This window comes from Heteronotia binoei, chromosome 8 (assembly GCF_032191835.1).
Source record: "Heteronotia binoei isolate CCM8104 ecotype False Entrance Well chromosome 8, APGP_CSIRO_Hbin_v1, whole genome shotgun sequence".
NCBI classification, from domain to species: Eukaryota; Metazoa; Chordata; class Lepidosauria; order Squamata; family Gekkonidae; genus Heteronotia; species Heteronotia binoei.
This window is the reverse complement of record NC_083230.1, coordinates 49033915-49146583: the sequence shown is the minus strand read 5'-3', so window position 1 is coordinate 49146583 and position 112669 is coordinate 49033915. Positions and strand designations below refer to the sequence as shown.

The 112669-nt window shown below is 43.6% G+C and overlaps 2 protein-coding genes across 2 annotated transcripts; one reads left to right on the top strand and one right to left on the bottom strand.

Moving 5' to 3' along the window:
• The first annotated feature begins 6520 nt into the window (after positions 1-6520).
• CPM (carboxypeptidase M) lies at positions 6521-77174 on the top strand. The gene is made up of 9 exons (XM_060245055.1): positions 6521-6588; positions 6704-6978; positions 32983-33080; positions 59833-60005; positions 63904-64088; positions 66235-66405; positions 71264-71416; positions 74255-74403; positions 76820-77174. The coding sequence occupies exons 2-9, from the start codon at positions 6825-6827 to the stop codon at positions 77048-77050; spliced, it is 1314 nt and encodes a 437-aa protein (XP_060101038.1). The 5' UTR covers positions 6521-6588; positions 6704-6824; the 3' UTR covers positions 77051-77174.
• Positions 77175-83637: 6463 nt separating this feature from the next.
• On the bottom strand, positions 83638-101926 carry MDM2 (MDM2 proto-oncogene). The gene is made up of 10 exons (XM_060245042.1): positions 101818-101926; positions 100650-100724; positions 99845-99978; positions 97688-97737; positions 95437-95504; positions 95261-95321; positions 93653-93813; positions 92109-92264; positions 89640-89717; positions 83638-84765 (listed from the first exon to the last, which is right to left on the bottom strand). Exons 1-10 carry the CDS (start codon positions 101884-101886, stop codon positions 84214-84216), a joined length of 1404 nt encoding a protein of 467 aa, XP_060101025.1. The 5' UTR covers positions 101887-101926; the 3' UTR covers positions 83638-84213.
• Positions 101927-112669: the final 10743 nt, after the last annotated feature.

Here is a 112669-nt window from a genome sequence, read left to right as displayed (position 1 = left end):
ACCAGCAAAGAAAGAGTTAACTTTACATATTCTTCTATTATACAGGAAGTAATATGCTTTATAAAGTAAAATAATTATTTAACAGTTTCCATGACAACACACCTGAACATTACACATTCAATATAGTTTAAGGAATAATAGTAAAATGTTTTATAGAGGATTACGTAAGCCTTGAATATAAGGGAAGTCTTTGGTACTCTTAATGGGATGCTAAATTATCTCAGAGTAAACAGGAAACCTAGCTATGCATTCAGAATTAGCCAACAATTCTATTCTGCCAGACAAATTTTTCTGTATGAATTGGAAGCTCGTGTACCTGTTCATGATGTAAATCAGATTTTTAAAACCAGGAGTGAATACTAAATATACAAACATTTCCTGCATTTTGCATTTACTCTAAATCTCAGTGATAGGGCAACACTTAATATTATATTGAATTATAACAGTATACTTGTAATATTGTATGAACAGCTGTGAGATAAAACTATGAATATATCATACGGCAGACTGACTCCACATGTCTACCCACCATACTAATTGTACATATTTAAAGTGCACAGATCTGATCATACCATTCACCAGTTCCATAACTTCTCCTATACTATAGGCCAGGGGCGGCTAAACTTACTCGGGAGCTGCATGTGGCTCTTTCACACATATTGTGCAGCTCCCTGAGGGTGAGGAGGAACTTAATGCAGGCTTATTCTCAAGTGTGTGTACCATCAGGACCTCAGTCAGCCTCTGAGTGTTGACCCATAAGTGGGTGACTATTTCTGCTGTGTATGAAGTGGGAATGGAGTAGGAAATAGGCAGGCTTGCAAGCTCTTCTCCTCCACCATAGAGGTTGCCTGGAGACCTAGAGCAAGGAAAGAGAGCGCAAGAGCTGAGGAAGAAAAGTGAGCATGTAGGGAAGGGAAGCCACTGGCCATGCTAGCAAGTCCATCTGGACACGCACTTGGGATTCCCTCACTTCCCTGCTGGATGGACGGAGTGACCTGAATGCAGCCACCACCAAGAAGGACAACATGTGTGTTTCCTTCTCCCACCGGTTCCAAGCGATAATTCCCTAACTGGTCTTATGTGGACAGCTATTCCCAGTTTTTGTTTCTAAAAAAAGTCTCTTTACATATATATTTTATCTTTCTGTGCAAATAAAGTTGTTGTGTATGAGGACTTATATTACAAATGTTCCCGCATGGCTCATTGGAGCCATTAGGACTGAGCTTGGGGAATCAGGAACAGAATCAGTAGGATCCAGATCCCTGCTGCCCTGCTCCAATCACGGGCCCCCTGCTGGTTTGAATGATCCAATGGCGTCTTAGTGCAGGAACCTTAACTAGTATATAGTTGGCCTCATTCAGACCTGGGCCTACTCACCCTTCCTCTAAGGGCAAGTGTCTCTTCCTTGCAGCAGCTCTTCATCAGTTCTGCCTCCTAGGAAAAGAACACCCCCTGCCTGGGCTTGGCCTTTATATGTTCTTTTCCCAGGCCCCACCCCTCTCTGGGCCAGTTTCCTCCAAAACCTTGCCACCCAATCAGAGGGACAGAAGGATCCTGGGAAAGTAGGCATTTCAATGTAACTCCAGGCAAGCTTCTCTGGAGCCTGTAGGCCTCACTAGGCCCAGGATCATGACAGCATCACACCATCACTGTTGACATGGCCACCACACCAGGAACGCTGCCCAAGTTCGACACAGCCACCCTGAGCTAAGGGAGACCTGATTGGAGAGACTGCAATATTACATCGAGTTCCACGAGGTCAGGGGAGCTAAGAAGAAGGCATTGCTGCTCAGCTCCTGCAGAATCACCACCCTGGAGCTGGCCCAGGGCCTCATAGCACCCACTACACTAAAGAACGCGTCCTTTGACCAGATCATCATGGCGTTCACTGCCCATTTCATGCCGCAACCCACCATCCTGGCCCGCCGGTTTGACTTCTTCAAGTGAACCCAGTGGCTCAATGAGCCAGTCAGGGACTGCATCACCGCCCTGCGCAAGCTTGTCCTAAGATGCAAATTCCCCCGTCTTGCAGAGGCTTTGTGAGATCGTTTTGTCTTCAGTCTGAGGGACAAAAAGCTGTGGCGGAAGCTCATGGGCCAGGATAACACTGATCTCCAGAAGGTGGTCAAGGAGGTGATGGTGTACGAGAAGTCAGGGAAGGAGTGACCCACCTTGGTACACCTGGCCACCCTGTCCTCCGCTTCCGAGGACTTGGATGGTGATGACGCTCTGAAGCTGCACCATGTGGCCCAGTGATACCAGCCTCCATGTGCTTCAGAACCAGCACCATCCATGGTGTGTGCCAGCTGTGGGGAGCCCCACAAATGGAAATCGTGCAAATTCAGGGACACTGTATGGCACCAGTGTGGGAAGACGGGCCACCTGGCACAGGTCTGCTGATCCAAGTTGTCCTGTTCAACGACCAAGCTCCAAAATGGCCGAAACCACGAGGACGCCATCGTTGAGGAACTTCACTTCCAATTCTATGAGCCCCAAAAGATGGTGCCCCTATCCTTCATTATTTCTTATGGAAGAAAGGCATTTAAAAAGGTGTGCTGTCCCTTTAAATGTGATGGCCAGAACTCCCTTGGAGTTCAATTATCCTTGTCACACCCTTGTTCCTGGCTCCACCCCAATGTCTCCTGGCTCCGCCCCCAAAGTCCCCAGGTATTTCTTGAATTGGACTTGGCAACCCTACTGGGGACACCGAATTAGGTGCCCTCCTGTGAGTGATGTTATCAGTGTGTGGGGGGGGGGGGTGCCAGAAGTTAGCCTTGCCTAGGGTGCCAGATAGCCTAGGGCCAGCCCTGTGAGCAATCAAAGCTCTATGTAAAGCTAAGATACTAACACAGAGGACCAAGAGCAGATGAGCTTCTGCAGAAAGAGCAGAGAAAACGAAAATAAAGAAGAATGCATAACACCTTACAATACATTCTAGAGATAATACAGACTACATTTCTACATTTTAGCAGTCCCCAGGGAATGTTTCTCCTTCCAAAGATAAAAAGGGAGATTCCAGAACTCCCTGTTTTGTTTACTTGCATTATCAAATGTGAGAAAGCAAGGATTGTTCATGATGAAGTTATAAATATTTAGCTATTCTACAACTTAACAGAAGAGAGGAACAAGATCTGCCCATTCGTCTGTCCATCAGCAGCCAGCCACTCTGGGGGAATGGAGAGACAGCACAACTCCTTCCATTTACCTGCTTTCATTCATTTGAATTTAAAAGCCACTAGGATTTTTCTTTCAAAAAAAGAAAAGCTCTGTAGAAATACAATAAATACAATACAATAAGAAAATATAATGCTTCAGCATATTCTACAAATCCTGCCCCCTTCACACACACATACACTTTCTTGAGCTGCATGTTAGAAAATAGTATGGGATCAGAAACAAGTATTAATTCAAAGCACCAGAACTCTTTCATATAATTAATATGATCTTTGCCATCCAAAGATTAATATTGCACCTGAAATGTTTTGATTTTTATGCTTTTATGTCTTAATGTACTTCTATATTTCATATAGCAGCCCCATGGCACAGAGTGGTAAAGCTGCAGTACTGCAGTCCTAAGCTCTGCTCACAACCTGAGTTCGATCTTGGTGGAAGTTGGGTTCAGGTAGCTGGCTCAAGGTTGATTCAGCCTTCCATCCTTCCGAGGTTGGTAAAATAAGTACCCAGCTTGCTTGGGGGGGGGGCGGAGTGTAGATGACTGGGAAGACAATGGCAAACCACCCTGTAAAAAAGTCTGCCATGAAAACGTCATGATGCGACGTCACCCCAGAGTTGGAAATGACTGGTGCTTGCACAGGGGGCTGCCTTTACCTTTTTATATTTCATGTATATACATGAACGTGTAAGCCACCCTGAGCCTGCTCCGGCAGGGAGGGCGGGATATAAATTAATCAAATGAACAAAGAAATAAATAAATAGTTGCTGTTATGTAAGATACTATAGTAACAAAAATACACTAAAGTATACTGCATTTACACCTAGATTTATGATAGGGTGGGGATCAAATATCTGTGTTAACCAAGGCATGGAAAAGCATGAGCAGCTCTAATAATAACTGCAATTATAGATGACTATTAATCCTGCACTTTTATCTGGTGCATTCCATCTCAGTTATGTGTTAGTAAACTAATTAGAATGTTTTAACAATGCTGTAAAAGTATTCTCTTTTTTATTGGTGGCTTGTAGAGTGATCATTTTTTGCAATGCCTGCAACATACATTGATACACTATCATTATATTTAATGGTCAGCTGAATGACTTCCATGTGAAACTCACATCTTTGAAGCAAAGCTTCCTTCAGAGGTTAAATTAGTAAATTATTTACACTGAATTCACCCTCTTTGTGAATATGTATGTTCTTTCTGCGTTTTTAGAGCCTATCTCCATGTTACACTACTTATGAGTCTGCCTCATGTCTATCCCAAATCCTGCTGAACAAGACATGTACTGGAAGTTCTGCGTGGAAAAGTGATTCCCAGGTACATGGGGGCCTGATTCACAGTGTGAAAAGATAGGGAGCTGAAGCCTTCCCTTTTGCCATTTTTCTGATCTAAAACAGCTCGAGGGAGCTATGACTAGTCCACATGGAAATCTTAATTATAGCCTATCAGTATACATAAGTTTCCCTTCTGGGCAAACAGTAGTTCCCCTACAGCTGCGTCAGGTGAAGATAATGGGAGAGGGCTTAAGCTTGTGCCATGGTCCTGACATGGTTCAGAATCAGTTACTGTGGGGAGATCCTGGAACCTATTACTGATCAGTAGAGGCTCAGAACATCTCCTGATTTTTTTCCTTCGGGTTATATTTTTCCAGGAACCCTCGTCCTGTGTTGGGTTCTCTTCCAATTGCTGAGATACCACTTCCTCCCCTTCCTCTTGTCCTTTCAAGAGCGCCTCATGCATTCTGTCAAGAAAATCCTCACCTTCCTTTATACACTGCAGTGTGGACAATTGTGCTGCCAGTCCCTGTATCTTCCCCTCCAGCAGGGCTACTAACTTACACTTGCTGCAAGTGTAATTTGTGCTGCTCTCAGGTAGAAATACAAACGTCCCACAGTCTTTACATGTCACTGCCTCTGCTCCCTCACCAGCAATGCTGCTGTGATCCGTTTCAAAATTTTCTTTATCTTGACTTCCCTTTAAATTCCACTACCAACTGCCACTTGAAACTACTTGTGAGTAACTACCCACCTTTCTACAGAACCCCCAGGCAAGACCCCCAGGCTAAGAGCCACAGGCCAAGAGCCCTTCAGCTCACACCTCTGGCAAGAATGAGCCTTGCAAATTAAAGGTTCAAGCCCCCACTCACCTCTGACTCAACAGCCAGAGCAACAGCAGAGGGTGGAGCCAGCAACTACCCCCAGGCAAACAAACTCTCCTCACTCAGCAACAGCTACACAAAAGACACACACAAAGTCACATGCTTCCAATAGGTGGCCCCAACCAGAAGTCCAGCTGCAGCATTCTGCACTAGCTGAAGCCTCTTAACACCCTTCAATGGTAGCCTCAAGTAGAATACATTGCAGCAGTCTAAGGCATGGATCACTGTGGCTACATCTGACTGACCCAGGAATGGATGCACCAGAAGAAACCAGCCAGAAGCATTCTGAACCACCGCAGTCACCTCTGAACCATCAGAGGTGACTACTATGTAAAATAGCACTCCCAAACTGAGTGCCAGCGCCTTTGGAAAGTTAGACCATTTTGAGAAATGAATTCTGATACATCGGTGTATAGGAACTGTCACTACTTTGTTTCTGGGAAAAGGTGCTGGGATTCTCATGGAGGAAATGAAGAAGAAACACAGGTGTCCCTCATGAACTTTAAAGGGGGGGGGATTTTTAAAAAGAATTTTGTTTCCACAGAGAAGTTCTGGAACTTAATTCCACTCTGTTCCCTGGGGGGCGGGGTGGATTGGGGTGGGGGGTGTAAAGAGCGCTGGCCACCATACCAGTCCCATTTTTGCAGAAAGCAGAACTGAAGTAGCAGCTATTCTGGACTGCCTGATATTATTTCCAACATGGAAAGCACCAAGGCTTCCTTCTTATATTTGAATCTTAAGTAGTGCCTTTTCTTTTTTCCTTTTACATAAGAGGGCATTATAAGGGGGTGGCATGGGTCGTATAGTTTTCGCTGACCCTGCTTTGAAATGCGCAGGGTAATCCGAGGACTGAAGTCAGTGATCTATCACACTGCAAAGACGGGCAGATCTTTGTGCTTCAGATTTACACTTTTGCACTAGAAAGGCGCGGGGAGGAGGCGGGGGGGGGTCACAGAAAGATTTCCGTCGCCACTTATAGCACTTGTCCCCGTTCCTCCACTCCGCCGCCCCGCTCGCTCACTCAGAGCCTCCTCCAGGGACCGGCAGCCAGCCGGAGAAGGGGACTTTCTTTCCCTGTAGGCGGGTCTCCCCGCTTTGGACTGGATGGCTGCCGTGTCACTCATCGAAGCTGGGCACAGGCTCGCGCGGAGAGGTTGGGCCGGCGCCTCTTAATGAGCGCCTCGCACTCCTGCTCGGCAGCCCCTGAGGCAGAGCCGCGGCCGCTGCAAGGCTTCTAGCGAGAGCACTGAGGTAAGTGCGGCAGCGAAGGCGCGCAAGAGGCGCCTGACGCCGGGAGAGGCTCGTGCGGTTCCCCGGCGTAGCTGTGCTTAGTTAGTCAGTAGATGTCTGTCTGTTCTTGTTTTAGGGCTGTGGGAAGAAGGACGGGAGGAGGCGAGACGCTCCGTTCCGCTTGGGGCTCTGCTCTTTCTTCCAACTCTCCTCGCCTCACTTCGCGCTCCTGACTGGTTCCGTTTCTTTCCTAGAAGATGGGCATCCTTTGCCTTGTGCTTTCGCTCCCTTTGGTGACAGGGTTGGACTTCAGCTACCACCACACTGCGGAGCTGGAAGCTTTTCTAAGGGAAGTGCACAAGAATCACTCCTCCATCACTCACTTGTATAGCATTGGAAAGTCCGTGGAAGGTAGGGTTGGTCTTCATACGCTCTGTTGTGGACAGAGAACTTCCTTTGGGAAATGCTCTATAGTGATAGATGCGAGTGTGTTGCAGCCAAAATAACGAGGAGTCTTGGGGCACCTCGAAAGACTAAAGGCCTTTTATTCTGCCAAATGCTTTCCTGGACTGGAGCCCACTTCTTTGGATGCAGTGAGTGGTACCTCACTATGAAGACATTAAATGTACAATTTACATCGTTTTGGCAGTTTTTACAGACTGCTATTTATTTTGGGGGACTATGGACAGAAGCATGTTAGTCAAAAGCCCACCAAGTAGCATTAAATGCCAGTTAAACTAATGGGATTTCCATTTCAGTTCTGCACAGTTACTCCAGCCAATTGAAATCAATGGGTTGGAATAACTCTGTGCAGGATTGTACCATCATGTCCATGTAATGGCCCCAATCCAGAGGAAGCTGTTCAATGCTAAACCTGGATTAAATTGTTCATTTCAACAGAATTGAGACACAGCATTTCTTCTGTATAAAAGCTACATGATTAGGAGAGGAGTGCAGGCTGCTATCAGCAGGGTAATCCCACTTACTTAAAATAAACCAGATAACATCCATAACATTTTGAGACAGATTGGTGGTACTCATTTTTTAAATTTGCTGTGTTTTTAACTGGATAAACTAACATGAAAATGAGTTTGATGGTTGATACATTAGACTTTAATGATAATTAACAATATCCTTTAGCTATATTTATTTTATTTTTAAAATGTGGAAAGCCACAGGGAGAGCCAAATATATTTTCAGGGAGAGCCAAATATCTTTTTCCTGGGCTATCACATTTCTTGGGGGGGGGGGGGGGATAACAGTTTCTGAATGCTCAAAATACATTTTTAAAAACCCAAGAATCCACACACTGTTATTTCAAATCCCCAGTTTATAGGTCTATGAAAGATTGAAGCATTGTGTGGGATTTGTGGGTGATGGCATCTGTTGACTAGTGCTTTGTAATGTTTTTTGTAGCACATGGTGTCTTCCTTCCCCATGCCATTTTATTAAGTGGAGGAGGAGAGCTTCCAGTTTATTCAGAGGAATGGTGGGAAGACCTTATCCCCTTCATGAACAAACACACAATGACAACAATAGAGAGCAGAGTGTGGTGCTTTGATCAAGAAACCCTTGCTATGGGAAGGAATCAACTTCTTTGGACTGGCAGCTGTTAGCAGCTGCATTTCAGAGAAAAATAAATCAGCAATATAACCTGTGATTTATTTATATGTTGGAAACTAACTTAGAGGCAATGGGAGGTTTTCCTGAAACATTCAAATTATAATTGACTTTTAAATGTTTTAAACAATCCAGTTTAATCACTGCCTTTGGTTTAGAAAATACTTGCTTTGATTGTACCATGCAAATAGATGGTTGTTAAGGCACCTTTTCTTACTTCAAGGTAGCTATCTAATGTGTAAACAGCTGAGTTTGGGTAGAGCAAGCTGCTATAAACTGAAGATGTTTTAGGCAGGGTTGTTAAGGTGGGGAGGTGGTATGGTATAGTGTGATCTTGTCAGACCTCAGAAACAAGGAAGGCTGCAGAAGAAGGCAAATGGCAAATGGCAAACCACCTCTGGTTCTCATTTGCCTTGAAAACTCCTTGCTGGGTTGTCTGTTGCAGCTTGACAGTGTGTATGTACAATCCTGTTAAGATCTGTATGGATTTATTCTATGTTATGCTCTATCAAGTATGGTAATGAAATTAAGGCCAAACATCTTTTCCTTGCTTAGTAAATGATGGAGCTTTTAGAGGAATACAGTACAAAAACTGCATTCTCGAGAAGTGCATCGTGTGTGTGTGATCCTTTTTAATCTAGTTTTGCTGAAACACAGTCTGTAGCTGGATACAAGGAGGCATGTCAGAGCAAAGAATTAACTACAATGGCTTTGTCATTGAGATTAATTAACCCTTAAATAATACCACATTGTTCAATGTCAAGAACTAATCCAGAATACAAATTTAAAAATTTTTCATTCTTGGGTCATCATAAAGACCTGCATCATGAACTGGAGGTCAAAAGTGCCATTCTACTTTTGTAAAGTATCTATAACAGCCCTTTGCTTATCTATGGATTAATGTATTTGTTTATGCATGTCGGCCAATGGTACATCTATTACAAGACATTAAAAGAGATGGAACTGTGAGTAACTAAGACTGGTATAATCAAACATTTCCAGAATTCTATTGTCAATCACAACTGAAACTGAACAAAAAGATAGCATGATTGACATCAGAGAGATTGAACAAAAAATGATGATTCCAGATGGGTAGTGATATCAGTTGGTAGCAGCAAAATAAAACAGGAGTCCAGTGGCACATTAAAGACAAACAAACATAAACTTTTGGGAGTCAAAGCTCACTTCATCGGATACATGTACATCATTATACTAAAAGCTGCAAACTACAGAAAGACAGGCTGTGAAGTCACAAAAAGAGTCTGTTTTTTTAAAAGAAGACCTAGTCAAAAGTATAAAAGTATATCATGTGTTTGGAGAAGTGAAGGTTATGATGAAATAAATTTTGATAGCTCTGATTGCATGTATACACCCGACTTCCTCATATTTATCACAATGCACACAGTTACTAGGGGTTGTAGTCAAATGGCTGCTTTACTTTTTTCATATTGAAGTAAATGATAGCTATTCACAGGATTGCCTGGGGGTTGGTACTCAACAGCACTACCTGAACAATATAGTGTAATGGTGCATTGCATTTTCTTTCTGCTATTCACTTGTGTGGTATAAATCAAATTTGTCTTCAGTGCTCACTAGGCAGTACAACATCTGTTGACACAGACTCATATAGATACGTTGTACACCCACTGCAGCCATATGTAAGTGTATGGGTGTGTTTTAATTAATTTGGATAATTGTTAATGATGAAAGTGTAAACAAATTACTTTCCTCCTGGAAAGCTTGTTTTGGCTGATTTTATCACGCTTTCTCCATCCCCTCAATTTGCACCTTAATCTTAACTTAGTTTGGGAGTACGACAGCTTCTACAAGGGGACCATTCCTCATTGTTCTCTCCTTATACAGTGGCAACAGAACTTTCATACAGGGGTAATCTCTATTTTATTGCCCCTGTACCTGCCGTCAATTGTTGTTTTTTTAAATAGTAATATGTATATTGTTATAATGTCATAATATTATAAAGCTGTACCTACTATCAAATGTTTTAAGCTGGGAAAAAGTCCACCAGTGAGGAGAAACTGACAGAAAATGACACCAGATGTAGACAAGGAGGTGCAGAAAGTAACACCTTCCCATCTACAGTATGAACAGACCCACTCTGAGCACAGTAATCCCAGAAAGTTCATAACCAAACAGATTTGTGAATATGCTCTCTGAGGTAGGGCAAAATCCTGAAGGTGCATGATTGCATGAGGAGTTAATGCCAAAGCTGTAAAAACTCTGTTGCAGTGTTTGGGAGTGGAGGAGGGGACAGGGCAGGAGTGCAGAGCTAAAGTTTGATATGGAGTCACCCTGATTCTCATTGAGTGCTTGCTTCAAATAAACATGACTACAGTTTTTAGACAAGACTCAACTATCCTTGTACACTCCTGAAATGAGATGTGATGTCATCTAGATGAGATGGCAAGGAATTGCAGTCTTTGCCAATGAGGAATGTTTCACTAAAGGTACGAGATTTAAAGATTAGTCTCCTTGCCTTTGACCTTGTCACCTGTTTTTGGACTTCAAAAAACAACCAACGTTTATTTTGCATAGTATAAAGTTTGGGTCCAGTGGCACCTTTAAGACCAACAAAGTTTAATTCTGGATATAAGCTTTCATGTGCATGCAGACTTCTGCATGCTCAGAGCAACAAAGTCAATGAAAGCCACTCAGCTCAGGATGGCTCTGTAAATCATTTAGACTTTTCAGATGCTCATGTGAATAGGATAATAAGGTATCTTGCAAAGAGAGTGAAACCAATCTAGTGTGGATGACATCTGTGCAACAGTAGGTTTTCATATTCAGTTCTCTTGCTGCATATGCAAGAAGCAATGGAAAAAGAAGCTGCTTAGGAAAAAACAAAGATGACTGCATTCAGCAATCCCTTTTGTATGCATATTGGGAGCTCTGATCCAGTTATTAGGGCAGGAGCACCTGCCCCCCCCCCTTCTCTCTGTTGGGACTGAAAGGATCTTTTCCTCATAAATAATGACCAGTAATTTTGGATTAGCTTTTGGATTAGTTTATTAGATTACTGATTTAGTAGTGGTTTAAATCCACATCTTTTGAGTGCCTATAAATATTAGTTGTATATCTTTGCATAAGAAATGGTACATTGTTCCCACACCTTACATCAGATTAAGCAAGTTATGTTTGACCCAGATAATTTTGAAGTCGTGTGTCTGCTAAATATAGGGTGTAGTCTGTTGTATTAACTGTTTCACCATGGGAAACCTTTCTAGCTTCTCTTTTGTCACAGTACCATTTACATGCATGATTTATGAGGACTGTATTTTAATTCTGCTGTTCCTTGATGAGACAGAGTGAGCTAATAAGAAGGCAGATCCAAGTGGGCTGCTGTGTTGGTCTGAAGCAGTAGAACAAAGCAGGAGTCAAGTTCACCTTTAAGACCAACAAAGCTTTATTCAGAATTTAAGGTTTTGTGTGCTCCAAGCACACTTCATTTTCCCACAATTTGTTTTTGGGGTGGGGGGGGTCTCGAGGTCGCTCTGGGCAATTGGCAGCCAGATGGTTTAGGTCTCCGCATCGAAAACAGTGTCGGTGGTCGCTCCCCCAGTGGTGCCACCCTTTTTCCCATCTGGTTTTGCCCCCGACTGAGACTCACGTCCCCCCTTACCCCCTTGCTTCTGCTGCTGTTGCAGGGCCACTCGTTTCATGTTGGTTTCCACCTCTTTGGCCAGTTGCACCCACCCTACCAGCGTGGTGGGGCGAGCTTGCTGCAGCGCCTGATCTAGTACGCTTGCATTCAGGCCCCTCTGGAATTGCTCTATTTTCATTAGTTCATTCCAACCCCAGACTTTGGCCGTGTTGGCCCGGAACTCAGCAGTGTACTCACGCACAGATTTAGATCCCTGCTGCAAGTCTCAGAGAGCGGTGAGGGCTCGGGTCTCTTGGAGAAGGTCTTCATATTGGGTTAATAGAGTTTGGAGAAAAGTGGCCACTGTATCTAATTCGGGGCTCCTGGTTTTGTGCAGACTCACTTACCAGCGCTTCGCCACCTCCTTTAGTTTCGATCTCAAATAATCCACTCTGCTGAATTTGTCAGGGAAGGTGTTCCCCCAGTAATGCATGAAGCTGTTGGTTTGAATGGAGAAATATTCCACCTCTTCAGGATCCCCATTGAAGGTGGAATCCAGTTCTCTCCCTCTCCCATAGTCTCGGGTGTGGAGAGGTAGTGGAGTTGGTGGTGCGGCCGACTGCCTCACCATAGGGGGTATCGGCCCTTTTCTCAGGTCTGTCGGCTACAGTATTCTCTCCAGTTGCCTCCTCATCTCTTGCGCCATGAATGTGGCATTGGCTTGCATTTCGTCCCTCAGGCATTTGGCCATTTCGACCATCTCATCCCTCACCATCTGGAAGAGCCCTCAGTCATCAGGGACAGGTTCCTCTTCCTCCTCATCTGGGCACAGATGACCTGGGTCACCTCTGTCCTCCTCCTTGGGTCTCATTATTCTCACCGTCCTGGCTGCTCTCTTCCCCTGGTTGCTGTCGTCAGGATGGCCCTGCCAGGATTGCTTCTCTCTGAGCACCGTTCATTAGGGTTATGGAGGTTTTGGGTACCCACACTTTAGGGGTGATAAACAGTTGTTGGATGTGTAAGGGTGACCCTCTCCCCGTGACTCGACAGGCGTCGATGATGTGCCATGGCGGTGTCCTCACCCCAGCATCCTCTTCTCTGGGTCCGCCTCGTATCCTATCCGAAGTTGTAGGGAATCTGCCGTTATCTGGAGGTCTTTCCACCATACAGTTAGAAAGTTGCCAGTTCGGTTAAATTCCCAAGGAGGATCACTTCCAAAATGTCAAGCATCGATATTTCGAAATAATCAAGCTTTTGTTTTGAATCAAATACTTGTTTTATTGAAATTCCATGACTTGTTCCAAAGACTCAAACCTTGGAAGTGATACAGATTGTCATAGAGCAAAGTATCTTAAAGGTTACTTAAAGGCAGGGTTACAGATAACTTCAAAAGAATAACATATAGATGCAAATTGCATTGATAGTTCAAAGGCTACTAGCAACTATCTCTTTGGGTACTAAAGAATGTAGACATCTCCTTTTCTCACACATTCTTTACTTGCTGATAAGACCTTTTGGTGAGAACCTGCGGGAGAGGCATTTTGCACTTCTAATACAAGGATACTTACATATTCTGAAGCAGAGAGATTTATTATGCATCTACGAAAGAAAGGGAGGTTGAAGCGAGGGGGGGGGGAGAAAGGGAGAATGACAAAGTAGGAGTAAAGCAACAGTTAGAAATAGCATGCTTGACAGGCTGACTACAGAGCTGGCACTGTTTTTACTCTTCAGCAAGATTCTGACTCTGTCTGAGAGTCTTGTAAAAGTCAGAGGAAGCAGATATTAGCTTTGAACACATCTCTAGTTCTGCACAGCTATAAGCTGCTTTGGATCTTGAGATGCTCAGGAGAAAGACAGGCATATAAATATTTCAAATAAAACAAATTAATAAACCCAGTTGCAAGGTATTATCACCTCTATCCAAAGACCTATATATAGTTTTAAGTAATTAAGGTTTTTAAAAACAAGTTTTAGAACAATATGTCATTCTTCCTTTTTATGACTAGTTGTTTGTTCTTTCAATGTGAAAGCTTTCCACACATTGTAGAAGACTGAAAATAAAGCACAAATGTTCTTCTAATCCCAGTTATGCTGAAACATGAAAATTTATCGTGAAGGGTATTCTGGAGCTCTAGGATCTTTGCATGGCTTCATATTAAGTATATTATATAGCAGCAGAGACAGTAGAAATGAAAGTGACTTTTGCTTAAATTTACCCAGTTTCTTGTCACATGTGAACAAATTCTGGCTTTTGGCATTAAATATGGTATCTAAGCTACAGACTGTCATATCATATAGACTACATTAGATGGCATTTCCAGTCTACTGCATGTTCCTGATGGTAACTCACACTGAGGGAAAATGCCTGTAGAAAAAGTGTCTGTAACCAGTTAGTTCTTCCACATATGCTCAGTTTTGTCTTTGGCATGTTCCTGAAATAAACTAAACCTCAGTGAGTATATTCTGAACATTGCTAATGTGAGAAGATTAATAAGATAACAAGTTTTAAAATCAAAAGTACATTTTGTTCAATATGGCTTTCTTAAGTTCTCTTATAAGGAAATTCAAATATCATTTGTGGACTCACTTGTGAGAATATGTTTAGAAAGTTAATGCACACACATTTTATGAGGAATCATTTTAATTTGTAGCACTGTAATAATGGTGCATGCAAAACATCATTTGAAGTTATTATAGAGTGCCTAGTACAGAGCTAATTTATCAATTTTATTAAAGCGCTCCCCAGTATATATCAGCATAGCACAGATCTCTGTATAGTAAACAGATACAAAAGTAGTATTGGAGTATGTTCCTTTATATAAATACAGAATTAAGAATTGTACTTTTGTTTTGCCTAGAATTAATTTATCTAAAAGGTTTTGCACAGGCCACCTTTGTAGGAAGCTGTCAGTACTTTAAAGAGGAAATGAGATCTCTTATCTTGCCTTTCTTTTTGAAGAACTGAGTGTAAGAGCAGCTGTCTGTAGCAGTTACTTTAATGAGAAAACCAGAAACAGTGTTTCTTTGCCTAATTGTCTTAGAATCAGTGTATAAATGAATGGATTCAAATTTGTTACAATCTTTCATTATATATATTCCTTCACAGCAGAATGCCTAGAGTGTTCAACATCTGGTTATGTATGCAACCCAGAAGTTTATTGCCAATAATTTTATCAGATGATATTGCAGGTGAATATGAATATGTATATATGTAGTATTTTTGAATGTACTTTATATATTCTCTAATACAGCAGGGGTGGCCAATGGTAGCTCTCCAGATGTTTTTTGCCTACAACTCCCATCAGCCCCAGCCAGCATGGCCAATGGCTGGGGCTGATGGGAGTTGTAGGCAAAAAACATCTGGAGAGCTACCGTTGGCCACCCCTGGATACAGTTTCTCTGACCCAGCTACAAGCACATGTACATGGAAGTAGACTTCTTCATGTATATCCCAGCTAGATGTAGAATTGCAAGTACAGTCTGACACTACACATTAGACTTCCTGATTTGATCTAACAGATAATACTTTATATGAGTATCCCTTTTAAAAGAAAATGGAGTCATGAATGTGGATTCTAGTGGGGCACTGAGATGGGGTAAAGAGAAAGTGGAACCTTGGGCTTGGTCTATAGAATTCTCAGGCTCCTCCATTGCAGTTACTCAGGAAAGAAAACCTACAAGAAGACTTAGTTTGTGGAGAGCTGAAGACCCTCTGGCTCAAATCCCAACTGATATTTTGGAGGCAAAGTTCTAGGTTGTCTTTTAAAAGAGAAAGTCAGGGGTTCCTCCCCCCACATACTTGAACAGGCACGTTACATTACTTGGTACAGAACAATATAGAGGCTGCACCTGGGCACTTGCACAAATCTGTCTTAGAATCATAGAGTTGGAAGGGACCTCTAGGGTCATCTAGTCCAACCCCCTGCACAATGCAGAAAACTCACAAACACTTCCCCCTAAATTCATAGGATCTTCATTGCTGTCAGATGGCCATCTAGCCTCTGTTTAAAAACCTCCAAGGAAGGAGAACCGCCACCTCCCGAGGAAGCCTGTTCCACTGAGGAATCGCTCTAACGGTCAGGAAATTCTTCCTAATGTTGAGCCAGAAACTCTTTTGATTTAATTTCAACTTGTTGGTTCTGTTTCAAACAATTTTATGGTAATTACATATGGTCATATATTCAATTTCTTGCATCATTAATAACTACCTTTTCCCTCTATCCCATATATTACTTTCTACCTACCCCTCCCCCCGTTAATTGACCCCCGCCGGTGTGCTATACTTAAAACATTATTATTAAAGGTACCCTTAATTAATAAGAATCAGAATTCATATCCTCCTCCCTCTTATACTTAGTCATTATCAAAAATTGTCCAATGTCCTTTTATTTCCCACTCTTTTTCTACGTATCTTGTGAACTTCTTCCACTCCATCTTAAATACTTCTAAATCATAGTCTCTTAAGGTTCTTGTTAACTTGTCCATTTCACTCCATGTCATAACTTTTACAATCCAATCCCATTTCTCTGGTATTTTTTCTTGCTTCCACAACTGCGCATACAATGTCCTAGCAGCTGAGAGCAAGTACCAGATTAAAGTACTATCTTCTTTTGGAAATTTTTCCATTTGTAATTCTAACAGAAAAGTCTCTGCAACTTTGTTAAATTCATAACCCAAGATCTTGGAAATCTCTTGTTGAATCATCTGCCAATACATTTTTGCTCTTTCACAAGTCCACCGCATATGGTAGAAAGAACCTTCATGTTTTCTACATTTCCAACACCTATCTGGCATCTTATTCATCTATGCCAACTTTTTAGGAGTCATATACCATCTATACATCATCTTAAAACAGTTTTCTTTAATACTCTGACATGTTGAGAGTTTCATGGAGTTCTTCCACAAATATTCCCATGTATCCATCTGTATTTTTTTATTTACATTAATTGCCCACTTAATCATTTGAGATTTCACTACTTCATCTTCCGTAGACCATTTTAAGAGTAACATAGATTTTCGAAATTAGTTTTTCATTATCTCCAAGCAGAACTTTTTCCATTTCCGTTTGTTCTCGTCTTATTCCTTCAGTTTTAATATCACTTTCCACCAAACTCTTTATTTGTTGCATTTGAAACCAATCATACTTATAATTCAGCTCCTCAGCAGTTTTCAACTCTAGTTTACCTCTTTGTATTTTTAATAATTGATTGAATGACATCCATTTTCCTTCTCCTAGCTCAGCTGTTATTTTAATTACTTCTGCAGGCACTATCCATAGTGGTTTTCTCTCATCGCCATATTTCTTATACTTCATCCAGATATTTAGCAAATTACTTCTTATGTAATGGTGAGAGAAAAAACCATCCATATTTTTCTTCGCATAGTACATATAAGTGTGCCAGCCGAATTTATTTCCATGACCTTCTAGCGTTAAAAGATTTTTATTCAATAATGTCACCCAGTCTTTTATCCATACCAAACAAACTGCTTCATGATATAGTCTTAAATCTGGTAATTGGAATCCTCCTCTTTCTTTAGCGTCCGTTAAAACTTTCATTTTAATCCTTGGTTTCTTTCCAGCCCATACAAATTCTGAAATCTTTCTTTTGCCATTTATTAAATTGTTTGCTGTCTTTCACAATCGGGATAGTTTGGAATAAATACAGTATTCTCAGCAAAATGTTCATCTTAATTGTAGCTATTCTCCCAAGCAATGACAAATTAAGTTTGTTCCATTTTATCATATCTTCATCCATTTTACGCCATAATTTTTCATAATTATTTTTAAACAAATCAATGTTCTTCATTGTTATTTCCACACCCATATATTTTACTTTAGAGGTAACCTCACATCCCGTTAGCCTCTGCAATTCCTTTTGTTTATTTACTTGCATATTTTTACATAAAAATTTTGATTTTTCCTTATTAACATAAAGTCCCGCCAATTCTCCAAAATTTTGTATTTTAGCTAACAACAAAGGAGTTACTTGTGTAGGATTTTCATTTATAAACAATATATCATCTGCAAATGCTCTATATTTATAGGTAAAACCTTTAATTCTCATTCCGTCTATTTCTTCATCATCTTGTATTTGCATCAATAAAATTTCAAGAGGCATTATAAACAACAATGGCGAAAGCGGACAACCTTGTCTTGTACCTTTGCTAATTTTCATTTCAGCTGTGAGATCTGTATTTATACATAACCTTGCATGTTGTTCAGTATAAATTGCCTTTATCATTCTTATAAAGTTTTCCCCCAGCTTTATTTTCTCCATTACTGCAAACATAAAGTCCCAATTCAGATTATCAAAAGCTTTCTCTGCATCCACAAAAAATAATGCAACTTCTTTCTCTGTGTGTCTCTCATAATATTCTACAATAGTCTAATATTTTCTCTTATTTGCCTCTTGGGAAGAAAACCCGCCTGATCTTCCTTTATAAAATTTATTAAATATTGTTTAAGCCGTTCCGCCAGGATTCTTGTGTATATCTTATAGTCATTATTTAATAATGAAATTGGTCTATAATTCTTTACATTCGTGACATCTCTATCTTTCTTTGGAATCAACGAAGTTACAGCTTCTTTCCATGTATTAGGTATTTTCCCATTTCAGTACTAATTCCTCTTTAAGCATTTAAAAAATTTTTGCCGTATAAACATCTGGTCCGGGTGCCTTTCCAGATTTCATTACATTAATCGCTGCTTCCATTTCTATTTTTCAATTGGATCATTCAAAATTTTTTCCATATATTCAGTTAAGGGTGCTATTTTAATTTTTTGCAAATACGTTTCAATCCTTTCTTTCTTTACATTAACACCCTTAAATAAATTAGCATAATATTTTAAAAATTCTCTCTTTATTCCTTTTTGGTCCACCATCTCTTTCCCATCAGCCACAATTTTGTTAATAATTTTACTTCCTCTCTTTTTCTTCAGTTGCCAAGCCAAGTACTTCCTAGGCTTGTTTGCTCCCTAAAAAGATTTATGTTGTAATTTTTTCAAATTCCATTCCATTTCCTTATTTAACAAATGTCTCATTTGTGTTTGCAATATTGTAATCTCCCTTATTTTCTTTTTCCCTGGCCTTTTTCTTAATTCACCTTCTTTTTTCTTAATTTCATTTTGAATGTCCAAAATCTGTTTATCTTTTGCTCTCTTATCTTTATTATTCAAAGTTATTAATATTCCTCTTATTACTGCCTTATAGGAATCCCATACTGTCTGAAATTCTATATCTTCTCTATCATTAACTTGGAAATAAGCTTTAGTTTCATTTTCTAAAGATGTCACTATTTCTTTATTTTGTAGTAAATTTTCTTTTATTCTCCATCTTCTCGACTTTTTAGACAATTTTGTAATCCACATTATTGGGTTATGATCAGCTCCTATTTTGGGTAAGATCTCTATCTTCTTTGTTATAAGTCCCAAATCCTTGGTACCCCACAACATGTCAATTCTAGAAAAAGAATTATGTCTGGCTGAAAAAAAAAGGTTAGTCCTGTACTTCAGGATTGAACTTCCTCCATATATCCTCCAAACTCTCTTGTTTAACCAGTTCAAAAAAAAAGATTTTGGCAATTTCCCTTCTTTATCAATTTTTTTCTTCCCAGATCTATCTATTGTGTTCTGGATTGTTCCATTAAAGCCCCCCATCAACAAAATTTGCTGATAAGACACTTCATCAAGATGTTGCATAATATTTTTTTTTAAAATGTCCTTTGCATCATTTGGAGCATAAAGTCCCACCAACAAAGTTTTTTTTAGTATTCAATGAAATTTCCACTGCAATGTACCTTCCATCTTTATCTTTAAAAACCAATTTCGGATCTAATTCTTTTTTAATATAAAAAATTACTCCTCTCTTCTTCTGTTCAGTCAATGTATAAAATTCTAGTCCCAATTGCTTATTTCATAAAAATTTATAATCCTTTTGTCTAATATGCACTTCTTGTAAACAAACTATATTACAATTTTGGGTTTTTTTATCCAATGAAATGTTGCCCTTCTTTTTTGTGGTGAGTTTAGTCCATTTACATTCCAAGATATTAATTTGTAATCCATCATGGTGCAAATTCCTTATTTTTCCATAAAATCTACGCAGTTCCTGTGTGTTTGTAATTGTAATCCTTTTCCCTTGAAGTTCAAAGCTCAGACCTTCAGGTATTATCCATCTGTATCTCATTCCGTTGTCACGTAATTTTTCTGTCAGTTTTTTATATGCATTCCTGTCATTTAACACTTGTCTTGGCAACTCTTTCATAATTCTTTTTCTACTACCTCCCACTATCAATATCTTTTCAAAATTTTTACTCATGATTTTTCCCATCATTTCTTTTGTCATGAATCTTATGACCACATCTCTTGGCAGAGTGTTCTTTTTTGCATAGAGTGAATTCACTCTATACATATAATCATACATATTTCTATTCCCTTCAGGATCTTCCTCCAAAAATTCTGCAATTATTTTTATTATACTTTCAAGTCAGATTCTTCATCTTCTGGTACACCTCTCAGACGAATCTGTGTCTCCATCAATTTGCAGTCATGTATTATCACCTTTTCTTGTAATTTTAGTAAGGTGGAATCATGTGTTTTCACTCTCTCTTCCACCTCCTGTACTTTTTTTGTTATTACTACAGTCTCATTTCTGAGATTCTCTATCTCTTTTTTTAATTCTTTTTTTTGAGTCAATATCTTTTCTTATTTTTTTTTAGAGGCAGTTATCATTTCTTTCACCCCCTTCATTATCCTGGCTTCCATTGCATCTAATTGGGCTTGCATTTTCTCCATCAAAGCAGACCTAGTACGAATTTGCTTCGGATCTGACATGTAAAAAAGATCGAAATTTTTTATCTCACCAAATTAAATTTGGACCATCAGGTTTAATAGAGTGAAGCTTGCCCTTTCCAATGAACCCAATTTCGCCGTCCTCTGAGCCTCCCAGGCTCAGACATTAATGTTTAAAGTTTTTATTTTCCTCAAAATGGCAGATGCGACTTTTGCTTCACTTTAAAAATTTTCCTTTTTTTCCCTTAATCCAATTCAGATCTTGTTCACCACTGTCCAATAGTCGTTATTTCAAAATTACCAAATCAATTAACTCCACCAATTTTTAATGTCCCAGTCACTTTAAAAACATTGTTAAAACTCTGTCCTCCCAACAATGGGCGCCGATGTTTCTCTCTGATATTATAATCCTAGAGTAGGCTGTTTACTTCTCTTGCTTCCGTCTTCTTCCTCTGGTACTTCCTGCTTTTCCTGCCACCAAGTCTCATTTCGCTGGTAGAGAAATCTCGCGATGTCTGATGTACTTCCTGTGTTGACTGTGAGACAGATCTATGACGATGGGGCTACTTCCTCAACCACAGATAGACAAAACAAATTCCTTTCTCCTTTTAGCACTGTCTTTTAAATTTACAAAGTTCAAATTTAGCCCCTTTTTTCCTCCTCCTTTCAGGCTTCCATTATATCCAACTCCCACCTTTTAATTTTGTTTAGCTTTAATTAGTCCCAGAGTGAAAAGATAGCGATCAATACCTAACTTTTTTGTAGTTTATCCAAATCAACACCAGTCTTTTGTAGATTAGATGTTTAAAGTTGTAGAAGAAGTCTCGGATCCTGTCGAGCTTAAGTCAAATAAATGACTCTGGAAACTTCTGTAGATTATGAATATGCAACTTCTTTCCAGAGATCCCTCAAAGGAGCCCCCTCTGGAACTCCCTTTCAGCCAAGGTAAGTCTCCTCAAAGTATCTGTGCATATCTTGGACAATTCTCTAGCTGAGAAAAGTAGGCAGAAGGCATTATTTTGCCTTTTACTACCCCGAACAGAAGTGCCAGCCTGCCCCCGTTAAGGAAATCAGCTCAGCTTGTCATTTTCCGATCCCAGAAGTCAAATTTCAACCCATTGGTTCTGCTGGTCCTACCTTCTGGGGCCACAGAAAACAATTCCACACCATCGTCTATATGACAGCCCTTCAAGTACTTGAAGATGGTGATCATATCACCTCTCAGCTGCCTCCTCTCCAGGCTAAACATCCCCAGTTCCTTCAACCTTTCCTCATAGGACTTGGTCTCCAGACTCCTCACCATCTTTGTCACCCTCCTCTAAACCCATTCCAGCTTGTCTATAATGTGATGGCCAAAACTGAACACAATACTCCAGGTGAAGTCTTACCAGAGCAGAGAAAAGTGATACCATCACATCATGTGATCTGGACATTATACTTCTGTTGATACAGCCCAAAATTGCATTTGCCTTTTTAGCCACCGCATCACACTGTTGACTCATGTTCAGCATATGATCCACTAAGACCCCTAGATCCTTTTCGCACATACTACTGCTAAGACAAGTCTCCCCCATCCTATAACCATGCATTGGATTTTTCCTACCTAAATGCAGAACTTTACATTTATCCCTGTTAAAATTCATTTTATTGATTTTTAGCCCAGTTTTCCAGCCTGTCAAGGTCATCCTGTATCCTGTTTCTGTCTTCTTCTGTGTTTTCAACCCCTCCCAATTTAGTATCATCTGCAAATTTAATAAGCATTCCCTCTATTCCTTCATCCAAATTATTGATAAAGATGTTGAACAAAACAGGTCCCAGGACAGATCCTTGAGGCACTCCACTTGTCACTCCTCTCCAAGAGGATGAGGAACCATTCACAAGCACTCTTCGGGTGCGATCTGTCAACCAGTTACAGAGCCACCTAACAGTAACAGGATCCAAACCACATTTTACCAACTTGTCAACAAGGATAGTATGTGGAACCTTATCAAAAGCCTTACTGAAATCAAGATAAACGATGTCTACAGCATTCCCCTGATCCAGCAAGGTAGTCATTTTCTCAAAAAAAGAGATCAGGTTAGTCTGACATGACTTGTTCTTGCGAAAACCATGCTGGCTCTTAGTAATCACATCTATTCTTTCTAAATGTTCCAGGACTGACTGTTTGATGATTTGTTCTAAAACTTTTCCAAGTATAGTCGTCAAGCTGACAGGTCGATAGTTACCCAGATCGTCTTTTTTCCCCTTCTTGAAGATGGGGACAACATTCACCCACCTCCAATCTTCCGGAACCTCTCCTGTTCTCCAAGATTTCTCAAAAATAATAGCAGAGGCTCAGAAATTACATCCGCAAGCTCTTTTAGTACCCTTGGATGTAATTCATCTGGCCCTGAGGACTTAGTTTCATTTAAAGAAACTAGGTGTTTATGTACTACCCCTATGCTGATCCTAGGTTGGAACTTCATACCCTCCTTATATGTTCTGTTTTTGCCATGTTGAGCACCGTTTTCCTCAGAAGAGAAGACTGAGGAAAAGTAGGAATCGAACAGTTCCACCCTCTCTTCATTACCTGTTACAATTTCGCTTTCTTGCCCTTGCAATGGGCTTACCATGTCCTTGCTCTTTTACTTACTCTGAACACAAAAAAGAACCCTTTTTTGTTGTTTTTAGCATCTTTGGCCAGCCTAAGCTCATACTGAGCTTTAGCTTTCCTAACTTTTTGTCTACAAGCACTGATGATTTGTTTATATTCAAACTTGGTTATAAGGCCCTCCTTCCAGTTCCTAAAGTAGTCTTTTTTATTTCTCAAGTCTTTAGTGAGCTGTTTATGGAGCCACTTCAGCTTCTTTAGGTTTTTCCCATTTTTTCTTCTCATAGGAATCGTCTGTGATTGCGCTTTCAGTATTTCATTTTTAAGAAACTCCCACCCCTCCTGACTCCTAAGTATTTCTGACCATGGGCTTTTACCCAGCATAGTTCTAAGTTTATCAAAGTTTCCCTTTCTGAAGTCCAACCTATAAGTCAGACTACATATACCTTAGGGACCGCCTCTCCCCATATATCCCCCAGAGAGCACTGAGATCTAGCTCCCAAAATCTCTTAAAAATCCCTGGACCAAGGGAGGCCAAACTGAAAACAACTCGAGAGCAGGCCTTTTCAGTAATGGCTCCCCATTGGTGGAATCAATTACCAGCGGAGGTTCGAGCCCTGCAGGACTATAATCAGTTCCGCAGGGCATGTAAAACTATCCTTTTTCAAATGGCCTACAAGATTGAATCCTGAAATGACATCCAGCCATCTGATATACACTGTCTTGTATTATAGCACCTTATCTGTTGTGGTTTTAACTAATTTATTTATTTATTTAATGTATTTTATTGTATTTTATCGTATAATGTATTTACTGTAATTCATGGCACTTTCCATGTCTGTGAGCCGCCCTGAGCCTGCCTCAGCGGGGAGGGTGGGATATAAATAAAAATTATTATTATTATTATTATTATTATTATTATTATTATTATTTTTCCTTCCCTAAGACTGTAAATTCCAAAATCACATGGTCACTACTGCCCAGGGTGCCCACTATTTCTACTTCTTCAATCAATTCTTCCTTGCTGGTGAGAATCAAATCCAAGATAGCAGATCCCCTTGTTTCCTTCTTCACTTTCTGGAAAAGGAAGTTGTCAGCAAGACAACTATTTGACTTTTCATTTTTAGCAAAGTTGGACTTTCAACAGATGTCTGGGTAATTGAAATCTCCCAAATCAACAAACACTAAGGCTGAAGTCATCTGATAATTTCTTTCATTGTAATAGTGATGGCTTATGCCTAGTTTTAGCATCATGGTTTACAACCTTATTATTAAGATTGATTTAAGTAATGGTAATAAATCTGAAACCAAGGCAGATTAGTAAATGATAATGTTGGCAAGTTTTCTCTTTTTTTCCTTTTTTCCCCAATGGTATTTTTAGCAATTCTTTATTATGCCGCATTTCAGTTACACTTATTTTTTTTCCAGTTTCAAAATTTTATTTTTGTTACAAAACAATACATTAAAGGATAATTTAAAAATTAACAATAATTATAATAATAATGTCAAGTTTTCAATTTAAATATAAATGGCTGTGAATCCTCAATATCCTTTCTGGATTTCAAGGTACTGTGGTAGTTTTACATATAAAAACAATTCAACACTATCCCGATGGTCACCTTTGCATGCCTGTTTCCTTAGCACAAATTCCTGAGACTGGTTTTTGTTTGTTTTTTGGATAAACATTACATAAATATTGAAAGAAGTAATTAACTGAAAACTTCCGTAAAGGGCTCTGGCGTCTCCTGTTTTGTAGACAGTTGCTTCCTTTAGGACTTAAATAGCTGAAAGCTAGTGAAAATTCCATTTCTTACCAGTTCAGCAGTAAAACACTTACTTTGGAGAAACGACTATGTATAGTTATTTTCAGTTTTGGATAGAACTAGTTTAACATGTTGCTGTATCCGTGCTTTCAGTCCTTTACATTAGCAATGAAAGCAAAGTTTGTCATGGTGTCTGAAAGGGCCTTGTGTTTCAGGTTTCTCATCCCTTCTCGCCCTTTGTGAACAAAACAGCTGGGGTTATAAATTGTGTGAGTGTGCATGTGTGTAATTGGAAAAAAACCCACATAGTGCTGCATTCAAGAAGGTTCTGGATCCTAGCAGGACACCATCAGTTGTCAACATTTAAATTTGAATATGTGGCTGACATAATTGAAAGAGGTTTAAAGTTAAATTGTTGCATCAGTCACACAGCTTGATTTTAAGCCAGACAAGAGGAAGTAAGAAGACAATTATAAGTATGCTTGATGACAAGAATAGAAAGATTACATCTGCTGTTTAAGCACAAGACAAGGCAGAGCTGTGAGGTATCTGTAGGGAGGCAACATCGCATCCTCCAATCACTGCTTTCTCTCTCTCTCCTTTTCCATTGCTGCTTTCTCTCCCTCTCCTGCTGTTGCTCCAAGCCTTTTGCTGCCACCTCAAGCCAGCTGCTGAGGTGCTGCAGCCCACCCCTATAAGCTGGTCAGTGATAGTAGCTAGAGACTTCAGAAAGAAAGTGCAGAAGATAAGAACATAAGAGAAGCCATGTTAGATCAGGCCAATGGCCCATCCAGTCCAATACTCTGTGTCACACAGTGGCCAAAAAACCCAAGTGCCATCAAGAGGTCGACCAATGTGCCCCCCCAAGCACCAAGAATACAGAGCATCACTGCCCCAGAGTTCCAACAATACACTGTGGCTAATAGCCACTGATGGACCACTGCTCCATGTACTTATCCATTCCCCTCTTGAAGCTGTCTATGCTTGTAGCTGCCACCACTTCCTGTAGCAGTAAATTCCATGTGTTAATCACCCTTTGGGTGAAGAAGTACTTCCTTTTATCAGTTCTAACCCGACTGCTCAGCAATTTCATTGAATGCCCACAAGTTCTTGTACTGTGAGAAAGGGAGAAAAGTACTTCTTTCTCTACTTTCTCTTATTTCAATATTCTGTTATTTCAATATTGTGCCAAGAGTTGTTAGGTATTGCGGTGTGACCTGACATTAATAGTCATGGCAATAGATGTTCTGACTAATTTACTATTGTGAGAAAGGGAAACAAGTACTTTTCTCTACCTTCTCTATCCCATGCATAATCTTGTAAACCTCGATCATATCACCCCACAGTCAACATTTCTCCAAGCTAAAGAGCCCCAAGCATTTTAACCTTTCTTCATAGGGGACGTGTTCCAACCCTTTAATAATTCTAGTTGCACATTTCTCTAGTTGCACTTTTCTGCACTTTTTCCAATGCTATAATATCTTTTTTGAGGTGCGGTGACCAGAATTGTACACAGTACTCCAAATGAGGCCACACCATTGATTTATACAGGGACATTATGATACTGGCTGATTTGTTTTCACTTCCCTTCCTAATAATTCCCAGCATGGCATTGGCCTTTTTATTGCAATTGCACACTGTCTCAACATTTTCAGTGAGTTATCTACCACAACCCCAAGATCTCTCTCTTGGTCAGTCTCTGCCAGTTCAGAACCCATCAACTTTTATTTATAGTTAGCATTTTGGCCCCAATGTGCATTACTTTGCACTTGGTCACATTGAACCTCATCTGGCATGTTGACGCCCACTCACCCAGCCTCAACAGATCCCTTTGGAGTGCCTCACAATCCTCTCTGGTTCTCACCATCCTGAACAATTTAGCGTCATCTGCAAACTTAGCAATTTCCCTGCTTACTCCCAACTCCAAATCATTAATGAACAAGTTAAAAAGCATGGGGCCCAGTACTAAGCTCTGCGGCACCCCACTGCTTACCATCCTCCACTGTGAAAATTGCCCATTTATACTCACTTTCTGTTTCCTATTAATTAGCCAGTTTTTGATCCATAAGAGGAGTTGCCCTTTTACTCCATTAATCTCAAGCTTACTAAGGAGCCTTTGATGAGGAACTTTATCAAAAGCTTTCTGGAAGTCAAGGTAAACAGCACCTATTGGGTCCCCTTTGTCCACATGTTTGTTCACCCCCTCAAAGAACTGTAACAGGTTAGTGAGACAAGATCTTCCCTTACAGAACCCATGCTGAGTCTTCTTCAATAACTTTTGTTCATCAACGTGCCTACTAATTCTCTTTGATAATGGTTTCCACCAACTTTCCCAGTATTGAAGTCAGACTGACTGGCCTGTAATTTCCTGGATCGCCTCTGGATCCCTTTTTAAAGATGGGGGTGACATTTGCTACCTTCCAGTCCTCAGGAATGGAGGCAGATTTCAATGAAAGATTTCATATTTTTGTCAGGGGATCCAAAAGTTCACCTCTGAGTTCTTTTAGAACTCTTGGATGTATGCTATCTGGGCCTGTTGACATCAGTTTTTAATTTGTCTATCAGTTGTAGGACCTCTTCTCTCATCACCTAAATCTGACTCAGGTCCTTCAACACCCCTCCCCAAATTAGCGGTTCTGGAGTGGGCAAACACTTCTCATATTCCACAGTGAAGACGGAGGCAAAAAATACATTCAGCTTCTTAGCCATTTCCCTATCCTCCTTCAGTAATTCCTTTACCCCTTGATCTAATCCCCCTTACCCCTGCCTCCCTGGCTGGCTTCCTGCTTTTAATGCATTTGAAGAAATTTTTATTGTTGATCTTTATGTTTTTTGCAATATGTTCCTCATAGTCCTTTTTTGCCTGCCTGATCACAGTTTTGCATTTGATTTGCCACAGCCTGTGTTCCCTTTTATTAACCTCACTTGGACTAGCTTTCCACCACTTAAAGGAATTCTTCTTACCTTTTACCTTTTCTATTACTTTGTTTGTTAACCATGCAGGCTTTTTTTATACCTATTTGTGCCTTTCCTGACTTGCGGTATGTATTTTATCTGAGCTTCTAGGATTGTAGTTTTAAATAGTCTCCAAGCTTCCCCAAGGGTTTTGACCCTATTTACCTTTCCTTTCAGCTTCCTCTTGACAAGCCTCATCTCAGAGAATTTACCCCTTTTAAAGTTAAAAGTGGTTGTGTTGATCTTTTGTGGCAACTCCCTATTTATACAAATGATGAAATCAATAACATTATGGTCATTGCTCCCAAGTGGTGCAATCACTTTTACATCTCTCACCAGGTCTTGGGCATTACTTAGGACCAAATCCAGGATTGCTACCCCCACCCCCGGGTAGATGTGCAGGAAGATGTGCTTCCTGCTCCTGAAGGCTGGAAGTAAACTGTTGGAAAAGGCAATGGCTGGTGTACAGAGAAGAAGAGAAGACCCTGTAGGATGCAGCAAGAAGACAATTAGATAGGATAGTAGTCAGCACCTTCTCTCCTGTTAATTGTCATTCCTTGTTTGTCTCCAGATTGCTACTCTCAGGGCAGTTTCCCCCTTCTTCTTGGAAGTGCTACGCTCAGTCTTACCCTCTCTCTCAGCTTGAGATGTAGTTAGGATACAGTGCTCCCTCTTAGATGTGGATTTTTGTGAACAAACATTTTACTTTGTGAGCAACTGTTATTAAAGTCAGGCTCATAGCCAGAAAAGTTTGGGTGGAGGGGCCCAGGAGCTGAAAAAATTGGTGTGAGGGCCACCGTGACTTGACTGCTTCCTCCCTCCAGCAGCCCGCACACCCTGCCCCAACTCTCTCTTGCACTCTTTCTCTGGCTCTCTCTGGCTGTTGCTCTTTTGCTCTCCTGCTTGCTGTCTCTCTGTCACTGTCTCACTGTCTCCCTCTCTCTTGCACTGCTGTTCTCTCTCTCTCTCTCTCTGCCACTCTCTCACTCTGTCCCTCTGTCTTTCGTGCTGCCATTCTCTCTCTGTCTCTCTCTGCCTGCTGCTCTCTCACTCTGCCCCTCTCTTTTGTGCTGCTGTTCTCTCTCTCACTCTGTTGCTCTCTCACTCTGTCCCCCTGTCTTTCGTGCTGCTTTCTCTCTCTCTCTATCTGCCGCTCTCCCCCTCGCTGGTCCTGGAGGCTCTCCAATGGAGGGGCCCTACATAGGGAAGACGGGGGTTTAATAGAGAGGGCTGGCTCCCCCGGGCCCCTTGTGGTGACAGGCCTGATTAAAGTTTCGAGCAAGCAATTAGGCTACTGCATAAATTAGTTTGCTGTGGAGCCATCCTTCCTGAGCTAAGACAAAAATGGATGAGCTGGAGGCTAAAAAACTGGGGGGTAGCTCACACAACCTCAGCTTAGAGGGAACACTGGGGAACCTATCTCTGTCTCTCTTTCCTATCAAGTATGTTAATTCTGTAATAAACCTTTATCTACTCTTTAATCAGGTTGTGCACTATTGCAGTGTTAATCACTCTGCCAACATAAACAGTGTGTCCTGCACACACAGTGCTCTAAGCTACTACAGTGAGCTTTTTAAAAAAGTTTTCCGTTTTCCTTTAGATTTTTTTTTTGTGGGAGAGGGTTGAAACTCCCCATTGTACATGGTCTCAGTGTGTAGATTTTTTTTTATTGTGTTCAAAATTAGATATTATTATTGCATAATAAAATTTCTATATTGTACTCCAAAGTTAAGGCAGTAAGATGTCCAATCAGTATATATAGAATGTACTGTTTCCTGATAGCCAGGTGCAAGCAGTATATCTAGAATATATTGTTTCCTGATTCTAGTATTACAGGACTGGGTGACTTTTCTGTTGGAAATGTTTCCCAAGTCAGAAAGGCTGTGAATATATTTAAAAATGTCTTGTAACAGGTGGTTCAAAGTGTTATTTTGTTATAATTAATTTTGAACATCCTGTCAAAAGATCTAATTGGTCTTTTAAATTTTGTTGTATCACAAATACTGTCTATCATATACTACTTTCTAGATAATTTTGCATTCTGTGTCAGAATCATGCATCCTGCAGTAAAGGATGCAATAAAACTAGTTCTGTGATGCAATTCAGTCCTAATGCAAGTGGGGAGAGGAATTACTATAATTACCTGTTATTCCCTTGGCAGGACATATTAAGAAGAAGAAAGAGTCAGTCACATTTTATGTCCATCCAGGTGCAAGCAAAATTTTAATTGCTTGGTGTTCTAGGACAGGAAACTCATGGACACGTTGTTATTTGATCAGTTATATTTTCCCTGTGTGAATCCTTGAACTTCAGCCAAATGCTTTAACCAGTGAAACCTTGTGAATGTTAAATGATGTATTCCTTTTTACACTGTGGATTTTCAGGTCCTTCCCACTTGGAATACACACACCCCATACTTGGCATCCTAGGCTGCTTAGAAGGTGCTGCATTTGGGGTCATTGCTTGCTATGACTGTTCCTGGTAGGGAAACATTAATGCAGCCATAGTGATGGCTGCTCTGTCCTAGGGTGGGGTTAGAATGGCATATCCCTAGGACAAGCAACAGAAGTAATGTGATGTTCTACCTGATTCTGTGGACTGGCATGCTTCGCAGTGGCTCATCATTTGGCATATATTTCATTAGAAAATTAGCTTCTAACATGCATTTATTCACAACTGCAGCAAATAACTTTTGTTCATTTATAGATCAAGGATGGGCAAAAGGCAGATCAGGATCTCCTGGTAATCCCAGTTTGGGACACTGAAGATTTCCTAAGGCTTGTTTCTTAGAAATCTTGGGGAGACCTGATTGCCTGGTATTTGAACATAGCTCTCAAGATGCAGCTCATTTTTGGTGCTCCACTCCCCATTTAGAGAAGGTCCCCAATATAGCCAACTAGTCTACTTGACAGTGCTGTATATACTACTCTCTAGTAAAGTAATAAATATTCTGACACAGATCACTGTTCTAAATAAGAATCACCTCTTAGCTTCAATATTTCTCATGAAAAAGACTTGGTATAATTGGTTGCCTGTCATCAGATCTTTGTATAGCAATTTTTAGGGGTGTTTGTTGGAATCTGTGATGTGCAGCAGGCAACAATGACAGCTCCTCCACCTTTTAAGAATTTGCTCTGCCCTCCTGGGAGGAGCCTGTTTGTAACTGGTTCCTAGGCTTGTCAATCCCCAGTTCAGGGCAGGGAATAACTTGGTTTGGAGGTCTTACTCCTGCTACAGAGTTATCAGAAAGTGTGGGGAGAGGGTATAATGGAGAATTGATCCATGGGTATCTCAGGCTCGGGGGGGGGCTGTTTTTTTTTAGGTAGAGGCACCAGATTTTAAGCATAGCATCTGGTGCCTCTCCTCAGGGTACCCGCCAAGTTTCAAAAAGATTGGACCAGGGGTCCAATTCTATGAGCCCCAGAAGAAGGTGCCCCCATCCTCCATTATTTCCAATGAAGGGAAGGCATTTAAAAGGAGCACGGTCCCTTTAAATGTGATGGCCAGAACTCCCTTCAGAGTTCAACAGTGCTTGTCATAACTTTGCTCCTGGCTTCACCCCAAAGTCTTCTAGTTCCACACCTAAAGTCCCCAGATATTTCTTGAGTTGGACCTGGCAACTCTACTGGCTCCTACTGTTGGACCCCAAAGCTCTGGCAAAAGAAAAAGAAACAATTTGCTCTGTCAGACCTGAAACCTGACATGTCTCTATGTATATCAGTTGTTGACTGCTAGACACTATTATTGGGCTACCGTCTCTGGACACTCATTTTTTTCTCCCCTAGCACATCTTTTTTTAAAAATTATTGAAGCACTGAAAAAAGCCATTCTTGATCATTTTTGCCTTGGACATTAGCTGACTTTTTAGTTTGTATAAATCAGGAGTGGCCAAACTTGCTTAACATAAGAGCCACATAAAATAAACATCAGCTGTTTGGGCTATAGGACATGAATGTCAGATGTCTGGGAGCCATAAGACAGGAAGGAAAGCAAATAGATGGAAGAGGGAGAGATGGAAAGAAAGCAACTTTAACTTTAAATGCATTTTCCAAGTCACCAGTTGGCTTGGCTTGGAGAAATGATTTAAAGGGAGAAATGCCTTCTCCAAGCTGGCTGACAGGGCGGTGGGGAGTTCAAGAGCCATGCAATGTGTGTGAAAAAGCCACAGTTTGGCCACTCCTGGTATAAATTGCTGCAAAACAAATATTACATTAAAACGTAGTTGGCCATAACTAAGATGAGACAATTACCTCCAGAGGGAAATTTGGGGTGCCATTAAAGATGGCATAATGGGAATGAGGCTATGGTACAAACTACTAAGTTTTCTTGCAATGAAACTTTCTAGAGGTTTAAGCAACTTCTAGTTGAAATTGTACCCAGTTTTAATTGTGTCTGTGTGGAGAGTGCCACTTGAACTTTCCATTTCAGACCGCAAATGTCTTGGACTGGCCCTAACTTGAAGTCAGTCATTCAAGTTTTCAGTTGTTTTTAATGTTAAGTATTTATCCCAGCTGGCCTTAAATAAATTTTTGTTTTACAGTTATTCTCAGTGTCTCCAAATGTCTGACCAACAGTTCATTCCATGTCTTGTTTATAGATGTTTATGCCTTGCAAAGTACTTTGCTGTTCTTTAGTAAGCCTATTAGTTGATGTTATTATATAGCCAATTTCATGTTGATATCTTTTATTTTCGAGTTGCCTCTTAATAGAAGAGTGAAGTTAATTTAGCTTTAAAACTGGGTAAACATTCCTTGTGTTTAGTTTTAAAAAAAGTTATACTGTGAAATTTTATTTTAGCAGCTTTGGAAAAAAGTTTGGCTGCCATCCTGTAGATATTTACCCATGTTTAAACCTGATGGATTTCATGACTGGCTTGTAGCATAAAAATTGTATGGCAGTTTGCAGCCCTGTTGCTTTTCAGTGAGGAAATTTGATGGAGCCAATATCTTATTTTTGTAGCAAAAAAAAAAGTGGCATGGGGAATTAACAAAACAAGAACTATACTTTGTTTCAACCCTTCATTGTTTTACTTTGTATTATTTCATCAATACTTAAAAATTATTTCATCAATACTTAAAAATTTCTTTTCCACTTAAAGGTAGACACCTGTGGGTTCTTGCTCTGGGAAGGTTCCCAACCCAGCATAAGATTGGCATACCAGAGTTCAAGTATGTTGCTAATATGCATGGGGATGAGGTATGTCTACTACTTAAATTGTTCCAGTTTCCTTTACAGCTGTATTTACTGGTTACTTTGGAAGCAGGCCAGTGTGTTATATATAGAATATTTCATTTAAAGAACTCTAAATCCTACCAGAAAATTAGAGGTGGATTAATAATATATTTTTAAAATCAAAAAAGGAATGAATTATTGTTGTCTCTTTAGGATTGTTGTTGGGGGGGGGGAGCAAAAGAGATGTGTTAAAACTATGATAAAAAATCTCTTGCACATTACATTCATAGGATATAACTTTTACAGTCATTTAGCATATATTAGGCCTTTTTAATTTCACTTGTTATCCACTACAGAGGGCAATAATAAAGAAAGTTGTATCTATCAACCGAAGAATTCCCTAGGGCTTCTATCACACTGGGAATTAATCACAATGATTGGCATGCTTCTGGCGCTCTCTAGTGAGAGAGCAATAAATCGTCTTGACTGGTGTGCCAGAGCTCCTTTTTCCTTGTTACTGTAACTGAAACTGGATATGGTTGCAATAGTACCTAAGGCTTCAGTTCATTATAACAAGAATGATTTAATTGTATGTACAGAACTGTGTGGTCAATGTATGGTAGGACTGTAGTAAAACCAATTCTTCCTTTTTGTGCTTACAAGTGTCTAAACTGGAGAGGCCTGGGGCTTGGCTTTTCTCATTCTTTATTTCTCTCACTACTTTTTTAGCATTTCCAAATTTTCTTTAGAAACAAATGCTGTCAACACATTTTACGTACGTATTAAGTTTTTTTGATTTTACAATCAAACTAGCTAGCTACGTGGAAGCAGATTCCCAAATAGGGTTGCCAAGTCCAATTCAAGAAATATCTGGGGACTTTGGGGATGGAGCCAGGAGACTTTGGGGGTGGAGCCAGGAGACATTGGGGCGGAGCCAGGAACAAGGGTGTGACAAGCATAATTGAACTCAGAGGGAGTTCTGGCCATCACATTTAAAGGGACAGAACACCTTTTTAAATGTCTTCCTTCCATATGAAATAATGAAGGATAGGGGCACCTTTTGGGGCTTATAGAATTGGACCCCCTGGTCCAATCGTTTTGAAACTTGGGAGGTACTTTGGGGAGAGGCACTAGATACTATACTGAAAATTTGGTGTCTCTATCTCAAAAAACAGCTCCCCCAGAGCCCCCGAAACCTCCAGAGCAATTCCCCATTATACCCTATGAGAATCGATCTCCATATAGGGAATAATGAAGTGCTCAGCAGACGTTCTCCCCCCCCACCCCCCACCCCGTTTCTGGTGACTCTGGGTAGAACCTAAGCCTACCAAACCACTTTTACTCTTGAGGAGCTGGGCGTGTTGTGGTCTGTTGCAACCGCACCCTGCAGGAGTGTAGTGTATCGGACTCAGCGCAAGCGCCGCGCGACCCGAGCCACCCTCGGGTCGCCGTGCGCAGCGCGGGAAAAGCCACCGCCAATCCTGACCAAGGGCGGGAAGTTTAACTGGCCAGGATTGGGCTGGCCAGCGAAGGGGATGTTCCGGGAGGCATGTATATATTAGCGGACCCGGCCGCGTGTTCTGGGTTGCGTGTGATGTACCAGCCAATAAAGACCTATGCTTTCACCACGTCTCGTCTCCCAGTACATTACACTGGCGACGAAGGTGGGATCTAGATAGGCCCGGCCGCCCCGAGGGGAACCTGACCGGGCCGGAGACGAGGAAGGCGTGAGACCGCAGGATCGCACAGCCCGCCGCCACCATGGCGAACTCTACAGTAACGACGGGCCATCTTGCGGAATTCAACCCGGAGCACCCCGAGAGATGGGAGACCTACACAGAAAGGGTCGAGTGCTACCTGCGGGCGAACCTGATCGAAGACGACGACAGGAAGAGAGACGTCCTGCTGAGCGTCTGTGGAGAAGAAACTTTCGAGATCGCAAGAGGCCTCTCCGCTCCAGCTAAGCTGACCGAGAGGACCTACCGGGAAGTCGTGAGACTCCTCACGGGCCACTTTTCGCCCCAACCGTCCATCGTCGCCCGCCGATTCCTCTTCCACAAGAGGGACCAAAAGTCGGGGGAGACAGCGGCGGTCTACCTGGCGGCCCTTCGACAGATCGCCGGGAACTGCAATTTTGACAAAAGGGACGAAGCCCTGAGGGACCGTTTCGTCTGGGGCCTCCGAGACGAACGACTGCAGCAGAAGCTCTTCGCTAAGGAGGAGCTCACGCTACAACAAGCCTTCAACGAGGCGACGGCGTTCGAGAGGGCCACCAAGGCGTTCGGCCAGCCACGCGGCGAAGCAGTCCACCAAGGAGAAACAGAGCTGGAAGACCGAGCAGAGGAAGAAGCGTTTCAGCTCCGGAGGCCTCAGAGAACGGACACACGGGCCCCCGCGAGACAACGAGCGACGGAGAGGGCCACCGCCACCACCGGTTCCAGGTGCGCCAGCTGCGGCGACCCCCACGAGCGACGGGACTGCCCGTACCGCAACCTGGACTGCCGCAGCTGCGGGAAGACAGGCCACATCGCCCGGGCTTGCCGGGCCAAGAACAGCCGCCGCCAACCGTCAGCGCATCACGACTCCCTGGACACACACACGACGGCATCCACCAGTCTGCAGGTATTGAACTTGCCCCTCTCGGCCCCAGACAAGGTCAAAATGTCGGTCCTAATCGAGGGCGCCCCCTGCATCATGGAAGTAGACTCGGGTTCCTCCATCTCTATCATTTCGGAGGAAACCCTCAAGAAACTATGTCCCCGCCGCCGCATCCAAACGAGGCCAGCGGACTTCGTACTGAGGGACTTTCAGAAGAACCCAGTACACATCGTGGGGTGGGCCCGGGTGCATGTAGAAAGAGGGGGTTTTAGGGGGCCCCTAGACATCCTAGTGGTCAAACGCCAACTGACCACACTTCTCGGGTTGGCGTGGTTCAATCCACTGGGGATCCAGCTGGTGGGGGTGGACCAATTGCAGGCCAGCAATTTCGACGGGGTCTGCCGGGAGTTCCCCGAGGTCTTCGACGGGTCCTTGGGGAGCTACAAGGGTCCGCCCATCACCTTACCGATAGACCCAATGGTCAGGCCCATAAGGCTTAAAGCGAGGCGCGTCCCGTTCGCCCTTAAGCCTAAAATAGAGGCAGAACTGGACCGCCTAACAGCCCAGGGCGTCCTAGAACCTGTAACGTATGTGGAATGGGAGACCCCCATAGTAACGCCAGTCAAACCCAACGGGGAGGTTAGGATCTGCGCTGACTACAAGTGCACGATCAATAAGGCGCTGCAAGACAACCCCTACCCAGTCCCGGTGGTTAGCCACGTCCTAGCAGCACTAGCCGGGGCGAGGGTTTTTGGAAAGCTGGACTTAGCACAAGCATACCAGCAACTGCCGGTCGACGCTAAGACAGCGGAGGCGCAGACGATCGTGACCCACAGGGGCGCGTTCAGGGTTAAACGGCTGCAGTTCGGGGTCAGTGTAGCTCCGGGGATATTCCAGAGCATAATGGACGCTCTCTTGAAAGGGATCCCCGGAGTTCAACCCTTCTTTGACGACGTTTTAATCGCCGCCCCCACCGAAGGAGAGTTCAGCTGCCGCCTGCGAGAGGTCCTCAGACGGTTCCAAGCGGCGGGGCTGCGAGTCAAAAAGGAGAAATGTTTGTTGGGTGTTCCGCGAGTGGAGTTCCTGGGGTTCGCCGTGGACGCGGCTGGAATTCACCCGACGGCGGACAAGACCAGGGCCATAGTCCAGGCCCCTGCCCCCAAATGCAAGGCAGAACTACAGAGTTTTTTAGGATTATTGAACTTTTATCATGCATTCCTGCCACACAAAGCCGCCGTGGCGGAACCGTTGCACCGCTTGTTAGATAAACAGGCCCCGTGGGTCTGGGGTAAACGCCAAGCCGCGGCGTTCCAGGCAGTGAAAGACCTCTTGGTCTCTAACGCGGTACTTCATCACTACGATGAAAACCTACCCCTGATCCTGGCTTGCGACGCCTCCCCCTACGGAGTAGGAGCGGTCTTAGGGCACCAACTCCCGGACGGGAGAGAGGCGCCGATCGCTTACTACTCCCGGACTCTGTCCCCTGCCGAGCGGAACTACGCCCAGATCGATAAGGAGGCCCTGGCGATCGTGGCGGGGGTGCAAAAGTTCAACGACTACCTCTACGGTAGGCGTTTCACCATCGCCACTGACCACAAGCCGCTCCTCGGCCTCCTAGCCCCCGATCGTCAGACCCCCCAGATTCTGTCTCAGAGGGTTTTAAGGTGGAGCCAGTTCCTGAATTCATACACTTACGCTCTGATACACCGCCCCGGTAAAGCAATGGGTCACGCAGATGCCCTCAGCCGCCTGCCGCTACCCACAACGGACCCAGATCCCGCCCCGGCACACGGGGTGATGCTCATTGAGTCGCTCCCCGAGCGCCCACTGCACGCGGACGAGGTGGCTCGGGCGACTGGGAGAGACCGCATCCTCGCACGGGTCAGGGACTGGGTGGGAAGGGGGTGGCCCTCGGGCAAGGTGGAAGAAGCATTTCGGCCGTTCGCGTCCAGGAAGGACGAGCTATCGACACACAAGGGGTGCATACTCTGGGGGAGCCGGGTGGTGGTGCCCCCCCCCCCTGCGCAGACAGGTATTGGAGGATCTCCACGAGACCCACCCGGGCATCGTGAGAATGAAAGCCCTGGCCCGGAGCTACGTGTGGTGGCCGGGCATGGATGAGGAAATAGAGGGGTGGGTAAGAAGGTGCCAACCATGCCAGGAGTCCAGACCCAATCCGCCGTCCGCCCCGGTCCACAGGTGGGAGTCGAACGGGCGGCCGTGGTCCCGCCTCCATGTGGATTTCGCGGGGCCGTATCAGGGCCAGATCTTCTTTATACTCGTGGACGCATATACTAAATGGCTAGAGGTAATCCCGGTGGCCTCGACCTCCACCGCAGCAGCAGTCAGGGCGCTCAGAAGGGTCCTCTGCACACACGGGATCCCTGACACCCTGGTGACGGACAACGGCACGGCATTCACCTCCCGGGAATTCCGGGAGTTCACCGACCGGTACCTCATAAGGCACATAAGGTCCGCCCCGTTCCATCCAGCCACCAACGGCCAGGCGGAGCGCATGGTGCGGACCACCAAAGAGGCCCTTGGCCGTATAGTACATGGGGATTGGGACCACCGCCTCTCAGCATTCCTGTTCCACAACAGGATCACCCCAAACCCTGTAACCGGTTTCAGCCCCGCAGAACTGCTCATGGGGAGGAAACTGACCACTCGTCTAGATAGGCTACACCCGGACCGGGCGCCGGATGTCCGCGGGTCCCCCGAGGTCCGGGAAGCAGTGAGAGGATTCTTTCCGGGCGACCCAGTGTATGCGAAAAACTTCGCAAGCGGCCCCAAGTGGTTGGCGGGAAGGGTTCTGAGGGTGACAGGCTCCCGGTCATACGAGGTAACCACCGCCGGAGGCCAGGTGCTGAGGCGGCACATCGACCAGCTGCGCCGCCGCACCCTACCCGAGGAGGCAGAAGAGGCAGAGAGTAGGGAACCGCCAGCAACGGAACCGCCAGAAGGGGCCCCGCCAATACAGGAGCTACCCACGTACGAGGCCCCCGCAGCCGCGGGACCAGAACCGGAGCCAGCACCCGACCCGGGCCGGCAACAGCCAGAAACAGCGCCACCCACGTTGGGATTGGGCCCCACACCAACGGCAACCCCGAGGAGATCAACACGGGAACGCAGGACGCCAGCGTACCTACAGGACTATGTAGTTTAAACTAGGAGGGGAGGAGTGTAGTGTATCGGACTCAGCGCAATCGCCGCGCGACCCGAGCCACCCTCGGGTCGCCGTGCGCAGCGCGGGAAAAGCCACCGCCAATCCTGACCAAGGGCGGGAAGTTTAACTGGCCAGGATTGGGCTGGCCAGCGAAGGGGATGTTCCGGGAGGCATGTATATATTAGCGGACCCGGCCGCGTGTTCTGGGTTGCGTGTGATGTACCAGCCAATAAAGACCTATGCTTTCACCACGTCTCGTCTCCCAGTACATTACAAGGAGCGTGCCTTCCCCCCCCTTCCCCAGAAGATTAGCGTCTCTTTCCACCAGCTGGCCTCCAGAGAAGCGGCTCTCCTCCGAGCGCAGCCGTGGAAGGTGGCGGAAGTAAAGGAGACACCCCTGGCCGCTTTCTCCCCAGTTTGGCCCAACCCACCCCCAATTCCGACGCAAGCTGCCAGGCTGGATTGCACAACCTGAACCTGCCCCTTCTTCTCCGCAGCCACAGGGGCATGCCTACCTGCCCATTAGCAGCTGCTGAGAAAGGAGAAGGCATGGGGGAGGAGGAATGCCCTGCTCCTATGCCCCTCCCCCACCCTTGGAAGGGGGGGATTCCACTTGCCTTAGCCTTCTCCTCCAGCAGCAGTGGCTGCTGCAGGGACCACCACAGCAGAACTTCCCAACAAAAGCAAAAGTTGTCCAGCTGCTAAGCAGGCGAGGAGAGCAAGCAGCTTGCAGAGGAGGCAAGGAGAGGCGCCAAATGAAAAAGTAGTTGGGCTGGGGCGAGAGAGCTGTAGCAGGCTTCGCTTCTCCCCAGGAGGAAGGACTAATAATCCTTCTAATAATCTGTTACTCTCCTACCCTTGCCTGACCAATGGGATGCACAAAGATTCTTAGAAGATTTCAGGTTTTCACGGTTGGTAACATTAGGGTTTGTAGAATCTTTCGGGCTGAAGTGCCGTGTTCTACTGGAGAAAGTTTTCCTTCCAGACGTTTCGTTCTCAGATGCGGAGAACATCCTCAGTGGCGTTGCAGCCGGAGCAGGCGCTCTGACCTTCTTGGCTGCTGTGCATAAGAAGGTCAGAGCGCCTGCTCCGGCTGCAATGCCACTGAGGATGTTCTCTGCAGCTGAGAACGAAACATCTGGAAGGAAAACTTTCTCCAGTAGAACACGGCACTTGAGCCCGAAAGATTCTACAAACCCTAATTCTTAGAAGACTTCTGTAGGAAAAGCTTTTGTGAAGGTACTGGACTGGGGTTGCCAATCCCCATTTGGGGGCAGGGGATCCCCTGGTTTGGAGGCCCTCCCCCTGCTTTGGGGTAATCAGAAAGTGGGGGGAGGGGAGGAAAATGTCTGCTGGGCACTCCATTGTTCCCTAGGGACACTTATTCCCATAGAAAATAATGGAGAATTGATCTGCGGGTATCTGGGGCTCTGGAGGGGAGCTGTTTCTTGAGGTAGAGGCACCAAATTTTCAGCATAGCATCCAGTGCCACTCATCCAAATCCCCCCCAGGTTTCAAAAAGATTGGACCAGGGGGTCCAATTCTATGTGCCCCCAAAGAAGATGCCCCCATCCTTCATTATTTCCAATGGAGGGAAGGCTTTTAAAAGGTGTGCGGTCCCTTTAAATGTAGTTGCCAGAACTCCCTTTGGAGTTCAATTCTGCTTGTCACAACCTTGCTCCTGACTCCACCCCCCAATGTCTCCTGACTCCACCCCCAATGTCTTCTGGCTCCACCCCCAAAGTCTCCTGGCTCCACCCCCAAAGTCTCCTGGCTCCACCCCCAAAGTCCCCAGATATTTCTTGAATTGGACTTGGCAACTCTATACTGGACATAAAATATCATAATAAAGCAGAGCTGGGAGAGTTTTGTTGGGAAGATGTTTTATTATAAAGTCATTCTTGTTCTGTTTTATTAATAAATAGACCAATTTCATTTTTTTTCCTGGCTTTTCTTTTCTAGCCACAAATCAATTTTGGGTTACAGGAAGGGATTTTGGCCTGGGATTTTAATGGGGTCTAAACTGCAGGTATACTATGGAACTTAGGGGGATGAAGCAGGAATTTTGATGACTAGAGCGAGTTTGTAGTATATTCATGATGAAGCTGCAAGAACACCTTATTGGACATTTATGAAATCCTATGAGGTGGCATTTAAATCCACTAGCTCACACCCAGCACAATTGTTTAAGGTAATTGGATCTTTAACGTCTCTCATTGAGAGAACTCAAAATGTTAGGAATTCAGCCATTAGCTGCGAGGCTTTTTTGCTGACAAAGTGTTGTTACTCAGTACAGGAACTGATGATGGCTGTCCCTGGATTCTGTGCTTGATAGCTTCAGCTGACCCTCCAGGACTAACGTTAGGGCTGCCAAACCCCTGGCAGGGCAGGGATTCCCCTGCCCAGGAGGTCTCCAACCCACCAGCCCACATTGGGCCAGCAGGGGGAACCTCTCTCCTACGTCGCCAGCGCACTGTTGTCACCCGGAAGTTACATCATTGCACCGGCAACGTCATGCAGCGGCCACTCTAGGCATTTCTGGGAAAACTATGGTTTTCTCCAGATGCTCTAGCAATTTGGGAGGGGAAAACTCTATGGTACAATAGGTACCATAGAGTTTCCCCCTTCCAAATGGCTAGAGTGTCTGGGAAAACCATAGAAACACCTAGAACGGCCACGTGTGATGTCACCAGTGCTATGACATCACAATGCAATGACATCACTTTCGGGTGATGTCATTGCATTGTACACGCACGAAAGTCCCCTGCTCCAGAAAGTGGGGGACTTGGCAACCCTATCCAATGTTGACAGGATTCTGGGTGCTGTCAAACCAATCACATGCCTTTTGGACCCAGGTCTCTTGTGACTGGTGTAAGCCAGCAGTGAAGGTTTCCTTAGGAGGTGGTGGGCTCTCCTTCCTTGGGTGTTTTTAAATAGAGGCTAGATGGCCATCTGACAGCAATGCGGATCCTGTGAATTTAGGCGGAGGTATTTGTGAAGTTCCTGCATTGTGCAGGGGGTTGGACTAGATGACCCTGGAGGCCCCTTCCAACTCTATGATTCTAAGGAACACAGGGACCTCTGGTAGACATTATCAATTTGTCCCTGGATTCAGGGGTCTATCTGGAGAGATTAAAAAAGACTGTAGTTGTACCGCTCTTAAAGAAGCCAACTTTGGATCCATTGAATGTTTCATTTCTGGGTAAGGTAATTGAGAATGGCGGCAAAGCAACTCCAGAATTTTCTGGATGACTTAATCCAGCTAAGGCAGAGGTTCTATAACTGGACAAGAAGGGATTAGGTTTTGGGTGTCAACTCCTGGCTCTTGACAATGTGCCCTTGGCACTAGCAGAAACTGTCAAGATCTTGGGCATGATTCTGGATGCCTCCTTATCAGTGGAGGCCCAGGTCACTAATGTTGCCAGGCTGGCATTTTTCCAGCTTTGCCAAGTCAGGCAACTGGCTCCTACCTGTCCCACCCTGACCCTAGCCACAGTAATCCATGCAATGGTCACCTCCAGGTTGGACTACTGTAACTTGTTCTATGTGGGCCTAAACTTGAGACTGACTTGAAAACTTCAGCTGGTTCAAAATGCAGTGGTGTGGGTCCTTACAGGGACACTGCGAATGACACATATTCAACTTGTGCTGTGTCAGCTGCACTGGTTAATGATTGAGCACAGGATCAGTTTCAAGGTTTTGGTGCTTACCTTTAAGGCCCTTAATGGTCTGAGACCCACATATTTTCTGGACCACCTCTCTTGATACACCCCCCAAAGAGCATTACTCTCAGCTGATAAGAACTTGCTTGTGGTCCCCGGCTTGAGAGATGTCTGGCTGTCCTTGACTGGGGCCTTTAGTGCCCTGGTCCCAACCTGGTGGAAGTCTCTGCCAAGTAACATCTATGTCCCGCTTGATGATACAGTTCCGTGGGGCCTGTAAGGGAGAGATGTTCCTCCAGGCATTTGGTTGAGGACAGCAACGGCATCCATTTGGCTGGCACTCTTACCCCCCATTCCCTCCTCCCCCCTGCAAGGTGGTACCAAAACTGGAAGGTTCTACTGCCATCCATTTAAATCAAATGTTACTTTAATTTTATTGTAATTTTAGTGTTTTTATTTGTATATGTTTGTTTTAATGGCTTCAGGTTTCTAAAACTACAATATTACTGTGAACATCACACTTATAAACATGCCCATTTTGAAGAACTCCTCCCCCACAGCACGTGCACACAAAATTAACATGACTTTCTCTGCGGTTCTCTGCAGTTTCTCAGCAGCTGAGTAGTGCTGAAAAGGGCTTGGCTCCAGCCCCATCATATAGGGACTGATTCCAGGTCTAGTTGCAAGAATATGTGCCACCTGCTAGTGTGAGCAGGCAGAAGTGTGTACTCCCACACTAGCTGAAAAGGAAGTGTGGTGATCTTTAGAAATATAACTTGTAAAAGGTGCTGCTGCATATTAGCTGAAGTAGGGTAACATTCTGAAGAAACCATTACAATTCTCACAAATGGTGTAATTTTGGCCTTAATTTTTAAAAGGTTTTTTGTATGTGTGAGGGAGAGTACAAGTCCAGAATTATACATGCATTTGTAAGATTCTGAAGATGTTCTTTCTCCTATTTTAAGATTTATTCCATCCTTGGGAGAAGTGTATAGATAGTGTTCTGAGAGAAGTCTCACAGTTTGCTGAAACAAACTCAGATTCTGAGGTAATTTAGAAATAGCAGTCAAATCTGTTAAGGAATTGAAGAAGTTGTTGTTTGCTTTAATGTACTGTTTCATTTCTATTTTCTTTAGCTTCCCTGTGGGTGTTCGCTGTATGGATTGTATTTGCATGGATGTCACAAGCATGTGTTAGCTGGTGTCCATGATGTGTAGCATATGTGAACTAAGTGATTCATGGGATTCCTTTTCATTCTGCAAGTTGTTTCTTGTCCCTTCCTTTGCAATGCATGCTTTGGTTTCCAGTTCCTCTCCTATCAATAGGGGCATCAGAACAGAGGAACAGAAATCTGTCCGTTGTTCTCCTTCATATCCTCACTAGAACAGTGTGCATGCGTGCAAGCACGCACGTAAGAGGGAAATTCAGCCTAGGAGTATCCTCTCTTATTTCTTTGTTGCTAGAATACAGATCTGAAATTAATTTGAACTAGTTAAACAAATTCATTAATTGATATATTATGATATTATTTTACTTCTAGTGTGCTTTCCAAAGTTTAATTTAGTTGTGTATGCATCACATACTTTGTAAGCAACATTTCTTTTAGAATGGTAATTCTTTTCAGCTAGTTAAGATTTTGGTTTTTACTCTGATTTTCCTATGCTTTGATCCTATTTTGTAATAATTTGTTTATACAGTATCATGTTTATTCTGTAAAAGAAATGCTTAAACTAAAGCATTACATATATTCTTGTAGTCAGTGGAAATCTCTCTCAGAGCATCACAGTATTTATGATCATCTAGCCACTGAAAATAAACATAATTTGGCCAATTTTGTCCAACATTGTAAACAATGTTTTTTTGGGGGAGAGGAAAACACTGCAGTGTTTATATATTTGGCAGTGGAATAGAGGATGAGAGAGAGAGAGGGAGAAAGAAAGAAAGAAAGAAAGAAAGAAAGAAAGAAAGAAAGAAAGAAAGAAAGAAAGAAAGAAAGAAAGAAAGAAAGAAAGAAAGAAAGAAAGAAAGAAAGAAAGAAAGAAAGAAAGAAAGAGAAAGAAAGAAAGAAAGAAAGAAATTTTGTTTCCAAGTGAGCTCTTTATCCATCCTAGAGGTGTTTTCAACTTTCAACCTAAAATAAAATAACCTGGCTAAAATCATACATTTTGTAGATTAAAACAAAAAATCAATAGCATAATAGTGATTCTGGAAAAGCAGGCAGTACACTTTACACACACATAGTCACGGGCAGAAATACTTTACTTACCTTGGGGCACTGGGTCCTTTTGGTACAGTGGCAAGTATAGAGGAATGGAAGGGAATGGAGATAAGATGGCCATTTGGAAGAAAAGGGAGAATTCTGCAAAGTGAACTGGCACAAGTGAATTCACTAAATCTGGAGCTTTTTCCAGCCTTCTGCAGATGTTGGGGCTCTATCCAGTACCAGCAAAGATCTTGCAAGTGACTGAAGTAAGCACAGACTAAGCTTTCCAGTGTCTACTGTAAGCACAGATTAGTCTTGCATTTTTAAATGCTTTCCATACCCAACAGTAGAACTTTGTGTGAAGCATGGATTGCAGCTACTCTCCACAGATTTCTAGAGTCGAGAAGCTGCATTTTGTAAACAGTGAAGGCTGTTTGTCTGCTTAAAACTTTGCTATCACTGTAATTTCTCTCTCTCTCTCTCTCTCTCTCTCTCTCTCTCTCTCTCTCTCTCTCTGTCTTTCAGGGAAAGGATGGGCAGTTTTCTCTTGGTAAAATGCTTGCTTTCTCTCTCTGTCTTAAAATGATTAGAATGCTCATACCCCTCTGTGTCTGCTTGCTGTGTTTACACTGGGGTGGGCTGGAGTGGGGGTGCATTGACTTAAAGGGACTGTGAACCTTACAAGGGTTTATGAATTCTTTTTCTTAACCATCTGGGTCTGCTTTCTGGAGCAGCAGTATGAGGGAAAAGAGAACTGTTGCTCTAAGCCCCTGCAAACATTTTGCTCTGTCTGTGAGGCAGGAATTTGTGATTTCAGCTCTCTCCTTTTCAAATACAGTTTTCAAAGCACACCAGACATTTTTCCCACATTGTACAAAAGCACAGCTCCCCCCAAAAATAAAGTTTGCACCAAACAATTTTTCACCTAATTAAAAAAAACCCACAGTAGCCATTTTGCCACTTCTTCTACCCATAATCCCACACTGCTCCCCAGGAGGGATGCCTCCACCCACCCCTGACAGCCCCTGGTGTGTGGGAGTGGGGGGAGCCAGGAAGGCGGGACTTCCAGTCAGATCCATCAAATCTTTGATTTTGACAAAAGCCATGTACTAGATACTACTCAGGGGCAAGGGGGGCAGAGGCCTAGGGCGCAATAAAACCTGGCGCTGGCTCTGTTAGGGGGTTATGGAAATCTGGGAGATTAGAAGTGATGTATGTGCATGTAGCTGTAGCAACCCAGCATGGAGAGAAAGATCCTGGATATGTTTGGCTGGGATATAGGCAGCAGGAGACTTAAGAGTGTTTTCTGTGACTGACTCAGGAAAAGGCTATGGGAGATTCAGAACAGGTGGGTATCATAATCAATAAATTATTACTACAGCAGGACAGGAGGGTTGGATCATAAAGAGAAGAGAAGACTATAAAGCACAGGAAACCTTTGAAGAGCTTTCTCCTTTTATTCAGTGTTGTTTTTTTTTTAAGAAAAAGGAAGACCCAATATGTAAATGTTGTACACACTGACCAGCAAACTTTAGTCTGTGTGTCTCTTGAGAACAGCAAGACTGTAGCATTGTACTCAGCTATTGCTGATAGGCAGGCTCTAGCTTGTTGACAAAGGAGCATTCTTTACAGCAGCACCTGAAAGGGACAAAGTGAGCACAGCTTTTTTAATGTACTGTGACTCATTCCAGGAAAACAAATAACAAATCAATTTAAAAATGTTTGCATCTCTCCTGTAAGGGAGGCAGTTAAGGCAATTATTCAATTTGTATTACTTAAATAAATATGATTAAAGTATTTTCAAATGCTCTGTAAACCTATAATCTAGCTCTATGCAAATTGAAGTAGGCCCATTTAAGGGCTTAGTTTTCTTCTGCATATTTTCAGTTTTAAAAGAGAAAAGAAAAGAAGCTATATTGGTGAGTATCCATCCATGAAATTGGCAAAGTAGGCAAAGTAGGATAAAGGTTCTGGGTCCCCCCTGTTTAGAATATGTCTGAAATACTAGAGGAGAGACATTAATTTTTTATTATCACGCCCCCCCCCACCATTCCTGATGTGGATTGGTCTCTCTGTGTGCCATTTGGCCCTCAATTAAATGCTACACCATTCAATTTATATTTAAACAGAGGTGTTACTTGGCCTGTTGAAGTGGGAGCGTGACAGCACCAGTGATTCAAAAACATTACATTAAGCCAACATTATTGAGAAGAAAATAATCTCCAATAATTCATATTCACTAGGAAGGCTAAGAATACCCATTTAGACCTAGATATTAAATACTACTTACAGTATACAAATAGTTGTGGAGTAATAAATGTTAAAGAAGCTGAAGTACAAAACCAAACAAACCCCATCCCCAGTGTGTAGCTCTGACTCTCTATATTGTGCAATGTGACTAGATTAGACCCAGGCTTTTGAACAATGTTGCCATTTGTAAGTGGATAAGGATGCTTGATGCCAATCTCCACCCTAAGGTGGAGATTTTACTAGATCACTTTATGACATGGCTTGTCTATCTATAAAATATAAGTAAGCACCTTCTAACCTACATATGGGGCGTTTTCGCACTGACCTTAATCGGCAGCGAAGCCCCTCTTCACCGCGCAGGATCTGCGCGGATTTCGCACTAATTGCCACGCAGCACCCGGAAGAGCCGGAAAGTCCCGCAGCTTTTGCGGCGCAAATGGAAACTGGTTTTTGACGGTTTCCATTTGCGCCGCAAAAGCCACGGGACTTTCCGGCTCTTCCGGGTGCTGCATGGCAATTAGTGCGAAATCCGCGCAGATCCTGCGCGGTGAAGAGGGGCTTCGCTGCCGATTAAAGTCAGTGCGAAAACGCTGATGGTCTTATACTGCTCTTGAGAACTTGGTTTGTTAGTCTGATTGACATATTCAGTGACACCACAGCACAATTACTAAGGGCAGAAGGAACAAATAAAATATTGCAGTGGTAGCTAGACATAGCTTTTACTGCACCCTGAAGTAAACAGAACAAGTGACATTCAAGTCAAGTTAGCCTTTACTGGCATTATATATATCAGAGCAAGTTAGTTAAAAAAGGTTAAATAGAATGATTCTGTACATGTACATCTGAGTAAGCATAAACATAAATTGTTTCTATTTGATCCCTTGGCATGCCTTTAAAACAGAGTAAAGAAACTTAGCTACATTCTCAGTGACACTAGATAAAGAATCGTTCAAAAGTCCATAGACCTTAAGCGCATTAGAACAAACAGCCATGCTAACTAAAAAAGGATGTAAATACTTGTGATGAAGATCTGTATACAAATTACAATAAAGAAGAATATGAGTAATTGTCTCGATACATTTTTGTTTACAGAGGCAGTATCTGACTGAGTAGGCTGTCTTGTTGAATCTGCAATAAAGAATGGCAGAGGGCATGGTGTTACATCTGGCAAGGGAAAAAGCTCTATGCTGCTGTGGCACCTGCAAGACGGATAGATATGAGGCCATTTCCCCAGTACTGAGAGGGATCTCAAAGTTCCGTGGGGAACGAGTTTTCTTAGTCAAACTATAGTTCTTGGCACTCAATATCTAGCAACTTGTTTTTAATTTCTTGAACTGGGGCGGTGAAGGATAGCATGGACAGTAGTTCCAGAGATAAACCCATTGCTTTGATTTTTTTCTCAATATGTGCTGACCAATTTGACAAGTTAAGCTCAGAGAGCATTTGATAGATATAGCTCCCAGGTTCAGAGTTATAGTGCACACGTAGCCAGAATATGAAGGTCGTGAGCCATGCACTAGTAACCATTAAGGACATGCCGGTTTCTAAGTGGATAACTGCATATGGGGCACATTTTGGCATGCCCAGAATTTTACATAAGAATTTGGATTGGGCACATTCGATAGCACATTCAAAAGACCCAATCCCGATTAGGATACCTTACAGAAGTTGGCTTTGAATATTTTTATACTCTAAAGTAACAAAAGGGGGAGCACAGTATAGTTACCTCAAATCAACAAACCCCCAAAAATGTGTTCAATGATGCTACAAAGAATATACAATGTACAAAGAAATATATTCAACAAATGCATACAATCTTAGACATACTGGCACAGTCTTTGTTACAAAAATTATTTCCAAACAATCAGTCTCTTTATTCAAGCAGTCTCTTAATGATGCTTACTGTTGTCTTCTGATGAATATATATTCTTGAAAAGTAGCCTCAAAATATAATTCCACACAGGTAACCTCAAGTTATAATTCCATACTACACAATTTCCGGATTTTGAAGTGTGTTTCAGTCCGTGGCCCTTCGTCAGGTAAGTTCTATTTCTTCAAGAAAAAACTAGATAGAGGCACAAACAAGAATATAACAAAGTACCATGCATAAAAAACCCTACAAGAGACATAGTAAAATCATTATATTACACACACACACTCAGCTATTCATATACTCATTCCAAACACATATAAAGAGTTCATACTATAGCTTCCTTTCGGAGTCCCGATTAACAACGTTACTCAGCTTAACAGCTTCACATGATTCAGAATTCGGGTCTTATCACTCTTAATGCTAATAGCCTTTGTTATATTATATATAGGATCCTCCCAGGATGGTAAATGGCCCTTAATTATGAATACCAGAACTGACTGCATACATTAAAGAGACAGAGCCCGTTTCCAATGTTATCATATCTCCTTATTAAAGAAACATATTCATTGCATTATAATCTCATACTATCTGCTCATATAAAAGGTGGACGATCTAGAACTGAATTCAATCCACCTGGAGAGAGCATCTCAAGTCTATGTGTCCATTGTGCCTTCTTCTGTAGGAGGAGACAATGTGTATTTGTCCCAGAATACTGAGATGTCTCCAAATATTTTAGTACCAAAAATCTAACTTCATCATATATATGTTTCATTTCTTCAAAATGACTAGTTAACGGGGCTTGAAAATTTTTACAATTAATTCTTGATTTTTGCTCAGCCATATGAATTCTAACACTCCGCATACTGGAGCCCACATACCTTAAAGGACATTTGCATTCCACCAAATATACACATTTTTTGGTTTTGCAATCTGTATATTGTCTCAAATCTATTTTTCTACCATTAATTTCAATAAAATCCATCTCCCATGCTAATGCACACGTACTACAAGAATAACACTTATATTGAATATTTTGTATTGAATATTTTTATGGCAGCTGGGACAAATTAGTTACCTCTGCCATAAAAAAGTGTGCTATGGCTGATGCACTGATGTTAGCTGTCTTCACTGCATACTTGCCATGGGTAGACCAAGTCGCATTATATTGAAAAAACACCTAAGTATTTAAAATAGTTGACTTGCTCTATCTCTTCGCCATCAGTACAAACTGGCCAATGAGTCTCTTTCTGGGATGCCCTGAGCTCTTTGCCATCTCTTTGCCATCAGTAACCCATTTGTAAAGCCTCCACTTTTTTGAGAAAACTAAGATTTTGGACTCCTCATAGTTCATCTGGAGCTTACTACTAGTAAAATACAGAACACAACAAGTCAACAGATGTCTTAAGCTCTCTCTAGAACAGGACAACACCGTATCGTCAGAATAAAGTAACAAAGGTACATGGAATGAATCACGTTTTGGGCTATGGCAGTTGGCACCAGATAACTGAATAGCCAGGTCGTGAGGAAGAGATTGAATAAAAAGGGAGCTGAAATGTTTGACACCCTTATTGGCAGAAATGGTTTATACTTTTGACCTTTTTTTTTTTTATGCTCTTTCTGTACCATTTTCATGCTTTTCTTAACTTACTACAGACTGCTTTACAGACCTGGGACAGAGAAAAGGGGCTGTTTATTTATCAAGCAGTTACTTTTCACAAGAGACCTTGATGGAGTATAGGGTTGCCTGGCCCCCAGTCCAGGCAGGGGTTTCCTTGATTTTCAGGGTTTTAGACCACCACCAGCCAGCCCTACCCCCAAATGTTGTCCTTCTACCTGGGCATAACTTCCTCCTTCAAACTTCATACTAATCTCTTTCTGTACTACTCTAAACCAAAGAAGGATCATAGAGCGTTGTCACAACAAGTTAACCTCTGTCAACCTAAGTCAAGTCAACCTCTGTTAACCTAAGTCAAGCTCTATTACAAACTGACCAATGAGTCTCTTTCTGGGATGCTCTGAGCTCATTCCACCAGATCTATAGCCATGTCCTCTGTCAGCTTTCCACTTTTGGGCCACCATACCCTAGATGTCAGAGCCAGAGTGGATGCATCCTTTGACAGAGCTATGTTTTCCTGCTAAAAACACCTGTGTACCACCTCCAGGTATTTCAGCTTGCTAGTCTTTCTGCTGTCACTGTGATGCACAGAAACCATGAAGTAGTAAGAATGGGTTATTTAACCTGTAACTGTTGTTCTTTGAGTTATGTTTTAAGTGTTCATCCATCCAACCAGACTTTCCCACAGGTGCCTTAACTTGCTGTTTCATGTTCTTACATTTTGGAAGGAACTGAGTAGCAAAGTGCCACCTTATAGCACCTGTTTTATCTATTTTAATTAACTTATGTAACTGAATTGTATTTTAAATTGCTGTTTACATTGTATTTTATCCAAATCATGGTATTCCATGTCTGTAAGCCGCCCTGAGCCCGCCTTAGGCGGGGGAAGGCGGGATATAAAAATAAATTTACTTTACTTTACAAAGCAAGATTCTTTGTTTGGGGGCATGTACAGCTGGGGTTGCATTTCAGAGGGAAAGAAGATTATTAGATGTAAAAGCTAGAAGTTTTTATGAGCCACCTGAATGCTCTTGCTATTTTGAAGTGATTTTAAAATGCCACAAGGCCTGCAGTGTGGGATTCCTTCCCATCCCATGCCTTTTTAAGTGCCAAAAGAGCTTCCTCCAGGTGCTTTGGCACTTGCAAATGTCAAGTCGGCTGAATTCAATAACGAGTCTCTTGGTGAAACAGAGTAACAAGTTTATTGTAAACAGAACTAGAGACCATGGCAGAGATTGAAGGACTAAAATACATAGGCTCTAAACCAGCATTTAAGGTATAGATGAAAGGAATTCCTACGGTGGGGGTAATCTATGCAACACATTTTCGCACTAGGATGCTACTCCCTTCGTTCCCAGGCCGAAGCCTCTCCCACAGAGAGCAAGGCTGGGAAGGCGCCCTTATCTTATTCACATGTTAGCATTTCAAAGCAGACTACACAACAAAGGCCTCTCTAGTGAGGGGGCAGGAAAGTGAGCTAGCAGCAATCGGTGTACACTGTAAAGTACCCAGACTCCTTCACTTCAGAACCAAACTTAATACAGGTATTGAGTAATTCATAGCAGACTTGACATACTGCCCCCCCTAGGCCCCCTCCCCTGCCGGGCGGCCTTGCGAGGAGGGCGGTTCACATTTATGGCTCAGCAACTCGGGCCCCGAGAGGCTCCGGCACTCCCCCTTCGAGGGGAGGGTTGGTGAATCTTGGGAGTGCCACTTGGACGGCCCCGGAGATCGGCGCAGTAGGCTGCAATGAAAAACAGGGTGGACTTTACCAAGAGCAGGGGGAAGGTCTAGCTCTACTGTCACCGGGTTGATTACCCGCTTGATCTTAAATGGCCCTAGGAACTTAAAAGCCAACTTCCTAGACGGTTGTGCCAGAGGCAGGTTTTTTGTTGACAGAAATACAGAGTCCCCCACCTTCAAGTCCCAGACTGGCACATGGCTTTTATCGTACTGTCTTTTATACGCCTCTTTGGCCAGCTTCAGGTTTTCTTGTATGGCTGGCCAACATTGGCTGGGACCTTGCCACCATTGCTCGAAACTTGAGCCCGTCAATCCCTCCCCCCCTGGCAACATGGGGATCGGCTTCCCCTCATACCCAAACACTGTTGCAAAGGGAGATGCTTTGGTGGAACTGTGAGCGCTGTTGTTGTAAGCGTATTCTGCGAAGGGGAGGAGGTCCACCCAGTCTGATTGGCGTAGGCTTACAAAGCACCGTAGGTACTGCTCTAGCACCCCGTTCACTCTCTCTGTCTGTCCGTCCATCTGGGGGTGATAGGCAGAGCTTAGCCCCTGTTCCATCCCTAATAATTTACAAAACTCCCGCCAGAAGGTGGCAACGAACTGAGGGCCCCTGTCACTTATGACCTTGTCAGGGATGGAGTGATGTTTGGCCACGTGGTCGAAAAATAAAGCTGCTAGTTTCTTGGCTGTGGGTAACTGGCTGCAGGGGATGAAGTGGGCTTGTTTTGAAAACGTGTCCACTACCACCAGTATGACTGTTTTCCCCCGGGAGGGTGGCAGCTCGACTATGAAGTCCATGGACACCACGGCCCATGGCCGTTTCGCTGTTTCTAACGGCTGTAGGAGCCCTGGGGTTCCCCCCCCCCTTTTTTGCCATCACACACACCGGGCAACCAGCCACAAAGTCCGACACATCTTTCTTTAGAGACGGCCACCAGAACTGCCGGTGCACTAAGTGCAAGGTTTTGACATAGCCGAAGTGCCCAGCTAGCTTGGAGCAGTGACACAGTTGGAGAATTTCTTTCCTTAAGGTTTCCGGGACGTACAGTTTCTCTCCCTTGTACCAAAGACCATCTTTTCTTTTCTGCAACCCCTCTGGCCGCCCACCTCCCTCCCGTTCGGCCTCTAGGGCGATTCGTTCTTTGCTTAGCCCACTCAATTCCTTTTTTCTCTGTGAGCGGGTGGTAACCATAGCCGCCACTTGCGTGGGGGGGATCAGGGAGTCTATCACCTCCTCCCTCTGGCTCTCATGCTGTGGGAGCCTGGACAGGGCGTCCGCTAGAAAATTGCGGGTCCCCGGGATGTGCTTCAGGGTGAAATCGAATTTGGAGAAGAAGCCCGCCCACCTGATTTGTTTTTCACTCAATTTTCTTTTCCCTGTTAGGGCCTCTAAATTTTTGTGGTCCGTCCATATCTCAAAGGGCACCCTGGCTCCCTCCAACCAGGACCTCCAAGTTTTTAGTGCAAACATGACAGCGAAGGCCTCTTTGTCCCACACCGACCAGTTCCTCTGCTCCTCCGAGAACTTTCGCGAAATGTAAGCACAGGGTCTGAGCTTCCCCTCCTCATCCCTTTGCATGAGAATGGCTCCTACGGCGACATCGGAGGCGTCGCATTGGACCACAAACCCCTTCCGCTCATCTGGGTGGCTTAAGACCGGCTCGCTTGTGAACAGTTGTTTAAGCCGGTCGAAAGCCGCCTGAAAAGTCGGTGTCCAATTCAGCCTGGCCCCTGGTCGCTTTGCCTCTTCCCCCCTCCCCTTCGTCTTCAGGAGGTCTGTTAGGGGCAGAGCGATTTGGGCAAACCCCTCAATGAATCCCCTATAGAAATTGGAGAAACCGAGGAAACTTTGGAGCTGTCTACGTGTCCTCGGGGGGGCCCACTCTAAAACTGCCTGAACTTTGGCTGGATCCATGGCCAGCCCGTCCCCAGACACCCGGAAGCCCAAATAATCTAGTTCCGTGCGGTGAAACTCGCATTTGGACAACTTGGCGTAGAGCTGGTGCTTCAGCAGGGTGGCCAACACCTCCCTCACTAGTTTCACATGGGACTGTTCATCTTGAGAATAAATAATGATGTCATCAAGGTACACCACCACCCCCTTGTACAGAAATTTCCGCAATACATCATTTATGAAATTCATGAACACCCCCGGTGCCCCTTGCAATCCAAACGGCATGACCAAGTATTCAAATTGTCCCATCGGTGTGTTGAACGCCGTTTTCCACTCATCCCCCTCTTTGATGCGCACTCGGAAGTACGCGTCCCGCAGGTCAAGCTTTGTGAAAATTTCCCCCCCCGCCACCGTGCTTAGCAGGTCTTTGATGAGGGGGATGGGGTAGGCGTTTGACATGGAAATCGCGTTAATCCCGCGAAAGTCAGTGCAAAGCCTAAGGCTGTTGTCCTTCTTCTTTCTAAACAACACGGGGGCCGCGTGGGGGGCCGTCGCGGGTCTGATGAACCCCCTTTTCAAGTTCAGGTCTAGAAATTTACGCAACTCCTTCTTCTCAGCCCACCCCATTTGGTAGAGTTTGGCCCTGGGAAGGCTTTCCCCGGGGATCAGTTCTATCGCACAGTCTGTGCTCCTGTGGGGGGGTAGCTGGTTGGCCTCCCGTTCACTAAACACTTCCATTAGGTCGCAGTAGGCGTCCGGGACATGGTGCACCTCTTCCACCAGGACGCACGCCCTCTCCCGAGCGGTTGGCGCTCGTGGCCCCCATGCCGCTTGCCAAAGGTGCTGGCTGCAACTTGGGTCGGGAAATCTGATGGTCTGGGCTCTCCAGCGGATGAGAGGCTCGTGCTTCTCCAACCACCCCACTCCCAGGACCACGGGGTAGCCGCAGGCGGGCGCGATCACAAACGTCTCTGAGTCCCAGTGGTCCTCAATCCCCAGGGGGCACGGCTCAGTCTCTTGCGTGCAGGGTTCCCCCCCCATTACTGACTCATCCATCTGTTCAAAGTGCATGGGGTGGGGCAGTTGAAAGCGTTCCAACCCCAGAGCCTCCACCACCTTGGGGGAGATCAGCTCTCTATTACAGCCCGAGTCTATGAGGGCCCGGATCTGTAGGAACCTTTTTAGCTTTGGGTTCAACAATTTGACCACTATAAAGTACAACCTTCCCGTGGGTCTCACCGTTAGTGGTGCCTCCTCCCGGTCGACCTGCTGGCTGGCACCGTTCAAAGCAGGTCGGCGTCGTTTCCCGCCGGCTCCTCTTCCCACGCCAGCTCGGCCAGCTCCTCGGACAGACGCACCTCCTCCTCCTGCAGGTCCTCTTGCACTAGGAGCGCGCTGCCCTTCGCCGCATCCTTAGGGCGGCCGGTGGTCTTTTTGGGGCCGGGGGTGCCCGGGCGGGTGGCTCCCTGCGGTGGGGCAGCCCCGGTGGCTGGTTGGGGGCAGCCGGAGGCCAGATGGTTGGGGTCCCCACACCGGAAACAACGTCGGGGCCCCCCCGGAGCAGCCGCCGCCGGCTTCTTGACTTTAGGTGGCTCAGCCTTCCCGGGGGCTGCTTTCGGCGTTCCCCTGCCGGCGGCTAGTGCTTGGCGCAGCATTGCCACTCGTTTCAGGTTGGTCTCCACCTCCCCCGCCAGCGGAATCCACCCCACCAGGGTATCGGGGCTGGCTTGCGTGAGCGCCCTATCCAGGATGCTCGGGTTCAGCCCATTGGTGAAGTGCTCGATCTTCATCACCTCGTTCCAATTCCGAGCCCGGGCGGCGTTGGCCTGGAAGTCGGCCGCGTACTCTCGGATGGATCGGGCCCCTTGCTTCATGTTCCGCAGTGCCGCCAGCGCTCGGGCTTCTTGCAGGGGGTCCTCGTATTGGGTCAGTAGGGCTTGCACGAAGGTGTTTACGAAGTGGAGGACCGGGCTGTTAGTTTCGCATAGGCTCACATACCACTTCTTTGCTGCGCCCCGCAGCTTCGACCCGAGGTAGTCCACGCGGCTCATCTCATCGGGGAATAGGTCCCCCCAGTAGTACATGTAGCTGTTCGCCTGGATCGCGAAGTAGTTCACTTCCTCCGGGTCTCCATCAAACGTGGCGTCCAGCTCCCGGCCTCCCCCCAGGTCTCTTTGTCTGACCGGGGCAGGAGGGGGCGCCGCTGGGGCTTGCGGGGCCGCTCCGGGTGGAGGGGCGGCAGGGCCCGGTTGAGCCGGGGGTCCCCGCGGACCCGCCGGGGCTGGCTGCTGCTGGCGAGCCCCGGTCACCCCCAGCGCTCTGCCCAGCTGCGCGGTCAGGGTCTGCATCTGGTCCTTGAGGTCTCTCACCGCCCCGTCAATCTCCCTGCGGACCATCGCCCGAAACGTTTCGTAATCCTCATCGGTCTGGTCCTTGGGTCTCGCCCCTCCGTCATCCGCTCCGCACTCGGCCCCTTCGCCTCCACTCCCGGGGTCTTGAGTCCCCGCAGCTCCGGCGCCTTCGCTCGTCTCGCCCGGGTTGGCGGCGGCGGCCTCGGCCAGTTGGACCCGCTTGGTGTGGCGGGTCATGATCGCCTCCCGTCGGATCGGGGCTTGATCCATCAGCGTGGTGGAGGTCCTTGGCTGGTATTGCCGTGGGGTCACCACCAGCTGAAACTGGGGAGGGGAGGCCGCGGTCCTTCTGGCCGTATGGATGTGCCAGGGTGTCTCGGCCCCCTCCACTCTGGTTGGGAGTTCTCCGTTCTCCGGAGACTGTTCGGACATCGCCTTTTCAGTTGCCGGAAAGGTTGAACTCCAAGATAGGGGAGTCCTTCAAAATGACAAGTCGGCTGAATTCAATAACGAGTCTCTTGGTGAAACAGAGTAACAAGTTTATTGTAAACAGAACTAGAGACCATGGCAGAGATTGAAGGACTAAAATACATAGGCTCTAAACCAGCATTTAAGGTATAGATGAAAGGAATTCCTACGGTGGGGGTAATCTATGCAACACATTTTCGCACTAGGATGCTACTCCCTTCGTTCCCAGGCCGAAGCCTCTCCCACAGAGAGCAAGGCTGGGAAGGCGCCCTTATCTTATTCACATGTTAGCATTTCAAAGCAGACTACACAACAAAGGCCTCTCTAGTGAGGGGGCAGGAAAGTGAGCTAGCAGCAATCGGTGTACACTGTAAAGTACCCAGACTCCTTCACTTCAGAACCAAACTTAATACAGGTATTGAGTAATTCATAGCAGACTTGACAGCAAAGGCATGGGATGTTGATAGGGGGAGAGCTCTGATCTTCAGGTCCCATCAGGATTGGTCCCTTGAGGCATTTTAATATTACTTTAAAGTGCAATGGCCACGAGTTCTCCATCATGTTTAATTTGGCTTTGGGTTGTAGCTGTTTGGTGGTACAAAGCTGTGATGGATAAGTGCTGTGTAAACAGGTAATTGATTGTGAAAGGTTAATTCCTTACAGAGTGACAGAGCCTTGAGTGACAGGGTCCTCCAAGGAATTTAATTAGTTAGCATCAGTTGAACAGAGGAAGACTTGAGAGCTGAATGCTGAAGAAATGGCTATCTGAATTCATCCGTGACTGAGAAGATTCTAATACTGACAGAGTCTGAGTCTAGCCCTGACATAGAAGGATTAAGTGCTGACAGGGTTTGTGCTTAGCCCTGGCAGAGAACAGTTTAACACAGATGGAATATTGGGAAGATTGGCAGGAGTAGGTAGTTAGGTGAAGACTCCCATTTGGGGCAGAAAAAGGGATAGATCTTCTAGTGAAAAAAGAATTTCTCTACCAATTGGAAAGGGAAGATAGCTCTGAGGAGTGGAGTGATCTCTAGTCAGATGTGTTTAGAAACTGCCTTTTAAATCCTGAAAAGTCAGGGAGGAAACCTCAAGAAGACTACTGGTGTGTTTAGTGAATGAATTTGGGTGCTGGACAGAATATTCCACATACAGACTATCTGGAAACCAAAAGAGCCAGATATGCTCAGGAAAGTATACTGGAGTGTTTAGGAAACACTGAAACAGAAGTTTCTCAACTTAAATAAATAAGACACTGTGAAAAGCTTAAGAAACTCTCAGTTGTTTAAAATATGAACTGTAGTCTGTGCCTGTACTGATTTACCTCAGAATTCATTACCTCAGACTTTTTACACTTGATTTCACCTGACCTTCCCCTCTATGTTGAATAAAATATTTTGCTATTTTCAAACTTTAAGAAATTTCTTGAGTGCTATTTCAGTAGTTTAAGTTAAAGATGGAGACCTTGTCCCTTCCTTCATGTTCCAGCAGCAAAATATCATACAGTGACTGGGTGAGACAGCCATTGTTCTTCACAAAAGAAGAAAATAAATAAGGCTGCTCAGTTAGAAAGGGAGAGAAAAATGAAGGGAAATTCTTGCCTCTGAGAGAGGGAACTGGGATAGGTCATCATAAATGCCACTCAGTGTGAATGCACAAATGATGATTTAAAGAACATTATAGGTATGCAGCCTTCTTTTGCCTGTGACCAGTTTTACATTAAGAAGAAGAATATGCTTTCCCAGTTCTCTCAGTAAGTCTCCTTTGATTGTTATCCCAGAAACCAAATCATATCTTTTGGCAGCTGAAGGACAGAATTTGTAGGATGCCTACAGAATTCCAATTAGGGAGATTTTAAGTATGAACTGGTACAAAGTCTGGGACAGCTGTGTGGAGTGGAATGTAACAAACTAGTAGATGCAATACAGCAATATGTTATAATGTGCTTGCTTTAGAAAATGCCCACATACTTGGATACATTGTGAGGTGCCCACTCTCAGTTATACCCCCTAAGTAGTCAAAGCAATGTTTGTATAGGCAGTAGTTGCGGAAATCTAATAATCTCGTACACTGGAATGTAATGCCTGTTGAAAGTTACTGCTAACTAAAACAGACCGTTCTACTATGAATGCTGTCTCTGTACAATGTGTTTAGGTCATCTGCTGCCATAGGAGTGTGTGCCCATTATGATGTGGTGACTGTAACATGTAAGCCAGACTGGCCACAAATATAGCTACAGGAGTATTAGTGGTACTCCCACCCTGCAGCACAGTAATTTAAACAAAACAGAACAAAAACCCTACTGCCAGGTGTTTGTGTTTATAGACAGAAATGTTCACTTTTTCATGTCAGTGGTACTGCTGGGACAATGAGCACTTTGGCTGGAGCTTTCACTGTGAAACAGCCCAGTCAGATATCCACACAGTTTAGCTTAAAGTCACCAGAAAAGTGATCTCTGGGTGATTCTGAGTCCTTGGACAAAAGTCCAGGAAGGAACTCCAGAATCAGTGCCACCCCACTGGTGCACACCCCCCCACTGGGACCAAATAAGGAATGGCCCTCACCACTTGTAAACTGGGTGGGAGCCATTGCTGCTACCAGAAGCCATCTGCCTGAACCCCAGACATGGCAGGTGCAAACAGCTACAGGAGCCTGCTCTTCTTCCCTGGGGGAATATGGAGTGAGGCTGTGTGCAGTGCTTCCCCCAAGAGTGGAACCTGCGATAGCTGCCCCTGTTGTCCATTGGCTAGGACTACCCATGTCTTTGACCATCATATTTTTTCCTGACCAGACTAGGAATATGATCCATTAAATTTGTTCACTTATTTTGAGAGCATAAAGCTTTGCAGTATATATACATTATGTATTTATTATCTTTGCACCTCAAGGCAACTGCAGTCTGTGCTCCTTGTTGTCAGTTGCATTTAAAAACACAACTGTTTGTTTCTTAACACAGGTAGTTGGGCGGGAACTGCTGCTCCATTTGATAGACTTTCTGGTGACCAGTTATCATCATGACCCTGTAATTACAAAGCTGATTGATAGCACCCGGATACATATCATGCCTTCAATGAACCCTGATGGATTTGAAGCAACAAAAAATCCTGGCTGTTACACTTTAGAGGGCAGGTAGGAATTTGACAGCATTGTTAGAGTCAGTAGGCTTCACATCATATCAACATAATTTTAAATGCTTGCTCCTTTTATGAATGTAAAATTTAAAACAAGAGGATATTACTCCAGAGGGGGATGAACTACGAATAATTCCTGAAGAAGATTCACCATAAAATGGACTTTTATCTGGATGCTTGTCAATCTGGGAGCCCTTGTGGAAGCTGTTTTGCTATATTACATGGCTAGGACTTTTCTTAGTTTTGCTACAGGTTCACATCTATTGCGGTGTTATCTTTGTTACTGAAAAAGTTGTGGAACTTTGTAAGTATATATTATACATAGTAGCTATAATTCACAGAGTTGTTTGTTCAGTTGCCTGTAGGCATATTTGTATTATAAATTCACTGTTAAAGCTTCCGTTATATTAACCAGATCGTTAACTAAAATTAATATACCTTCAGAATAAGAAAATAATGTCTTTTTTCTTTTTTTTATTTTTAAAATTGACTTTTCAGGGTAAAATACCAGGGAAAGGATAGTGAGAGGGGGAAAGGGGGATAAAAATAGTGAATTTAAAATAACATCTATAAGCATTTCTACCAGGGCTTTTTTGGTATAAAAAGCCCAGCAGGAACTCATTTGCATGTTAGGCCACATCCCATGATGTCACCATTGTTTCACATATGGCTTTTTGTAGAAAAAGCCCAGCAGGAAATCATATACATATTAGGCCACACCCCTGACACCAAGCCAGCCGGAACTGCGTTCCTGTGCATTCCTCTTCAAAAAAAGCCCTGAATTCTACTATTACACTTTCTCATTTTGTAAATCCAGTTCACAATAGAGTATCTACCTTAATGTCTGTAAGTCTGTTATCATCAGTGTTCCCTATAAGCTGAGTTAGTGTGAGCTAGCTCACAGATTGTAGCCTCTGTCTCACACATTTTTGTCTTAGCTTAGGAAAGATGGCTCCAAAGCAAACTAATTTATGCAGTAGCTCACAAAGTAGAATTTTTGCTCATAAGACTCCACAGCTTAGAGGAAGTATTCGTTATCATACTTTTGATGATATATTACCTTAATATTTGTAGCATTTTTTTATGAGTACAGTTAATTTGTTCTAGAATCTAATACACATCATGATACCTAAATTTGTATATTCAATAATTTGTTCTAGTCTGTTCAAAAAATGGTGCCCAAAGTTCTTTTATGTTTTGCTTACTTTATTCTTTCAGAGTATCAGCCAGTATGTCCATTTCTACTATTTCCAAGATTTTTTCTAAAAGTTCTTCTTTTGTAGGTACTTATGTCTTCTTCCAATATTTAGCATATGTTATTCTGGCAGCCGTAACTATATGTAAAATCAAATGCTTAGCTTTTTTATCTGTTACCTCAGACATAATATTCAAAAGAAATAATGTTGGTTTAAAAGTTATTGACATCAACAATATTTTCTGAAGCAATTCATGTACCATTTTCTAATAAATTATAGCATTTTTACAGGACCACCAAGCATGAAAAAAACTATCTATATGGCATTTACATTTCCAACAATCATTAGACATTCCCAGATACATTTAGCTAATTTCTCTGAAGTAATATACCATCTATAAAACATTTTACATAATTTTTAAGTGCTACTGACTGTTATTTTCATATTAATTTTCCATATTTGCGACCATTGATTAAGCTCTCTAGTATAATCTATATTTTGTGCCCATTTAACCATACAGTCTAACTACTCCATCTTCCATTTTTATCTGCAACAAAAAGGAGTACATTTTTAAAAATTTTTCATTTGAGTCATACAGTAGCTTATTAAAGGGTGATTGCTCTATATAGAATCCTTGAGGTTTATCTTTGGCATATCTAAATTCAATTTGCATTCTTGCCCACCAATCCAAATTTATATCTTGTTTCTTCAACTCATTATTTGACTTCAACATACCATCTTTTCCCAGTAGTTTTTCATATCTGAGTATTTTCTTAGGGTCAAATAGACTAGGTTGAGTGAATGCTTCTACAGGAGAGACAGATTTTTAGATAGATAGATAGATAGATAGATAAATTTATTGTCATTGTTCTCAACAAAAAGAGAGCAACGAAATGAGGTGCTCTTCCACAAAACATACCAACACATCAAACACACATATTCATATTCATACCATTTAAATACATCTAAAACCATTTAAACCATTAAAACCATTTAAATACATCTAAAACAGATAAACATTCATAAAACCATTTAAACCATTTAAATATATCTAAAACAGATAATCCTTCATAACCCTGCATTTAGCCTAACCACAGCACTTGGATAGAAACTGTCCTTAAATCTGTTTGTCCTAGCCTTCAACACTCTATATCGTCTACCTGACGGTAAGATCTCAAATAGCAAATAGCCCAGATGTGAAGGGTCCCTTAGGATCATTTGTATCTTCCTTTTACATCCCATATTATACAGATCCACCAATGAGGGGAGAGAACATCCACAAATCTTTTGTGCTCTTCTCGTCACTCTTTGGAGCACCCTTCTCTCTGCTTCCGTGCAGCTCCCAAACCACGCGCAGAGGCAATAAGATAAAATGCTCTCAATGGAACTACGATAAAAGGCAACCAGCAGACTCCCTGACAGTTGTAGTGATCTTAAGAGTCTTAAGTAGTATAGTCGTTGCTGGGCCTTTTTCTCTAGAGCTAAAGTATTTGCCCCCCATGTTAGATCCTGTTTCATGGTAATTCCCAGAAACTTCCATTCTGTCACCTGTTCTACCATAACACCATCAATAAACAACGGCTGGATGTCCAAACTATTCTTCCTGTAATCCACTATAATTTCCTTCGTTTTATTTATATTAAAAATAAGATTATTTACTTTACACCAAAGGGACAGCTGTTGAACTTCCCTCCTATACGCAGACTCATCATCCTCAGAGATGAGCCCTACCAACGTTGTATCATCTGCATACTTAACGATTTTGTTACTCAGACTGCTAGAAACACAATCAGACGTGTAAATAGTGAAAAGAAGTGGACTCAAGACACATCCCTGAGGGGTGCCAGTATTTAAGATCTTCACGGAGGAAATATATCCATCCATTTTAACCCTTTGTGAACGACCTGACAAAAAATTCAAAATCCACTCACATATAGAGTCCGACAGCTTCAAATCTTTAAGCTTAAACAACAATCTATGGGGTGATATTGTATTAAAAGCAGAACTAAAATCTACAATCAACATTCTAACATACGTCCCCTTTTTATCCAAATGCGATAAAGCAGTATAAAGAACAGTATTAACAGCATCCTCAGTAGATCTATTTTTCCTGTAAGCAAACTGATATTCATCAAAAATAACAGGAAGGCAGGAAATAATATATTTTCGAACTAATTGTTCAAAACACTTCATTATAACAGAAGTCAAGGCCACTGGCCTATAGTCATTTAAAACCTTTGCTGGCGTCCTCTTTGGTATTGGGACAATAAGGGAAGCCTTCAAACAAGTGGGAACAATGGATTGTGACAAAGAACGATTGAAAATCTCAGTCCACACCCCGGCTAACTGCCCTGCACATTCCTTTACTACACAACCAGGGATATTATCGGGACCTGCAGCCTTTCTAGAATTTTGGAATCTTCACATAAATTTGAGGCCTTATTTTTTTTCCCATGTTGATATCAAAGATTTCCTTATGAGATAGTTTCTAAAGTATTTGTGGCCATCGACGTTTTGATACCAAAGAAAGGCATGCCATCCTAATAGATAGTTTAACAATGTCTGAGTTGCCAGCAGTATGCTAGAGGCATTCTGAAAGAGGCACGGTCCCCGATTACAAACAGCTTCAGTCTTAAAACAATTCGCTTGAATGCAAATGTCTTAGAGATGTTTAAATAACAATAATTGTATCTCTTTAAGGTACAATAGTAATGGGGCAGATCTGAACAGGAATTTTCCAGATGGCTTCATCAGTAATTCTAATACAATCCAACCAGAGACTCAAGCAGTGATGGACTGGATAAAGACTGAAACATTTGTCCTCTCTGCCAATCTACATGGTGGAGCGCTAGTTGCTAGTTATCCTTTTGATAATGGCAATTCTGGTAAGCTAAAACTTGTAGAACTGAAATAAATTTATCAGAGGTTCCTGGGTGATGTTGCATGAAATGCATGCAGGTTAGACTAAGGGGTTTTCAATGCAGGTTATATCCCCTGAAGTCAATGCTTTTGGAAGAAGCAGGGTTTTTTCTTCCCCATAGCATTTTGTTGTGTTCATACACCTCTGAGGTGTGTTCATGCACCTCATCTTTCCTTCTGATCTTTCTCAAACCTGCTTTGTTTTGAAGTTTTGGGGAAGATTGCAGTAAAGCATGGATGGCAGCTATGTGGGTCCATAAATTCAAATTTACTGGCCCACATGGGAGTCATTTTTCCTGTCCCTATGACAGTAATCCCTCTGCTCCACCTGGGGGGGGAACTTTTTCATTTATTAAAATTGACACTAGAATATCAGTACGCTGTTATATTGGTATACTGTAAAGGTAGGTATCACACAGCTTTCATTTTTAAAAAGCAAATCTCTAGCTTCTTCGCTTGAAGAGTTTTGAGGGGAAAAGCACATATTTACAAAGGGAAATTACTAGAGAATTACTTTTTTCCAATGAAAGCTGGGAATTCAGAAAACATGCTACACCTATTGTTACAATGGTATATTGACATAACGTAGTCTAGTGCAGAGTCAGTTTGATGTAGTGGTTAGGTGTGCGGACTATAATCTGGGAGAACTGGGTTTGATTCCCCACTCCTCTACATGCACCTGCTAAGTGACCTTGGGTCAATCACAGCTAGGCTTGCCAATCCTCAAGTCCCAGCGGGGGTTCTTCCGCTTTCCCAGGCTCCTTCCCGCCCCCAGTCAGCTGGCTGGCAGGGGGAAGCCCCGCCCCCACAGCCACCATGTGACTTTCCACCTCTGGAGGCTTCAGTCTCTGATTGGAAAGGCTTCCTCTTGGGATGGTGTGTCTGTGTTACTTTGAAGAAGTTGGCAGCAACTCGTGAGTAGAGATGCCAATCCCTCGTTTCAGTTGCCAGAAATGGGGGGGGGGGGGAAAGGGAGGGAAATGTCTGCTGGGCACTTCATTATTTCCTATGTGGAGATCGATTCTCATAGAGTATAATGGGGAATTGATCTGGAGGTATTGGGGGCTCTGGGGGGGCTGTTTTTTGAGGTAGAGACATCAAATTTTCAGTATAGCATCTAGTGCCTCTCCCCAAAATACTTCCAAAATTTCAAAATGATTGGACCAGGGGGTCCAATGCTATGAGCCCCAAAAGAAGGTGCCCCTATCCTTCATTATTTCCTATGGAAGGAAGGCATTTAAAAAGGTGTGCTGTCTCTTTAAATGTGATGGCCAGAACTCCCTTGGAGTTCAATTATGCTTGTCACACCCTTGCTCCTGGCTCCACCCCCAAAGTCTCCTGGCTCCACCCCCAAAGTCCCCAGGTATTTCTTGAATTGGACTTGGCAACCCTAATCACAGCTCTTGAAAGAGCTGCTTTCCCAACAGCAGTTCTTGAAAGAGCTCTCTCAGCCCCACCTAACTCAGAGGGTTTCTGATGTGGGGAGAGGAAGGGAAAGGAGATTGTAAACCTCCTCCTCCTCTTCCTCCTCCTCCTATATGTATTTCAAGACTTTGGTCTCTCTCTCTCATTCTCACTCTCTCTCTCTCACACACACACACACCCTTCCACATATTATTTTAGGCTTTTAATGATTTATTATATCAACAATTGTTGAGAGTGGTAAGAGACTTCTACAAGAAGAGAAAGTATACACATGTGTACATAAGGTGTCCCAGACAGGATGATGACCAGAAAAGTACAAGTCTGTATACCTCTTCTACATTTACGTTAGGAAGTCTATGTTACATCAGCAACCAACACCCCAGCAGCCAACAAGGCAGACCACAGCACCAGTCAATTTCAGAGTAGTGGCACTTTCCCCCTTCGTGCACCTCAATGGTCTTTGAATGGTGAGGGGAAATTTGCAGTGGCAGCCAGGATTGTAAATGTGGCAAGCTACAAACAAACTGAGGAATTTTCTTGCACATTCTAACAATCCTTACACTGAATTTATAGTGATGGCGAAGACTTTATTTATGGTTGCGTAATGCAAACAATACTACTGTTGAAATATGTGTGCACACAGTATATAAATATTTAAAAATGTTTACTGTGATCATCTTTCTACAGTTACTATCACTTCAGATGGAATTAGCAAAACTCTGGATAATGATGTTTTTGTGCACCTTGCAAAAACATACTCTATGAGCCATGCTACAATGCATAGTGGGAAAGAATGTGGAATTGGAGATTACTTTCCAGATGGCATTACAAATGGTTTTGCATGGTACAAGGTGGAAGGTAAGAATTCCCTCTGTCAGAATCATAGAATTGGAAAGGACATCCAGATTAATCTAGTCCAACCCCATGCACAATGCAGGAAATTCACAAATATCTCTATAAGAGCTTCCTCTGTAGTTCTTAAATGCTATCAGCAGTTTTTGTTTGTTTGCTTGCATGATCTGAAAAATGCCTGACAGACTTCTGCTTTTTAAAATACTGTAACACAGATCTCAAAGTCTGTGTAGCTCTCTCTCTTTAATACTTTAGATCAGTAGGCTAACCCTTACTAGACCAACTTTTGGGTAAAAATGCAGAAATGAGTCTAAAATTCATTATTGAGGGGATTGTACAATACGAGAAGATACATCCATTTGCATTTTGAAACTCCTGCTATGGTGCCCTTTTGCCTTACAATAATTTGCCATTGTATAGCTTTGAAAATATAGTAAATATAGTAATTGCTTTTACTTTGAAATTTTGCCCGCTGTAGTAAGTGCACGCAAAGAAGTATAACAGAATGCTTCAAGAGTGCTTAAATTGCTTAGTAATTTGTTAAATTAAAACCTATGGCTGGCTAAAATATGCATTCAACTTGATGTCTCTATTCTGTTCCACAATAACATTTCTGCACATTATCATGTGAGAGAAACTCAAATATACTTTTTAGTATCTCCTACAAAAACCTTCTTACTTGCTGGGGGTAAAGTGTAAATGACTGGAGAAGGCAATGGCAAACCACCCAGTAAGAAGTCTGCCATGAAAACATCGTGAAAATGATGTCACCCCACAGTTGGAAATGAGGGGACTACCTTTACCCTTTTTACAAAAACCTTACTTCTTCATAATCAGGCTTGGTATGGCCTGATGCCTACAGGAAGAGGTGAAGTGGAACTATTCAATTTCCCACTCATTTCCTCATGAGAGCCCCAAGATGTACATCCACCTTCAGCCATTATGCTGTCAGCTTTAGCATCATAGCCTGGAAGAAGGCATATATGCCATGTTCCTTTTACAGCAATGTAGCCCACTATAGCAGCGCCCGCCTCACGGCCTCACTGGATCTCTTTATTTCAGTCTCTTCGGGGTATTTTACTTTGTTTTGTTTCTATGGGACCACAGCAGTTTTGTTTGCTCTTTCCAAATAATATAGGCTCTCGAGAACTTTAACTTAAACCACAGATTTATTGTAACACAAAGTCTTAAACTGGGGATATGGGAGATATTTACACAGGCTAATACGTTGCTCAGTTGTTTCAGGCTTTACAATCACTTTTACTTTCTTGGAGTCTCTCACAGTTACACAGTCCACAGTTTCCCTATAACTCACTCTCCACCTCTAGCCAAGGTCTGGCCTCTTGGGATTGATGTGTCAAGTCTCACCCCTCGACTGGAGTCTCTCCTCTCAGCCCTCTTGGTGTCTCAGACCCACATCCACTCCCTCAACCACCTCACTAGATCTTCAGAGTCGTCTATAGGTGTTTGTGACCGTTCAGGTCTTAACTGACTCACACACACAGCCCTCTTGGCTGGTTTTGTCGAGCTTGCAGTCTCTGGAAGACTTCCCCGTCTCCGCCTCAAGCTCCTTCACAGGATCAGCTGCCCTCTCAGCCCTTCTGGCAGTTTCTGTCACTCCACTACTTTCCCTCCCTGAGAGCTCTGAGCCCTTTGCCCCCACCCTCAGGTCACCTGACACAGGCCCTGTGCGTCTTCAGTTTATGGTTAACCCCTAGCTTTCCGTCACACCCACTAGCCAGAAAAGGTCCCTATGTATGGGCCTTCTGTTGCTGCCTTCTATCTCAAATGCCAGTCACATCAGAATTCCTCATTTTCCAACTTCCTCACACTGTCTTCTTGCCTTCAGAGTTCTTTGTGCAAAAATTAAGCAATTGTGTTTTGTTAGAGATGTATCCCTAAATTTTGTTTCAATAGAAATCTAAATTTCCCTCTTTGTTTCACAATGGATAATTATTTTGATATTCACTTAAATGTTTTAAAACCACTATATCAAATCCCAAGATAACTGGAAGTAAAACAGCCATATACCTCTTTCCTGCACCACTTAAACTAATAGGACTCAATGTATGTGAATGCCAGCTCCAGTTTATATTAATAGGGGCTCAGGAGAAATTATGTGTACCTTGAATCTCTTGCATACAATCAGCATGCTAAGGAAAGTCATCTTACATTATGGTTGCTAATCAAAATACAAACAAACTGACCACGGAGAGAAGTTTCGTGGTGGTGTATGTTTGCAGGGGGAAGTCTAAGGATATATTGTATGTGTGTTTGCAGTATCAGTGGAAGGAGGGAAGGCCCATGGCTCAGAGCAGCTGCTTTGCACACAGAACGCCCCTAGAATCTCCTCTTGGAACTCAGGTTGTGATGCCAGAGATGCCACACCCTCTGCCAGAGGCCGTGGAAACTCACTTCCAGTCAAAATTGACAAATAAATAGATGGCCCAATGGTCTTACATTGTATACTAAATGAAGAACAGCCTGAACTTGAATACTTGTAGCAGCTTAAAATGTTTAAATGCCTGTTAATGCCTGTTTAATAAAGATATTAAATATCTTTGCACTTTTAAAAGTGGGACCTGAGAGACAATTACTGTTTAATTAGAAACTGGGTAGAATATATTAGCTGCACATTTTTTTTCTTTATAGCTTCACAAATAAAAAGGTGGATACTAGGGATGAGCATGAATCTGGATAATGGAGGTTCATGGTTTGTGGGGATCTCATGAATATTCCTGTTTACTGAACTGGTTAATTTTGTGAGGTTCATGATGTGGTAGAATGCCCCCCCCCCCCCCGCAAGCTACAGATGTCAAACACATGCTAACTGCATGTGTAGGAGTGGGGAATCAAACCTGGTTCTCCAGATTAGAGTCCACCATTCTTAACCACTACACCAATCTCTAGCTGACCTCCCTTTACTTGCTCTCCAAGTTTGGTGAGGATTGGCTATAAAGGGGACTGAGTTATTGCCCCCCAAAAACAAATACACCCCCCCCAAAAGTGCTCTCTGGGGAAATTACAGCCACAGAGTCAGGAGTGTGTTGAACAGATCCCCTGCAAACTAGAGGCATCAAGCTTGCAAAGGACCTCTCCAAAGGACCTCTACCTTCCCTCCAACTTCGGTGATGATTGGCTGTGGAGGGCCAAGTAGCCCCCCCCCCCGCAGGTGCCCCCCAGGAAAGTGCTCTCTTGGAAAATCACAGCCACAGATTCAGAAGTGTACTGAACACCCCCCTCCCCGCACACACGCACACACACACAAGCTAGAGGCATCAAACTCTATCTCTGCTTAACTGCCTGCTGCCAAGTAAAAAGAGCTGCATGTGAGCTGGGCTTGGGGGTACATATCCATTCTGCTCCCATGGAACAGTATGGGAGCTCTCTTGCTGGTAGCCAGAGCTACCTGTTGAGCTTTGGAGAGCCGCTATTGGTGTTTCAGGGCGGCAGAAGGGCTATAGAAGTCCAGTCCCCATTGTTTTGACTATTAATTGGTTGGTGCCAGGATGTCTACCTCACAAACTGCATGAAACTTCCTTAAAAAAAAGGCAATTAATAGGAGATTTGTGGGAGACATGATCACATGATTCTTGGCTCAAGAACCATGAACTAGGTGACTTTCATGATGAATGTAGGTTCGTGATGAGGTTCATGCCCATCCCTAGTAGATACTCTTAAAAAAAGAAAAGCTGAACACTGAGGAAATTACTGAAGGGACCAAGTCCTCACAGCCCCTTCCTCCTCATGACTACTGCACTGGTTTCCAATTTCCATAACCTGTTGATGGGTAGCTAAACATGTGAGCGGGTATTTGGGGGGGGGGCACTGCCTCACATATTTCACTATTTTAAAAAACTATACAGGCAGCCATGCTGCAGGGTAGAGACTCTCCACTGGTAACCTCAGATTTGCATAATTAAGACCTGATATTATTTTATGCCTACACCTGAAAGTAGCCACCAACCACACGCTCTAGGCCAGCCTAGCTACAAGTGTTGGAAGTAGACTTGCCAATCCCCAGGACCCAGTGGGGGTTCCTTCACTTTTGCAGGCTCCTTCCCACCCCCAGTCAGCTGGCCGACGGGGGGAAGTTCTGCCCCCACAGCTGCCATGTGCCTTTCCACCTCGGAAGGCTAAGAAGACTTGGGAAGGGCTGGGTTTTTTGAAAGGTGTGTGTGCCTTTAAAACGTTGGCGCTAGGCTGAATAGAGATGGGGTGAGCCTGCAGAACAATGTGGCTGTTGTGAGGAAGGGAAGGATCCCCTCCCTCCATTTGTTTTACATCCCCTCCATAACTCATTTGCACAGTAAAATAGAGATAATCTCTGTGTTAGTCTGAACAATTTGGTTGAGTGTACAGCATTCAACAACTCCCATGGTGAGTAAATTGCCCCAGTGAGACCACAAAGTGTGAGCTTCCAAACTGTGTTTACACCAACTGCTGGGGGAATGAGGAAATGAAGACTGTATTCAGGGGAACTGCACGGCTGTATTTTTATTTATTTTAGGGAATGTGAAAATCTCCTGGCTCCACCCCCAAAGTCTCCCAGCCCCACCCCCAAAGTCCCCAGGTATTTTCTGAGTTAGACTTGATAACCCTAGTTGGAGGTTGATTCTAGTAGCTGCAGGCCAAGGTGGCAGCAGTGTAGAGGATTAAACCAAAGTTGACTTTCCTGCAGGCATGCCACTGGCCTGCTCTTTTGCACCAGACATGTTTGCTCATAGGAGAAACTAGTATCAGGAAACACTGGGCTGGGCCCAATATAGGTGAATCAGGCAGCTAGGGAAGAACTTTAGGAAAGTTATTGAAAATGTTAATTCGTACTGGTATTTCAACTACATAATGAAACAATTCACTTTAGGTGGGATGCAGGATTACAATTACATTTGGGGACAGTGCTTTGAAATTACATTGGAACTATCATGCTGTAAATATCCACCAGCAGAAGAACTTCCATCCTTCTGGAATGACAACAAAATGGCTTTGATTGAGTACGTTAAACAAGTTCATCTAGGTAAGTAGTTTGCACTTGATCCTAGATGTTATCTTGATAAATCTTATAAAACTGCTTTTATGAGGTGTGTAGAACTTTCTGTCCTGTTGGGTCCACGGACTGCACCCACACATCACTCGATACTGTTCCATCATTGCAGTGTAGTGATGATTATTTGCAACTAGAGTGGCTTCTCTACGCAAGATGATCCAGTGGCAAATCATTGCTACAGTGCAATGATAGTGGATGCAGCCCAGGTTTGAAAGTTTTAAACCTGCATATATAGTAGAAGACGAGGAGTTTGGATTCATAATCTGCCCTTCACTTGCAGTCTCAGAGTGATTTACAGTCTCTTTCCCTTCCTTTCCCCACAACAGACACCCTGTGAGGTAGGTGGGGCTGAGAGAGCTCTGAGAGAACTGACTCAGGGTCACCCAGCTAACTGCATGTGTAGGAGTGGGGAATCAAACCTGGTTCTCCAGATTAGAGTCCACCATTCTTAACCATTACACCAAACTGGCAGTAAATTTGTTGAGCCTTTGAGGTGCCACAAGACTGCTGTTTTAGCACCAGCATGCTACTATGACTACCGCACTGGAGTCAAGTATCTGAAAAGCTTACAGTACATATTTGGAGATACAAATAATTTTCTCCAAAGAAAGACATATGAAAATTGACAATACCTGGTAGTGTAAGAAAGCTCCTTTAGAAGGGATTTAGCAGCTACATTTATCATCCTTCACTAGCAGAACACTATTTTAACAAAAAAGATAGTAAATTGGCTATTAGCTGTGAGGCAATTTGTGGATAAAATCTTGTTGCTCCACCAGGACTTGCAAGCTAAGATTGATATAGTAAGAGAACTGGAGGCCTCTTGGACATCTTCAGGTCCTATTTTTGGGTCATTTCAGTTGGCTCTCTTGAGATGAGGTGGCAGGATTCTGGATGCTGTGATACTCACCACTTGCCCCCTTGAACTGGGTCTGTCACAGCTGGTGAAGGCAGGTGATGACAGAATATGGGCCCCCCTGTGAGAGATCATCACAGGGACGTTCCCAGGGGCTTTGAAGGAGGCAGTGGTGAGACTGCTCTTGTTCTGCCCTGGCTATGGGACAGACTAAGACAGCTCTAGTTGCCCTTACAGATGACCTCTAGAGACACCTTGACCAAGGTGGGTCAGTGCTATTGTTATTACTGGATCTAACAGTGGCCAAGAAACCCGCATCTCTCCTCCTCATGACCTAGCCACAGCAATCCATGCAATGGTCACCTCCAGGTTGGATTAATGTAATTTGCTTTATGCTGGGATGCCCTTGAGGTTGACTCAGAAACTACAACTGGTTAAAAATGCAGTGGCACATGTCCTTACAGGGACACCTCTTGGAGCACATATCCAACCAGTGCTCTGCCAGCTGCACTGGCTCCCAGTGAAGTACCAAGTCCAGTTCAAGGTTTTGGTACTAACCTTTAAATCCCTGAGCAGTCTGGGACCTACATGTCTACAGGATCACCTCTCCTACTACGTCCCTCAAAGAGCACTATGCTCATCTGAACATCAGCTGCTGCAAACCTAAGGACATCTGTTTATCCTCATAGATTCCTCTCAGAATGAGATCAGGGTCCTGCAGCATTTGCATCAGTTCTGCAGGGCCTGAAAAATGGAGATGTTCTGCTGGGCCATTGCTTTGGTTGAGGTGACAAATGTCTCATTTTTTTTTGTCCCCTGCTTCGCTTACCCTCCCATTTAATAATTATGGGGGCATTTTCCCACTGCCCTTTTTGACGTTGGGCATTTTATAGACCTACAAGCTGTCTTGGTATGTTAAAATTTGTTAAGTTATTGGACTGTACAATGTTTTTGTTTTATTCTATTGTATTTTAAATCTCTTGTGAGCCTCCCTGAGCACTGCATGCAGGAAAGGGTGGGATAAAAATCCAAACATTAAACAAACAACAGGTATACTATCTCCTGGCTGTGCCATTTTGTGTGTGTGGGGGGGGAGGAAGGCATGGCAATGAAGATTTTGTTTCTTTGATTCCCAATAAACTGTGAGATATTCAGATAAAGCTCTCAAATCAAGAATTCTAAACCATGGAGGTGCATATACATTCCCTCACTCTTCCAGGTTCTCTCCATAAGTGAGAAAGGTGACACTCACCTGTCACTCTTTTGAAAAGTTACATACATGACTTTTAATATTCCACATATATTTTATATCAGCCAATAAAACATTGTTCTTCAGTCACTATAAGCACACACACATCTGCTGTATACAAGTATGATTTCTGCATCATGGCTTTTGCGCAATGCTACACTGTGCAGTGCATAGTTAACAGGCTACAGTGCAAAGCATGCTACAGACCTCAGGAAGAACAAAGGCTTTCTTCCGGTCCCACCTGAGAAGAGACTCTTCTTCTCTGCTTATATCTTGAAGGATTGGGCAGAATTTTAGCATGCCCTCATAAAATCCATTACTATGCTTGAAACACTTAAGGTGAATTTCCTATTCAACCCCCCTTCTTGATCCATAAAAACTAGCCAAAGAATTCTTTTCTTGGTAAAAATTCATTCAATATTTTATAACAAGTGTTTCAGCATTCACTGTAGTCTTGGATTAGGAGACAAAAGTTCATCTAGACTTCAGTAGCAGAACCAGGGCACTTTTTTGTAGAAAAAGTCCAGCAGGAATTCATTTGCATATTAAGCCACACCCCTGACACCACGCCAGCCGGAACTGCGTCCCCCCCCACCCCCCAAAAAAAGCCCTGAGCAGAAAGCATTACCTTTTTGTCAACATAAGCTGAAAAACAAAGGAAATTGGTCTCTCACTTTCTCCCCCCACCCCATATTGTCTTTAGGTGTAAAAGGGCGTGTTTTGAATAAGTATGGAGAATCTATTGCAGATGTAATAGTAGAGGCCACAGGAAGAAGGCATGTATGTCCTTATAAGACCAATAGAGATGGAGAATATTATCTTCTGCTTCTGCCTGGGGTCCATGTACTTAATGTAAGTATATTTCTTTGGTCCTGTGAACTCCTATCTCAAGATTTGTGTGCAAACATTAAAGCACTTCTATGCATACTTTGGGGTAGGCTGCTTCTTCCTCCAGTTGCAGACCCTTGTAAGACTCATTGCTTTCCATGGGCCTGTTTGAAAGATTAGTGGATTTAGAATTAGTGGATTAGTGGATTTAGAAGCAACCTCTTCTGTGACTGAGTTTGAATCACTTCACAATAGTGCTTCCTTGAGGAGTGATCATTAAAATCCTGAGGGTTTTTTTTTAAAAGAAATGGTGTCCAAAGGTCAATTTAAGAATGAAGATTTCCCCATGTTCCCAGATTTATCCTAATGTTTGAGGAATTCTGTCTTACCTCCTGTTATTACTAGGGTTGCCAAGTCCAATTCAAGAAATATCTGGGGACTTTGGGGGCAGAGCCAGGAGCAAGGGTGTGACAAGCATGATTGAACTCCAAGGGAGTTCTGGCCATCACATTTAAAAGGACAGCACACCTTTTAAAAAGCCTTCCTTCCATAGAAAATAATGAAAGATAGGGACACCTTCTTTTGGGGCTCGTAGAATTGGATCCCCTGGTCCAATCCTTTTGAAACTTGGGGGGTATTTTGGGGAGAGGCACTAGATGCTATCCTGAAAATTTGGTGCCTCTACCTCAAAAAACAGCCCTCCCAGAGCCCCCGATACCCGCAGATCAATTCCCCATCATTCCCTATGGGAATTGTTCATGGAGGTGCATAATAGCTGTGGGGGAGGGGCTTCCCCCGCCGGCCAGCTGGCTGGGGGAGGGGGGAAGCCTGTAAAACCAGGGGATCCCCCGCTGGGACCTGGGGATTGGGAAGCCTAGTTATTACAGTGGTGTTCCAAGCCAGTTAACATAAGGCTTTTACTGCAATGATTGTGTCTTCTATTGGCATTTTAGTTATTTATTGAGTTGCAGCCTAGAAATTAATTTCTCTAGTACATGATCACTAAGAGAGAGGGTATCATGATCTCAGGCCTAGTGTAGCCTAGAGGGCAGGAAGAAGCCTGCCCAGTTGTACATATAGGGGCCTACATCTCTCAGGATCCCTTCTGCCCCTGTGATTGGGTGAAGAGGTTTTGAAGGGAAAAACTAGCCCAAGAGGGGTGGGACCTGGGAGGGAAACCATAAAAGGCTTGTCTGAAAAGGAGGGTTGTTATCTCTCTGGAAAGGCTGCAAGAAAGGTTCTCTGGAAAAGACTGTAGGAGTGAAGGCAGCAGGAGAGATCTCTTACCCAGGGGGTGAGTTTTGGTGTTAGGGAAGGACGTGTTTAACAAGTCATGTTAGGGCTTTTTTTTTTTTTTTGCACCAAGCTTTACTGTTTATAAATTTCACTGTTGCACTAGAAGTTTTTATTATCCACTTATTGTTTTTGAGCACTGTAAATAAACTGTTGCTATTGTTACACTGCCTGGTTCTCAAGTCTCTTTGGTCACAGTTCAAAGACTTTGCTAATAAGAAAGATAGAAGTAGGAGTGGTTGGGTGCTCTGGGCCCTCCCATACAGACCCTTACCAGAGTGGTGGCAGCAGCAGAAGGCCTTTCCTGGTCCCCTGCTGTGTGACAAGGCAAGGGATTAAGGGTACAAAATTACATGTGTTTAGGAAGATGAACAGGGTACCTCTGTAGATAGATCCAGATGGGCAGCCATGTTGGTCTGAAGCAATAGAACAAAGTAGGAGTCAATTTGCACCTCTGAGACCAACAAAGTTTTATTCAAAATGCAAACTTTTGTGTTCTAATTGTGTATCTTGGTGGATTCTTGTAAATATGTATAGGAATAATTATAATGGGGGTGGATGGGCAGAGGGAATCTTTGGCAGGGGGCCTATGGTAGCTCATAGAATCCCTGGTTATTAGTACAGGTGACACTCCCCCCATCAGAATGTCACATTAATGTAGCAAATGACTTTTGATTCAGTAGTGCCGAACTCTTCTTATAATTGTACAAATTTATGTAACCCTACCTACCCTCTACACGTGGTTTTTCTGAAATAACCCTTTATTAAATGGAAAAGGCCAATCTTAGTAAAATATATCATATTTTCACACACACACACTCCCCTCTGCAAATGCACCTTTCAGTCCAGTGTGGCTTCAGTCCTGTTTGGAATTTCCCCAGCTTTCTAGTGTGTGTGCTGTGCATTATGCAATCTGAAGAAAATTTGGTGTGCTTGCTCAGCATCCCAGGCTGTAGGTCTCAGGAAGATCCCTGGCTGAGACCTGGAAAGTCACTGTCTGTTACACCAGATAATATTGGCCTGTGTGAATTGAAGGTCCAGCTTGGCAAAAGGTAGCTTTGTTTGTGTAATGTCCATCATGAGACTGAAGCATGAAGCTACAAACACTCTCTTTTCTCCCCCCCCCCCCCCAATTGTTGGTGTTTAGGCAACAGCACCTGGTTACAAGTCAGTACTACAGATAGTGGATGTTCCAGATGGCACACTGGACTTCAGTGCCCTGACCTATGACTTCGTTTTGCCTGATGTATCTGCTGAACCAAAGGTTGTGTCACCATGCCCAACACTGCCTCATTATACTGAAAGTGCATCAACAACACTGAAGCCAGCTATTAACATCTTGATTTCAATTAATACTTTGTATGCAGTTTTCAGATAATTTATACATGCTTTTGAAAGTACTTGAATTACTTGTCTTTATCAGAATATATAAAATACTTAAAATAAGCTGGGCAGTCTTTCCTGGAAAATCAATAAATTTTGGCTATTTCAATATAACCTTACATACCGGTAGGTTCTAATCAATCTCACTCCATGACTGGAAGGGACCTTGTGCTTGGGTAAGCAAGTATTTTTGTTTCCGGTTGATAAATTATAGCTAGAGGCTGGGAAGGAGTCTGAAAAAACTTCCTGTTCTTATGAGCACCTTTGAAAAAGGCTCTTGGTATTTGACTGAAAACTGCTGTTGATTATTACAGTGTATGTAGAGTGGCATCTGTCTCCATGGTAAATCATGGGGAAGCAGTGCAAATCACTTCTGATAACTGTTTTAAGACTAGATCTTTTTGCTGCCACTGAGCTGATTAGTTTCCAAGAACCAATGTATTTTCTCTGAGCTGATCAGGACATGAGGTAACTGTGGATGGCTGGGGAAGCTCTAAAAGCTCTCATCCTTCAAAAGGTCTTTTGATTTAACTTCAACCCATTGATTCTGGTCCTACCTTCTGGGGCCACAGAAAACAATTCTGCACCATCCTCTATATGACAGCTCTTCAAGATCATATCACCTCTCAGCTGCCTCCTCTCCAGGCTAAACATGCCCAGCTCCTTTAACTTTTCCTCATAGGACTTGGTCTCCAGGCCCCCATCATCTTCATTGTCTTCCTCTGGACATGTTCCAGCTTGTCTGTATCCTTCTTGTGGTGCCCAAAACTGAACACAATACTCTAGGTGAGTAAAGCGATACCATCACTTCACATGATCGATCTGGACACTACACTTCTGTTGATACAGCCCAATATTACATTTGTCTTTTTAGCTACTGCATCACACTGCTGACTCATGTTCAGTGTATGGTCCACTAAGACTCCTAGATCCTTTTCACACATACCACTGCCAAGACAAGTCTCCCCCATCCTATAATTATTCCTACCTAAATGGAGAACTTTACATTTATCCTTGTTAAAATTCATTTTATTTGTTTTAGCCTAGTTTCCCAGCCTATCAAGATCATCCTGTATCCAGTCTCTGTCTTCTACTGCATTTGTGACCCCCCCCCCCCAATTTAGTATCATCTACAAATTTAATAAGCATTCCCTCTATTCCTTCATCCAAATTATTTATAGTCAAGTAAAGTCAGCCTTTATTGGCATAAAAATAAGTACAAAATTAATATAATGTAAAACAGGGTAGAGAAACAACTTTCATGTACATGTGTATGAACAGAAAGTATTTCTATGATAACCTTTGGCGCAACTTTAAAGCAGAGTGCAGAATCTTGGCTGAACTCTCAGTAACAATAATAGAAAAATCATTCAGGAGTCTATGGACCTTAAGTGCATCAGAGCAGTCGATCATACTGGCGAAAACAGAGTATAAATACGTATAACGTAGATCCGCATACAGATGGCAGTGCAGGAGAACATGAGTAATTGACTCAACACGTTTTTGTTTACAAGGGGCAGTACCTAGCTGAATGGGCTATTTTATTGAATTTGCCATCAAGAATGGCAGCCCAAAACTTGGTGCAATACATGTACCCTTGCTACTCTACGCAGACGATACAGTGCTGTTGTCCTGTTTTAGGGGTTTAAGACGTCTGCTGTCCCACTGTGCAGTCTTTCTTACTAATAACAAGCTCCAGATGAACCATGATAAATCAAAAATCCTAGTCTCCTCGAAAAAGTGGAGATCTTATAAGTGGATCATTGATGGTAAAGAGATAGAACAGGTCAAATACTACAAATATTTATTTATAAAGGTGTTGAACAAAACAGGTCCCAGGACAGATCCTTGAGGCACTCCACTTGTTACTTCTCTGTAAGAGGATGAGGAACCATTCACAAACACTCTTTGGGTACCATCAGGGCCTCTGCTAGAGAGTTGGCAAGGTAGGCCATCACCTAGAGCGCCATCTGGTCACAGGGGCAGTCTCCTGCATGCCCCCAGCCCTGTCCACACCTAGTCTGCTGTTGCCCTCATAGGCTGCCCCCTGCTGCTGCCCAGGGGGGACTGAGGAGTTCAGGCACACAAGCTTGAAGGAGCAGCAAGGCAGCCCTGTGCAGCAGTTCCTTCAAGCCCCTGCCTGCTTGCTCGGAAAGGCGCCCAAGAGCTCTGAGGCACCCAGCCCAGCCGCTGCTTGCTGCACTCACCTTTTGGGACAGTGCATTATCCCAGTCCCTTCCTCCCTGCCTGGCCAGCCTCTCTCTCCCCCACCAGTGGGCTCCCCAGGGCCTCTCTGAGCATCCTGGCAGGCCCAGGCAGGCTTTGCAGCAGCTGTAGGCCAAGTGAGGCCCTCTTCTGGTGGCCTCCTTTGAGCACCCAGGTTGGGAAAGCAGCAGCATCATTCCATTGCCCCCAGGGCCCTGCTGCTGCTGCTGGCAGTCCGGCCTCCTCGGTCCTTGCCCTTCCTGCCTTCTGGCGGTTGCATTGCAAGCTGTGAGTAGTGGCAGCTCAGACGGCAGGTGGCCCGTGGTGGAGCAGAGCCTGCGTCCCTGGAGTGTGTGGCCAGCTGGCCAGGCTTAGGCATCTCTGATGCAGGTACACTGTGCTGCCTCCGTAAAAGCCAGTTTGGTGTAGTTGTTAAGTGTGCAGACTGTTATCTGGGAGAACCGGGTTTGGTTCCCCGCTCTTCCAACTTGCAGCTGCTGGAATGGCCTTGGGTCAACCATAGCTCTCCAGAGCGGTCACTGAAAGAGCAGCTTCTGTGAGAGTTCTTTCAGCCCCACCTACCTCACAGGGTGTCTGTTGTGGAGGAAGAAGGTAAAGGAAATTGTGAGCAGCTCTGCGATTCAGTGAAGGGCGGGGTATAAATTCAATATAATCTTCTATGCCAACTTGGAGCCCACCTGGTCCAGCCCCAAAGGAGGCAGGCAGACCAAGAGGAGCCCCTCTCCTGGGGAGCTGGGAAGGGGAGTGGTGGGGGCAAGCTGGAAGGGAGCTCTGGGCTTGGGGAAGAAGAAGGCCCCAAGTTCCAGCCCACAGTGCAGTTCCCCCACCCTGGTCCTGGCAGAGGAGAGGGACTCCCGTTAATAGTAGTGCAGGAAGAGGAGCTGGCAGCAGATACCAAACTGGCCACTGCCGGAAGTGATGGGCCTCCCAAGAAGTAGTGCTGGTGGCTGGTGAAGGGTCGCTAAAAGGACAAGGATATGCAGGTTCATCTCCCTGCTGGTTTCCCTCTGCCAACCATTCAATTGACAGGCAAGGCATCCCCTCTCTCCCCCCATCTTTCAGTGCCTCCTGCAGCAGCCAATCCCCTCCCTCTCTCTCTGCTCCCTTCTCCCCTCAGGTAATGGATTATCTGGGGCAGCCATTCCTGTCAATGTAGAGGTGGAGCTGGCAGGGGCTGTCTGACACTGCACTGCCTTGGGAAAACAACCCGCCTTGAAAGGAAACCGCGGGCTGCCTGAGGGAGGAGCTGGCCGTGACTAGGAAACTAAAATCACAAGAGAGTTCAGGCTGTCCCTCCTGGCCGGAGGTATCTTCAGGGGCAGCAGTGGCAGGCCCAGTCTGAGATCAGAGCGGGAAGAAAAAAGCCTTCCTGGAAGAGATGGGGGACACTCTGGTGGCCACCCACGGCCAGCTAAGGACTGAGAGAAGAACCACCATCTCTACCGTTGTCTAGCAATCCTCTCAGACAACCAGAATGGGACAGCCTCTCTCTGTACATAAGAAGTATCTCGGGGGTGGGGTGGGGGACACAAGCCTCATCTAGGGTGCCAAAAAGCCTGGCCCTGGGTGTGATCTCTCAACCAGTTACAGATTCACCTAACAGTAACAGGATCCAAACTGCATTTTACCAACGTGTCAACAAGAATAGTATGTGGAAACTTATCAAAAGCCTTACTGAAATCAAGATAAACGATGTCCGACATCATTTCCCTGATCCAGCAAGGTAGTAACTTTCTCGAAAAAGGAAATGTTAGTCTGACATGACTTGTTTTTGAGAAACACATGCTGGCTCTAAGTAATCACAGCAATCTTTTCTAAATGTTGCAGGACGAACTGTTTGTCTATAACTTCCAGGTATAGACGTCAAGCTGACGGGTCAGTAATAATCTGGATCCTCCTTTTTCCCCTTCTTGAAGATGGGGACATTTGCCCGCCTCCAATCTTCTGGCACCTCACCTGTTCTTAAAGACAGCCTTTAAAGTTTAAATTAAAACTTCAGACATCACTTTCTGTATATTCTCAAGTTTCATGAGATAGATGCATCTATACAGTATTTGTATGCAAATGCTCTGTAGATTAAAATGTTACCCCCAGATACTTATAAAGCATTACGAAGCCAGAGATTTAATTCTAATCCCTTTCCTAATGATTCTTGACATCAGCTTTTCCTTTTCACTGCTTTTGTATATTTGAAGCGACCTTTGCCTGTGTGCTTTCTATTATAATCCTAAAACCTCATTTTTTACGGGCACAGCTAATTCATACACCATTGTGCAGACTAATTCATACACCACTGGTGAAAGCTGATTAGTTCATTGTACCTTTTGTAGCAAATCCAACTCTTGAACAAACAAGAACAGAAGACTAACACTTTGAACACTCCAGGTGCCATCTTTGACTAGGATGTAAAATTCAATGGCTGGGCCATCTTGAGTGCAGCCCACACCAAGCAAACATGTGGCTTACATTCCTGCACAGTTTCTTTTCACTTGGGCCAGAAACAGATTTTTCCATACCCACTGCTGCAAGGAGAGCTGACCTATTTTTACTGCCTTGTAGCAATGGAAGAGGGCCAGAGACAAACGTTAACATTTTAGATCTGAACAGTTTATATTTCAGCTGATATGACTGTAAACCTGGCTCTTTTTCAGGTTTTCACTTGGCCATGGAGTAACTTTTTTAAAAAACTCTAACCAAGCCTCTAGTGACCCAATTTCTTCTTGACCCTTTTCCTGAAACCATCTCCTTCATCCTGACAATTTTATTTAACTAATGTGAATGGGTTCAAATCTTCAGTTTCCATGTTGCGAGCCTTATAAGCAGAGAATTACATTCTAAGCAATACAAACAGTTCTGACTGGCAGGTTGGCAGGCTGTTGAATAAATGCCACCCAAATTTGGCTCCTGTGAGCTAGGGCGGGGGCTTCTGGCAGGTGTGATTGGGAAAGCACACCATCCCATTATGTTTCCATACCCGTATGAGATATTAGGGCTGGCTAGCAAAATTTTCTCATGGCCTAGCTACCAAAGAAGTTGTATATAAATTCTCATTCCTGATAAGCATTTGTTTAATTCTTGATATAAAAAAAGGAAAGGATAGAGCAGCCACTTCAGGAATTTTGACATGGTGACCATCATTGATGATCCAATCTTCATAAAGTCCTACTATAGAAATGATGTACCTGCACCTTGCTGGCACTTCAGGATAATAGAAATAAACTTACATTTCACCAGTTTACCTTTCAGGATTTTTGGCCCTGCCTCATGGCCAATAGAAGTCACTGACAGCACTTTGCACAGAGCATGGCAATTCCCTTTATTGACTTTATTTTCATATTGGCAGCCCAGCTCCTCCTACATTGTGTAGGCTAAAGGTGGAGAGCCTTACCAGTCCTACCTAGCAAGGCTCTTTTGGGGAACGGAATGGGAAAGTTTTGTTGCCTTCCCCCCTCCCCCTTGCCTCATTCTGGATGCAGCAAGAAGACTAGGAAGCTATTGATAGTGATGGGGAGCCCTCCCCAGCTGCTCTGGCTCAAGGGGGGGGGGGGGAAGGGCTCTGGTTCTCAGGCATGGACCTTGAGAAGAGGAAAGGGTTTGCCCCCTCCCCCTTTGCTGTGTTCTAGACTCCTCTGGGAGTCGTCTGCAGTGGTAGGAAGCCTTCCCTGCTGCTCTGGCCCTTGGTGGGTTTCCCTGGCTGTGAGGTCTCCAGCCTTCAGGCTGGGAGCTTCCCCAGCTGCTTGCTGCAGGACACCACAGAGAAGTGTGCTGGACCTTCCAGGAGGCTTGAAACACCTCTGGAACAGCCAGTGCGGGACAAAACCTGGGTCCCCCGGGTTCAGCTCTGCAGAAGACTTCTGAAACATTTTTCAAAGTCTATGGAGGGGGTTTGTTTCCTTTGGCAACAAGAAAGAGAGAACAGTGGGAATGCCAGTGAGGGTGGGCCCCAAGAGGATGCCCCCCTCCAGTCTGGTGCTCCCTGCTGTGCCCCAACAGCTCTCCCTCCGGGGCCCAGTGCAGTTTTTGATCTTTCAGGGGAAAATCCACAGGCTAACCTCATGGCTTGGATAGATGTGAAGATTACAGAAGCCATCTCACAAGTCATTTCCCAAGGGCTGTAGGTCCTCTAGCAGGTACAGTCGTAGTTCCCCAATGAAAATGGATCAGGTAGTAGGGAGACAGACTCATCCCTCTCCCATGCAAGAGAAGGAGCTTGGGCAGAGAGATTTGAGCCTAGGGATCAGGACTTCAGTGCTCTGATTTGTCCTCACAGGAATTTTACATCAAGCTCCAGGAACAGCATTTGAAAAGCTCCTGACAGTACAACACTGTTTTTCATACAATATCTTAAGGCAAAACAAGCAATGATTTTCAGTTTAATAATTCACTATAATTTTACCATGAAAATGCAAATAGGATGGCTACAACGTGAAGGTACAATTTAAAGTTATTCACACCAGATCTTACTCTCTTCTCATGGTCTCAGACCAATTTTGAATTGCTTTTGGGGGTGGTTTGTGGGAGTAAAGACTGGAAAATAAGATGCAACAGAAACAAAATTTTTATCAGAAAAAAAGTTGTAGTCTAGAATTTGGGCGATCTTAGAATATATATAATTTACAGAAAATATCTGATTTGCAATTCTGTTCTACAATGAATTTAGAACTATTAATAAATGATCTCATGACAAGCACTTTGTTAACTCTTTTGTTAACAAGTTCTTATGCAAAGGTATATATAATGGTATTAACACACCAAAAGGTTATATGTTCTCCAGAGCCTATCAATTTCAGTGCAAATACTGTTAATTTTCCAAAAGGAAAAAATTAAAATATAAACTCTTCTGTAAACATTCAATCTATCTTTTAAATTAATTTCCTCTTATCAGCCTTCAAAAATCCTTAATAAGACCACACGATTCTTCTTGCACTTCAGCTAGCAAAAGTAAGTTCGTAGAATCATCTCTATTGGCTGCCTGCAGACAGGACAGGGCTTATTGCGCTTCTTCAGTTTTTTTGCACATGCATAACATGACATGAGATGTCCTGTCCTTCCATGTACGATGCAACCATTTTTAGGTTGATTTTGGCATATGACACAAGGCTCTATGCTGGACAGAGGAAGGTTTGAATCTGTGCCTCCATCTTTATCTTCAGTCTCTTCTTTCTCAGGCTCTTTCAAATTTTCTTGACTGCTGCAAAGCATACTGCTAGATGTCGATGGTTGGGAATATTCTTCACTTTCTTGTGATTCAGAGGTCTGTTCTGCTGCATCCACCTCTTTATCTTCATCTAGCTTTCCTTTCTTACAGTCTGGAACATCAAAGCCCTCCTCAGGATCTAGTGGTGCAGCATCTTCACACTTGTTCTCTTGAGTCTTCTCACTCTTCTTATCAGGGAGCCAGTTCTCCCGAAGAGCCCAGCATCTGGGGCAATGGCGAGGAAGGGGTGGATTCATTTCACTGCAGTTTGAGCATTTCCAATAATCCTTGTGAATTAGAAGAGAAACAGATGTGATATAGCATTTATTAAACTGTCACTTATACAGTACATAAAGATTAGACATCATGGGGCATAATCCTAACTGTTCCACTGAGACCAGATGATACAGCTGCGAAGAGGGGTGGTACCCACTACATTGTTAGGGCAGGAAGGTATCAAGAGGTGACTGCAGAATCCCAAGCTTTATCTTGTCATCATGCCTATTAAAAGAGAAGCCATCTTAGAGGAAAATTCTAACTAAACACACATTTAATTGTACTTTGACCCCTGCAGGTATTAGCTCCCTCCAGCCCCCACCTAATGGTTACTGGCCACGGCCATCTCCCAAGCCTGTTAATTAGCTCATGCCGTTCAGCTGTGAATCTGGTAAAGGAGGTGGTGGTAAGCTTGCTCCTGTCCAGAATATTCCATGGAGATATCCCTGTGATTAGTTGGGGAATGTCAACAAGTTATGCCTGCCATTTCCTATATAATTTAGCCTATGATGGAAGAGAATACCTTTTCTATCTACTTTCCTCCACTTAGCTCACCCTTGCTGCCTGAAGTTACTTGCTGTATGCTCTTGAACACCATGGTTTAGCTGTAAGAACCATTACTGCTGCAATAAGAACTAAGTAAGTAGAGTCAGCTAAGTTCAGTTGCATTAATTTTTTTTGCATTAAGACTGCCAGTGAACTCCAAAAGACTACAGAAGGATTATAACCCTGTAGAACCCCACGTGTGAAATCCCATGCTAAAGACTCATCTTCCACAACAACCTTCTGAACAATGGCAGACAGAAAAGACCTAAATCATTTTAAGACAATCCCCTTAGTTCACACTCTGATATCCAGGTGCTTTAACATCCTCAACTGGGCAACCATATCAAAGGATTGCAGAAAGATCCAGTAAGCCTAGTGAGGACACATTTTCATTATCAGTCTATAAGCAGAGATCACCCACCATAACTACAAAGCCTGTGTCATTTCTAGGCCTGAAACAGGGTGAAAGGGTCAACAGCAGAGAAGTCATCCAGGAAACCTTAGAGTTGCTTTGCCATGACCCTCTCAATCACTTTCCCTAGAAAAAGATATATTACAAATTGGCTTATAATTAGCAAAGACCTGTTTATAAAAAGAGGGTCTTTTCAAAAACAGACAGAACAATGACATCTTGGAAGAAGGCACCCTAATAATTAATATTTCCCATCAGTGGAACCCTCACTGTATTGGGATGGAGAAAAGGTCAAATGAACAGATCTTCATGGCAGCCAGGATCCTGTCAAAACTGATCAGAGATTTCATCCAGAAGCTATCCATAATAAAAAGACCAGATGGTGCTTCAGATGTCTCCACTGCATGAAAAAGCTGACCTGAAGACTCTAACCCACAAAGAACCATGCAAAAATATCTGTCTAATGGGTGAAATCACATCATCAAATAACCATGAAGAGTGGGTTTTTATACCCTGCTCTTTTCAACCCTATGGAGTCTCAAAACAACTTACAATCACCTTCCCTTCCTCTCCCCACAACAAGTACTTTGGGAGGTAGGTGGGGCTGAGAGAGTTCCAAGAGAACTGTGACTGGCCCAAGGTTTATATGCGCCCCCTTGCCCAGATTGTCCGGAGGTTTGGGCTGGGTTGCCATCAATATGCAGATGACACCCAGCTCTATCTACTAATGGACGGCCGGCCTGGCTCCGCCCCAGGGAACCTGGATCGGGCCTTGCAGGCTGTAGCGGCGTGGCTTAGACTGAGTGGGTTGAAGCTGAACCCAGCGAAGACAGAGGTCCTTTGCGTGGGTCGCGGCGCCCAGGGAGGGGAAATAGCTCTCCCAACCTTCGACGGCGCACCATTGGAACCAGTGCGCCAGGTAAAGAGTTTGGGTGTTTTACTGGAGCCTTCATTATCAATGGAGGCCCAAATAGCAGCCACTGCCAAGTCAGCATTCTTTCATCTGAAGCGGGCAAGGCAGTTGGCCCCCTTCCTGGAACGCCGCGACCTCGCAACAGTGATCCATGCAACGGTCACCTCAAGATTGGACTACTGTAATGCCCTCTACTTGGGGCTACCTCTGTGCCGGACTCGGAAGCTGCAGCTAGTGCAGAATGCGGCGGCCAGGCTGTTACTGGGGCTCCCGAAATGGGAGCACATACAGCCGGGGCTGCGCGGACTGCACTGGCTGCCAGTTATCTACCGAGTCCAGTACAAAGTGTTGGTTATTACCTTTAAAGCCCTATATGGCCGAGGACCTGCCTACCTAAGGGACCGTCTCTCCCCGTATGAACCCCAGAGGGCACTGAGGTCAGCAAGTAAAAACAAAATGACCATCCCTGGGCCGAGAGAGGCCAAACTCCAAAACACCAGAGTACGAGCCTTTTCAGTTGCGGCACCTGCACTGTGGAACCAGCTCCCGGAGGAGGTGCGGGCCCTGCGGAACCTCGACCAGTTCCGCAGGGCCTGCAAGACTGCCCTTTTTAGACACGCCTATAATGATACGGACTGCTGAGTTGCAATGAACGAAGAACCGCCATCTCTAACACCATTTAAACTGGCAGATTCAGCGCCAGAACAGCTATTACTGCCAGATATATATATAATGTAATGTAAAATTAAGTATTTTAACTGAATTAACGGGTTTTTATATGTGTAATTTTAATTGCTAATCTAATGTTTTACTATTTATGTTAATATATTACTTACTGTTAGCCGCCCTGAGCCGCTTTGCGGGGAGGGTGGGGTAGAAATAAAATTTATTATTATTATTATTATTATTATTAAGGTCACCCAGCAGACTTTATGTGAAGTGGGAAATCAAACCTGGTCCTTCAGAGTCTGTCACTCTTAACTACTACACTACACTGGATGTCATTCAGCTAATGTGATTGTAGCAGAGTACGCTTCTTTGTCACTGGCACCACATAAGCTTTTGAATGTCCTCTAATGTGCACTCACCAGATTCAGAGTGGTATTTCCACCAACTATGTTCAAGATACCTCCCAACACTTTTTCTGATTTTTGGTGTATCATGGAACTGGGCTTCTATTCTAGGGAAAGCAGAAACCCTGTTTATCATGGTCAGAAGTACAGCATTCATGCCAAGGCTTCAGCAGAGTCACTGTTCAGACTCTCAAAATCTCTGCAGAGCATTCTGGACTCATAAATGGACCCATCATACTTTAAGTGGTGGACTATTCTGAACGGTCCATCATGGGGGGCGGGCAGGGGAGATACTCAACTGCATCTTCAGCAGAAAATGGTCCAATCATAGCATGCCTGGCTATATAACTAGCTCCCCAGAGACACCTGTGCAAAACATTTGATCTACGATGTGTCAAAATAACCTGGGATGAAGCCATGGTAGCCATAACAGCCCTAAGAATGGCCTGACAAAAGGGTGTCTGATATTCCCTGGTTGCTCAATAAACCCAAGAGGACAATATCCTAGAACAAGCAGCAAGAGGGGCTTATTACTTCTTCAACTAGTGGCAATAAGGGTTTCTGATATTCCTGATGACCTGGCTGATCAATGAACCCAAGAACAATATCCTGGAATGGGGTGCATTCCTCAACCGGTGGCAAGAACTCAGTTCTTGCTGCACATACAGCAGTGGGAGTAAAAAGGTACATGCTGGAAATTATTCCCCTGGGACCCAGTAGACCCAAGTCAGGGAGGCCTGACCAGTGTTTCCTCTAAACTGAGTGAGAGCTAGCTCACAGTTTTTTAGTCTCTGGCTCACACATTTTTGTCTGAGCGCAAGAAAAATGGCCCCAGAGCAAACTAATTTATGCAGTAGTTCACAACTTTAATGCCAGTAGCTCACAAAGTACAATTTTTGCTCACAAGACTCCACAGCTTAGAGGGAGTATTAGGCCTGATCTCTTTCCTTGGGACAGCAGCTTTGGTGTTCAATGAGCCTGAGATAAGAAGGAGAAGGAGAAATTGGATTTATATCCTGCCCTCCACTCCAAAGAGTCTCAGAGCGGCTCACAATCTCCTTTACCTTTCTCCCCCACAACAGACACCCTGTGAGGTGGGTGGGGCTGGAGAGGGCGCTCACAGCAGCTGCCCTTTCAAGGACAACCTCTGCCAGAGCTATGGCTGACCCAAGGCATGCTAGCAGGTGCAAGTGGAGGAGTGGGGAATCAAATCTGGTTCTCCCAGATAAGAGTCCACACACTTAACCACTACACCACACTGGCTCTGATAGCACAAAAGGAGATGGAACTTCTTCAGCTAGTGACAAGAGCTGAGGTTTTGACAAATAGGTTGATCTTTGTTATAAGGTATATTCAGAGTTAAGCTCTAGAACTGAACAGATTCCATGGCCTCTAAAGGTTCTGAGACTGTATCCTGTCTTTCACATAAGAAGTTGATCAAAGGAACAGTAGTGGTTAGATTTTTGCATGAAATATGGCAGGAACTCAAGTCTAGAGTCATGGGCTGAAGCTATTAATATCAAGCAATGGGGAAGTGGGAGAGAAATACTCAACAGCTGTACTGGACACAGCATGACAGGCGTATGTTTGCATAATAATTTTATCATAGAACAAATATGATTAATGTTATTTACACTTTTCCAAATTTTAATGTCAAATGAATTAACTGTTTGGTGTCAAATTGATACAGATCATGGAAAAGTTGTGTTCCTGGCAATGGTCAGTCAAATAATTTGGCTCTCTAACCCCATTAGCACCACCATGGATTAAACAAATACCCTTCCTTTACAATCCAACGCATCCAGTTTTCCTAATAGGCTATTAGATGCATTACAATGTTCTTTTTAAATGAACGCTTGGAATCAGCACAGCTCAAAATAGTCTGCAATATTTCTTACATCCAAAGTATCAGTTTTATTTCATAGACAAGAATTTACTTACAGCTAATGAAATTTCAGGATCATCATCAAATGAATCTATATCACTCTCTTCAGTCTGATATATAGTTACTTGATATAGCTGATGCAAAAAAAATAGATTTCATGTAAATTTCAAAAACTGGAAGCTAAGTTGTTACAATTCTAAAGAGAAGCAAAATGTAACTGTATACACATTTCAAGCCTCTTCATCAATTACTAGATAGTAGGATTAAAAAAAGGTAGGAGTCCAGTAACAGTAAAGACTGATAGAATTTGTGGTAGGATATGAGCTTTAATGAATCACTGCTCACTTCTTCTGAAGACTCTTACTCTTTTCAGCTGCTATAGACAAACATGGCTATCCATCTTGATCTACCTAGATAACAAGATATAGCTACAATTCCACACACACACAAAAATCACGACGGTCCTTTCTATGCTTGAAATTGCTTAACCCACAAATGACTTCAAAGTGAACTTTCTCACCCAAGCTTCAAGCAGGGTTCAGGTTTTTAGGAATAAATATGAACAATTCTGAACCCATGGAACTATACACAATTCCAGTAAAAGAACTATTATTCCAACTGGAAGAGTTAATTCTGCATGATGTACCCAACTTTCAAATTATGTTACTGTTTTTGGAAGAAACTTAGAGAATGAATAGTTTGTAAAGTTGAAGTGGAAAAAAGTAGAGTGCAATCAGGGAGCCCAGAAACAAGAGGAAACACAGAAACCTGTACAGGTCATACAAGTCATCCTTCCCCACTTTTGACCCTTTCTCTGATAACTATTTTCATGTTTCCAAAGCAACTTGATTAAAAATGAAAAACTTACCAAGAAATCAGAGATCCATACAATATCAGTTCTCTGCTGACACGTAAAAGCCACTGGCTACACACAGAACTACATTTAATTTTACCCCCTCTGTATCCCACCCTTCTTCCTATAGGCTGTTATGTACATTGGGTCACAGAAAATACTGGAGGGGGACCAACAGGGCACCATATTCCATGCACCAAAAGAAAAGATGACAAAGTAGATCAACTGAATAGATCCAAGTGGGCAGCCGTGTTGGTCTGAAGCAGAAGAACAAAGTAGGAGTCAAGTGCACCTTTAAGACCAACAAAGCTTTATTCAGAACATAAGCTTTTTATTTTATTTCACAATATTTTATTGTATTCTTTTTTTCTAATGGCAAACTAGAATGATGTTTACATGTTAAACAGTAAATTAGGTGGACAAGAACATCACTATCCAATATATTTTTCTTTTAGCTGTATTGACATACTCAAATAGGGATATTGGCTGTTTATCTCATTACGTATGCTAAACCTATCTTCCACTATATTTTAATGTATTTTTCTTCTAATGGCAAACTATATGTATGTTACAAGTTAAAAGATGGATTGGAAAACCTCTGAGAAAGAAATGCCCCCATTCTGGCCCAGGCTTACACAATAGAGTGATTAACAGACATTCTCACATTTTGACATATTACTGTTTTATTGCTTACTCATGCTACCCAGATCAAAGGTTTGCTCAATTTGTTAATTTTACTATTCTGTCATTGGATCTTAAATTTGTACCATTTTGCATTCTAAACCACTGCCTACCAGCTATATGTAGCTCTGCTCATTGTACCTGATTCCTCATCTAATGAAGTGTGCTTGGAGCACACAAAAGCTTACATTCGGAATAAAACTTTGTTGGTCATAAAGGTAAACTCGACTCCTACTTTGTTCTAGATAAACTGAAAATACAGTATTTTTTGCACCATAAGACTCACTTTTCCCCCCCCAAAAAGTGGAGGGAAAAGTGTGTGCGTCTTAAGGAGCGAATACTGCAAAAAGGTAGTTTCAGAGGGTAGCTGTGTTTGCCTGCAATAGAATAGCTAAGATTCAAGGCCAGCAGCTCTTTAGAGACCAACAAGATGTCTGGGGTATAAGTTTTCAAGAGCTCCCTTCATCAGTCTAAGATGCTAGTGGACCTGAGTCTAGACCAACTGCTTATGCAAGGAGAGAGAAGTCTCTAAAATGACAACTGAACACAGAAATTCAAAAAACGTCCCACTGGTCCACAATACAGTTATTCTCACAAGGCTCTACCCAACAGGCAGTTGCAGATAAAATTAATTAGAGCTTGACACAGTTTTCAGGGAGTCAAGAAGCTTAATGTGGGCTTATCACAAGCACTCTATAATGAGCAAACTGAGTTTGAATGCCAAATGAAACATAATATCTAAATGGCTCTCACAATTTAATCGCATTTGGGGTAGAACATGTGTTTTGCACACAGAAGATCCCAGGGTGAATGCCTGGCATTTCAGGTAGCGAGGCTGGGAAAGAGAACTGCCTGCCTGACTGGCTAGGCAGACTAATGACCTAACTCATTATAAGGCAACTTCTTAAATTATGTGAGCATATGACATTCTAATACAAAGCCGTACTTTCCCTAACAACAGTCCAATGAACTTTGTTTTAAATGCACCTACCTCATCATCCTCATCTGTAAGTTCTTGTATATCTTCATTAGGGCTGTAGTCTTCTGAACAGATTGATTCAACTTCAAACTCAACACTGAACTGATCTGAAACAGAATCCTGGTCTAACCAATCTGAATTTCCACTTAGTGAATTAGCATTATTATCCTAAAAGAAACAAAAATGCATGTTTCCTTTTAATCAGCTTGTAATTAGAAGTACAGTAAATGAAGTCAACAGCTTTAGAGACCATAAGGAGATGAGCACAAGTTTCTGTAAGATCTATGAGAAGAACCACTTGTAATAGCAAGAAGAAACCTGCCTTAATATAGGTAGTAATTTAATCTATTATAATTTATGTCTCTAACCAGAACCTGTATTTGGACACATACCAGTAAGCAATAATATGTAATAATAATAATAATAATAATATGTAATAATAATAATATTACCACACATAGAAAGCTTTGCTGCAATTGCGATAGCCCTTCACAGCACAGGAAAATCCTATTCACGGGGTGGAGAGGAAACCCACTTTTGTGTGGGTGGAACAGCGTAGGCTATTTGCATCCATTATACAATGGCTAGCTCTGCCACATAACCAGGTTAAGGATTGTGGGAAAAGAGCTAAACTTTAACAATCAGTCATCTGCACTTAGGGCAACTGCATCTTTCATGATACTGTATCAAATTCAGGCTGTTACTCAAACAATGACTGAATATTACCATATTGAAAAAATATACAACACACAGAAATCTCCAACCTTTTAAAGCCTGCAGACACATTTGGAATTCTGACCCACCAAGGTAAGTGCAGCAACAAAATGGCGGCCACAAGATGTGGAACCAGCCACAGAATGATTGCCACAGCTTAACTTCAGTAACATCATTGTGCTATGGTGGCAGCTGCTACCAAAGCAGCATTTTAAAAAATCTGCACAGCCAGTCAAATCTCCTTGCTGGGTCAAAGTCCCACCTGGCCCCTCCCACTTCCTGAAAACACTTGGTAGACACCAGAAAAGTTGCTGGCAGACCCCTTTTTTTAACCATTTAAAAACAAGCTTTGTTTAATGCTTACAATTAAAACCATGACATATTCATACAGTTCACATAGACAAGGATCAATCTAATGTTGAAAAAAAAAATCCAAGGTGTAGAAGTAGAATATACAAAATAACTCCAAATAAAAAATAAATCTGTTTTCTGTAAAATGAATTCTGAGGTACAATATCATGTTCCATTAAATATGATATTAAAGGAAACCAAACAGAAACAACACATTCTTCATACTGCTCTAGGTTCAATTTGAATGAGTTGCAAGCTACCTTATTGATTACAAACAGTTCCCATGTTAGGGGGCCCCTTGTCTAGCATATCATGAGAAGACTAGGCTAGAACAATTCTTTCTGCCATTAAGTGTTATGTGCGCAGACAGGTGTTGTTGGGGGGGGGGGGTGTTCAAGTGTTATTTCCCAGCTGCAGAGGGTACAATTTTAAACACATAAGATGCGTAGAAATTTCCAGAAAAAACTCCATTAATGCCTGTCACTACTTACTGGATTTGATATAGAGCCCGAGGAACTGCTGCTGTTACTTCGATCACAGTATAAACCACTTACTACGCACCACGAGAGGCTTTCATCAAATGTGAGAGAAATGCTGTCTGATTTATGTCGTTTTCGTTGTCTTTCATCACTGGGGTCTTCTAAAGCATTTTCTTCTGCATGATAAAACATATTTTAACTAAGAGAAACCTTAAGACTTTTTTTTACAACCACTCTATTAACAAACATCGTGTACAGAGTAATTCAACACAGACTGAAAAAAGCCTCCCATAAATTCAGTGTTCTCATTAAATCTTATGAAATCAGTACTCTGTCCTCAGACAAGATAGTTATAAAGAAGCCCAGTAGTGATCAATGTTCCCTCTAAGCTGCAGAGTCTTGGGGGCAAAAATTCTACTTTGGGAGCTACTGGCATTAAAGTTGTGAACTATTGCATAAATTAGTGTGCTCTGGGGTCATCCCTCTTGAGCTAAGACAAAAATGTGTGAGCTGAAGGCTAAAAATCTATGAGCTAGCTCACGCTAACTCAGCTTAGAGGAAACACTGGTAGTGATAACAACAACAAAATTTTATTTGTATCCCGCCCTCCCCGCCGGAGCAGGCTCAGGGCGGCTAACAGCATAATTCAAGTCTTAGTTATACATAAATAAATAAAATTACATTTAAACATTATGAACATTTTAATTAAAATTCTGATTAAGTTTTAAAAATTAATTTAAATTAGTAAAAGTGCTAATGCTATGTTTGCTTTTTATGATGGCGGTTTTCCTTAGCTGTTTCCTTTTTCATCAGCGAAACCCAGTCGGAAGAGGAAGGTCTTGCAGGCCCTGTGGAACTGTTCAAGGTCCCGCAGGGCCCGCATTTCCTCTGGTAGTTGGTTCCATAGGTGAGATTTTAGGATTGCATTAAATCAGCTAACAGAATGTCAAACCGAAGTTCTTCTCTAAGAGATTCCAAACAAAGACCGATTTGATCATCCCATCTTGCAAACATGTGTGAAATTCACTACAAATAGATATTGGCATTGGCAAACTGACAAGATCTTTGATGGATCTGGTGTAACTTTTCTAAAGACACATGAAGTGTCAACAGGGCTGTTTAAAAAGGGCAACAAATAAAGTCAAGTCATCAGGCATGTTGATGAGACACATGCACGCCATAATTGGCACTGGCCAGGGCTAGACTGTTACCATACTCAGGATTTTCATGAGGTCTCCCTCTGGAGACAAAGTGGATGCATCTAGCTGAGCATGGAAAAGAAACGGAGAATTCAAGGAACAAGTAGCTCCTTACAACACGTTAGCATGCCACAAACTCAGGGAGATATGGAATGAGGCCTCAAGTGAAGCCAAGCCTCATATCACTGAAGCTGACACACTTTGTTAATGGGCAGCCAAAGCCTCTAGAATCCAATCAGTTGAAATGCATCCACTGAGAAATGATAGAACTTCATAACAAAGTGAACCATTTGTTGGATCTCTTAGAGCCACCTGTTGAGCTTGGGCTTTCTATCAACATCCTGATCTGTCAATGACTTGAGCTCTGCTCTGAGAGAACTACTAACAGTACAGAAACCCAGGCAAAGAAGCCTTCACTTACCTGTTTCACTGCGTAGCCTACTCCTAGAAGTAGATGCTTCACTTGACTCTTGCACTGATTCCTGTTTTAAAAAGAATACTAAATAAACAACACTCCTCATAAAGATTAAACACAACTGTTTCAGATATTACATTTAAAAGAGTATTAATATAGAAATACCATGTGCTTGAAATTACCTTTATAGCATTTCCATTTTCTAGCAAGGACCTGGACTGATTCGAAGATGTGTTAACATTACTAGAGTCTTAAAAAAAAATACATATTGGAAATCACTAAAGAGGAACAGCAGGCAACTCAAACATACATTTCTGAGTAAGTGGATTAATACATAGATTTCCTATAAATATGAGTTCCTCAGATTCCTAATTTAGTAACTACAGTATTTTGACAAATATACACAGACATCTGAAAAGCTAAAATACAGTAATGTCTACAAGAATATGATTAATTAAACTTACATTAATATACTATCTTTTGTACTGAATGTTAGAATGGGCTCTAAAGTTTGTGAAATTGAATCAGTTTCACAAATGAAACACAAAGAACTTTAGACAGGGCTGCCACTAAAATTTTATTTTTCATTTCCCTGATTTTCCCTGACCAACATTTGTCAAGTTCCCTGACCACCATTCAAATATAACCACAAGTTAAAAAATAAATAGGCCGTGTTGCATTAATGCAAAGCTTAATGAAATGTTCCACGCTACAACTACACAAATCTCAACTGTAAAAATATTCGTCACAGTAAGAGATTTAATATCAGCTTCTTTCAACATTAACTGCAGCATCATCTGTTCTGCAATTGCATCAAAAATTACACCAAGATACAAACTTCACTTCAAGTAAACTCTGAATGCTAACAAGTAGGAACTTTCCAAAGCTGGGAAAGTTTCACTTTCACTTTCTGATTCCAGAAAATGTAATGAACAGATCAGCAGCAAGAAAGGAGGTGGAGTTTTTGCAATCTAAAGAAGCAAGCAACCCTCATTTGCAACCTTTATGCATGGAAGAAGTCAGGAAAGAGTGTGAGAGAGCTGGTACTCTGTAACCTTCAGCAGGAAGAAAATTTACTTTGCATGGTGTAAAGTAGAAAGTGCTAGTTGTCTGTGAAATCCAACAGCGGCAAAACTCATTTGAAACTCTGTGCTGGGTTTAGCAGGAGATAAAAGGTCCATTCCAAACACAAGCATGACCCAAAGACATGCTTATCTTTATATGCAAGTTAAATGCAGTACTAGCAGGTAGGGATGAAAACAGTTAAGATGTTTAAAGTTTGTCTATTTTGCTAAACGGTTAAACTAGGCTTGCTTTGCAAATGCTACTGGCAGACCTTGGAAATCATGCAAGGACAGAGCTCAACAAACACATTAGGCTGGTTGCTGGGAGTGGAGCTGAGAAATAGCATCATTAAGTTTTACATGTATTCTGCTACTTCTTTATTTCAGTTGCCACAAGAACAGATCATGCTCTTGCAGCAGCAAGTAAAAAATCCACGGCTTGAATATATTTTAATCACAATTTCCCTGACTTTCCCTGACTTCAGATCAATTTCCCCGACTTTCCAGAAAGTGACAACCCTGTCAGAGAAGTTATTTAGCAACTAGCTTTTTGGGCGGGGGAAGATTACAAATACCAGACCAATCAGGCAAACATTTGTTTACGTAGAACGAAGTTCGAGTCCAGTGGCACCATAAGACTGACAAAGTTTTATTCCGGGTCCATTCACAGGCCTTAATCCAATTTTCAGGCAACATCCTCTTCACCCACTACCTATATATAACAGCTGGTGACTTCTGTTTCAATGTGTGTGTGCACACAAAAGTTTATACCTTCAGTAAAATTGTGCTGGGCTTAAAGGAGCCATTGGATTCAAACTTTGTTCTGCTGCTTCAGACCAACATGGCTCCCCACCTGAATCTTTTAATATATGTACACATTTGAAATGATTTGCCTGTTGCATCATAGACACATCCTGGAGGCTCAGTACCACTCACCATCACAGAGCTTCTCCTAGCAGACCTACCACACAATCTTAAGCATATTGAAATAGTTCTTTGTAAACTCCACTGAAAACAAAAGTAACTGTGCATAAGAGGTTCAAATCAGGGCAGGATCCTCGTTTGGTCTCTTGTCCCCATCTGAACAAGTCTTAATTTTTAGTTGCCACTAAACAAGCACTCATTGATTTATCTGCAGTGTTTTGAGTACTAGTGCCTGCATACCTCCCACACCTGTCAATATACACTGGAGCCCCAAGTAAATAATGAAGTGATTCTGATTCATACAAGACATCTTGGTGTTTGGTGTCCATTATACAACTAAACAGAATCAATCCAACTGTTACTGTGCAAGACTTTTAAAAAACCTTTTCCTCCAATGATAAACAGCAACAAGAAGCTTTTAAAATATTACAGAAAACTAGTTTACCTTGCTGATTGATTGTTGTCAGGTTTTTGGAAATCATCAAATATAACTGCCTAGAGAAAAATAAAAAAAAATAGTTTCAAGGACATAAATTGGATATTAATATTATAAAGTGATCCTAAAGATTAGAATATTTTCATAGCATTAGATTAGAATATTTTTCATAACATGCGTGGAGGACCACACACACAAAAGCTGTACCTACTCCTAATACATACTTATAATGGTCTTTTGCAATTAACAATTATGAATGAGGAAGCATCAAACCAAGATACTAATATGCTATGATGAAACTCTCTTGGATTAGAGGCCCACAAGACCTGCAAAAACCGCTGGAGTTGCAGATGAGTATTGGTGTCAGGAAATGTTATGTTGCCCAAGTTAAATAAATCCCCTATTTAATATGGGGCTGCGTGACATAACTAGCTGTTTTCTGTCCTGAACTACTATTCCCTGAAAAATACCTGGAAGTCCTTATAAATCATCCAGAATGAATTTTGTTTGCTAGTGTAAAACCAAATATTTGGGATAGAAAAGACCTCAACCTTTGGGTACATTTTAACTTTATAGTAAGCCATCTCTTCTTTGTTATGAGATGGATTCTTTTGTTGAACAATGTCTTACACTGCAAGTTTTAATCTTGTATGGTACAAATAATGAAACCAGTCTCTTGGTTTATTACTAAGTAGAATATCTAGCTGCTCTGATGTGAAGGAGGGCAACAATTCTAGCATTCCTCTCTTTCTCAATCTTTTATTATGTAGTTAAAAATACATACTTCCTGAAGTTGTGCAGACTGGCAATTTTTAGAACCATGGTTAACCCAATAAATCTCAAAGTAACTTTGTCCAGTGATCATAATTTAGTAAGGTGGTTGCACTTAATGCATTTAAACCTCTCTTTCAAATCTGCTTTATCAGTGACCCCAGGATAGTAAGTTAAGGGCATGAGGTAAACACTACCAAATGAGTTTCTGGTATGCCATAGCAAGTTTCTCCCATTCAGTGCAAAGCAGGGGCCATTCATTAAATGCAACAGGAATGCAAGTACAAAGCTCATCCCAGTACAGAAGTGAAAAGGAAAATTACTGGATGTGTCAGAACTGTATGAACAGTTAAGATTATGATTACACATAATCAGAAGCTATCAATGCACCAAGGAGAATTCACGCTAATAAAAAGCGGAATCTTGTAGCCCATAGTCAGGGCCGGCTTGCCCACTAGGCAAACTAAGTGGTTGTCTAGGGCGCCAGGAGCAAGAGGGTGGTGCAATGGGCTCTCTCCTGGTGCCCAAGACAATGGACTAATTTGCCTCCCTCCCCCCTGCCACCGCAGAAGCTTGCCCCGCCGCTGCTCACCCCACCCCCGACATTTACTCTGCTGTACCACTGGCACAGCCAGCTCTCTCCCTCCCGCCTCCTGAAGTTCACCTTGCCGCCACCCACCCCATCCCCGGAGATCTCCCTGCCGCCACAGCCAGCTCCCGCCTGAGAAGCTCGCTGCAAGGATGCCCAACATACCGGCTGCAAGGTCTGCATGTATTTTGAAGAGACCTCTGGAGGAAATTTCTCTCCCCTCCTTTTCGGAAAGGAAGGGGAAGAAACTTCCTCTAGAGGTCTCTTCAAAACACGTGCAGACCTTGGACCGGTATGGCTAGGCCTCCTCTCTGCGAGTGGGGGGGGGTGCCTGCCTTTGGGCCAGCAGTTGCAGGGCTACTTGTGAGTAGCCCCGCGCCTGCCGCCTACTTGCAAGTAGCACCTGCTGCCTACTCACAAGTAGGCAGCAGGCACAGGGAATCGGGGCAGGCACAGATGTGCTGCCTAGAGCGCTGGAAGGGCTCGGGCCGGGCCTGCCCATAGTAAGGGTATTCTTAACGATACAAGCCCTCAGACGTATGAACAGTATCAAATCACACCATTTTCAAAGAATAAAGCCAAAGAATATTTTCCTTAGTAGATAACAGATATATAATTTACTTCACAAACATTCTGAAATTAGGCAATTGCAGATACTAAAAGCAGACTATAATGGAGTTCAATAACATAAAAGTGCAGCTGAGTTTTCTGTCATACACATCTCTAGCATTTAAGTATGTGCCAGGAAAGCTGTAAGTTAACATATGCACTAAGCATTCACTAAGAAGTCATAAAAATAGTGGTACCTGTGTTCTTTTACAGAAAAACTCTGTACTCCAAAGAGATCTCCCAGAAGATCATTTGCACAATGTACAATATGTTGTTGCTTTTCGTCATATAGATGTTTAGACATAATATACTGACCAATATAGAATATTACCTATAAAAGCAGTCAAACATTTGATGTGTCAGCTTGTACAGTACGAAATCAACGCACAAGAATTTGGAGCATATTTACTATGACTGCTCTTAATATCCCTATATATTTAAACTGAAAACCCAGTTAAAACATTCAGCTGCAGTGCAGCACAACCAAGAAACAAAATCCAGGATGAGAATGGGCAGGGCAACATAAACAGAACACTTTGATTCTCATAGCATGTTTAGCTATCTCTGGTTATACTTCTAACTATCTCTTAGCATTTATTCATATAAACAAATGGCCGCTGTTGGAGCTGATGGACAAAAGTTAAGCACTGTATCTAAGGACACGGTTGTAATGAGGGCAAAACTTCTACATAAAGCAAAATAAACCAGCTACAGCCTCTTGGAGCAACTGTGATTTAAAAAGCCAGACATATGCATACACAATCTGTCATATTCCTGTTAATTTTGCTAATCTATATATTTTACATGTTTACTATGTCGATTTTGAAGTTATGGGAAGCCAACCTTTTAACAGTTGCTAAAAGATCTGTTCTCATTATATAGGAAGATGAGTAAATATAAACTCACAACACATTGTTCCAGTTTTACATTTTTAAACATTCTTGAACAGCACAACAGCAACACAAAAATGTGATCCTGTGAAAAAGAAAAAAAATGACTTACCTCTCTCATAGTAAAGGTATCTTTCTGCGCACCAGCAAATTTTAAAAGTTTTAACAACAGTGGCTTAGGTCTAACCTGAAAATACAGATACAATTAATTAAAATATGTATGCTTCTGTTCAAGGAGCACAGAAGCTGCAGATCTAGTACTACAAGGTTTCTAACATGCCTAATCTTGCTGCTATGACAACAGCAAGTTCTCCAGGATCACACACAAATACATATTATACTAAATATACACCAAACAAAGGCTTCATATTTAGGGTTTTTTTAAAAACACAAACTGTGGAAGTGTTCTCAGAACTCATGCACATTGTCTAAACACTAATTTTAAAATGTAGTTTCAGAACTGTTAGCCTGGCTACACATTTTCACAAGCAGGAATTTTGTGAAGGTGCCAGAGAAACAACTGTGTGTGTGTGTGTTATATGTCATCCTGCACATACAAAGTAATGAACAGATGTAAATGCTACATTCCAAGATATGTATATAAAAATCCATGCAACACTCTGGCCTTTAATAAAGAAAGACCATGCAAATCTGTAGATCATGTGTGTAAGTACAACTGCAGTATGTTATGATATACATGCAGAAAGCAGATGTACAGCCGCTGGTACTCATGGGCTGTTCTTTTTATAGAACGTATAACCATTATACCACACATGAGCTTTCTGGGTAACATATACGCATAGACTGAGGGAAGTGGGAAATCTATACAGATTCAGATTAATACTTACATAGAGCCTATACATGAACAAGTGCAAACAGGGCTTTCTTCATGCCATCAGGATTACAGGATGAGATCTACATGCATATACATATAGAATATAGACTCCACACAAACATTTAATTGAGCCTTCTTAAGTAGGAAACAAGTTGCAGCAGCATTGCCCTGAGTCTTCTGAACAGGGCTATCACCGAAGATATGCAAGGAAAATTGGGGCAGTGAGAAGGATCTGACATTTAGCCTAGGTTTTGAATAACCTCTTGACACAGCAGCGTGTGGGTAGAGAGAGGCTCTACTCCTGTCTTCAGACACAAACTGAGAGCGGACAAAGTGGATGCAACGCTAACATCCCACACCACACATATGGCGAACGCACATCAAGGTCTTTACAACTTAACATGCGAGTCACATAAATTCAAAAGCGTCCCCTCCCAATACTGACCAGAGCTTTTTGATCCGTTTGGCTCATGCCGGATGTACCCTCAGCAGGCTGGTCGGCGGAAGAGGCCATCTTAGTATTGCACTTTTGCCTGTTAGGAAAGAAAAATAAACTCACATTTAAAAAATGTAGTTGGCTACAGCCTTTAACCACTTCGCATTAGGCCGCCGCTGAAAGAGCCTGCGCCGCCAAAGCCAAACGACGGAATTCCCCTACTTGCTTGCCTGCCCGCCACCCGTAGCTTCACGCTCCTTGAAGCCTCACCCGCTATAACGACCGAGAAGACTGCAACTACTCCACAAGCCCCTTCAAATAAATAGCGCCGCCTGTTTACTTCTCCACGGACAAGTCTGGGCTTAACGCTTCGGCTGGCTACGGCCCGACATGTCCCAACATGATCCCGAGAGACGCGGAAGCCACCACAGAGTGAGTCACGGGGTGGGATCGGGACAGAGGCCGTCAGCGGCGCTGTTCGTTCCCACGGGCGTCTTCCACGCTTGTGCCTTTCCTTTTCCTTCCTCCCTGCTCCGTGTGCATCGTGCTAGGTTCCCCCCTGCTCCTGAGGAAGCAGGAAAGGGCCTATCGTTTCCCCCACGGCCGGATCTAGAGGGGGGGCAGAAGGGGTGGCGCCAAATTGGGCGCTCCCGGGGGGGAGGGGGGGGGAAGCAAGCAGCTCCGCAGCCTGCCGCCCTCAGCCTCGGTGGGTTGGCCGCCGGAGAGAGGCAGGCAGCGAGCGGCAGAGGCGGAGCTCTGAGGGGACCGCGCCGGGCCTGCAGGACGGGGCGGAGGAGGGCGGTCGAGAGCTGAGCTGCCTCCCGCCCTGCCAGACGGTGTGGACCCCGGCGGGCTTCTCTTCCCCACAGCGATGCCTTCTCTGCCACCGGCCTCGCTGCTGCCCTCCGCCTATTCCCCTTCGCTTCTCCCGCCGGCGGCCTCCGCCTGGGCTGGCAACTGCTTGGAGCACGGTGGGTGGCGACGAGGTTTCTTCGAAGGCTTCGGGCGGGCGGGAGTTTGCAAAAGGGGAAACTGCAGAAAGGGAAACCCTCGCCCCCTTGGGCGACGGTGAGCCGGTCGCCGCTGCATCTCCCAGGCTTGTTCCTTGCTGCCTCCGAGGCCTTCGCCCCCCCCCCCCCCCAAGTCCCTGGGATTTCCCTTCCACTGCCAGCTTCCTGACCTTGGCTCTAAAAAATATTTGTATCTAGTTATTGTTTAACATGCCGGAATTAAATAATTGTTCTATGGAGGTCATCAAGTAAACTTCTCTTACGTCCTCTAAGCTGCTGTTCCTCTAAGCTGCACGAGTCTTGTGAGCAAAAATTCTACTTTGTGAGCTACTGGCATTAAAGTGGTGAGCTACTTCAAATAAATTTGCTCTGGGGTTATTTTGCCTGAACAAAGACAAAAATGTGTGATCTGGAGGCTAAAAAACTGTGAGCTAGCTCACGCTAACTCAGCTTTGAGGGAACACTGCTTATGGAAGGGGGAAAAGTGGAAAAAAACTCGTCAGTCCAGCTATCTACAGAGTGACTTCAGTCTAGCTAAGCTCTTTCTCTTTTTGGAATGCAATCCTAGAGTTGCACACTTCTAAACACCTTCAGCCCAGACACCAACAGAGATTTGTTGCTGTTCTCTGTAAAGGGCAGCACTGGTTATTTGGGATTCCCCAGTTCTGTGGTCCTACCCAGGGCTTAATTTAAATTCCAGGAATTATTTTTTTAAGATTATAAGTCTTAGAACTGTGTGAAGCGGTACCTGGAAAAAAGGGTTCCTGGGCGTGTGAAGACTGGCTTGATCTGTCGCTGAAAAATGTGTTCTGGCACATTTAAGTGTTGTATTTCCAAGGTTGGCTGGCTGTGGGTTTGCCCCGTGTTTCTGCTTGTTTTTTAGAATTTGAACTTCCCTGGATCAGAATCCACATTTCTAGTATTTCTTTATTATTAAAACAAGCCCCTCCCTCCCAACTGAAGTTTTGAGGTGTTTTCTCCACAGTTCCACAGGTTTGCATTCTTGTACTTCTGTAGCAACCATTGTAATTACTTTTCTGTTGGGCAATCTCTTTTGAGAAATTTTAATTAATGTTGCCCTGTCTGTAATGATTCTACGTGAGTCTAAAGAATACATAATTCCAGCATGGAAATAATTCTGTATTTGAATTTGACTGTGCAAATCATATGTAGACTAGTAGATGCTGTGATTTCCCATTATGTGTATTTTGCTGTCCGTAGGCACAAGGAGGTCTCTTGCATGCATGAATTCTGTAATGTGTAAAGTGACTCTAAATGTTATCTTGATGTGCAACTCAGTCCCATCATTTACAAAAGCTTCCTTGTTTAATTCTCTTATTTTGGGGTACATATTCAAGATCACTAAAACCAGATGGTTTTAATATATTTTACCTGTTCTTTTGCTTACACCCACATACAAAATCAAAGCTGGTTAAAATAGTACAGTGCAATATATTTTATTTTTGTAAATTTCTCTTTGTGAGGGGGCCTGTTTCAAAGATACTGTGGTGATTGACTACAGCAGGGGTGTCAAACTTATTTGTTATGAGGGCTGGATCTCACATAAATGAGACCTTGTCAGGCTGGGCCATGTGTATCATAAAATTTAATGCAGTGGAGATAAAAACTTTATAAAGGACACAAAGGGTTTTTTAAAAAAAAAAACTTAAATAAAACATGTTTAAGAGATTAGCATTCTTGCAATATTGTGTCTGTTCAGCAGTCTCTGATAACTGACACCTTTCGCTCTGAATTTTTGCATAAAAATCTGGAGACAATATCTGTGCTGTAGGAATCTTGAATGTGCTGTTCAGGTGTTGATCAGGTATGCATCTGTAAGCTGCAAACCGACTTTTGTTTTATTGACATTCATAACAGAAATCTCATGGTCAGTGCTTTTAGCCTAAGACCCAAGGGAAAACATGAAATGGCTTGGCATTGTGAGTTTTTGTACATAAGTTGTTTCATGTGCTGGTCAAGAACATGTGAAGGCACCATGACACAGACTGAGGGCTATTTGTGTACAAATCTACAGTCTTCCCCAGAGAAATAACTACAATTCCCATGAGGCACTGCAAGAATGCAAAGACATAGTGGTCAGCATCAGCCTACTTTTATGGGAAGCCTCACCAAATAGAGAAAATAGAGGCTTTGCTCTGTAGCTCCTGTGTGACTGAGCAAGCCTGGCAAGGCAAGCTGAGAACTCCCGCTGCAACCTGGGGATTGGCAAGCCTAAAATACCTTGAATAGAATTGTGGGTCATAAAGGTGCCACTGGACTCAAAATTTGCTGCTTCAGACCAACAGTTACCTGAATCTATCCCAAGTGAATGTGTAAAAGATTGATCTCAGCCCCCACCCCCAGTATGTGGGTCTGAATGTGAACATGCAGCTTGAAACAGGCTTCTGGTACTGTCCTTGCCAACAAGAAAAGGATTATATTTACTAAATTTAAACATATTAATGAAATACCTGCCTTCATAGTATGTAAGAGGAAGAATCTGCATATTATGGGGACCCCTTAGTGGTGCTGTATGTTACTGTGTTCAAGGTCCAGTACACCATCATCTATCCCAGTTCTGTGTGTTTAAGGTGGAATTACACTTTGGTCACATTATGAGAAGACAAGACTTCCTGGAAAAAACAATGCTTTAAAAAGTTGAAGATAGCAGGAAAAGAGGAAGACTGAAGAGAAGACAGATTGACTAAATAAAGGAAGCCAGGATCCTCAGTTTGCAAGACCTGAGCAAGGCTGTTGATGTTTTGGAACTAATTAATTCATAGGGTTGTCGTAAGTTGGAGGTGACTTGACAGCACTTCACAGAGTGGACAAGTATTTATCACTGCATAGTTGTTTCATTTTGGTTCTGCACGGTGCATCTGCTGTTGTTTTTTGCCACCTATAGAAGAAGCAGAGATTGGATTTATACTCTACCCTTCACTCGGAGTCTCAGAGTGTCTTACATTATCCTTTCCCCTTCCAACAACAGACACCCTTGTGAGGTAGGTGGAGCTGCAAGAGCTCTTTCGGGAGCTGCCCTTGAGCAGAACTTGTGATTGACTCAAAGTCACATCAGCAGGTGCATGTGGAGGAGTGGGGAATCAAACTTGGTTCTCCCAGATTAGAGTCCGCACTCCTAACCACTACACCAGATTGGCTCCTAGTGGTGCATAATGCTAAAAGAGCTAGAACTTCTGCCAGACAATCTTAGGGCCTGCTGGTGATGCAGGACAACGAATGCACCACATACATGGTGACCGTTATAACAATGTACCATGTGGATCCCTACTGGCAATCTGGGAGTCTCTTCTCTGTCAAGGAACATATGCAAGCAGAGAGGGACAATACATGTGTGTGTTTGTGCATGTAGGAGTACAGGAAGAAATGGGAAAAGAGAATATTTCTGTCCCTACTCAGCTACTGTTGCCAGTTTGGTTAACTTTTGGATTTTTTGGAATGATTGAAATGATAGGTGCAAGCCAAATGCAGGATATTGGTGTAAACAGAAAAACTGTATGTAGATAACTGAGGAGGCAAATACACACAAGACAGATGAATCCTATGAAAGTGTTCATAGTGGTCATTACAGTACAGCAATTCCTGGAGAGCATTTCATATATTGCCTTACATCAATCGCTAATCAAGGAACTAGTCACTGTCCAGGCTTGTCTTCTGTCGCAATGGCAGGAGGAAACCTTCCACTGATCACATCAACAAGGTATCTATATGATCACCTTGAATGGATTGTTCAGAAAAGCCTGTCTTCTGTCTCAACAGCAGAAGGTAACCTTCCACTGATCACGCCAACAAGGTATCTATATAATGACCTTGTATGGATTGTTCAGACAAGTAAATATAAAACAAAGTCGAAGCACACAAAACATTTAAATGCCAGAATGCTGAAACAGTGTTTGCACATTTATCTCCCGAATGTCTAAATGCTGAAATGCTTCCTAGCCAAGAGAGGAAAGAACAAGATTCTTCAGAATAACCTTTGATCCCTTCCTAAAGAAACATTCCTAGTTAATACATTTGAAACATTAAAATGTCAGAAATTCAGCTGACTGGACTTCATCTAGGGTTAAGTAGATGCAAGCTGAAAAAAGACATTGTGTTGTGAACTTTGGCATGCAATATCAGACATATGAAATGGGCTATTGTTATGGATTACTAATTCACCAATAAAAGCATTTGTAGTTGATTAACCTGAATAAACTGGAAAATTTGCATATTATCAAATCTGTTTTTTTTCTTTTTCACATAAGTGTGAGGACATTTACAATGTAAGAACCACAGGGTACCTCAGTGTTAGACAAAGGGTTATCAGATATTATATAAATAAAAGCCCAACCGTGGTGGCAATTCTGAGGATTTTTATTCATTAGATGTGGCTTGCACAGGATTGGCTCACACTGTCTCTGCCGTGCCATTGGCTGATTCTGTTCTCCCTGCCCACCGCCAGCCCCATCAGGCAATAACTCCAGCATAAGCCCACTGACCTTCGAGGGAGACAGTTCTCTGCTGATGGGGCTTACTGATCAGCAGGGCCTCTCCTCAGGGCCTGTTGTAGAAGTCCAGGACACGTCTGAGAGTGGGCAAGAAGGGAAAATTTGTGGTGCCTGGCCCCCCAGACCGCCCCCTAGCTACAGGCCTGTGCTCATGAGAAAACAGTAGGGTTCCTTCTCTTCAACTAAGGCAAAAAGGATGTTCATTCACAGCAGGGAAGGGCCCTTTCTGCCTGACAATACTCTTCATTCTTTCTATTCCAATTAGGCTTCAGTGGGCTCATATGACAGAATGGACTCTGAAGGAGAGGCCTTTCCTCCTGTTACTAATCTCCAGGTGAGGGCTGGAGATCACTCAGAATTACAACTGCTCCCCAGATGGCAGAGATCAGCTCCCCTTGAGGGGGAAGGAGTGAATGCCTTCACTTGGGTGGGTGAGAAGACACAAGGCTGAGGGCACTCGCACAGAGGCCTTTAGTGGCACCTTTCCACGGTCAGAAATTCCTAAGCCCTCTGAGGGAGGCCTTTCCTCCTGGGGAACCAGTTGCCAATCTCCAGGTGAGAGCTGTAGAAGCTGACTGGGTGATTTTGAACCAGCCTAAGCTGCCTCATGGGATTGTGGTTGTTCAGATCAAAGGGGGGAAGAGGAGAATGCTGTAAGCTGATGTAATGGCTGACGACTCCTCCCTATTAAACGGTCTGTCAGAGATAGACTGTTGGTCTGAAAGGTCTCACTACAGGCCTCTGAGGCAGAACTCATTGGGCCCACTGCTGACTATGGCTGCCAGTTCCAGGTTGGTGAGAAATTCCTGGAGATTCTGTAGTGGAGACTGAGGAGCATGTGAGGAACCCCGTCAGAGGCTTTACTCAAGAGGGCAACCACTTTAAATTTCTCCCCAGTCACCTTCCCTCAGTAACACTCCCAGAAATCCTGCCAGAACTCTTAATAATTGGCACCAGATGGTTTTAAAGGCAAAAACCACAAAATATTTATTAGGTAACAAAAGGCAATGGAGAGGGATGAAATAATATTGATTATGACTGTTCAATATGCAGGAGGCAAATCAGTTGGCAGCGAGTTGGCAGAATAAAACAGTTACAGAGAGTAGAGAATTATCAGGCTGAGGTAAAATAAAATAAACAAAACAGGCAGGTTTCAGAGTCCCTCTAGACTTGGCTTCACACAGGCTGTTTGTGCCTTCTGGGCACTCAGAATGCTGTTTCTTCAGATATTTTATTCTAAAGCAGTGCCAAATCATATAAATAACAAACTTCAATCACTCTTCCACACACACATAGAGACCTCCTGATTGGTGTCAATATTCTCCCTCACAGACCCTTTTACACTAGCTATCTTCCAGGACTTGCACCCCTCAGTTCCGATGCATCTCAGCCCCACAGCTAGTCCTCTGGTCTGAGTCTTGGGCAACCCTGCTGACCATCAGAATCCAGTTCTCCCCTCAGTGTGTATTTGTATGATCTAGTTTGTACCTGGAGATTGCCTGATGCACTGGCAAAATCTCCCTCAGAGTTTCACGCCACTTGAAAACTCCCTCTTCCAGAGTCCACTCAGCTCTGTCTCCCACAAGGAGCCCAGCCATTCTGGCTGCTCTCAGCCCCTCATCCAGTTGGTTTTACAACTGCCCAGCCTAAGCCCATTGTCTTCACTTCAGACTGGTGTACTGAAGACTTCTCTCAAAGACTCCACGACTCCGACTAAAAATCCTGAGGTGATTTTCTGCTGAGCAAACTTCCAAAGGATACTTTTCCATTGCTTGGGCAACGTTCCAGCCAATCGCAGCAAGCCTGTTCCCCAGCTACTCAGGCTAAGGGCCTGAGTCCGTCACAGAGGGCATAGCAGTTAGGGCTTCAGTGGGGTCTGCTGGACCCAGGTCCTCGCTGTGGAAACTGAGTGACTGATTTCAGACCAGTCACAGACTTCCAGCCTAATCTGCCTTACAGGGTTGTTGTTCAGATCACATGGGCGAGAATTATGTAAACTGCTTTGGTTCCCCCCCCACTGTGAAGAATTACTAATTTTCCTATATAGAGGCTGCAGGGAGGGCAAAGGTGATGGAAAGCTGAAGTCAGAGGGTCAGAAAAGGGAAGGGGATAGGGTTGCCAACTCCAGCTTAGGAAATTCCTGGAGATTTAAGGGGCTGGGCCTGGAAAGGCCAGGGTTTGGGGGGGGGACCTCAGAGAGGTACAATGCCCTAGACTCCAAACCAACAATTTCCTCCTGGGAACACTGTGGCCAATCTCCAGGTGAGGGCTGAAGATCACTCAGAATTACAGCTGCACTCCAGATGTCAGATATCAGCTCACCTTGAGGTGGGGGGAGAGTGAATGCCTTCATTTGGGTGCGTGGGAAGACAGCAAGGGTGGCAGACATTTGCCCAGAGGCCTTGAGTGGTACCTTTCCATGTTGATGGGAACTCCTGGAGATTCTGTGGTGGACTTTGAGGCGCAAATGTGTTGTAGGGACTCATACACCAAGTCGCATCATACAAAGTCAGTCATCAGTGGCTAGTGTTCCTTGCCGCTCATCAAGGAACGCTAGCCATTGATGACTGACTTTGTACGAATTGTAGAGTGACGCGACTCGATGTATGAGTCCCTACAACACGTTTGCGCCTGAGGAAACATTCAAGAAACAGATATCCAACCGGTGTGCTGTCGCGCTGGATTTGGGAACTACTTGTGGATTCTTTGAAAGAGATGCATAATCCACCTGGATTTCAAGACGAACTGTGTATTCACCTTTAATGAGCTGTATGGAATGTTGGAAGCTGAGGCTCTGTGTATGGTGCTCAATTGAAGGTGTTAGTGAGTCATATGTGAAACAAATTTCATGATATCAAGTGCTAACGAATAGATACAACATTTTGTAATATTTGCAGTGTTTTGTGGTTGTTTTGCCGACAGGTTTTTGGTTTAGGTTATCGTGGACTTCCCTTTAATTCAGTACTTGAGCCTAGGCAGGGCAGCATGGCTCTGTTCCTGTGTCCCGGGCCTGCTGCCTACTCATGAGTACCCCCATGCCTGCCACCTACTCATGAGTAGACAGCAGGCCCGAGGCTAATCGCAAGTAAGCAGCAGGCGCAGGGCTATTCGTGAGTAAGCAGTTGCCCCCCCCCCCTCCGCACTCACCGGGAGGACGCCCAGCCATACCAGCTTCGAGGTCTGCTTGCTTTGCCAGGCTCTCAGTTGCACAGCAGAACTGAGCCAAGCCTCTCTTCCTTCTATTGGCTAAGGCTCCCCCCCAGTCTCCTGGGAAAGGAAGGAAAGAGCCAGAGGTTTCTTTGCCCAGTTTCCTGGTTCCCATGGGAGAAATAAAAAGAAAGCATCTTTAAGACCAATGAGTGCTAATGTTTTAAGCATGTTTTAAGTTTTTAAAAAATATATATTTGTATTTGTGTCCTTTAAAAAGTTTGTATCTCTGCTACCAAATGTTAAATAGGTACACACATGGCCTGGCCCAGCAAGGTCTCATTTATGTCAGAACAACAAATGGCCGTCATAACAAATGAGTTCGACACCCCTGGTATAGAAGGACAGGTTTCTTACCTGTAACTGGTGATCTTCGAGTGGTCATCTGTGCAATCACACATATGGGTATTCCTCCGGAATGGCCCTGACCTCGGAGAGTTCAAAGCAATCTTGATCGCAGATCTGGCGCGCCTCCCCCTCGTCCCGGGGCGGAGCCACCGTTTGCGCATGCGCGGACGAGGAGGGAGGCGTCTAGCCACTCAGTTTCTTCCCGCCACCGGACAGGTGGAAGACGTGCTAGGTAAGTGTCCAGCAGCGGGGAAGGCTGGGTGGGTCTGTGTGATTGCACAGATGACCACTCGAAGATCACCAGTTACAGGTAAGAAACCTGTCCATCTTCTTCGTGGTCTCTGTGCATTCACACATATGGGTGATTAGCGAGCTATCCCTTCGGAGGCGGGTGCTGGATCTGTAAAAAGTATGCAAGGTTAGACCAGAATGTAATGAGCGTGGTACTTACGGCGGTCAGTCGAAGATGGAGCGAAGTACAGCCTGTCCGAAGGAGGCATCACGCCGGGCACGAACGTCAAGAGCGTAGTGCGAGGCGAAGGTAGACGTGGAGGACCAGACCGCGGCATCGCAGATGTCCTCTATAGGGATGCCCTTCGTGAAGGCTGACGAGGTGGCGACGGCTCTGGTAGAATGAGCTCGTATGTGTTGCGGGACTGGTTGTTTCGCCAGTTGGTAGCAGAGTTCTATGGTGGCAACGAGCCACTTAGAGAGCCTCTGAGTAGATATTTTGCTGCCCTTATTATGGGTGGCGTAGGTAACAAAGAGTCTCGGATCCTTACGGAATTCTCGAGTTCTGTCTATGTAGAAAGCTAGTGCTCTGTGCGCGTCCAAGTTGTGGAGAGCCCTCTGGCCTGCGTCCGAGGGGTGCTGGAAAAAGGCTGGTATGATTGACTGTTTCCCTAGGTGGAATGGAGAAACGACCTTTGGTAGGAAGGTCGGGTCGGGGCGAAGGACCACCCTGTTACTGTGAAAGATTGTGTAAGGTGGGTCCGCCCTCAGGGCACAGATGTCGCTAGCCCTCTTGCCTGTGGTGAGAGCCGTGAGTAGTGCTGTTTTCCATGATAGCAGGTGCAGTGGAATAGATGCCATGGGCTCAAAGGGTGGTTTCATGAGCTGGCTGAGCACTAGAGAGAGGCTCCAGGTTGGGAGGAGTTGTCTGACTGGAGGGTGTAGACGAATGATGCCCTTGAGGAATGCCTTCGTGGCATGATGAGAGAAGACAGTTGTTCCCCCGATGTGGGGGTGGAAGGCAGAGATAGCTGCGAGGTGTACTTTCAGGGAGGAGTATGAGAGGCCTGTCCTTGAAAGTGCTAAGGTGTAGGTTAGTACCTGAGAGATGGTAGCGCAGTTAGGGTCAAAGTTGTGTTGAGAGGCGTAGTGAGTGAAGCGCTTCCATTTTAGTAGATAGGCTTTCCTAGTGGATGGTTTTCTAGAGTTCACTAGGACTTGGCGGACGTCCGGGGGAAATTCTAAAAACTGATTCTCCAGGCCGTCAATTTGAGGGATGCCGGGTTGTGGTGTAGGACCTTTCCGTCCTGTTGGGAGAGAAGGTCCTGTGCTTGTGGGAGGATTAGGAATGTCCTGTTGGACAGGGACAGGAGGGTGGTGAACCAGGGTTGGCGTGGCCACCATGGGGTTATGAGGATGCAGTTCGTGCCGTCTGTTTGGATTTTCTGCAGGACCCTTGTGATGAGTGGGATGGGGGGAAACAGGTAATGTAGTTTTCCCTTCCAGGTTTGGAGGAATGCATCCCCTCTGGAGAGCTGGGATGGTGGACCTCTCATG

What these genes read in the sequence shown, in the direction of transcription:
- CPM (XM_060245055.1), top strand. Translation starts at nt 6,825, where the DNA reads ATGGGCATCCTTTGCCTTGTGCTTTCGCTCCCTTTGGTGACAGGGTTG. An exon ending in CATTGGAAAGTCCGTGGAAG is followed by an intron (nt 6,979 to 32,982) that starts GTAGGGTTGGTC and finishes TTCCACTTAAAG; the next exon opens with GTAGACACCTGTGGGTTCTT. An exon ending in CGTTAAACAAGTTCATCTAG is followed by an intron (nt 71,417 to 74,254) that starts GTAAGTAGTTTG and finishes TATTGTCTTTAG; the next exon opens with GTGTAAAAGGGCGTGTTTTG.
- MDM2 (XM_060245042.1), bottom strand. Translation starts at nt 101,886, where the DNA reads ATGGCCTCTTCCGCCGACCAGCCTGCTGAGGGTACATCCGGCATGAGC. An exon ending in AAAATGGAAATGCTATAAAG is followed by an intron (nt 95,322 to 95,436) that starts GTAATTTCAAGC and finishes TTTTTAAAACAG; the next exon opens with GAATCAGTGCAAGAGTCAAG. An exon ending in TTACAGATGAGGATGATGAG is followed by an intron (nt 89,718 to 92,108) that starts GTAGGTGCATTT and finishes TTTTTGCATCAG; the next exon opens with CTATATCAAGTAACTATATA.